General features: G+C 40.8%; 3 protein-coding genes across 8 annotated transcripts in view; 1 reads left to right on the plus strand and 2 right to left on the minus strand.

Moving 5' to 3' along the window:
- The window catches only part of tpm1 (tropomyosin 1 (alpha)), a gene marked incomplete at its 3' end in the record, with an annotated part of 11,704 nt that extends 4,986 nt beyond the window's left edge, over positions 1–6,718 (minus strand). For 2 of the 6 annotated variants that reach the window (XM_080475016.1, XM_080475015.1), the window contains exons 1-7: positions 6,001–6,227; positions 5,548–5,673; positions 5,205–5,330; positions 1,723–1,856; positions 1,405–1,522; positions 799–869; positions 1–62 (exon numbers count right to left, since the gene is read on the minus strand). The exon at positions 1–62 is cut by the window's left edge and continues 14 nt beyond it. In XM_080475016.1, the coding sequence (XP_080331142.1) occupies positions 1–62; positions 799–869; positions 1,405–1,522; positions 1,723–1,856; positions 5,205–5,330; positions 5,548–5,673; positions 6,001–6,114 (751 nt within the window). In that variant the 5' untranslated portion in view covers positions 6,115–6,227. Of the gene's footprint in view, positions 63–798; positions 870–1,404; positions 1,523–1,722; positions 1,857–3,360; positions 3,508–5,204; positions 5,331–5,547; positions 5,674–6,000 lie in introns of those variants that run through there. The other 4 variants (XM_080475017.1, XM_080475018.1, XM_080475014.1 and 1 more) reach the window with 3 other exon arrangements.
- Positions 6,719–19,680: 12,962 nt separating this feature from the next.
- On the minus strand, positions 19,681–106,381 carry tln2b (talin 2b). Its single transcript, XM_080474327.1, has 57 exons — positions 106,247–106,381; positions 76,686–76,858; positions 76,498–76,595; positions 76,193–76,322; positions 75,381–75,536; positions 74,798–74,940; positions 68,992–69,119; positions 68,651–68,714; positions 68,386–68,490; positions 65,922–66,077; positions 64,517–64,618; positions 64,341–64,417; positions 60,665–60,848; positions 59,454–59,567; positions 58,999–59,107; positions 58,210–58,418; positions 57,881–57,979; positions 57,042–57,209; positions 56,059–56,353; positions 54,495–54,661; positions 52,893–53,021; positions 51,583–51,696; positions 50,911–51,024; positions 50,661–50,795; positions 50,340–50,468; positions 49,653–49,755; positions 47,361–47,569; positions 46,813–46,932; positions 46,122–46,319; positions 45,517–45,656; positions 44,901–44,994; positions 44,353–44,442; positions 44,127–44,249; positions 42,951–43,094; positions 42,549–42,734; positions 42,281–42,421; positions 41,414–41,595; positions 40,194–40,326; positions 39,978–40,079; positions 39,682–39,852; positions 38,922–39,068; positions 37,758–37,859; positions 37,483–37,602; positions 36,680–36,826; positions 34,079–34,245; positions 33,468–33,651; positions 32,990–33,115; positions 29,842–29,958; positions 29,145–29,330; positions 28,543–28,650; positions 27,895–28,000; positions 26,159–26,283; positions 23,467–23,592; positions 23,307–23,369; positions 23,024–23,206; positions 22,818–22,943; positions 19,681–21,904 (listed from the first exon to the last, which is right to left on the minus strand). The coding sequence occupies exons 2-57, from the start codon at positions 76,819–76,821 to the stop codon at positions 21,776–21,778; spliced, it is 7,659 nt and encodes a 2,552-aa protein (XP_080330453.1). The 5' UTR covers positions 76,822–76,858; positions 106,247–106,381; the 3' UTR covers positions 19,681–21,775.
- A 4,003-nt stretch (positions 106,382–110,384) lies between these two features.
- c2cd4a (C2 calcium dependent domain containing 4A) lies at positions 110,385–111,728 on the plus strand (the record flags this gene model as incomplete). The annotated part of the gene is made up of 1 exon (XM_080475649.1): positions 110,385–111,728. One exon carries the CDS (start codon positions 110,385–110,387, stop codon positions 111,726–111,728), a length of 1,344 nt encoding a protein of 447 aa, XP_080331775.1.
- Positions 111,729–141,717: the final 29,989 nt, after the last annotated feature.

Here is a 141,717-nt window from a genome sequence, read left to right on the forward strand (position 1 = left end):
CCTCCAGTGACTTCAGGTTGTTGGTCACAGTTTTCAACTCTTCCTCAAGCTCAGAGCATTTGCTGGTGTTTTAGACAAAGGGGATACAGTTGCCAAAGGGCAAGAAGGGGTGGGTAGGGGGGGGTGGGGGGGGAACATGGACAGGTGGAACCAGAGGACACAAAACAGGTGGAGGGAGAGAGGAAACCAAACAAATAAGAACTACAGGGTTTAAACCAAGAGGGAACCCAAGTGCCTTAAAAAAAAGTGCCGTAACAGAGCAGGAATGTGAGAATAGCAATACGACGCTGAAAGCACAAAACTGACTAAGTGTATTTTTTGTTAGTTAAATTTAATGCTTCATTCTTACACAGCCCCTGCATTGTTAGGCATGAAACCAACCACTATCCGCAGAATGAAAGAACTTTAAAGGAAACAGAGCACACGCAGCAAGCAAAGCAGAGGCAGCCTGAAAGGCAGAGCCAATCAGGTGTGTGTGTATGTGTGCGTGTTAGTTTTTGATGGTAGTACCTGTCCGGATGAGGAGTACAGCGATTTCATGCTTTGCTCCAAAACTCTCAGTTCATCCTCCAGCCTTCGAATGCGTCTGTTAGTGGGTGTGGCGAGCGCGTGCAAGCCAAAACCATTCAAACGTGGCCGACATGCAAATGATCAGCAAACACAGTGAGAACACAGGGCGCACTGTTCAGAGTGGACAGAACACGTGTCAACGCTCAAAGCCTTCGCAAAATGTAAGCTGCGGCGTACATGCGAGTGGGTGTGGAGCCCTTTTGTGTGCGTAAAGCGGAGACGGCTTACCCTTCTGACAGCTCAGCGCGCTCCTCTGTACGTTCCAGGTCACCCTCAATGATGACCAGTTTACGAGCCACCTTTAGGTGTAGCACAGCAAAGTGTTAAGCCACAACAGGTACTTAATGACTGAGACACAGGATTAGAATAACGGACTTGTTTAAGCATTCCTTTCTGACACAACTACATCACACTGATCTTTTGGTAGAATTGTTGACGTCAGTATAAGTTGATAAGTATATCAGGTCATTTCTGTTTACAAGTTTATGCAAGGTAGAAAAGTGAAATGTCCAAAGTGTTGCTATTAGTAAGGTGCAATTTGCGTAAAGTCCAGAGGGGCGTGTTTCTAAAAATGTAAAAATAATAAAGACAAATGAAATTTTTAAAACAAGCTACAGTCAAGTGTGTGTTAAGTGTTAAGTTAAGTGTGACCGGAGCCATTGTTTCAGGCCTTCATAAAGCTACAAGTATGGCTGTGAACATTTGAAAACTCTGTCCAATCACTACTGTGAACGCATCAAGGCAGGTTTCAGATTAATGTTGGTGTGAAAGATCATCACAGAGGTGTGATATCAATTTCAGTATGCAAGTCTGGCCGGGGCTTTAGGAACTCGCCTCCTCATATTTGCGGTCAGCCTCCTCAGCGATGTGTTTGGCCTCTTTGAGCTGGATCTCCTGGATCTCCATCTTCTCCTCATCCTTCATGGCCCTGTTCTCAATGACCTTCATGCCTCTGTGTGGGGAAGCAAACAGTCGGGCGACGTTAGGAATTGCCGGCTGAGTTCCGACAGACTAAACAGACTGAAATAGCATGGTGAACTGTAAAATAATGACACTACAAAAAGGGATGAAAATACATCCACAAAACCTAAGCGTCTACTGCCACCTGGTTATTGCAGTGATCAGTACTGGCTCAGACTAACAAAGACCCACCTCTCACTCTCATCAGCAGCCTTCTCAGCCTCCTCCAGCTTGGTCAGGGCAGTAGCCAGACGCTCCTGAGCACGATCCAACTCCTCCTCAACCAGCTGGATACGTCTGTTAAGGGAAGCGACATCTCCCTCAGCCTGAGGAAGGAAGAGCAGCACGTCAGGGGAATCTTTAACACGCAGACCTGGATTTCACACAACAGCATGCAGACAAGTCGGCCCAAAGAACACATGTGGTGAATTTATTTAATTGACTACGCGTCTTAGTGGGGGCGTTCGCTTAATTGCCCTACACCTGGCAGGAGAGTGTAATTACGATTGTTTTGAAGCGTTTCCCTTGTGACACCTGTTGGGAAAAGTCCTCCCAGCAGGCATCTCTGGGCTCCTCGTTGCCTTTGTATCATGATAATGATCATATCCCAGAGTGATGGGAGGTTTAATACCCTGACTCATTACGATGCCCCTGAGAGAACATTAACAAGGCTCGAGTCAAAGAGGCAGACACAATTACAATGAGAATGACATCTCACGCTGCGCACAATCAACCTCAGAGAAGACTCCCCGAGTGGTTCACAGCAGTCTGGAGCACTTGGGTTCATTTAAAATGGTCAATTATGAGTGAAATGATCTCTGAACTTTGGAGAAAAGATCTTGAAGAAGGAAAAAAAAAAAAGGGCAATTTCACTGTGCTTTGAAACACACACCTCAAAAGGCATGTTTTTTAAATCTGCGTGGGGGGAAACCTACGCACAGGGAGAACACGCAAACCCCACACAGAAAGGCCCTTAGAACTAGGAAAAAAAAAAGGTTTCTTTTTTGGGGGGGGGTTCTAACATGTGTTCAGCAGGAATTAGTCTGATATAGTCCTGAAAATGCAAAGTGAAATGAGCACACATCCTACAGTTTCTAGCTTTTTATCCTGCAGCTAGAGCTAAAATGCATCTTAACTTAATATGCGTGATAAGGAAAGTGCCTAACATTATCTATAAACGGAAGCAGGGCCTTTAATAAACATATGGCTGACTAACAAACGGCAACCTGTCAGACTCAGCCTGGGAAGACTGCTTTAAGCCCCTGCTGAGACAATTATTTCCCTGTCGAGGTAACAGTCGCTACTCCTTGAAGCATTGGAAACCAATTGTCCTTATAAGGGCAAGTCAAAGAGCGCACACGTTGAGAGCGCAGAGAGGGGGGCTAAAGTGTTTCAACACTCTGCCCGTAACTTCCTGGTTGTTGAAAGAATAAGTAATTAAAAAATATGCACAGTGGCTGTATTGGCCGCAGAGCATAACGCGGGCCTCTCCGGAGGAAAACAGGTGGGACACACTGGCACCGTTGTGATAAAGGCGCATCAAAAGGGATGAGAGTGAAACAGATGAGGCACCACAATGATACCACACAGTTGCTTCACTGTCAGTTCCATGTGCACACAGGCTTCATTTAAGATTCGCAGAGGCACAGCTTGCAGCCGATGAAAGCTGGGCTTTCCAGCACTGCTGTGCATACGGAGAAATCTCGATCTTACCGCGTCTCACTGTCGCTCCTCATCAATTCATTGCGAGGTGTACATTTGTGCGCTTGACGCTGCAGACGCCTTCGAACCTGCTGCAAGCGCGATACAAATAAATAAATAAAAGCTTACTTGTTCCCTGGCTTTCTTCTGCTCAAGCAACTCCTTTTGTAATCTCTCGGCTCTGTCTTCAGCACAGTCTGCCTGCTCTTGCAAGGATTTGATCTTTCGCTTCACTGCCTCCAGCGATGAAGGTCCGGCCATTGCTTATTCTACTACTATGTATGGATGGAGGGGGGAAGAAAAAAAAAAAACCTAACAAACCCTAAGCACTACACTATTGAGCGGCAGCACAATTTCCCCCCCGAAACAGCCAAGAAACGAGATGACGTCCTCAATTGTGCTGTGCGGAGAGTGCGCGGCGCGCAGGCTTTCTGGAGGCGCACAGTGCTGTCTGTGTTCATCCAGGAAGTGCCAGAAAAAGACTCAAAATCATAAATATTGCGCAAAGTCCCGCATAAGCACTTCTGCTGCTCTAATTGATACATTATCCTTTTAAAAATAATTACATGCCATCACATTTAATTGAAGACATAATGTTTTATTGACGAGAACACGCCCAATCAGTCACTATGCCGAGCAGGCTTGTACTGAATCACCGGAGCGACAGCGCCCTCTGCCGGTCAATCGTAAGCAGTACATACGTGACTTGAATTCAGTAATTATAGACCGCGTTTACAAACTTTGCAACAATGACAGAACAACCGTCCAAAAAAAAAAAAAATGACAAGGAGAAAATGGGCCGTAAAACACTAAGTGGTACTTAAAGTTCTTTGATTGTTCCGGTTATTCTAAAATTCCCCTGCAGAATTTATTTTTTTTTGGGGGGGGGGGGGGGGGGACAAAAAGGAAGCAGCCACAACTATACGTTATTTATAGCAAATAAAATACACCATCAGGTGCAGGAGAGTAAAAAGTCACTGGACTCGTAGAGGCTTTTTCCTAACTCCCTCCTGTGAAAGCCAATTAAAGGATTGTTTTCCTCAGAGGACACTTATAAGCCTCAGTGCAACCTGATTCCTTTGACTTATTGTGAGCAAACATCTCTCTTCACTGTACTTGAACGTGACTGTCTCTGTCAGTCTGCCATAAACTGGGAAAAAAAAAAGTTTGAGTGTACTGTATTTTGTCTTCAACCGGTCGTTGACCTTTAAATGCCCAAATGTAAATTCTTTACATAGTTTGTCAGACATGTAATCATTAAAAGGGGAGGGACAACAATTACAAGAAAAAGTTGAAAAAAAAAAGTGGAAGTCTACTTATCTTCTGTAAATAAACTAAATTTGTTTTTAAGTGGTAGGCAATGTGGGACGTTTTCATGGGAAACTGTGTTTTCCCCTCGGTAAGCAAAGAGGGCTGCTCACAGATGTGAGCTCTATCTTGACCATATAAAGCAGTGGGCTATATTTATCCAGGCGCTCGCTTGCTGAGCTCTTGGGAAGACTGCACATTACTGCTACTTAACTTACCACCGTGAAAAAATGGCCTCGGGGTGGGGTAGGATATACATCTTGAATTCACACAAGGCCGTCTATTAATGTTTGGTGATGGATGAAATGCTGGAAGAGGGGACGCGTTGAACTAAAATTCATGATTTGGTTGAAGAGGCAAATTGAAGAGTGTTTCTTTGGGCTGACTTGTGAGTGATTGTGCAAGTGATCACTGACATGAAGGGACAGTTCAACAGACCAAAACTCAATTGGAGGATTTGGAATCAATTTGGCATCCACAAGGATGAAGAACACGGAGATAACACAAGGGGGCAGGCTGGATGACCCCAGAGGGGACACAGTCTGTCTCACTGTACTGTTGAACTGTCGCTTCTCTCACAGGTGAGGTAATAAAGGTGTGAGGAAACGTGGTGCAGGAATGGTGCCACGGTGAGTCCCTTTTTTCTTTCTCCCCTCTTTACTTACATCGGCAGCTTTCTTCTCAGCCAGCTCAAGTTTCTCCTGGGCATCTTTAAGAGCCTCGGAGTACTTGTCCAACTCATCCTCAGTTCCCTTCAGCTTCTTCTGCAGAGCTACCAAATCGTCCTCAAGCTGAGTTTCAGTGCGGTAAAGTTTCAGAGGTGATCAGCGGGGAGACGGGAAGGTGCGTGAGCGCGCAGGGGCGCGAGGGCGCGAGGGCGCGCACGGAGACAGAGAACGAGACACGGGACAGAACAGGAGAGGACAGGACAGGACAGGACAGGAGAGAGAGAGAGAAAAAAAAAGAGCAGAAAAGTTAGGAGAGCTCATGCACTTCAGGTTCAGATACCTTGGTTGCGGTCTCTTCAGCAGCCAACAGCTTTTCCTCAGCAGTTTGGAACTCCTCAAACACTTTATCTCTTTCGTCTTCTGTCACGCGCAATTTCTTTTCCATCTCTCTTATATCGTCCTCTAACTACACATGCATGTAAAGAAATTATAACGTTAAACAGAATAAATAGTAAGGTTAATCTTTAAATCGTCAGTTTTTTAGCTTTATTTAATCACTTGTTGACGCACGATTTAAAGCATTTTTACATGAATATGATTTTTTTTTTTTTTAAAACCCATGATGATTACTTTTAATTCAATCCTCAAACGGGAATATCCATGGCAATACTTAATCCATATTCAGAAGGCGTTCCATTGAAACCGCAGTAGCTTTATTCCTGCTTTTCCTACGGATCTCTGGAGATTTCCCACAAAAGAAAGAACAGAAGGAAAAAAAAAAAAAACAGCAGACCTGTTTGCTTCTGTCCTCTGCTGCTTTCTTGTCTGACTCGGCCTGCTCAGCTCTGTCCAAGGCATTCTCCTTGTCGAGCTTGAGCATCTGCATCTTCTTCTTGATGGCATCCATGGCTGCTTATTTTTGCTCGGCTGTACCGACACACTAAAACCGGGGAGAGCGAGTTGGAGAGGGGGCTCTGGCGTCTGTGCCTCACTGAGCGCTAAGCTGGAGTACAGGCTCTGCCTGACTCTGCCCTGTCAAATATGTACTTTCAAGGGGGGGAGACTGGATTCTTTTGGACATCCAATACTTTTTTGGGAGGAGGCGGGCGTGGGTGCTCGGGCGTTTGCCTGGCGATTCGTTGCTCTCAAACGTTTGACTTTTGATACGCCTTTATATGGGGTGTGACTTGTAGGCATGGTCCCACGGAGATGCTGCCAATGATAATGTAACACAATCCATTTGATGTGTGGAGAAGATGCAGTTAAAGAGCAAGTATCACTGAACGAGAAGACCACGCAACCTTCCTTTGATTGCCTAAAGTCTTTGTGCACTTGTCTCTTCAGTTATTGCCCTCTCCAGCATTTCCTGTATGATGATTTCCTTTTATTTTATCAGCCTTTTCTACAGTGACAGTATCCAGTTGTTGGATCACATCCAGCAGAAGCAACAGTCTGACTGAGCTCTTTATGGCTCTTTTCCTGCCTGAGTGTGTTTTGGTATTGGGACCAGTGTCATTTTATTTTGGGGTGAGTTGTGGTGAATCAGAAAAGACGTTTTCTTGGGGGAAGCCAAGGAAGCCTTAGAGGCAGCATTGGGAGGAGCTTGTTAGTGTTTACCTGATAATGTATTGGATATCCACCCAGCAAACTGTTGATGTGTCATTAGACAGTACAACAGTCCAGTTGCCGACTGGCTTCTCATTTGAGAAATCCTAACAGCTTTAATGACCGTAAGGAAGATTTTTTTTTTTTTTCCTGTGCTGTTTTTTCAGGCCTGATTCTTATAAAATGATAAAAATGTAGTGGAATTCATACATTGATATCAGATTTGGTTCATAAAATATAAATCACAGGTCACTTCTTTAAAGGCATACACCCGCTGTAGAGACATCATGAAAAGTTCCATCACACAAGTGCTGTGACTGCGAGGACACCCCAAGTATCTCTCAGACTTCTCAAGGATATTTTTAGGATCGCCTTCTCTTTCATGCACCTGCCTTGGTCTGTAATATGGATCCGGGAGCCTGTGCCAAGAGTCTAAGGCCTGATGCCATTAGATATGTCTCCTAAAATAATCACGGTCCCTCAGAGGCTTTCGTCTGTTCTGTAGATTATTGTTGCTGCACTAAGTAGACTCACTTCATGTACAGTAGGTCGGTTTAAATATTCCATAAGAAGTTAAATAAAAATAAAGCACCCAAGAAGGAAGGATTCCATAATGTTGTTTACAAACTTCAGAGCATATTGCTTTGCTGGTCTCCTGCGAACCCAGGCCTTGGTCTTATTTTAGATCTTGACTGGCAGGCACAGTAATAGGAAAACAAATTTAGCTAATCTCGAGCCAGCCCACGTCTTAATAGATTCTTATTTGCATAATGGTGATTGGCAGTGAAAGACAGAGATTACAGGTTTTAGCTCTGTCTTATAAATGTCTTTTTTGTGTCACTCTGAGTCAGAATCAGATTGAGGTGATGTCTGGTTTAACAGTCACATGTGTGCACAAATTATTTTTCTTTTTGTGAATTAAAAACAGAAAACATCAATGACTAAACACAGCTCCAGAGATTCTGCAGCATAATTACTTCTTTGAGGTGTTTGTTGTTATTCATTACCATTATTCATTATAACTTCATGATTGAACTATACTGTCTTTGTCACATGCAATGAGGGATATTGAATTAAATTTGAATTGACTTGGAAATTGCATGTATACTTTAAGATTTCTGACATGTATTTGATCATATATCACATGCCTAAAACTGACATATTTTACATATGCAGACACTATAGTGTATGCTGTCATCATTGTACACCATTACAGTTTAACTTCATTTTCTGGTTGCTTCGTTTCTGTAATGCCATTTTCAATATAACTATAATGGTATTTCTGTGTGAAATGCAATTAAATCCTAATTACAACAAGCAACGTCCTCATTTAAATGCCACGTTGAGTCTTGTTCCACACAGGGAATGAAAAGAAGCTCAATTATTTTGTTTTCAGTTAACATGCCGGCAAAGTAAGAATAGCCCAGAGCCCAAAATGCTTGCTTTGATTAAAGTCAAGAGATTATTGAAAAGTCTTCTAAGAAGAAAATTACAGCTGCTCTTAAACAAAGACAGAGCAAAATGATATGAGGAGTGTTTCTTCCTCTATATGTCTTGAGAAGAGTCAAAAACTCTTTCATTATTTAGGACAAAAGTGTTTGAGGAAGCCACAACAACTTCAGAAAGAGTTTCCTTTTCATCGTTGTTGAAATAAAGAAGAAAAAGAAGATCGAGACATATAATTTGGTGGTCTTTGAGTGTAAAAAAAAAAAAAAAAAACCTACTTCTCAAGCCTTTTAAAGCTTTGAGCCAGCGCAGTCATTTAAAAGATCCCCAAAAATGTGGCCGTGCCTTGTATATTTTGTGGCATCAGACTCATGGCTGAAACATGAAAATGTATGATGTCACAAACTGTGACATTCACTTAACACATAAAGCATTCGTCAAACTATCTGATTTTCCTTCTAATCGTTGCCAACAGTCACATTACTGGAGACCTTACTTTCTCCAGAAAGCTCAGCTCTGGAGACTGCAGTGAAACCCTTGAGCTGAGCAGATATTCTCCATGAAGGCTTCATCCCTTTGACTTTTACCATAAAAAGATCAATCTAAATTTTCTTCAAGCAACTGCCAATTTTCTGGAGTGAGATACTTTGAGATGTGGGTATTTTGATCATCTTTCGGTATCACCGCTCGGTCGTCTACATGAGGCGACAGCTGAGTGAGACAGGTGCAGCAATGTGCAGAATTCACATTCACATTTTACTATACTATCATTACCTTTGCTTCTGAAACGTTTGAGATTTAAATGACAGACATGGTTATAAACAACGTTGGAAAAAATATAGTATACCGTCTCACATTAAACGTTGTGGCAACACTGAGACCATTAAAGTATAAATAGTGACAGAGTGTGTAGATGTAGATGTAAAAAGGCCCAAATGTTGGCAGGGAAGTCACAGCTATGTCGATAGTAACAATAGGTTAAAAAAAACTCCCACAGACTATCAGCTTTGTAATGATTTGGTCACACGGCAGGAATAGTTTGTCCTCATCTCCCAGTTAAGTGACACCGAGTGGCCATTCAAAGTGCTTCAATGCTAATGCTCTAACAGAGCATTAGTTAACTCTGTGCGCTCTACAGTGACAACCCACCATGTATATGGAATGTCCGGTTCTCCTCAGTCGTCGTTCGGGGAGGAGCTGAGCTCGACTTGGCTGTTGTCCCTGAAATCATGGTTGCTTATGTAAACACGAGGACCCTCCGGGAGAGAAATTTGAAGTTCACTCATGTCTTTAATGTCACTGCACCAGAGGAAGAGTGTTTGAACTTATAGCTCAGTCACAGCCCCAAAAGACTGGAATTGTTCAAGAAAATACATTGAATTGTCAACCACAGTTGTGTCTTTTAACATGAATCTGTAATGACGTAATACATAATTGATATTTCCCAATACAACATTACTGATCACGGTTTACAGTGAGGACAAGCGGAGTGCAGCTCACTCTCTCCCTCCACATTGACTGAAACTCTTTGGGATACAGTACTGGCAGGCCCTCTGTCGAATACCATCTTAAGGTTTCTGCAGACACCGTCCAGATATATATATAGAAAAAACGTCTTGGCTCATTGCGACAGTATCCCTGTGATTAGATAGCTCCATGCAGGGGCATGGTCATTTACCCGAGCAAGAAGAGAAGAAGAGAGAAGGGGTACTGTGAGGGTGCAACCCAAGCTGTAACTCAAACCCGGCCCATGCCCTACTGACGATGGGTTTATACACGGCAATGTTCCAGTGACATATACTGTTAGTCGTAAGACTCAAACTAGTATATTAGTGAGTGCAGGTGGACATCTAACCACAACTACGATACACAGATGGCAACTGTACTTTCCTTGATGGTCTGTTGCAATAAGGTTGTGACACTTTGACTGAAGTCGTTCTCTGTGGCAATAAATGTGTCATTGAGAGTATAAATCTCACAGGTGAATCGATGCATCAGCTGTAACGATATCGAACTTTATGTTTACACAATGGAAACTGTAAAATCACAGTTTGAGCTGGAAAAAATAGGACTAATCACAGTTCTAACCACTCCCATGGTTAATAATTCCAAGGGTCAAATTCCTAAAGCATGAGGGTCAACTATTTCAGCTGCAGGTGCTCCATTGAAGATGAGTACCTTTCTTCCAGTGCCAAGGTTTTAACTCCGCACAAGTAACTTCTGCTAAATGAAAGGATCTGTCATCTCTTTGAATATAGACCGCCAATAAAATTCTTACAGGCCCGGACTGAACCGCAATCCTTTTACTTTTACAGAAATACTGTACACATGGGTCCTTCTGTAAGAAGTGACTCAAAAAAAAAAAAGAAAAGAGATTTATGTCTTTTATTTCAGTGATTGAAAAATCATATTTAGTACGGCTCCACTCATTAAAGTTTTAGAGAGAAAAGTTTGATAAGTAGTAGAAGAAAGTCGTTTGGTGACTTTCACTTTCTGAGGCCAAACCGGCTGAGCTTGGGAGAAAAAAATAGCAAGAGTGGGAGCTTTCCGCACTGCAGACACAAATGTGGGTAGAAGTCATAATGGAGGAATATTTGTGGCCTCTGCAGGGCTCCTCCCCGGTGGTTTGTTTGTGTTCTCCCTCCGACGGAGACACACAGAGAGTCAAGATCTCCAGCCATATCTGATGCCGCTCAGTCAGCTTAGACTAAAAGTGGGGGGAGGGCGGCATTTAGGGGGAACTGTCATGATTCATTTCACACTCATGTGGGATACCATGCTCCAGTTCTTGTGTAAAATTAAATTCGTAAAAGGCCAGACATGTCAGAGCTTGAACACTGGATCCAAAAAGTCACTGTGGCCGACATTCGCCTCTGAAAACTCTTCCTTCAGTGGAAATACTTTCACACTTTCTGTTTACTTGTATACATAGGAGCAAGTCAAGAGGGAAGTGCAGTAAATGATTGTTTACGTGCAGCTTGAGCTTCTCCCTATTCCAGATAAGGAGTCCAGAAATTCTTCCTGTAGGATCTGAGAGATGTTTTAAAATCATCGACTTGCTATCCTTACAATCCTGTGCTCTGGGCTACACGATATCCTCACCCTCTTAGCATTAGATAATAGTCAGTGTTTAAGCTTTTAGATTTTAAAATCTCAGTCCACAGCTGCCCAGCGTCTTGACGATGGCTCTCTTTAAATATTTGCCTTCAATCTTTTGCCCCTGGTGTCACAGGGTAGAAGTTTCCGTGTTTGCGCACCGAGAGAAAATCTTTCATATATGTGTCCATATATGGGCCCTCTGGTGTAAGCGAGGTAGAGTAGACAGAGGAGAGGGCCAACTTGCAGGGGCTTTTTGTGAGGTCCAAAGGCATTCTCGATATTTCTTTCCATTCCTCAGGGCTATAAAACTTCTTGGTATGCACTTCCACCTCAGCCACTGTTCTCCCTGCTGGAGCTGGCCTGTCAGGGCTCTTTGGCACAGAGACGTGAAACAAGAAGAGGAAGATGCTGGCTTCTGTAGTTACTACAAAATCTCTCTTTCTTTTTTTTTTTTTTTTCCATCTTCAACATTCCCTTTAAATAATGGCAAACTCCACTTCATTGCACTGCAGTTGGCAGGTTAACATCCCAGCAAACAAAAACAGTTGTTTTGCAAATTGAAAAAAAGAGGGACTCATACTGTTTTTATGCATATGGCTTCCAGGCCCCAAATTGACCATAGTTAGAGTGCAATGTGTGAGTGAGTCTATGGTGATGAGACATTCCACTGTGGTTCTGAGAGGCTCTTTGATGGCTGGCAAGCTCTGTTCACCATGACTGGGTCACAGTGGTCTCTCTGCAATGAGGAATGCCACAGGAACCCACAGCTCTGCAGCACCTGCATTCTTACACTGAAGCCTGCCTGGAGCCTCATGTTTGATCAGATGTCGTTGGCAATTTTCCGACAAGGTCGAGACTAACCGCACAGCCTGGGATCTACATAAAACATGTGTGATAAGTTGGTCATGAAAAAATTTGGTTTGGACATGGGAATGAATAGATATCCATCTGATGAGATCTGGTTAGATCTTGCCCAGAGGCCTCAGGGATCTAAGATAACTTACAGTGTGATAAAAACGTAATTGCTTCCAGGCTGCCTGAAGACATCTTCAACTCCATCAAAAGATTGGGAAATACCAGTAAAGGTAGAAGTCATTAAGATGCTTCAGTTAAGTAAAATAATGCACCAGAATATAATAAGAAATTTGGATAATTGTCAGTCACTCAATTCAAATTCTCCCAGAAGGAATTTCCAGAAGAACTGAGCTAAATATATTTAAGCGCAGCAAACATCTTTATTTATATCATTATCGAAAAGAAAGTGTTGCGATTATTATTGCTGTGATTATTTTGAGTCAGATGTTATCCATTTGGCCACACAGTGTAGTGATTAGCACTCTCACCTCATAACAAGAATTTCCTGGGTTCAAATGCGTCTCTAAGTGTGGAGTTTGTGTGTTCTCCCCAGTTGTTTTGGACACTCTGGTGTCCTGCTCGATGCTTGATGAAACACTGATATATTTGTTGATCACTTTAAAACAAGGAGTTTCGTTTCTGGATCAACAACCTTTGAAGCATCGGTTACCTTTTGAAAATGTGTTTCTTTCTTATTCCAGACTTGGCTGCAGCCGCCGAATGACATAAAGACAAAGAGTGCATGTCTGCGAGAAGTTGTGGCTTCTCAAGTAGGAAGTAGGAAGCTGCGGGAAAACTGCTTGTATATTTACAGGAGTGCGGTCAACTTCAGTAAAAGTTCATGAGACTCCTCTCCGGACTGCTTATTCAAGCACATACCATTTGCTGTGTGCTAATAATAGACGTCATTTTTGTGGTTCTGCTCTGCTGTTAAATGGTCTGATCTTTTACTGCACAGGAGCAAATTTCAAACAAGCCTTTCACACATCTTCATTCAAGATTCGGTGTCATCAAAACTCCTCAGTGAGGAATAAATCCTCCTCTGAACTGAATCTTTTTCTGTCACACGTTCAGTGTAATTTTAGATGGTATTCCTCACCTTTAATAAATAATCTGTCATTCATACCAGGTGAATTCTTTGTTAGTTTATCCATTCATGGGGGTACAGTGACACGCTGGGGAGCTTTGTCTGTTCATAGTAAATCTGGACTTTTCGATGCAGAGTTTGCATGTTTTTCCTTCAAGCTTTATTTATTTATTTTTTTTAGTACTCCATTCTTGTCTCATAGTCCAAAGACAAGCCAGTTGGGTTAACTGATGACTGTAAAATGTATCCTAGGTGTAAATGTGTGTGCTTGTGTGATTGTCTGTTTATCTGTGTTAGCCTTGTGATTAAGTGGGACTGCTTCAGGGCGACCCCGCCATTCTCTCATTGACAGCTGCGACGTGCTCCAGCCACAGCGACCCCGACATTGCTGGAGCGGGTGTGGAAGATGGATGGATATGTTGTGCCTATAAACATACAAAGTCAGCAAAGAATTGATGGAAGAATAATATTCTATCTATTGTGATCATGACAAGAAAGAATTATTTGGGACGGAGCTTTTCAACAAATGTCAAATGTCATAAAGCAGAGCAATGTTGGACAAGGAGTTACTGACTGCTGTCAAAAAGAACGCTTTTTAGGTAAAATGCGAATGAAAAAGAAAATCTTATGGTGAGTGATTGAAACTGAAGGACAAACGAATGTCTGTAAATAAGAAAAAATGGCACGTATAAAATTGTACATGTCTATCCTTTTGGTTGTCCCCATACCAGATTATTTAGTGAAATTTGGCATTTTGAGGACAAACTGTTGGGCCCTGAGTGAAGCGAGTGTTTATTCAGCTTTAACTCTGTGAGGGAAGGCCTCAAGATTGAAAGAAGAAAGAGTGCCAAGGACTTCAGCACCAATGCGGCCTGTCATCTACCGGGTGTTAAGTAAAGTTTCCTTATTAAGAGAGAGGGGCTTGGATGGGCGAGTATTGCATTTCATTCTCGACAGCTTAAATCCCAGGAGACACCACAGATCACTTCCATTCGGCAGCACAGCCTGAGACAGGCGGTTCCTCTTTTCCACCGCTCGGTCTCGAGGCTGTCCGCACGAAACCAACGAAAAATCAAGGGGAGTCGAGGGAGAAAACCTGACTTTTGGACAAGCTTTTCCACAGTCAGGCCATATCATTTAATAGGTATTCCTGCTGTTGCATGGGGAGTAGTCCAAAATTAGCGCCCAAGTTTTAAGTCTCAGCTCAGTCCCAATATAGCTCTGCTGTCAGTGCTGACAGAGAAATACTGTGCCTTCCTTACATGATGACTAAAGGGGCTGCTGTGCCGTCATGGGAGAAATACACAGCAAATACTGTCACTCAGCACAGAATGAACACTGTGAAGGTGACTGGAACAACTCATATGTCAAAAACAATCATCATCCTATTGTTGTTTCTTGAAAATAGGCTCTCTGTAATATTAGATATGAGCTTGAATTTCACACACTCCCTGCCTCGAGATGCATGTTTAACTTGATCTCAGATGCCTTGTAAGTCAATAGCAATATAAATATGCAAATAAAACCATTACAAATACTTAATTTATTTCAGAAATAACAAAGTGCTACATAAATTATAGAAATATTATTGTATAAGCTTGTATACTGTATTTGATCAAATTTAGCCATTGTTATACACCTTATTGAAAACCAGTACATTTATAAAAGTAGAAGGTTATAGAATACTGAAAATTTGTACAACTATTGTTACATTTTAAAAGTCTACTCGATCACAAGTGTAAGTAGTGCTGCAGAAAAACTACAAGTACAAAGTACTTTTCTCAAAAACTGCTCAAAGTTACTTTTCACCCACATTTCATTGTATTGTCAGTAGCAGACATTCAATTAAATATACCTGTATAAAAAAGGCACATTCCAAGAGTGACAATAAAGTATATATAATTACACTATAGATTTTGAGCATTTGTAATCCTCCCAAACACTCACTCATTGCTTCCTTAAAGTAACTAATGTAGTTACTGCAAAATTCTAATTACTTAACTGTGATATTAATACTTTTATTGCTAGTAATCATTTCACTCATTTGGTTCCGTCATATTAATGTACTGTACGATCAGCCCTTTCAGTTTTACTGATATACTCACTGAGTATAATGTCACTTGGAGGAAGATCAGCAGTTGTTTGTGTTTTTTTGATCATGAATGACTCAATAACAATGAAAATAAGTAGCTAAAATGAAAATAAAATGAACTACAATCATCCAAACAGCAGCAGACATTATAACATATTTAATTTAACATTTATCCAAATCAAACATTAATTTTACAAGTGACCTTCTACTTGGCAAAACTGGTCAAGTAAATCCGTGACCTTTCAAGAAATCACATTAATCATTTACTGGCTTTCGGGGACTTGCACAGCGCTGCTCGCAGCACACTGTCAGTAAATAACCATCTTACTTAAGGGAGAACACAAGTCATCCCTTACAAGCCCTGTTCTCTATCCTCATTAAAGTGCAGGTTGCACAGTGGATCCGTTATGGAGCCAACGTGTTGGGAGAATCCCACCGATGACCTAAAATAGTCATGTGCTCCAGGCCTGAGGAAAACGCTCTCCTGGATCCATTAGCTGCTGTCTCCCAGGTTTATGTTAGGAAGCGTCTTCTCAGAGCAGACAGAGAGATGGTGCACGAGTATGCTTACACAACATCCATCTTCTAACACAATGACCTCACTTGCTGTAGTAGAACCACGCTATTAGTCACTGCAAGTTTCTTCGCCTATTCAGAGGCGATCAATTGGCTACACTGGACAAGTGTGTTTGGATGAAGCTAACCTGATGTATGTACACGTCATGGAAGCTTCATCCCTGGAGCATGAAGCCCTTCAGGAAAATAAATAAAAAAAAACTTTTAAAAGAAAGAAACAATGCTGTTTTAAATATTCACATTAAATTCATGGGGCAAGATACAGTAGTACATTGGTAAAATACAAATAATATGAATGAAGTTACTAAAAAAACAAACAAACCAAACAAAAAAAGGCAGATTTCTGGTAGGAACAGATTGTTGAGCGCTTTCTTCATTCCTACTGTGATCTTTGTGTTTGGAAAATTTTAACTTCCAGACAAAATGGATCAAAGCCAAAGTGACATGAAACCTCCAAGCAGTTCTGTTTGGTCCCACACTGATTTCCCAGCTTGTGAATTATCTGAAAATGACTTGTCTGACAGGGACGACTGAATGAAACAGGTAGGCAACTTCACAGTGTCGCAAATATTGTAAACATTAAAAAAAAAGCATTTAGAACGGGTGCATTGACACACATAAAGAACCAAAGGTTAGAACTGGCTATAGTTTTCTTTATTGATTGTTCTTGTTGTTTCGCAGCTTGAGAAAGACGCAAGGTTGAAATGTTTCTGTGAAAAGTAGCAAAAACTAAAAGAAATAAGAAAGAAATAGTGGTATGCTCTGGACAAATGGCCCAGCCCAAAACCAAAAGCTTTTCCTGATGTGCATTTTTTCCAAGCCTCACTTCCTCCATCACTTCTCTCTATAAGCAGGAAAAAAAAAAAAAAAAAGGGCTCATTGCAAAGACTGTTTCCACTCCCTGTGCTTCAACCCTGTAACAGAATATTATGCCCTCCACATGAGGGGCGTTGAACAAATTGCCCGCAGGCCTGAACCGGTTTGCCAGAGGGTCTAATCCAACACCTGGGACGACAAATAAGACGCTACCTGCAGGTTTTCTAAAAAAAAGTACAGTAACTGCTTGGAGGTCGACCTGTTCGAGTTACATTTCTGGTCTGTAACTAAACAGTCAATGATGAATGAATCAAACAGCAAGATGACATTATATTTGCATCAAGTCCAAACTGTGTAAGTGAGTATGTGAAAACATGGACACTAAAGTTGCTATAATTATGAGATGCAACAGCTTTTTTCAGACCTCCTGTACGTTTGAAGACAATCATTGTCATCACTTCAGGTGTGTTTGAAGAATTGTCTTTCCATAAAAACAATGAGAAGAATTATTTATATTGAGGTCAAATATTTTCACATTAGGAGTTACCACTGCATTTTCTAATATATGTGGTGAAATTCTAGCTTCTAAGGCAATTCCCCAAAAGGGAAATTGAACATTGACTATAATTTCAATAAGTATCATTAACAAGCGGATACACAACATCCAAACGTGAAAACTCAGTTTCACATCCTTTCATTCACAATATCCCTTGAAGCATACAATCCCATGCCTGTTTCCTGAAAATGGAAAATGCTTAAACGAGCACGAGTTATGCAGTTGCCAATCACCTCCAAAACTGATGAAAGCAGAAAACTGACAAGTGTGACAGTTGGTTCAGCCACGGAGGAGCGTGGCTTCATTTTAGGGAACTTGAGTGTGGAACAAAGTCTGAATTAAATGGCTGCCAGGCTGTGGAGATTAGGCATGGCACAAGCCGCTAGCCTGCAAAACAAACTCCCCCAACCCATTGCATATCAAACATTTAGGATGCCAGAAATTGCTCTCGGCGGGTGCGAGGGATTACCATTTGTATCGTGATGTGTTTAGATACCCCCCAAACTGTCATCAGGTTCTTACACTTCATTAGACAGATTAGTGACGATCATATTGCTTTCACTGTTTTGGTTTTTGAAATCTAAAAGTTACCGTCTTCAGCGTGAATTCAGGAAAACTTTTTCCAACGTAATTTAACTCAACATTTTTGCAGTGTTGATTGATTTGTGCTCCACGAGACGCTGCAAGGAGAAACCCGCTGTGGACTATCTGAGGTCAAGGAGGTCAATGACATGCACTGTAACAGATCAGGCATCAAACCTTGTGCCAACAAGTTGCATCTGGAGGACATGTGGAGGGACATTACATGTGAGATGCCTTTAATGCCAAATGACAAGCTAAGAAAATCTATATAAACTAAAGAAATGAACAAATGGAGTGAAGTTTTACTCATACTGACCACTGTGCTTCCTGTTTTTAAAATGAGGATTTGCAGCAAGTCTATGGCTACCACCCTTTTTTTCTGGAAACTTGATTTGAGTTATAAAAGAGGCTTTTACTGATTAGTCTAAAATCACAACGTGTGGGACAGTAAGAGAAAAGCCTCAGCGAGACCAAGCTCCCGTTTTACCTCACAGCTCTACATCGGGTTGCTCTGCACAAATGCCAAAGTTAACCAGACAAACATCCTGTAGATCCTCACGGCTGAGAGGAGAGGGAGGGAGAGAGTGCGAGTATGGGCACTCTTTTTTAAACACATGGCTTCAGTTTCCCCTCTCCTCTGTGTGGCCTGGCCTTGCACGAGACCAAAACACTCTAACAACCAAATATGGTGTTCATTAGATCACGCCGGTGTTTTGTGCCGGCCACCTTTAACCATCCTTTACTCACTCTGCAGCTCCAACTGAAAAATATGATTTAGCATAGAATAAGGAACATTTCACTCCAGTGAAAATATTCAAACTGTAAAAATATGGAGCCTTCTTAGTTTCCTTGTGAATATTTCAGCCTTGTAACTGCGGCCCAAAGCACAACAATGCTATGAAACTTCATTCTTGACCAAAACATCTAAATGGGGACCTCTGCATACTTGAAGGTCTGGTCTGTGAGGCAAAGGGAGGGAAAAAAAAAAAAAAAAAGTGCATCCACAATGTCCATATTTGGTCTGGATAACTTTGCCAATCCTTCCACTACTAGAACACACTGTATTTCTCTGAACTCCCCGTGAATGAAGTGTGAAAGGGAATGCTGACATCTGCTGGTAGAAATGCGGGGCGTAGTTTTCTTCAATGACATTTTCACAAAAAAAAAAAAAACAAACAAAAAACGTTTCTCTTTTAGATTTTATGTTGAGTAAAATACAGTAACTATGCAAAGGTTGTGGGTTTTACTGAAAAAAGAGCACATATTCCATCAAGCAATGCCAACAAAAAAACCCCGCCAAAACAAACAAAAACCCCAAAAATGTGATGAGACGGCATGGCGTAAAAAATACAAATCATATCGCCAGCGTCTTTAAATATTATCTTAGGGTATAAAGACAAATCAGGAGTCGTAGTTCTACAGAAAAAGAAACCTAAAAATAATAAGTCATCCAAACATTCTCTAAATATGGTGATTATAGAAATTAAACACACCCTCAAAGGACAAAAGGCTTTAAAAAAAAATCTCTAAAAACAAGTCAATTCAGGAATAAATAATGGGATAAGCATTCTGTCTTAACTTTTCATGCCTGTTTTCTACTTTTGATGCTCTACTTTGAGTTCAACCTAAATTAACCTTATTTGTTTAATCACTTAATAAACAAACATGCAGGTAATGAAAAAAGAGATGAATCGTCTATTAGGTGTTTCAGTTATTGAGCTATATCAAATAATAAGAATAAAACCATCAGAGTGGTACTGGTTGTTTGAAAGTCTTTATTTTTGGTGAATACAAAAAATACTTTTGTGACCAGATAAATATTATACATACAGCATTTAAACATAAGTCTGTTAAAGAAAGCACAACACCTATAACAGAGCCAATAATGGTTTCTATTTCTTGTAATACGCAGACAAATCAGTTAGACAATATATTTCATGGTAATCCGCACATGTACTGATAAAAACGCGTTCTTTCTTTTCTTTTTTTTTTTTAATAGTGGTTAGACAACGAAACAAGGAAGTTATACAGTTCAACGTTAAAGAGGGACTTGGCATAATACATTTCAACACATTTTCTCGACTTCAGAGACAAATTGTCACATGCTCACTGAATGCAGTCTGGTGTTAGTCTCTAAATCCTAAGGTATCCACAGACGCCCTTTCATATCAGCATTATAACATTGTCGGCAGGTAGGCCACCAGCAAAGGCATTGTGTTATATGGCAAAGGACTTGTTTATTAAGACCCCAGAGGGGATTAGACTGGCATAATGTTCTGATCCAGAGTGGACAAGGCTCAGGCTCCCACCAGCCTGATCTTCAGCTGCTCCCAGGGCAGACTCCAGTAAGGCACTAGTACACAATGCGGACCGGACACTGGCATGGACAGACTAAGGAGATGGACTACTGCAAATGTAGAATACATTAAGCTTTATATCCCAAAAGGAAAAAAATAAAAATAATTAATCACTTTACTCAATCAGAGCATGAAGCTGCTTTATTCTGTGTATTAGTAAAATGTCCCATATTTATTTTCATGGAAGCTTTAAACTGTCTTTTTCAGTGCATAACAGTGCATAAAGTTATGAGCAAACCCAGAGCATAATATATGCTCATTTCATTCACAACATCAGAGCCTAATATCATTGCACACAACTAATCTTTCAACCGACAACAGCACAGACTTTCACTTTCTTCTGAGAATATTCAGTGTAACATATTGCAGAAGGGTGGTGACTTTACCAGGACATGTGGGGAACAACTGCATGTCTGTGTATACGTACAGTACAATGGGTACCTGAACAAAATCTAGCCAGTGTAAATGTTTTGGGGGGGGGGGTATTAAAAAAACAAAACAAAGACAAGAATGAATAGATGATGTAAACACGTATTCCTTTTACAGCTCCGTGTATGCGAAGGAAGAACGGGTGGGATTACACCGAGTGACATTAATGTACAAGCAGCAACATATAGTAGTATTTGGTCACATTTGGTCACATATACGTAGTCCAGATGGTCTGAATAACAGACTACACCTGTCTTCTCACTCGTTACTTTCAAAATCATAGATAGTCTTGGTCAATGATGTGTTATTTTTGTCTCTCGTCCAATCAGAGCCCCTCATTGTTTGACATGACACTGAACAACCGAGTCTGATAAGGACCCTTGATTTTATAGGTAGGCTGGTTTTACAGCAATCCCCAATTCACATTTGTTTTCATATAAAATACAAGTGCCTTTCCATTTTTTTACTACTCTATTGGTTAGTAGCTTCATTGATATGTATTGACATGATGACGCATGCAAGCCAGTGATAAAATGAGGCTTCACCTTCCTGCCTTTAAATTCATCTTTCAATTGTTTTTTTCCATAAGGAATACAAGCAATGGACCCTTAGATTTGTTCTTCCAACTGCAGAGATATTATCTGTTCATTTCTATTCGCGCTAGGCTTTCAGCAATTACAGAATATTCAGTGATTATAAGAGATTTCTGCATTTGTAACATCTTTTAGTCGTGATTGTAACAGTCAGAAATGCAGTAATATCCACAAAGCAGTGATACATTTATCATACAATTTCTTCAAACGGTCTCAACTTGCTCACACTAACAACCGTCTTCATATTAAAGTCTAAATGTCAATGTCATTCACTGACAAACACACGCAGACACACACACACTCATACAAATAAACTACAGGGCGCAGGCACTTGTTTTGCTCAGCAAACAGGCCTGTTTCAAGTGCTGTTTCATCCTCGGTTATATGAGAGTTAAGCAGCCAATAGTATATCGGCAATATCTGCTTGTAACAAGAAGATCTCATCACCACAGTCGCATCCTGTCAGCTCAGCCAATCAGCCCTCATCCTCCCTCAGCTCACTGGGCAGGAACTTGTACTGCTGCTGTCGGATCTGAGCCAGTTTCTTCCGAGCTTCTTCCAGCTCCCGCTCTTTCCTCAGCATCTCTTCCTGAGCTGCGATGATCTGAGAAAATGAGAACAGCTGACAGAAACGGTCCCTTCCACTCTTAACCATCCAATTCCTCCGGACTGCTTGATATGCACCAAGTAAAGCTCACATGTGTGAAGCTTCTTTAACTCCAGGCAGAATATATGGAAGCGTATACACATCAAGGTTATGGATAATGTAAGACTAAGCATTTAAGTATGACAGAAAGTAACAATAGTTGCTATTCAGTTAGCAAGCTGTGGTTTTCTTAGTGACACAAAGATATCGAAGATTCCAACTGTGATACCTCACTGAAAACCTTCAGAACTATTTATTTTGCTTAGATTTTTCTTCCTGGATCCAGGAATTAATTGTACATTGGAGACTTCCATATGTTATTGGTTTGAACAGAGAATTATAAATAAGGGAGAGCATTATGGGGAAAACTACCATGAAAACTGCGAATAGTGTAAAACTGCCTAAAGTGGTACAGGAAACAATGTGTCCCAAATTCCCCACATAGTGACAACAATCAGGAATCAATGATACATGATACAGCGAGCATCATTGATGAGATGGAAAAAGTGACATGATGAAGTCTCACTGGTTGCAGAACTGACAGAAAGAAAAAGCCGGGATGGAAACTTCCTGTACAACACTCATTTCTGATGAAAAAGAATCAAATTCTCTTCTGTGACAGAAATAGACAAAGAGTCTTCAAAAGACGGGATGTTTTACAGCTTTGGATTCATAGCCAACTGCGCTCACTGCTTTGAAACAAAACTGATTGCATGTTTATCTACAACAGCTCCTGACAGCTTCGGAAAAACAACCGTGGCATTTCAGAATAGCAGCAAAGAGTGCAAACATCCACTAACAAATCAGTGAAAAGGGCACATCACATCGCAGCAATAACCTTCTTCTAGCTCATACCAGGATTTTCTCTCACCTGAGCTATACCGCCAACGAACTTTGTCTTCACCACAACGCTGTCGTCCTCGGTCTTTTCAAACGCGGCTTTCTGAGCGGCCTTGACCAGGTTGTCTGATGCTCGCTTCACTGCATTTCCAGCGGCCTTTGCAAGAGATATTCTTGAATTCAGTATTCACACAGTTCAAATTTATTCTGGAGGAATTGAAATTGGCTCAGTGTTACCTGTAGTCTCCTCATGGCTTCAGAGTCCTGGTCTGCTTTCACCTTGCAGGCCACCAGCAGCTGAGCTGTGGAGGCTGCGACCTGCTTGGCTGAAGAGATGAGCTTCTCCTCACTGGCATGGCCCTGCACTGAAGCATTGGCTGCCTCGCACAGGTTACTAGTGGCTGCTGCAACCATACGTGCCTGTAGCAAGCAACACATTCGGATTGGTTTTTTTTTCTTCCCATGATCAGTTTTAATACCATGAACAATTAAAAAATAGTAATTTTGCTTTGGAACTTACAGCTGATATGAGGCCTTGGGACCACTGACCATCATCCACCGCATTTGCCAGATTCGATCCCACCTACGGTAGAGTTTACAGAAAAGTAGCCGACATTGTATTGCAATGTGCTTACTATGACCTGTAGGGAGCGATGTGATGTCTTAGGAGTGTCACTAACCTTTCCTTGTGCCACCAGTTCTCTCTGAGCTGCGGATGCAGATTTAACAAGCGCACTAGTCGCTGCAGCAATGGACTTTGCTGCTTCTAAGATCTGCTCCTCAAAGTCCAGCGTCTCATCTGCCTGCTGGAAGGGAAGCAACATGTTAACTTAGAACTAAAAAGCAGGGAAAATGGTGAAATGCATTCAAAGTTTAATCTACAATGCTATGAAAAGTCCGGAGGGACAAACTCCAAATTGTGTTTTTATCGATTTATTTTTCTATAGCCCTAAAAGTAATAGAATGTAACCACGTCTTTTTGTAATATACTTACAAAAAAGAAAAATATCCACTGTGCTAGTTTTGAAATTGCATAGTGTAATCTTCGAAACGGCTTCATAAAACATGCAAAATCCCAGATAAACACATGGAAACACGGCCTTAGTGTCTTTGACAGTGGCAATGGCATTACAATGTAGCACAACCTGCAAAGCTTTACTTTATTTGCACGCAAAGCAAAAATCAAGTGAAAAAATTATAAATATTTAATGAGAGCAGAGCAGCTGCGAGATATGTAGGCTTGTTCCCACACCCAGTAGAAAAAAGCAGCATGGAAAATAAGAGGGCATCAGTTCAGGGACATGTAACAAATGGCCATCTCTGCATCTGCAGTCAACAGCATGTGATTGACCACAGACCTTCATAAACACATAAGGTACACGTGGCTGGAGACAGGGCGGGACACTGTAGGAATATGTTTGATATATAGTTGGACTAAATAACAACCTAATATATCAAACATATCAGACAGAGCCCTGCAGAGAAGGCTTCCAGGTCTACAATGACTCGGGGGTGTGGGGGGTAGGGGGTAGGGGGTAGGAGGGGGGCGAAGAAACATGCTGGGAGCAGGAGAGCCCTCACTCCTTATAGGGTGGGAGAGATGAAGGAGCAGAGAGGGAAGAAAGAGGTGGGCGAAGGAACATCCAGGCTGTTTTAAAGAGAAATATATGGGACTTTAACATCGACTTAAATACAAAAATACAAAAACTTTCAATGTGGTACTTTCATAGGTCTGTTTTTGTGTCTCGGCAAACAAGAAAAATACTGGAGTTCAAAATATCTATTCTATATTGCAGAGCATCAGTTTAATCTTTGGGCACTTTATGATGTACATAAATAGTTACTCTATGCAGTAATAACATGACTATGGTGTGTTTATGAGACACTGGGCAGCACAAAAGGTCCCATCTCCCAGTACAAATAATACATCTGAATGCAGGGAACTGGGGATTTCCCATCTGGAAAGTGTCTGAAAACTCTGACAAGGTAATGTGATGTTGCTCAATATGACAACATTTTTGCTTCAGCATGAAAAATAGTATTTTCTAATGGTGCACTATGTAATAATCATACAATATGACAGTTAAAACATCCAGATGTTATTATTCCAGCTGCGCCAAAATGGAAGTATTATATAAATAGGCTTATACTGGAGATGGTAGATTCATCTGTTGTTTTTTTGAGGCAACTTGTGAGTTGTTGTATAAACGCTCCAAACAAGAAAAGTAAGCTTTGCAAAATCAACTACCCCAGTTCCTACTGGCTTTAAGGCGCCATTACAATCCACAGATTAAGGTGTGCTCTCTGATTATGTTATGGTGTGGATTTTTAAAAATGCTTCCTGAATATGTGCAACTGTGTGGTATAAAAAAAAGTGAATTACTGAGGCACTGAGGTATTTCTTGTTTAAAAGGTGAGGGTTTCTTCCTTATAGATCACTAGAGGGAGACACTGACATCTAAAAGAGAAAAAGCCTTTCACCCACTAATCCCCTTTCATAAACACAAAGATCCTCATAAGTGCAGTCTGTAGCTGTGGAATTATAGTATGAGACAGAGCATTATATGATCTTTCTCAAAACTGGGGTAACCTCAATATATGTTCTTTGACGTCAAACAGACAGAGGAAGGGGGGGGGGGGGGGGGTAGAGAAATTCACGTGTACATAAAACGAAGAAAGCACTAAACAAACAGGAGGAAGAGCACTAAGATCCAACTATCCAGTCTCCAGAGACAGAAACACAAACAACATGATCATGCAGAGAACACCACAAACACAATTCTGTATTGCAAACAGAACAACGTAAAATCTCTCCATCGTATATCACTTATTTCTGCTGTTTTTGGAGCATACAATGCATTAAAGTTGTTCTGTTTTCTTAGGCAATACCGCAGCATGTGTGTGGTGTTGGTAAGGGTGAGTAACAGGCTGAAACAGCCTCCCCAGTTTAGTTTGGAATTGAGGAACACTGCAATAAACAAAGGAAATAAGTTCAACAAAACAAAGAACCTCTCTTTCACAAAGGGTCACAACAGTTCCTCAAACATTTGGACTCAATCCAACATAAGCTTGAAGTCCCAGCAGTGTAAATGCATCTCCTGGCAGTGTAACCCACGATAGAAAGTACCTTTGAAGAAAGTTTTGCACGTTAGCTCACTGGACCAGCTGTCTGAGTCAACATTGTGTGTGTGTGTGTGGCTTATTTTCTCCTTTGATGATATCATGATAGCAGCCCAGTTACTGGAACAAGTCAGTTACTTCAAAGACCGTGTCACCTTCTCCTACCTACACCCCACGTTTCCCTGCTGATTAGTGGCCAAAAGCAGTGCGTGGGCTTGTGTGGGTGTACAGGGTTGCACCGGGCGCTTCTACCTTGGGTTTGGCCCTGGGTTTCAGCTGCTCTAGTTTCTTGGCTGCAGCTTCAATGGATGCTGCTGCTCCGAGAAGCTCAGTCTCAGCGATGACTGTGGGGTCTTCGGGGTCCACAAAATCTGAACCTGGAAAACAAAGAACAAATGCCCAGAAACGCATTATCACAGGATGATTATAACAGACTCACAGAAAGAGACAAGCACATCCAATCTGGTGATAACATGTTGCATTGTGCAGCAAGAGGTCCTGGTTATGTCTCAAACACGGGTTTATTTTCATGCACTCCTCATTTATGTATAACAGAGACGCTAAATCTTAGCTTTCTTTACAAGTGAATTGTTCGCAGTGTGACGGCAATGTTTCAAAGGTAACTAAGATAAACTAAAGTTAGACAAAATGCGTATTTGATGGATCATTGCCTTTTTTTTATAGGTTTTTAAGTGCCCGTAAAACGAAGCTGTTGGGGAACAGCTTGGTAAAGCAGATGGAACCATGTTTTCATAGATTATGTTGAGCTCTGGGGAAATCTGTTCTGCACCCCCACCCCCGAGCCGTTTACTCTCTACCCCTTCTGACTCCGTGAAAGGTGATCTGGAGAAACAAAACACACCAAAGCTCACTTACCTCCATCTGAGCCAGCAAGGAAAAGAGCAGAGTGGAGAGAGGGAGAAAGCACATGGGACATTAGCGAGTTGAAGTGGATAGCCCCGCTGTGTCCCGGACCATACACTGAAATCTAATTCTCATCCAAACACAATCTATTACTGCTGTCAGATGCAGTAGTGCAGCGTCTCGAGGAATGACTGTATTGTGTTTGTGTCATAACCGAACAACAGGGCTTAATTTAGAGCACTCTGCACAGCAATCGCTCTCTGCTATGATTTCATATTCTAAAGTGATTTTCATGACCCATCTTTATTAGGGACGCAGACAGGTTTGGTGGCCTGACTCAACGCCACGATGATATTTGTCATGCAAAAGAGGATTAAGGCTCCTTTGACTAATCTCTAGCATCTCCACAATCCTGTCATGGTTTTTTACATTTTATCAAATTGGGTTGGCTCCTCATGGGTCTCCCTGTGCTTTTGCAGCTGTGCCACTTTTACACTGCTAAGCCTTTAATGTCTTACTGTGGTCGTCAGATGACAGTTTGTTGAATTCAGTGTCTCAAAAACCCCCGACCTCCTCAAAAACCACATGCATGGAATTTACCTCACACAAGAGTAAAGTTATCTCGTAAATTGCTTATCATCACCAAACTGTACATTGTGTGCAAATGATGCTACAGTAACATTTAGTACATGTATATTTATGGGGACGTGAAAATGTTTTGTGGTGACATTTGTGCTGTATTACCATACTCTTCCTCTGTGCCACTTTCTAATTATATTCCCTCTTTTTATTTAAACTAGAGGACAAAATAATACGTATTTCCTAAAGTGGCATCACTGCTGCAACATCAGTGGAAGATAACTGACTATATTACAAATAAAAACAAAGTGTAAATTACAAAAAAGAAAAGTTATTACAATGGCAAAAGTATTTCGAAGCTCCTATTACATCATATTTTTTCCCCACACAGCTTCATCAATACTTGAAGAGTAAAACATACACAACTTTCATGTGTTATGTGGCTTATGAAACCTTGATACGAGTCTGAAATTAGGATACGTGTGATCAAGGTTTTTAACTGTGGCTTGTGCCTGTTGTGTGATCGACAATGCGTGTGGCCTCACCTTTCATGGCCTCAGCTGTCTGGACGAGCTCTGTCACACACGCTGCCACATGCTTGGAGTGTACAGCCAGCTGCTGCTTCTGCTCCGGTGTGGGTTTCTGCAGCACCTGAAAACACAAGAGCATCGACATGTATACACTCAGATACGAGCAGAAAAAACAAACAAACACGAAACAGTACATTGGTCAGATAGTAAAGCCAAACAGACAGAAATATAGTTTTGGCATGTTTTGATGCAAAATGAGGGGAACGGCATTGAAAAAGGAGCAAATACTGTATGAGCAAATGTGTTTTCATTCTATGACGCACTGTATAATATTCACGGACCGAGGCTTCTTCAGTTATTTGTTAAATTATAGATAGAGAAGAAACTTTCAAGTATCGATTCCTGATATTCATGTTGGAGAACATCACACGTCTTTCATCCCGTTTTTAGCTGAAGGTGATGCAGACGATTGTAGAGATGGGATATGTGGCATGAAGCTCTGGATGATTAGTCACGTTTAAGAAGATTTACTCTCGTATATAAGACGCGATAAACCACAGTTGGCAATTGTAAAGATCACAACCCACTCATCCATAGCGCAAGAGACACAGACACACACTTCCATCCTTTATTTATGAGACATGTGACTGCTTCTTTCCAAACCTGCAGCACTTGCTCCAGGAGGTTGATGTATCCGGTGGTGCACTCAGAGCCATACTGCAGAGCTTTGTTCCTCAGTTCTTCACCCACTTCAGGGTGGTGTGCTGCTTGCTGGAAGCATGAGAAAAAGATAGTATATATGAAATTTAATAGAGGACAAAAAATGATCCCCAGTGGAATAGGGACTTATTTCACAAAGCTTTGAAGTGCAAAGTTAAAAGGGTAAAGTCATGTGATCATATTATCTTACTTCTGGACATACATTTACTGTCATGGATATCATGTATGGCTGGAAAGAACTCATCATTCATCAGAACTAATCATTTGTTGTTTGAAATGTCCTGATTTAAAAAAAAAAACAGAGCTAACAATTCTCTGGTGACTATCTTGTCTTCTTCCAAGTGCTCGGCAGCTGTTGAAGGACATCCTGACTGATGGTTCACTGCACAACTTCAAAAAGTGACTGAGTCACTACCAGTGGGAGCAGCCATGAAGTAGACTAGACTCTTCATTATCTGCTCCCAGCAGGCTGAGATCACATGTTTCCTGGCAGTCTGGTGCTGTTTGTGTGAGGCCCGGTTTGGCAGAGTGAGGTGGATTAGCACCTTGCAGGTAGTAAGCATATCAGTGATGGCTTTGCGGCTCAGGTTGGCAGTGGCAATCACATCTTCCTGCTGAGCCGAGTTTCCCGCGGCCACTGCCTTGGCCGTTGCCAGGGTGATGCCCTTTGTCATGCGGGTGAACTCCTCGGGTGAGGTGGACTTGTCTGGGACGTCCTTGGACTGGAACACCTGACATGATGATGACACACAAACACAGGTTGTTCAATGAGGATAAGAGAGGAAAATAGGAAGAGTGCATGAACAATGTACAGCTGGATAAACAGCAAAGGTGGGCAGGAAGTGTTGACATAGAACGCTGTATAATTGTGAACCTGGCTTAGGTTGCAACTCCAGTTTTTGAGTTTTTCTGAAGAATACAGCAGTAAATGACCAGAAAAAATGGGGGGGGGGGGGGGGGGGGTGAAGCACTTGAAATCCTTTTCTTTTCTCCATTTGGCTGTGTCTGCTACCCAGGCCCTGATAAGAGCTGTGGGAAACCTGCAGGGGCTGAGAGGAAGGGAGGAGGAATGGAGCTGGACAGATAATAAAGGGAAAAAGAACAAAAAGCTGCCCTGTTTTGTTCAGAATAGACACAGATATCCCTGAACCTCTTTGAATCAGCTTTGCAGAGAAGCTGCGGTTTATCATTGGATTCCCCACAAAGCACAAAGACAAGATTTGGTCTGTCAGGTGTTCTTACCGTGAGCTCCTGCTTGATGCACTCAATGGTAGCCTCCAGAGCCCTCGTCCCACGAGTGGCTTCATCCTCAACTGCCTTCACTGTTTTTAGAAGCAATGTCACGTTGGTCACCATGACCTGTCAGAAAGGGAGCAATGATATGATTCTGCTAAACCAGGAGATGGCACTCTTTCTCCTCGGCAAGAAATGTATTAATAAACTATTTTGAGTTCTTTCCCCATTACTAATTTTCTCACAGTAAATGATGGTGTTTGAAAGGTTTATGCAATGAAGTTTAACAGGTTCGCCATGGAGGAAAGTAAAGAGCAAGTGAGGCTTATAAACACTAATGTGTTAGTGGTCACTATTCAATGATTGTCAATTGGGATGAAGAAATCTCTTTATATTTCTCCAAGTGGTTTTGACACATCGTGTTCTGCCCGCGCTGCTCTCAACAAAGTGTACACTATTGGTCTTGGAATTTGAGAAATATGATCACCAAGGGTTTGAGAGGGTCCCATTTGGGGGTCACCATATGTTGGAAGAACAGAAACAATCTGTCAACATAACGGTCCATGGGTGGGCCTCATTCCGAATGGATGGAAAAAACAAAAGTAGACTCTTGGCAAGAGTGAGAGAAGCCATCTGTGGTATGTGTGATAGGTAAATAAATATATGGACACTGACTGGCCACAAAATTTAAGACAATCTGTAAATCAATCCATCTATCTTCCATACCATTTTTTCCAAGTTAAAAGTCATTGGCTTAAATACAGTAACTTGAACATTCACTGGGCACAACAGAGAAAACTATTTCAAACTGCATGTGAAAGAAGGTGACACTCCATCCATTTCCGGGTTGTGGGGGTGGCAGTCTGAGCACTGTCACCCAGATCACATGGCACCGATTAAGAACCTTTCCAATGTCATTGGTCACAATTGTATTATCATAGTGTGTTGTCTTGTCATGACTACACCCAGCAAGATAATGCCTCATGTTGTAAAGATGCAATTATATTAAACTCTTTTTTTTATAAAAATGAAAATGAGTCAACTTTTCGAGAATGGCCTTCAAAGACACCAGACCTTCAATAGAGAATAGGGCTCCCTATGCATTTGTCCAGCTTCTTAAGTCATTCATTCATTCATCTTTCCATCCTGGATATTGCTTAATCCTCAGGGTCGTGGGGGATGGAGACAATCCCAGTTAACTATAGTCAGAGACTAAGTACAATCTGGAAAGGTCACAAGCCCATCACAGGACAAACACAGTGAGACAAGCTCACACACCAGAAATCAAACCTATGGGGAATTGAAACACCCCATGCATTTCTTTGTAATGTGCAAGGTAACCAGGGATCGTAGGTCCAGTAACCGCTATTGTACTCAGTACCATGCATGCAACGTAAGACCTGTGGTGATAGACGCTATAGGACCAAAAGACATCCATTTCTGTGAAGTTATTCAAGCAGCAGCTGAAGTATCCATTATTTTTAATGTGCAGTCTGTCATTTTCATTTTCAGTGAAAGTCAATCCCTCTTGTGTGTTTTGTTTTGCATAGGGTGTAAAGCACTTTTTGATGCTTCTCTGTTAGAAGCACTGTAGAAATACATTTCTCAGCAGTGTGATGCTATCATGCTAATACAAATGTAAATCTCTTGGAAGCATCTTAAGCAATCGAATCGACGATAAAAATGAAGGCAGATCGGAAGGAAAAAGTACAATCAAGGTGTATAAGGTGCTGTGGCTTGTGAGTAAAAGGTTAAAACACCAGGCCAAGCTTTTTAAGAAAAACAAAATCAAGAGCATTAACTACTTCGATCTGGGGAGATTAATTCCAAATGTCCGCAGCAATGATCACAAGCAAAGAATGTCTGTTGCCACATCCGCAACACTGAAAGTATAATGTTTTACTTTGGCCACTTGCACTGCTTTATTAGCTATTTGGTCACTGAAGTACAAAACAAACTGCTGAAGCTCATATAAAGAAATGAACCTAAACATCACTAAACTAGTGGGTGAAACAAACAGAGCATATTTGAAATAGATTTAGCAGCAACACGAACAGCTGACAAGTTAAAGTGCTGTAGGTGCATTAAAAGTAACTGGACCTGAGGTTATTCACCGGATGAAAATAATTGTGCCATTCTCAGCCACTGGACATGTGCTTTTATAACACCTGTTTCAGCACCATGCCAATGGCTGCCTTTATAATTGATTGTAAAATGAGATCTGCAAATGCTGCTTTATTGTAAAATATCATAATGAAACACAAGTTGATGTTCACCAGGCACCATCTGTTAGCAGTTTTAAAAAGCAAATGTAAAACCTCTTTGGTAAAGAATGATCTTACTTATTTACTATTTTTATAATAGTTGTTGAGTATGTTTATGTTTTTCACATGTTTCTGAGAGATTGGGCGTTTAAAATTTCCTTCTCATTTTCAATTATGAAGCATTTTGAGCTTCTGCAAATAATTTTGTAATTAATATTCATTGTGACAGAACTGAGACAGTGGTAAAAAATATGACTCTTCAGTTTGTGTAGTCGACACAGGCTGATTTAGTCTTTGGGGCAAACATGACTTTTTCTTGAAATGTTTAACTTAATAGTTGCAAAATAAAACATTTAAAAATAATAATATATGCATCAAAAATTCATATTGTATCTTTTTTCTATTGTGCTCTTTCTTCGTTGCCCTGTACAAATGCGAAAATGATTCGCACACATTATCTTTTTAGTCAAGAATTATAAGGTTGAGCTTAACGATATGATAGCAGGCACACGACTACACTACCTGTGTTACTCCAGAGCTGTATGGATACAGCGAGCTCTCAGCAAAGTACACAAGCCCCTTATCTTATTCACACAAATGTTTGGACGCAGTATATCTCAGTGATAAGACAGCTTTAAAAAAAAAAAAGGAAAAAAAGAAAAGACCTCCCCTGCCATGATAACACCCGTCATATCCTTGTACAAAAAAAAAAAAGCTTTGTGCTTTATTATTGGGTGCATCAAAGTAAACAGCAATAGTAGCGAGGGTGCATTTGTAGAACACATATCTACATGAAGTATCCCGTCAGTAAGGGGGCATGTGCTGAATGATGAATCGAAATGGCTTCAAAAATCAATAGCTTTTCACAGCCTGCTTTTTTCCCCCCTTTTTACCTTGGCGGCACCCTTCAGCTGATACATGGACGGGTCGTCAGCTGGTTTGCCGGCGGCACATTTGGTGGCACCAATGAGTTCGGCCAGAGCCTTGGCCACATCCCGCACTGCATTTATCAGAACCACCTGAGGAGATAAAGTAAGAATCAATATGGCACAATGGTCAGAGTATAGGTTTATCAGTTGTTCCCCGGGGAGGGGATTTAACACTGCAGTCCTTATCGCTCCCACCTAGTCATGATACCTCAGAGTTATTGGAGGACAGAGATAAAGGCTTACACATGGTGTGTATCAGATGAAGCTTCAATTATATGGAAAATCTAACATGGGGTCTACCGAAAGATTAGGAGACAAAAAGTAGCATTAAGATAACAGGAAATAGAAGCGTATTTAAGCTGAAATAAAAGGAACACAGCTCAACATCTGAACCTGGAAAGGATCCCTCTTTAGTGTGCGAGTGCGTTGAGGTTTTCATCACCTGTGTCTCGGGGTCCTCCGAGCCCATGCTGGTTGCTCCCAGTTTGACCACCTCAGTGAGCTGTGTGATTGTCTTGGCTGAAGACTGAGCAGCCTGGGCCAGTTTCTCCTGGCTGGACGCAGCTCCAGCAACAAGCAGCTTGGTGTCCTCCACCAGCGTCTTGGCCGTCTTCAAGATGCTTTCCCTGAGGAATGAGACACACACACACACACACACGCGGGTCACAATCTGCTCAGCTCTCTCATTCAAGTATCAGCAGTATGAGAGCAGACTGGCTCTGTGCTTTCTGAGGAAAATGCTTGCTTTGTAGGACCGATATTCAATTTTGAGTCATTACGTGAATTGCATCTCAGTATTTAGCTTTATTGCCAAAATGCACTTCCCCTGAGTGAATCACCAAAAGAAAAATGGAGCTCTGGAGTACAAGAAGCAGAGTAACATTCTCGCTACTAAAAATCTTAATACAATAAATATGCAATTTCCCCCCCCCATTGTACTCTTAAAAACTTAGAACATATGTTTTAACATCTGATATTATTGCTCTTTTTGTAATATCTCTGAAGAAAATGTTTGATTTAACACCATATCTCTGCTCATGTTGCTCACGTCACCTGTGATCAGCAAAAGACTCTTCAGTCTCAGGGTTCAGTGTTCCCGCAGAGGCAAACATGATGGTGGTGTCCAGGTCAGCGATAATTCCTGAAACGGCGCTGGCTGCGGTGATGCAGGCCTGGGTGCCTTTGTTGCCTGCTTGCAGTGCAGACAGTACCAAGGACACCTGGAACATATGAATCACTCAGTTAGACAGAGAAGCCCTTCCAACATTATGTGCAGGGGAGTGAGATGGCCAAAAATACCCGTGGCCTCTTTGATTTTATTTCTTCTATTTCATTTGTTCTGGTGATTTATTGTACCCCTGGTTTGTGAGACATATGCATATACAAATCACACCTACATAAGTATTTAATAAGGTAGACTTAACCTAAATAACAGCATCAAAAGTCATAATGAGCCGTTTGCCCTATTTTTTTCCACTCCATTATACTGTAAGTAACAATGAACATTTTGATTATGTCAATCATTATCTATGAACGTCTGCTCTTTAGAGGTTCTGCTGTAGTCCACTGGAAACCTAATTAAAGCAGATTTGCTCTTAATAAACAATGCACCCAACCCATTTTGACCAGATTCTCTTAAACACTTCCATTTGCATTTTTATAGAGAAAGTTATTGATTATGCTTAACCGATTTTCTAATGTGAGAGCATCTGCTTACCACTTCCTAATCACAGAGTCCTTCCCTCCAGTGAGACAGATTCTCATGAGCCATTATCCTGCTTTAGACTCAAGATGTATTGTTTTGCTACCATTAAACATTTTCAGAGGGTCACATGGAATTTGAAATGATGTTTCCAGGTATTTATTTACCAGCAGGTTGCAATAGTTATGATGTAGACCTCAAACAATTCACACCAACACCATGATATCTGTTCTGGGCAGTTAATGAAAACTCTAACAGTTTTCCTATTAGTAGTGATAAAACAATTGTTTCTTTGTATAAATGAGTTTGCACAGCTGCATATAAAGCAGGTCAGACTGTTTTGAAAAGTGTTAATTTCAAAAATATTGACTCTCATTTAATGAAACTCCAGTTAATAATTTACACACATTGTGATGTAAATGTAGGAACTATAGACCATCAATGAGACCTGAGCTGAAAAATCAGTGCTTCAGCAGTGAAAGTTTGCAACTTTACTGTTTGTGAAGCATCATCACTGTCAAAACCACATGTGAGGGTGAGTTTAAAACATCATGCAAAATGTTTTTTGCACCATGACGCATTGTTAAAACCGCTCTTATTTTCCTCTGTAATAATTTTTTGGGAAAAGTTTTGAAATTAATGTAAAGTTTTTCAGCATGTAATTGTACTTATTTGCTATAAAACAAATGGGAACATTTGGAGTTCACCAAAAATAGGTATTTGAAGGTTGTTATGCTGTCATTTTACTGATCCTGACCCATTAGGACTGAATGGTGCTGTCTGGACTAAAATGAGATTGACACTATTGTGCTTTAGGACAAGGGGCCATAATAGGGACTTTGACTTTACCTCTATACCAACAACACAGAGGTAATAATAGTCACAGAATCCATTCTTATATGTGCTAATATTGTATTAAATCAGATCCGTTGCACTTTATCTGTTAATATCATGTTATTGTGGGGCAGTACAATTGTACAGACTGGAACCTTGAGTGTAAAAGCTTTTTCAGAGAAAGTTTCAATTTAGAAACATTTTATCATAAAAGTGAAAAATGTGTGACATTTGTTGATTCCATCAGATTTGATTGGTTGAATGAAATATAGCAGTATAAATATGCAATTGCAAGTCCATTCATTACCTTTTAATATCCTTTTCTATCTTTTTTTCTATTTGTATTTCACTGTATAGGATGAATCATGCAACCATTTAGAGTCTGCTGTAATATCACGAGACGCCAATGAGCCTGATGCAGCAAATCACATACCACCCTTCAACACGTCTGTGTGCTCATCCCTCAAGAGCCAGGTACAGCCACTGGCTTCACATTTCAGGGATAGTGAGAATACAAATTATTCAAGTATGATATGAGCCCCGAATCAAATTATCGCCCCTGGGTGGAGAGAAAATATGCGAGCAGCATGGCTGCAAGCTGCCAGGGTCACAACATCAGAGTCATTAGTATTATTGCTAAGTGCACAGTGTGAGGGGTGGCCAGGAGAGCGTGCTCTCATGAGTGGTACACTAATACAGCAAAGCACAAATAATTACCACCTGAAAAAAAAAGAGACACTAAAACTATCCCCCTGGAAATATGTCCTTATTCATCAATGAGCCTGCACTTAAAGCTAAAACAAAAAAGAAAGAATAAATAGTAATTAAGAATTTAAATACAAAGCTCACATCACCTATAATACAACAAATCATTCCTCACGCTTCAAGTAGTTCTTCCTAAACATTTTTTAAAAATAGCCATATATAATATGCACACACAACACTAATTTTCAAGTTGCAAGAAATTCACATTAGTAAAAATGCAAATGATGCGTTGAGGTTGTTCCCAATCTTCAAATAATAAATAGAGCAAAGTATGATAACATTCCTATTCAAAATACACTTGTCTCTGCATGAGTTATGAGCATGCTGTCCCGGTGGGCGTCCATGCAGCTTACCTTCTCTGTGACTGCACGGGCGCACTCGATGAGCTCCCTCTTGGAGAAGCTGTCAGTGGGGCTGAGCTGCAAGGCTCCAGCCTTCTGGACCAGGTAGATACAGCCATGGCCCAATTCTTGCACCCGTGTCTTTATCTGGAAACCAACCTGAAAGCAAAACCAGGTGTCTGCTTACACAGCATCCATGTTCTGGTTTGTGTCCCTACACTACAGTATCGTGGTCATCTCCTAAACTGGCATATCTCTTACCCAGCGGGTGGATGAAAAATGATTTCAAGCACCCTCAGAGAGGGAATGCTGGCACTACACCTTTAATTTCCAGACTGCAATTCACGGGTGGGTGGTACTTCATTACAAGCATCACCATAGGCTTTTAGACTTGTAGAGGCACAATGTCGCTATGGTAACCAGCAGGGTTTCCAACAGCCAGTTACACACAAGATATTGATAAGAGCCATGTACTGATTAGAGCAATATTTCAACACATTTTTGAAATGTGGACTCAACAAAGGTAAAGAGTATGTGGGCGCTGAGATAGACGGATGCTTGAGGGGTATATATTTCTGTTTGATCTCATGTAACTGGCACAGCCTTGAGGAAGAGGCATCGCATCAAAAGAAGTGCAAACATCTGGTCTGATCAATGTGTGAATGAACACATCCACAAGCATTTTGATGAAGCTGATATTGCAATCTGACAATTTCACAGACACAGTGGCCACACAATATTGCATGATGGATTCAGTCTCAGGTGATTTTCTTTTCCCCCCACAACCTCTGAAAAGAGAAAATGTGGCCCCTCACCTCCTCTGGCTCTGCAGTGGCTGCAGCGAGGCGTCCTTGGTGAGCGAGCTGTCCATAGTCCACTGTCACCTGAGAGGCAAGGCCACCGAGCTCTTCAGGGCAGGTCACCGACTTTGTCATCTGGTCGCAGAAAGGACATACATCATCAGCAGAAGGGAAAGATGAATCTTTCTCCATCACCACTGTCAAATATTGTCTTTGAAAATTGGAGCCATGATGGAAAACACAGGCAGGAGTGAAGTGCAGTAGTTAATCCAACGCTTTGGATTGCTCACCATCTCCTGTGCAGTAATGGCAATGGCCTTGGAGAACTTCACCATGGTGGTCTGGTAGTCTACGAAGAAGCCCTCAGGTTCAGGAGGTGTTCCTTCATCCAGCTGAAAAGATTTGCCCATTGGTGCATTTCTTTTTGTAATTACACAGCTAACCCTAGTAATTTTGCAGTAAGTGTTCCCGTCTTCCAAAATATCATGTTATAATACGGCCTATTCAAAAGAGTAACCTAACAGCATGAACATTCAACGAGACACTTGAAGAAACATTTTATTCCCAATTGCTTAAAAAAATGCAATTCAAGTTAACAAAAGCTTCTTGTTCCTTAATTTTGGTTCAAAAACACTAACCCGAGGGAAGTTGGATGCAGTAGACGGAAAGTCTAATAGCTTAGAAAATCTGCATTTTAATATAACTTATGTGTGCAGTAAGGAAAATAATACAGTTCAGTACATATCTTGCTTGCAATTTTCTTTATCAGCAAAGTAAAGGATACCGATTGACAATCGGCATCAAAACACAAGGCCTGTGGGCAGAACCTGGCCGACCTGGTGGTAATTAGTACCCCTAAATGCCCCTTGTGGAATGACATGGCAAACCATGAAATCTACAAAGACATTATAGGTGCAACTTTTCAATAAATGGAACTCCTACTGTTTAAGTAAGCTTATCACTGAGAAGTGAATCTTCTCTAAACTATATTCTGCTTCACTATATATGAAGGAATGACTTTTTAATGTTCACTATGCTACATCTACATTGTGGATTTTATGATAACAAAACACACGGAAACAGAGAGACAATAACATTTAAGAGGCAAATATATTTGAGGCAAATGTATTATGTCCAAGTATGTGTGGACGATTGACAATTATTATCTGCACATCAACGCACTGACAGGTCTCCCAGCAGGATGACTGACAGCTAACATCACCTGTGTATTGTGGTTTGTCAGCTTGTTAGCCAGTGGATTAATGAGAGTCACTGGCAAGGACACACTGTGCGAACACCCACAGTGAAATTACTCCTTCCTCATCTCGCATTTAAGATAAACAAGATATGGAAATGTGTCAACTTGGATTTCATTCAAACTACCTGACAAGACTTCTTGGGACATTGTAGCACTCCCCCCCCCTTCTTTCTTCTTTAAACACACCCTCACTCACCCTTCCCATGGACTCTGCGATAGACTCCACCATGCCGCCAACCATGCCACCCTCACTTGCCGCCTCATTCAAGGTGACCATGATGTCGTCCACAGCTTCCTTCATCAGCTGGGCCGCTTCTGAGATGGCATCGTGGGTGTGGGACGCCTGAGGACACAGTCAGCTGATTAACGTTTCTGCGACAAAGTCTTGGTTTCGCCAGAAGGAAATTCATCAGCTTGACAACTTCTGCAGAGCGTCCCTACAGTGCGCGAGAGGGATACTTCATCAGGCTGGGATTTTAAAGACTTGTACCACCACCACTTTAATTCAATATATTCATATTTAACAAAGGTTACGTGTTATAAAACAGTGACGTGTAATATATCACAAATGCTGTAATAAGAGGAGAATTATACACAGTAGTGGCAGTCGGGCATTCTGATGAGATAAAATACATATCTCACAAGGTCATTTCAGTATTTCTTCTCTATAATGGTGAACAGTATAATATCCTGCAATGAAGAAAAAGCACTAAAATCTTATAATCAATTTCGACATTACCAGGGCTCAAGAAAACCTGGTAAAAATCCTGGGGAGAAGGTCTGCTCATTTGGAAACAAGCAAAATGATTCTCACCAGATAGAGGAATATTGGTTGAGAAATGAGAATGATCAATTTATTAAAAGTCTGCTTGAAAAAAGTTCCTCGTGTTATTACAGTCACATCATGGTAATCCACATGTAGTGTGGCTATATGAACAGTATAAATCACTTCCTACCTTTGGGTTTCCACCACCTTCCTTGGCAGCATAGAGCATCTGCAGGGCGGACTCGGACAGGGTCTTGGTCTGGTCCAAGATGGTCATCTGCTGCTGGTGGTCGTGCAGCTTGGAGGCCAGGCCCACTGATGCCACAATGAGTGGATCAAAGTAACTGGCTAGCTGGGTCACCTGCAACAACAAGTGTAGAAAGATCAATGCAACAAGGAGTTCGAACCACATCACAGATGACATATAGAAATAGTTTTTCTTTTTAATCCTGAGGAGGACCAGAAGATATACGGACAGTCCAGTACCTTGTGTCCTAGCTGTGCAGCTTCTCCTCGGGCCACGGTGGAGACTGGATCAATCAGATGCCCAATCTCTTGTACAGACGATGTCAACTGCTCCTGGAGTGCCTGGTTGAGTTACAGCAGCCGGAAATTACAGAGTAAGTTCCGGTAGCAAGACAACAGATTCCATTAAGTTTTTTCGCTCACAAAAGATAGAGCTGACGGGATACTTGAACTCACTTCCATGGAGATATCATCTCTGCAGGGCAGGGTCTGTCCAACTGCTGCTAGGGAAGCTTGCTCAATGTCCCGGATACACTTATTGATGCTATCAATGGAGTAGTCACACTCTCTTTGACCTGGTGCCTTGTCCCTGTTACCAGAAATGTTGAAAAATACAAATATAAGCCCACAATCCTGTGCGAATGGGTCAGTGGCTAAGAAGTGTAATTCGTGAAAGAGGCCTCGGTGATGATGCACAGATTTGCATCAAATGGGGTTCATTGAGTTCCTCCATTGTTGCTCACTTCACAAGGACTTCCACCAACCTAACGCTGGCTCTAGGCTTTATTTATTTAGTTTTTAAATAAGCTTTACAACATGTGAAGGACCTTAGTTTCACAATTGGAAGGATAAGGTGACAGAGGGTTATTCAGCTGCTTGACACCACTAAATTCTATATAGTGGTTCTTTAGTGTAGAAATCTTTTTATTATGGCTTTAATAGATTGAAAAACCAACACCACGCTCATGTTTATCAGCAAACAACTAACCAGTTCAGCTTGAGACAAACCCTAGAGACAAGACTCGGCAGCATCGTCTTTCAACCCAGACAGTCCACCTCACATTTCAGCGCTTCAAAGCTCACAGATCAAGATGTAGTTAATTGATGTGTCGTCTAATATTTATTGCCGGGGGCAAAGGCTTCCTGAAATCTTGTCTTCATCATGGTTACCAGACAACTGGCAACACTGTCGATGCTCAGCTGATTGCCTGCAGGCCTGCGATTTATATTTTCCACAAGTTTTTCCCTCACTAACACTCAACAAGAAGGTGTGAAGAGTACATTTACTTTAAAAATGCAGAGAGCCAGGGTCAAATAAAACATCCTTTTAAAGGATTGGCGACTGTGAGGTATGTGTAGTATGCCTGAGTTAATAGGAGATGGCGATGAAGATAGAATAGGTGGAGCACCACATGGGGAAATGTGTTTTAGATCCACAGTCTCATCCTCTCATAACTGCTCTGTCACGTCCGCTAATCTATTACAAAGCAGCAGGGATCTCAGCAGATGAAAGCTAATGTGGCAATTTACTGCTTAGTTGAACAGAAATCACAGAATAAGCCCTCAGGTTTTCAGGAACAATTTTCTTCCCTCCAACTGTGAGCAAACCTTGATAAACTTCAATTCAGGATAATCCTGCAGAGACAGATGTGGACATCGGTGGGATTAATACCAACCTAATGGAGGTGATGAGACTCTTGATGGAGTCGGAAACAGTCCTGGAGTGGCCTGCTAGTATGGACCAGGTGGGGGGATCTTTGGGGTTAAGGACCAGCGAGCGGGCCGTTTCAATAAGGTAAGTAGAGCTATCCAGCATGGAGCGGGCCGAGCGCACAATAGGCTCCTGTGCTGCTGAGCCCTGCGGAAACAAAAGGATTAGCTCAAGTGAGGCAACAGCCCAGGTAACACCTCGACAGCAAGGAGCTCGCCACATTGGTCAGAGAGTTTTTAATATTCCTGGACTACCCTGGAGAGATCAAAATGAGCAATACAAGGGAGAGATGAGATTATAAAGGCAGCTTTAGAAAGACGCATGGAGAAACACCTTCAGTCTTTATGATACGAGCCAAAACCTCCCTCGACAATTAGATTAACAAGCTGAAGATTAGTGCAGCTGTGCAGAAAGTGCCGTTAAACACTGCCCTCCAACAGATTACAGCCATAAAGCTTTTAGAGGACTGTGAGAAAACGGTTCCACCCAGATTGGAGACTAAAAATCCATATTTCTCCTTGAGCCATTTCTTGTCAATAAATGAGGAGGGGGGTTGGAACTCAATCCAACCCTCAACCCAATGTTTTGCTGTACAAGCTGCTTTGGCTCATTTAAGAGGAAGTATCAAGTCAAATAAGCACAAACAAAAAATTGAACTCCTGTTTTTTAATCTCCACTGCAGAGAAAATATTTGCAAATTGGATATTTTCAAGAAACAGAAAATCTCCTGAGAGATCTTTATTGATTCTCATTTCTTTAAAGTCATCAGCAGCTGGAAAAATATGAAAAATTATATTTTAAATGGTCACTGCAAAGAAACATGGATAAATACCTCACTGCTGATCTGAGCTGGGATGCTTGCAAACTCGGGGTTGCTGGCAAAGGTTGACAGGTTTTCTACAGCCTCAAGGAGTGGGGTTGTAGCAACACGACACCTGTTCCTGTTCTCCTCAGAGAAGTCTCCGTCTAAGGCCTGAAAGAAGACAAAGTCATATTACCTTTTGCCATTTTGGCTAAATATGAGTATGAATGGAAGTATACACACATCTGCTGCTTCTCAATGGACGAAAAAGAATGTCTGTAACAAGTTTACACTCAACGTTTTGATCAGTTGGGGAGTTGACCTTGATGGTTTTGACGAGGTTGGCTGTAGTGTTGGCCACCTCTTTGGCTGACTGGACAAACTGTCTCCTAGCCACTGGGTTAGAAGTCTTAGAGGAGGCCAGGCGGCAGGCGTTACAGAGAGCAGAGGTATGCTTGGCTACGATTGTTGCTGCAGACAAAACCTGCAGAAAAAGATAGAAATCAACAAGGAGAAACATTTGTAAACACTAGGACATTCTGGTAAAATGTGCTTTATAAATACTTTATAACAATCAAGTATTACGCCTTTCAAACTCAGTATTTAAAGTCACATGAGAGCTTCGTATCACTGCCCCACGTACAGGCCCACATGGGAACAGTTGTGTAACATTTTTGCAGCATGTGTTGAACATTCTTACCTGTGAGGGGCTGCTTGCTGGGTCCACTAAATTCTGACAAGCCATCTGTATAGCCTGGTGGGCTTTTGCAAACTGAATGGGATCCACCAGTCCCTCGTGGCCCGACTGACTATTGGGATCAGAAACACCTACAAGATAAGAGGCCTAAAAGGATAAACAGAACAATGCATCAGTTTCACATCATATTGGATGTTGTTTTCACAAAAGATTAGATTTGTTGTATTAGACAGTCTAAGACAGTGGTTATCAAACATATAGTTCATAGGATGAAAACATTAACTGCTAATAAGGGTAACCGCTGTTCCTAATTTTTCCACTGGGCTTTTACTGTGTCAGTAAAAGTACAGGACATAACATTACACTGAGATCCAGAACTGAACACCAGATGGCTACGACGCTCAGATCCGAGAGATCTGTGATGCAGCAGTGAAAGCCAGCTACCTTACTGCTCACGAAAAAGCAGCAGCATCAAAGCTTCAGGGGATGAATTCATGACAAGGTGCAAGCATCTTCAACATTCAAGTGCAGACAGAAACACTGAGGCGAGATTCAGATTCCAACTCTCACTTGTTTTTTGAAGATTATCAGGATGTACGCTTCATTCTTATACTTCAACTACGGAACATCAACCGAGATCAAACATTGCTGTATGTGAACCCTGAACTAAGACAAGTTTGACACCCCTAATCTAAGACTTTCTGATATGTGTAGCTTACATTATTTGTCATATAGAAAAATAAAAATGAATAAAAATACAGTATAAAATTGCATACATGGGGCATAACACAGGAGCTTCCAGAAAGCAGCTGTGCTGCGTGGACAAAATATCTCTCAAAAAATGTGTTTAACATTTTGAGAAATGTTCTCATTGATTTATTGCAATGAGGACTTTAGTTTATAGATTTACAGACCTTCCTTTATAAGTGTCTTGGTGTTTGGATTTAAAGGATTTCCACCTTTCAAAAACATTGACCCTTTTTTTAAATGTAACATTTAGTAGAGTCTACCAACCATGAAAACAATAAGCAACTTGTTTTTGTAAATAGTAAGTTTCATGATAAACTCTGAGCCTGAAATATTAACTACAATAAGCTGGTAAACACAAGTGCAACAGAGCAGAACCTGCGGTGAGAGCAGAAGAAGTCAGAGTGAGTTAGCGGGATGTTGTGATCTCACCTGTCCTGCAGCTTCCGTCAGCCCACACAGAGCTTTGGATGCCAAACCCACACTCTCCCCAAAGGCGACTACATCGCCTGTCTTACAGTGTTGAGAAATGCCTGCCATCGACTCTCCCAGAACCTGAGGCACATGGAAATGGAGAAAATGTGTACGAATTAGAGCTTTAAACCCTCTTTCACAGTTGAGCTGGATGATGCATGCAATATTTTTGAATGCCTGATACCTTTGAGTTCTCCATGACACTCTCGATGCAGTCAAAGTAGGAGAGTTCACTGACAGGCTCGTTGGGGTTATCAAGGAGACCTCTAACAGCCTGTACACAGATATGTATGGTAATAACTTCAACCACAATGGACCCATCATATTGCATTTATGTTACGATGCTCTTACAAATGTATTAGCCGGCTAATATAAATCAAAAATGGCAAACACAATGAGTGTAAATCAAGGTTACTGGAAAATGATGTTATGGTGAATTATCATAATGAAGGACGCAATGTTGTCATTTTCAATTATGTGTAATATAACAATACAAGCCAAGTGAATGTGGGCTTAAAAATCTAAAATGTCCTTCAATTTGTATTGCGAATGAAGCTTTTTTTTTTTTTTTTTGTCAATCTACATAAAATGGCTCAATGGGAGTCAGATGAAGATGGAAAATTGATGGAAAACAAGAGTGAATTCTATGAACCGTTCCAGATAACAAATATACAGGGCCAGCTAGTACAGAAATATGAAGAAATATGTGTGTGTTGTACATTATATGACTACCTCCAACTCCCTCAAGGCGTTGTCACACTCCCTTTGTCCAGCTGCTTGCTGAGTGCAGAGCGTTATCAGCTGGTTAATACACTCAGTCACTGCCCTGAAACACACAAGCAGCCACACGGCCTCTTAAGCTTGTACATGTGTCCACAGCATGCACGAACAGACTGGCTTCACTCACACACACTGTTAGTTCCCCTGATTCCAAGCAAGCGTGGCTCTGCTGGCCTCTTACAGCGATTGGACAACACAGAACACAGGAGTGCCGAGATTGTCTAAAGTTTGTGTTCAGCTTTGCTGAGCACAGACAGGCCCTGGCCAAGACTTCCATCTTCCTAATTAGACAGAGAGAAGTCAGTCAGGCCGAAAGCCCCGTGAGACCAGCAGCTTGGCTCCTCTCCACTAAGGAGAGGATACGGACTCTCTCCAGCAATGCCGAGCAGACACGTCTCCGGAGTGGCATACAGATTCAGCAGAGAGATATTTCTTTTATCTATCCAAACTTTCAACAGGTCCAGATCTTGAGCAAGGCTTTATATTTAGAACAGGACGATTATGACAAACACAGTAATAGTATTTCTGAAGAAAAACAGCAAAGGAGAATATCTGAAAATGATCACACCTTGCGGCCACAGCCAGAAGATTCTTCGCATTGGCTGCACCTGGATCCACAGACAGCGACTTGGCAGCAAGGAGCAGCTTACTGGATGCCATAGAGATGTTCTTCAGATTACCAATGACTTGGATCTGGTCCTCTTGGCTCTGTATGGGCATACAAAAGAAAAAGAAAATTAGTCGATGATAAAAGGTTTTCATAGACAGTGCTATTATTATGAAAGACACAATTGAATAAAAAGCTATTTAAGGTGGCTCTGCCAACTGATATGGTCTTTTCACTCTCAACAGGTCTCTGGAGTGAGGCTGATTAAAACCTCAGGTGTCATGTTACATCAACTTTAATTCCCGACCTTGTCTTCAAATTAATGAGCAAAACTGCTCAAACGAGAAAATCACAAGTGACTGAGTTAGTGCATGCAATGAGTGGGTCCAATCATCGAATGATATAAACAGCTTGATTGTTCAATTGACGTGAACATGTGGTCTGTATCTGAGGCTTTTACCTTGAGGTTTCGGACTCCACCTCTTACATAAAGCACTGATGGCAGTGGATTATCATTGAACTCTTTTCAGTGAAGTGTGAAGGAGTTGTATGCCTGAGAAACCTACTTGGGTGTGTCCTGCCATCTCAACGCCAGCATCCAGGAACTCATCAAAGTCTTGGCTAAACTTTCCCGAGGCTGCAGCCAGTTGGCTGCTTGTTCCGCGAGAGGAGTGGACGACCTCGCCTGCAGAGTGGTTGAGTTCAGCTGCTGTGTGGTTCAGATCAGTCTGGGCCTCTTGGAATGTCTTACTGCAGGGAGGGAGCTTCAAAAGCAAAACAGACCCACAATCAGACCAGATACAAGAAAATCAAAGCAGAGCTCACATAGAGATACTCTCATCTGGAAGGCTTTCATAAGTTATTGTTTGAATTTTTTAATAGGTCACAGCATAAGAGGTGATTTATTTGTAAATTTGCATGTCACAAGTTAACTGCCGGGGGGGAAAAAAAAACAAGCTTTGTACTCAACTGATTCAAACAGCAATGATAGGTAGTACAATGCATATAAGCCTAATTATCACTGACACATGGTTGTTACGCTGCCATACAAATGTGTGATGGCTGCAAGCTCAAAAATAAAGTTAGAGCCTGGTCCCCCACCCCCCCAGGCCATGGCCTCCCGGAGGGTGGGGTGGGGGTGGGGGCAGCTGTCCCCCAGCAGCCTCAGAAGCACCGCCCCGTGACACAGATGTTCTGTGTCATTCAGTACATATAAGATATCAGGAAATCCCCTCAAAAAGCCGAAGCAGAACTCACAAAGTCCACTAGCAGCTTCTTGCTGGCCTCTCCAATGCTCCTCAGGGCCATGTCAACATCCTTTTGGCCTGGCAGGCAGTTCACACAGTTATTTAGAGAATGTGAAACAGCTTTGGCCACCTGAAACAGAGAACAACATCTGTCAATGGACCGCCATTAGTCATTCTAACAATATGCTCCACAACAAAGCCCCAGAGCAAAGCTATATAAGGAAAAAAACATCTCAAATGCAAATTGAGCTCACAGTGGTGCACAATAATCCATGTCACTAATTTATGCCGCTGTCACAGATATATGCCAAACAATATGTTTATCCCCTGAGGGGCTGCAGGAGAATGAGCAGTTTTACTCCGGTACTCCTGAGAGAGGGATACTGTGGTAAGAAAGCCACAGCAGAGAGAAAATAGCAGCGCTTAGGAATGATTGTGATGCAAAAAAGAAATGTTTACAAATCAGTAGAGGAGGGAGAGAGGGGCCTGACAAGAACAATGCGATCTCTACACGAGCACAACCGCCTCATGGGTATATATTAGTAAGCCCCACACTACCTGTGCCAGTCTCTGCTGACTCTCAGCATCTCCAGGATGAACCAAGGCCTGATGTGCTTCGTGGATCAGCATGGCCGAGCCCTCCATCACACACTGAGCCGAGTCCAACATCGCAGCTGCTGCCTGAGGCTCCTTGGTGCTGGCTGCTACACCTCTGGCTGCTTGAGCCAATGTCCTTAGAGCCTGTGCTGTTTCTCTGGCAGCGACACCTGCACACAACCACATTTTGATCACATGCACAAAAAGGGAGACAAAATCATGAGGGAAATCAAAGAAGCATCCATCCATCATCTACACCAGGGGTTGGCAACATGGCACAGGTCCCACAGTTGGTACACATCTGTATAATTAACGCTTATTATAATTATTTTTATTAATATTATTATTATTTCAGTGGACATGCATTTATGAGCCAGAATCCTTTTTTCCATAAACAGTTTTGCTTTGCATACTAAAATACTTCATGTCCATCGTAACAGTACTGGATATGCGAGCTATAGAAGTGACAATGCCACTCTCCTCTAGACTATATGTCTGCCCTTTGGAAAAAACTAAACTGTGTGAAAATCGAATGAAAACTCAGTGACTTTTTTTTTTTTAATCGTCTAAAGCCTTCCTTCCTCAATAGACGTGAATGCTCTGGAAAAAGTCAACAAGGTGTCCACATATACTGTGTATATATATATATATATATATATATATATATATATACAGTATATCTGTTTGCTTTCTGATGTCGCTGCATTGATGTGAGCTGTATTTCAGAAAAATGAAAGGAAGTTTATCAGGTGCACTGAGAATGATGAACTATAAAATAACAGTTGAGTAGATGTGTTTAAACATATTCAAAAACCTTTTGACACATTTTTAACGCATTGTTTTTCCTTTCATGAATGTATCAAAATGATTGCAATAAAGTCCCAGCTATAGTATGTTATTTCATTTTATTTTAGCCGGCTGATGATTGTGACACACTGAAGAGAATCTCCAGCATGAAACCTTCTACACCTTTGCACAACTCAGGTTCCTGCAGTGTTGGGTTGGTGAAGGCATTGCACATAAACCCTGGAGAGGTCAGTCCATGACAGGGCAAACAAAAAGAGAAAGACAGTCACACTCGCATTCAAGCCACAAGGGAAATTTAGAATCACCAATAAACCTGGAATTCATGTTTTGGGGTTTTTGGAAAACAAATGATTTCCATGCCAAAAAAAACCCTGACCAATCGGACATTCTTGCTATGAAGCAAGAGTGGTAACCAGGACAGCCCTGTGCAGCCTCAGATAAGCACAGCACATAAATAAAAGGATTATGATACAAGCTCTGCAACTTTAGGTGCATCCCAGATACTCACTAAAGACACTGCCGTGATACACAGGTGTAATATTTCACAGATAAATCCATTTGCTGAAACGTTTTATGCCGTGAGAGTAAGCGAGCATGTTTTTACAGAAATTTAAAGTGACATTTTATTAAGTATATTCATTTTGATCTTATTTATTTAACTCCGCAGCAGCCCGGCAGTACACATAGAAGAGCATGTGTCTTTTCTGTCTTTACTGAGGCTGAAAAACACATTTAGCAAATTAAACTCTCAGGAGCGAGACGCACCACAGGCTAAACCAACTACGACACTGAAATGCCCTCATTGTTTAAATAAATGAGTTAATATATTAAATATGCTCACATATGGGAGCTGTCCTTAACTTATTACAAACAGAGCAAGAAAAAAAAAAAAGCAGCAAATGACATCAAATTGCATTAACCAGCGACGTGAAGCGTTCGCTGATATAAAGTTAAATCCAATGAAAAAAGATTAATGAGAATTGAGCAGCACCCTGGGCCACAGCATGAAGTCGAGCCTGGGAGCGCTCATTGTTTGAAATGTATTCTCTATCTGTCTTCATCTGCTCTCCATCGGGATCCTCGTTTGAGCCAGAACTGATTGCCAAACAGCCAAACCATGCTGGCATCCAAGGGTTTAAGGCAATACAGATCGCACAACACAGTATCACACTTGCTTTGCTTCATCTTCAGTCTCTCACACACAATTTAAAGAAGGGACTATTTAAAATGGAAACAAATCAGTTTTTTTTTTTTGTTTTTTTTTTATAAATCAATGGCAGCAAAATCAACCAATCAGGTAAGAGAAGAGTGTGAATTTCTACTATATTTCATGCACATGTTTAACTTTATCTCCTTGTAAATACATTTGTTCCTCTGGAACAAAACTTGGAATACATCAATTAACTAAAGTTCTGTCAGACCTGTACACTGTAGAGAACCCAGTACCTGTGTAGTGTTCGTTTCCCTGTGCAGCACAGGTCAGCAACTGGGCCATGGAGGAACCAACAGCCTTAGACGTACTTCCCAAATCCTGAGCACACTTTTCCAGCTGAGAAACAAAATGACAGATAGAAACCATTTGACAGTTGACAATCACTTGACCTTACAAAGGTCCGAAATTACAAAGAAAACATTTACTTTATTCTTCAATTGAATTAATAGTCGATTGTAATTTAATAATTGGAGAACACATCGTTTTTATAGTACGAGTAGCGGGCATACCACTGAGACAGAGATAATGATACGACAATGGAAGCTGGCTAAACAGTATTAACAACAGATCCTTTTGGGGACGGTGGATTGGTGAAGATACGCTAAAGAGCTGGAGTGCACAGGTGCCCTGAGGAGTGAGAAGCTTTTACCCAGGAAAAGCCTCGGTAAAAGGATTAGCCTCTAGGATGATTTAACTTCTTTCAGCAGATGTGGAGAGTCAAAAGAAAAGCACAAAAACAAGTCATTTGTTGCTATTTTAGATTTATTTTTTTTTTTTACATTTGAGGACATTTGTGATTTCCGTGTTATAATGTCATCATTTAATCCCCCACACAAGATCAAATTGGGCTCTATGTGGCCCCGGAACTGTGAAGATATTTGAAATAACCAAGTAAAGCAAAGAGTTTATTGTATACTGACGGTTTCCCCAGGAAGAGGTTTAAGCTGGGCATCAATGACGGACATCTTGGCATCCTGAAGCTCGCTCTTGAGTGTCTGCACAGTTTTAAGGGCTGAGTCGATCTCCAGAGGTCCGCAGGCATCATGGGCCTTTGATTCATATAGAAAAGTAAAAATGAATCTAAATCAATTATGCAAAGCAGACCGAATGGAATGCTATATGTGATTCATATCTCTGGTTAACATTCAGAGAGTAGGACTCATACAAATGCAAGTTTTCAATAAATTCACTGCATCAGTGAGACAAAATTTGCAATGATTACCAGTGTTGTGTACAGTTACCTTCTGAGTGGCAGTCCTGAGCTCTGCCAGGCAGGTAGCTAAATTCTTGGCACACTGGCCCAGTTGCATCGCAGCAGCCTGATCAGCCACTGTCGGTACTGCTGACTTTGCAGACACCACCATTTTACTTCCAGGCTGGAGGATGGTAGCAGCAATACAGAAAGAAATTAATGAGCGCTGAAGGAGCAGCGTTTTGCACACACATTATGATGTTGTGATTAGACAGTCACGGAGGATGTGAAATACAAACTTGTAAGAAGCTTTGGCTCGCCATGATGAGAGCAAGCTGAGGGCCCAGCTCCTCAGGCTGAGACTGGCTGCTCCTCATGCCCTGGACCAGCAGGGGAATAGTATCTGCAACAGCCTGAAAGAAAACACACATATGATATGTACTTCAAATGCAACGCCTGGTTGGTTTAGCAACCAAAATAATAAGACAAGACAGTCTATGAGTCACCCAACTGGGAGGAAGTGTTCACACAACAACAACAACAACAACGATGTTGTAGCATACACGATACCCAGGTATACACCCATGACCCCCTGGACTTAATATGGACTACTTCACCAACCAACAAAAAGGAATGCAGCTGAACTCTCAAACCAGACAAAAGTCTGATTAGCGCTAAATTGTCAACTAAAGTAAAACAGCAGCAACATCTAAACTTTACATAGTAAACCTCAAGAAATTTCTCAGAAGCTAATAAAGTCAAAAAAGTCATAAAACCCAAGCGTGAAGTCTGGAGCTGCATGCAGTACCGCTGAATAACAAATCAAGGATTTTATTTGAAATATTGTCAATTTGCAGAGGGTGATAAGAGAATTGAAAAACCTCTGAAAATAAAGAGAAAAAGGCACTTTCAAACACATCAGCACAATTGAAGTAGAGAAGAATACATGATAAAGAGTCTTTTCTTCATACCTTGCAGCTGTGGACTAACTGCTGGTGTGAGACGGTGTTTTTGTTGGACGCAGCAGCGTTCTGGGCAGCTGCGATGGTCTGAGTGGCGGCCGCCGCTGCCTGCTTAGCCGCTATCTGTTCACAGGAGACAAATGTAAAAAACAATTTCAGTTAAAGCCAGAGAGCTGTGCTTGGCTGAGAGGAAAATGCATTTTTGTTTTGCATTTTGCCGTCGTGTTCTGTGGACAAGAGTCCAAAGCAGCTTCAGATCACTAACAAGCAGGTGGTTTTGTAAGGACAGGGAGATGGCGGGGATAGCATTACTCAATCTTTATTTTAATGAGTTGGTCAACACTTCTTTCCTCTCACTATTTTTCCAGAGCGAAAGCTAAAAATATTCACATTAATTCATAGACACAAGACAAGCTTTGAAGTGATGACAAGTGTGAAAACCAGAGAAGATATTCTTTGTTGAGCACATGAGGAGGCGAGGAAGAAACAGAGGAAAGAAATGCATGATATCATTATACTGAGAATAAAGACTCGCTGAGTGTAGGATTTACATTAGCGGCACGAGTACTTCAGGTGTATTTTTGACTGTAGTGTTTCTTTAATGTGCTGCAATAGGATATAATATCCTTTCAAATGATTTAAATTAAAATGTAAATGACAAAATATACACAGTAACTGGAGCATTTTGTCTGAATGCAACTAGTCATGTCAAAGGCTCCTAAGAGAATGAAATATGTCTTTGAAAGCAGTCCTGGAGACTCTGAGCACTCTAGTTCTCACTGTTACCTTGACGGAGGTGACCATTAGTCCCATTATTGTGAGCATCTGATGCAAAGAGGCAAACTGAGATGCATGTTTGATAGCAGGCTGATCCCAGCAATTGGTAATGCATAGTTTATGTGTCTGGGAAATTGAACATTGGGCGCTGGAGAGTAGAGGAGGTGTAGTCATTAGGAGCAAACTGAAGGCTAAACAAAGATCTTTACCCTCAGATAGCTCATTCACTGCACTAATGGGATTTATAGTTCTTTGTTATGGGAGGGGAAAAATGAGCGTGAACATGATATAGACGGACCACAAATCACAAATCACTAAGACTGCTCATGATTTGTATTTGGGTATGATTCTCTCAGCTCACTGTCAAAGATCTAAATATATTTTTGCTACTTCGCTATAATTCTTTTTTTTTTTCTCGACTACTATGAGGATAAAAAACATGTTGGCATGGCCTCTTTCCAAGCAAGAGAAGGTCTGCGCTTTGCTTGAGGTTGAACAGCACACAACACAGAGATGAAAACATGTTGACTGCAGTGACTCACCTCCAGCCTATTGACTAGCTTTTTCTTGATTGCGTTCTGAGCTGCAGCGTTAGTGGCAACACGCAGCCCCTCTGCTGCCTCCCTGAGCCGCTGCTGCTGGTCCTCATTCTCTGGGTAAGCAGCCGCTCCCTGAGGACAGACACACACACACACACACACACACACACACACACACACACACACACACACACACACACACACACACACACACACACACACACACACACACACACACACACACACACACACACACACACACACACACACACACACACACACACACACACACACACACACACACACACACACACACACACACACACACACACACACACACACACACACACACACACACACACACACACACACACACACACACACACACACACACACGACACGTATTGTACATAGAAGGAATAACCATAGCTATCAGATCTCAATACAGTTCATACAATTCTGGTGATCCACAATGTACGCTAGACGCAAAGAGGTATTTAGCTCTGTCAGCGTTTTGACAGTTTCCAAGGAAACCATCAGTGCCAGATTTCCACTTCCTCTTTGATAATGGCAGTGATGTGGTGATTAATGTGTCACAGATCGAAAACATCTAACGAGCCATAAGCTCTGCCTCACTTGCCTGGATATTTCACACTGATAATATCCCGCTCCACATTGCCAGAGGCTCATTAAGAGCCAGTGATGCTGCAGCCTTTTATTTTGAATGTGAAATAAATGTGGTAGCTCGTGCAAACGGCAATGCCAAGACTGGTTTTCTATCAAAGGAAGGTAATTCAGTTCAGCCCTTTCAACGCTGCATTTATCGTAACGTCACACACATACAGGAGCACGATTACACCTCTGAGAAATTTTTACTAAGATGTGAACCGTTAATTGTTGGGATTAAATTGACAGGATGTAATGAGGTTAAGTTAATGATAAATGCTTCTGCTGCATCAATTTGAAAAAGAAGAACTAATTACACTACAATAAAGTAAGATTGCAATTACATTGTGGATACATTTAAACAGGGAGCAAAGAAAAAGAAATAAGAAAGCTTTTTTATTTACAATGTACCTTATTTACAAGGTCTTACAAGTAATCATGGTAACAAATCAATATGTGTAATTTATACATAGCATGCATCTTACTAAAAGACACATTTTACAATTAAATCCAATGCAGATGTAATGGGAACCCATATCTATTCTAAAATATGCTATAGCACATAACCATGAGAGGTGTGACAGTTACAGCAAGTAAAAGCCTAAAACTAGCACACGTCTAACAATGGGCTTCATTGGACCAAAACCAATCGTGCACAAAATCATTTTACATTAAATTTACTGGGATGAACAATATTAACCGACTTTCTCTCTTGCGTCATCAAAGATAACATCCCTGACTTACTTAAATATTTCATGTTGTCTGCGGTGGTGAAGGAGCTTTTTCAGATTTTAACACCCAACCCTGCAATGAAGGTAGTTCAACATTGGAGGGCAGGTGTTGACCATGAAGGTGCTCGTCCCCCAATTGCTCCCATAAGAATCATCCATGCATTCCCACAGAGTAAATCAAATGAGTATAAGCGTGACCATCTCTCACCTTTGCGGCCTCCACCATCCGAGCTGTCGCGTCAGCCAGGAGTTTGGCTGCGGCGAGCAGCTTTTTAGAGTTGTCAACATCAACCTCTGCTTCTGCATCTGATCTCATTGCGTTGACGAGGTCCGAGGTGGCCTGGGCTAGCACCCGGGCCTGACGCACCATCTCACCTGTTCAAACAGGTGAACGTCACATCAGTGCATCCACCCGCATGGCACACACAAACGTCAAAATGATCTGACAAATAGCTGCATAAGGCGAGTCCGTGTTAGAGCTGAAATTAGACTTGTGCTGCAAAACTGATTAGGAGTTGTGTCCATTTTTATTTCATTTTGTTTTTCAGTGAGGACAGTAGTAGATCTAGATCTGTTTTGACAGGCAGAACTTGGAACTGACATTGACATTTCAGAGTTGCCCTCATCTGTTACATTAGTGGAGTCAAGAACACGTTGCTTGTAATGAAGGTAATCTCAGGAAAACAACCAGCAAGACAGTGTCTCACACACATGATTTACACTGACACATGTGAAATGCATGTGCAGCCAAGCTAAGAAATGGCAATAGTAGGTTGCAATACCAGTGTTAATGTGTTACATGTCTGTACATACTCCAATCAGATAGTGGATTTTGAGTGTGTCTATTTTAAGACACAAAAATTAATAGCCATTAACACTGCTAAACATATACATTCTTGTATTTTTCTAATTCACATCAAATACTTTATGTTAAAAGAATTTTAATAAATCAAAAAGCCAGTGATGATTTTTATTCCTTTCTCCATATTCTAATGTCTTTATCCAGAAGTTGTGGACAATGATAATTTTATAAGGCATATTCATTTATCCTAATATTCAGCCTGAGTTCCTGTAAGTACCCCTGCCTTGCAAAGTCACATTGTCGAATTCATTCTGACGCTCTCTTACAGCTGAAGGTGCCTTGTGAGTCATCCTCTTTCACATAAAAGAAAATCTTCGGGACGTATGAAACATCTCCCCACACAGCTGCTATAAGTGGCTGTGTTTCCCAAACACCCACCACCAGCTCAAAATAACTCACCAGGAGAAGTCTATGAAAGACATGAAGGTGCTTTACAACCTACATCCTCTACACTTGGGTATGAACCAATAGTCTATCCACAAAATAAACTCAAACCGCTGAATGCTGATATGTTGTTGTGCTTTTTCATTTGTCATGTTGACATATAGTAAGAAAACCTTTGTGCCTAAAGAAATATGTGTTTCCTGTTAAGGTTCAAAGCTTTCCTGATGCTAATTGGGACCAGATTGAGAAGTATGCATTGGTTTTGGATTACACGTTTTCTACGACCCCATGAGAATTGAGAACTGGGTTTGAAAATGTTTCGGCATCATGTCTGCCACCATAACAAATAACCTGACCCTTGAACTTGGTGAGAGGTTTTCTAAGATCACTTAACATGGACATATCTGGATCATATCTGGATTATATTTTAAGGGCCCCCAATGCAGTCAAAACAAACTACAAGTCCAGTGAAAGCAGAAACAGATTAAAGGGACTGTACTCTGCAATTCCTTTTTCTTGTACTCACCAGCATCGCCCATGGAGGTGAAAATATTTTCGGTCACATTCATGATTGTGTCCGTGGCCTGATCGTAGCGTCCGATGGGCTCGCCACAGCTCGCGTAGTGTCGGACGTGTTGCAGGAGGTCACTGAGGGCCTGGCTCACCACACCAGCTGCTGTCCCGACTTGCTTCAGCAGCTCGCCGTCGTCGCTGGCCGAGCGGCAAGCCTTGACACAGGTTTCCACAGAACGGTCCACCAGCTTCCCAGCCTCGACAAGCTGCTCCTGACACACTGGGGAGCTGATAGTTGGACTCACCACCTGTAAGCACACACACGGACAGAAACTCAGATGCATAACAGAGAAAGTTTGAACAGTCAGCATTTACGATTGATTCCTGCTTCATGTAGAATAAAGCAGAATGAGATGGAATAGCATAGAAAACAGTGCCTTTCGTGTCACTGTGTACAACAATGTTATGTGATGCTTAAAAATAAGGCCACACAGCACGCTCACACAACTCACTGTTAATGAAAAAAGGTCACGGGAAATGTATAAAAATGGCTAAAAATAAATACTTTAATGCCAAGCAAGAGAAGAATAAAACATAACGCCCTGTATGACCGGTTCTCAAAGTGTATGACAGGCCTCTTCTGGGGGGCGCCAGAGGGCTTTGAGAGAGGCATGGCAGCAGGAAAATTCTGAGGTTCAGGGGAAGGCCGTTTAATAGCACGGTTTTATCTTTAAAACTTTGGAGAAGGAATCAAGATGAATAGAAAAATATATTCATTATTTCAAATTGAAGGCATCAATCTCAAAAAAGCGTCATACTTTTTACTGTCAATTGATCTCAACAATCCATGATCTTATCTTGTAATGTGAAAAATGTCACTTGCTTTATACAGACACGATACTGCCATGCATTGGGTAGGGACCATTCCTTGCTCTTGTCTGTTGCTACGTCCTTTATCTGCTTGCCGGCGGAGATGAATGAGTTTGAGTTGCGTACCTTGGTGCAGGCGACCAGCTGCGAGGTGGACAGGGCACACTGAGTGGCAGCTGCGATCACCCGGTTCTGCAATATGGTGTCCTCAGCCACCTGGGCCACGTTCTTGGCCTTCAGGACCAACATGGCAGCTGCATTGGCTACTGCTTTGGCCAGATTCATCAGGGTGTCCTGCAACATATTAATCAATGTCCTTCACTGAAACATACAACAGCTGTGCACAAGTGACTGAAGGGACAAGGAAAGTAAACGCTTTAACCCTTTATGCACAGTTGATAAAGTGCAACGGCTCTGCCGCTACAACACAATGAACAATGGGAGTACAAAAGCAACAAGAAAGAGGAAGTTATTGATGATGAATTATAGGATGTGCGCTTTTTTTCCCCACCGCAGTTGGATTACAAATTGCAGGGTCCTAATGTGGTAGAAGAGTACGAGCTCAAGGTCAATGAGATTAAGAATGTGGATGATTTATTTTCCCAGGCATTGCCACTGTGAAGGGCGATACCTCAACTGTGAGTGAATATCTCAACTGAAGTATGTGTGGCAGGTAAATTAATTTCAGTGTAAATGAATAAATGAGGCAGAGAGTGACAGGTGCTGATAGGTTTGCATTAATGGAGGTCTGAAACACTCAGTTGTCTTTTTGACAACTAAAGGCTCTGCTCCTGACGCTTTCTTTCTGAGCCACATGAACCTTCAGTCTAAGAAGGAAATCTGAGGCTATTGCATAAGTGCATATTGACATTTTTTTTTTTTTTTTTTTAAAAGGGAGCTTGTGTGAGTGTGTCTTCCTGTTTGGCCAGCAGTGTCATAGGAACAGCGAGTGGGCGGCTTCCAACCTGGAACTTCTCATCAGTCTCGCCCTCCCCCATGTGACGAAGCAGGTCCCCGCTGGCTTGTCCAATGCTTCCTGCTGCAGTCAGCACCGTCTGTCTGGGCTGTGTGAGGATGACATCATCACATTCAGTACACAGGCCTGGCTGGCCGGAGGCCTCCATGAATTATAGGAAACAGACCTCTGGATCAAAAATCATCCCACATAAAGCTCCTGAAATAAACCTTTACTGGGACACTGCAAAAAAAAAACAATCTATGCATTATGTGCATTTGTCTAAGATCAAAATGGGCCGTACTTTTAAATCTCTCCAATAGTCAGGAGGTGGCTCACCTCAGCGGCCGCAGGCTCAACAGATCTGAGTAGATCTGACACAGCCCCTGCCAGCATCCTGGCAGCACCCATGAGCTTGTGTCCACTGCCCACCTCATCGTCCATTAATGCTGCGAGCAGCTTGACACCCTTTGACATTTCCGTGAGGTTGGAGGAAATGGTGGTGATGGCACACCCCACTGCTGTGTAGTCGGTTTCTGTGGGCTCGCCTGAAGGGGATAGATTGCCGTTATTACAAAGTAAATCAAACTGTATCTCAGCTGTGCATCCTAATTTGTGTCGTGCCGCCACGTTGATTTAGCCAAATCACTGGGAAAAGTGCATGTCATACGCTGTAACAGAAATATCAGTGTCATGGTTAGAGCCCATCGGAGACGGCTCCATCAAGATGAGCACATCAAAGGAGCAAGTGGCGGTGAAGGAGACAAACGCTGGATTAGTCAGCGAGGGGAGTACAAGTGCAATCTGACAGATGGCAAGGTAAGATTAAAACCCAGCAGAAAGCTGACTGGAACTTGACTGGCATCGTTCCAACTAACATGCAGAGCTGAGAGGGACAATTTTGAAATTATTAGGGCAAATATCAAAATACTGAAATATGCCTTATCTTTAAAAATATTTATTGATTCAGACATCTGGATTGTAATAATACAAAGAGGGAGACATATAAATTAATTCAATAAGTACTTTATCAAGGGCAGATTGCTGAAATTAGCATTTGGCTGCAGATATAAATGAAAACTACAAAGAACAGCGTGTGTCGCTCTTCAGCATTCCTCGTGCGCTCACCTGCTGTGAGGTTGACCACAGATGCTGTTCCAGCAGTGATGGCGTCAACCTGAGAGTGGATCTCATGTTTGGATTCATCCACTTTGTTCTGAACCCAAACCCTGGATGCCTTTAATTAGAGGAAAATGTGCATTCAGTACAGATGCAGGGTTAAAGAACTGGGGCTGCTCACTAGTGATGGCTTCAGAAACACTGGGCCATTAAATACAGTCTCTACATTTACTGTAACATGCTGATTATATTTGAGAAATATGAAGCACTTTGATGTGATGAGAAGGCTTGATAAGGTCTGAGTTGTGTTTTGTAAAATCAGAGAGGACACTACACAATCTGTAGTGTGGAAAAGGCAAAGTCAGAAGAGTGACGGTTATTGTGGTATTATATTGGATTACTCAATTCATTCTTGCAGCATCTGTCCTGAAAGAAGGTGCAGCAAGTGGTGTAGCATGACTCACCAAATCATGGCCAAGTGGTGGCAAATTATCTACATATCCCAAGTCAGCCTGGGCCTGCTGCACAGCCTGCATACTGCTGTTGATGGTCCCCATCAGAGCCTGCTGGGCTAGACTCTGACAACAGCAAACAGCACAGACACACACATGCAAAGGATGCAACAAAAGAAAACTAAATACACAAATTTGAAACCCAGTTTGGCAATTAAATATTGATAAACCACAGAGCACAGATGGGCTCTAAGTGTGAATGCGACAATCATTCCCAGTCTCATTATAGCACGTTACTATGGTTCACTGTTGATGGAAATAAAATAAGATACTGTATGTCAAACAAAATTATCACATTTTCAAAATATGAAAGAATATTGAACAACATGGCTGTTTTGAGATAATGCAAAAGCACACATAATTTCCAAACAACAGACATTGCCCAAGTGTTGGATGCTACAGTTTCAATTACAACCAGAATGGGTGGCGATAAAAAGACAACTAACAACTGAAGAATATAACAAGGATTAAAGGGCTGATGTCCCAGCAGGATTTAGAAAGTAATTCATGCATTTATCTTCCGAAGGCTGGAATACCACGGTGCAGTCGTCACAGTCTTAATACAAAAGAATTATCAGACAGCTAGAGCCAATTCAGAACACTGCTACTAAAATGGACCACATGAGGTCTCAGGTCTTGACACTGGCTTCCTGTCACTTATAGTCCAAAAGCACCACTGTTGGTCTACACAGCTCTGAATGGCTTCGGTCAAGTAATTATTTGTGATCTTGTGATGAGTTGTGAAACCATCGTCACCTCTGAGGTTGTCTGGATCAAACCTGCTTTCTGTTCTCAGACTCGGAACCAAACATATTTTCATGAATCAAATATTTGGAGCAAACTCCCAGAAACACACAGCACTGCTCCAACCCAGAGATCTTTTAAAACAAGCCTGAAGACCTTTCTGTTTGCTGACTTATTTTATCCTGCACTGCAGCCCTAACTCTGGAAATGCATTTACTTTTTATTGAGCTTTACTCTTCGTATTTGTCATAAATGAATGTTAATAATGCTTTTATGTTTTTATCTTTCATCATTTTAATTCTCATGTCGATGTTTGTTGTTCATTTCGGTTGATGTAAATCACCCTTAAATTGCCTTGTTGGTGTAATTGCGCTATACTAATAAAGTTGCTATGCCTTAAAATAAAAGAGAAGACTCACCAGTGGAGGCATGTGTCCTCTGTGCATCTGCCCTGTGGTAATTTGCTGCTGGGCAGATGGCATAGTACCCATATTGAAAGTGTCAGGGCCACCAATAGACCCAGATCGAATAATGCCAGGAAGTGCTACTGAGCCGTGCTCCACCCGTCCGACCCGATTGAACTGTTGCTGCAAAATTGTGGACCTGGTGCAGCAGGAAATAAAAGAGATGTCAATTATTAGGCTTTCTACAATAGTAATTTAGATAGAAGAGTCTGATATTAGATATAACAACACTGGGACACTTGAAGTTCCTTCACATCTGTTTCAAATATCATTAGCCACAAGGACAAGAGCTTACAATAACTAACGGTAATGTAGAAATGATGTGCTTGAATAAAAATATTTTCACTAGTGAGAATCCTCTTGTGATCAGCGGTGCTGGCGAGACAAAACTAATTTGTAAAGTAATAAGCTATTGCATGGTGACTTTATTGACTTAAACCGATAAACAACACTAGCGTAAATCTTATATGGAAGAATCATCAGACTCAAGGTCAAGGCTGTAATTATCTTCTATGAGAGAATCACAGCTGTGCTGATATTCAGTACATCTCCCATGTGTTCGTGTTTACATATAAACATCGGCATCAAGTGGTTTAATTGTGCATATATATGTTCGACTTAACATAATTGTATGTAGCAAATGTATGAAGATGGATTTAAATTGATTATCTTGTGGATACATGGATAACAAGATTTACACACCATCAAAATCCGTTACTTGAAATGCAATTCAATAAAAACTAATTGAGGGATGGAGACTGTATCATTAACAGTCTAAACAGATGATCAGGGGTGAGGCCACAGTTACTTTCATTACTCATTAATAAGGGATATTTGCTGGATTACTTGAGTTATTTGATTTTTAGATATCTTGGAATATTAAATACACGTTGACCAACAAACTGCCCACATTTTTTTTCTGATCATAAAGACTAAAGGACAAAGAAAGCCTTCACACCCAAAAATCCTGGAGATCAGCATCTATCAGTCCTAACAGATTATACAAGAAACATTTAGATGCAGCGATATTCAAAGAAAAACTGTAACATAAGCAATAACAGAAATCAAACTGCACAAATCTATCAAAGAATGTTATTGATTATTCTAAGACAAAATAGATATATAGGTTATAGATGTAAAGGGGCATGTTTAAGATGTAACCGATCTTAACATGATTACCATAATTTTCAATTACATTTTATTTTAAAATAATATCTGTTAGGGTGCTTGTGTTAAGTGCTTTTGCACGAGTATTAATCAATAAATTATGATGATTACTTCCCATGACAATGAGGCTGTTATTAATGAATTGAGCAAAACTGACAAAATTCTAATTAAAGCAATCACTCCAGACAAACAAATGTTCCAACAGTGAGCAGAGATTGTCAGTAGAGATATTGTACAGAAAAAAAAAAAAAGCATTTTCATGCCAAACTCAACAGATGCTCCTGACTCCATTGGTTAATTATGGCTTGTTTTGAGAGGCAGCAATTATGTTTTTTTGCACTGAGAAACACCACATGAGTCAATTGGCATACAAGTAACAGGGATATGATGCCATATTTTGCCAAAGAGGGGTTTCACAGGATTTGCATAGATAACAATTATAAAAACTGTATAATCGAGCCTTAAACCTTGAACTTTTACCAAATTTCTATCTGCCATTAAGACATACAAGAAAACAATGAAGGAAAGCAAGCAAAACAAAAAATGCTCACAACTAATTGATATTTTAATGTTCAAGACATCTCAATTACATAATAATGCCATTTTCCAGGTGATAATAAAAAAAAGATTTACCCTCAAGGCAAAACTCATGCAAGAAGGCAATTGAACAAAGTGTAATCTGGAAAACCGTGATCATCATCAGTGGTATTTAAAGATTCATAGTGCCTGTAACTGCATCACGTTAGCAGTGCATTTTTCATTTTTTCACGGCATTTAATTTTGGTTAATACCCCCAAAGACAGTACTATCCCAGGTGGAATAGGAAAAGGGTCAAGAACTGCATGATGAGCAAGTAAGAAAGGATGCTTGTCGTATCAGCGTATGCTATGAGAAGAAAATATAGCAGACCACGCCTCCAGAGGTCTCACAACAGAGCAACTTGTGTCCTCAAACTGGTTCACACGCACAGATTTTCTGTGGCAGAAGGAGCTACCAAATGGAGAACTCATGGTGGGACAAATCTTAAGTAGTGTCTCAGAACTCAGGAAAGTCCAGCCCCACAACATCCAGGCAAAAGAGACAAGGTTGCTGCTGTACCGCCTGACCAAGGTCTTCAACTGATCCAGAATGGTGAAAGCTATCGACAGACTCGAGTGACATGTAAAAGAAACCAAGGGTCTCCAGAAGCAGAGCTGACAATAATCCAGATGGGTCAAGAAGCAGCCTTTTCAAAAGAGACACAGTGCCTTCAGAGTCACGAGACACCAATCAAAGACAAGGGCAACATGCCCAGATAAAGTCCATTCCTCGATGACCAAGGAATCCTCAGAGTGGGAGGCCACTTAACCCATACTGGTCCACATCCACATGTGAAGCCTCCTCCGGTTCTTTCAAGAGACTGTTATGTGTCAATGTTACTTGTTAAGCACAATCACGAAAGAGTACTCCATCAATGTCGAGGAATGACCATGAATGCACCTCCTGGGAAGTTTATCAGCGAAGATCGACACCTTCTCAAGTAATGGTGCCGTATTCGACTCTTAGCCAACAACTTCTGGATGCGGTGGAAGAAGAACCTTTTGAACCTCCAACACTGACAGAAGTGGATCAAAGATCATAGAGACACAAAGGTCAATGACATTCTTCTTCTACAAGATGGTACCACACCACGTAACCAGTGGAAGTTGGCCAAGGTCATCGAAGTGTATCCAGGAAAGGATGGAAGAGTGAGAAGTCTGAAGTTGTTTATTGGTTACTCCGCTCTCGATTGCTGTTTTCGTTGTTTTTAGTGTCGTTATAGTTAAAGCCTGACATACCAATGTCGCTAATGCTCGTGGCGCTAATGCTAAGGATGCTAATGTGGCTAGGGGTTAAAATATTTCCATTGTAAATACAAATGTAAAGGCTTCATATCATATATATATAATTAAGAGATTTAATTCATGTGATGTCAAAAGTTAAAGGGCTAATTTTGGATATAGTTTGACAGCTAATTTATTCTGTAAATAAGTTTAGAACAGTTTACAAGCCATTTTATTGTATGTTAGTGTTAGAATAGCATAAGTTAGCGGGAAAATGATCATTCATAGGCATTATTAGTAAGAGACTTATGTTTAAGTGCAATTTATATATTGTTTAGTTATTAAGTCTTAAGTAATTTGTGTTTAATTGTTTATGCATTTGTTGCATGTCAACAGATGTCACATTTTGGAGTTGGTGGAGTTTAATCAACCCTGAGCAGTAAACATCAACTGTGCCGTCGTCATTTATTACAGCGAGGGAGGTACAGCGCTGTTTTTGTATTTAATGCTAACATTACCTCTCTTGGGGAGTACCATGCTGGGCAGGCAGAAATGTAATTACATGCACAATTAAACAGTGAGGTTTGAATTCATGAAGAGTAACTAGACTGCGTTCAGTGAATCAGAAGGGTCAGCAATTTCTCACAGCAGACACGACTCACTTCTTGGGTGAAACCGATTCCTCCAGCATGGTAGCTTCTTCATCTCCCTCAAGACCAAAACGATCTTTACTCTGCTTCTGCGGAGAGAAAAGCAGCAGAACTCAGAGTTCAAGGCGCAAGTGTGAAGAATTGTGTAAATTTTAATTTAGAAGCAAGATGTTTTCTTTTTCACTTGCCTTTTTAAGGATGATGTCAATATACCCGGCAATAAGTTGGGATATCTGCTCTCCCTCGGTAGTCTGGACAGAGTAGTAACTTTCCTGATACTCTCCAAAATCCTACAATACAACGAAGATCAGCGTGAGGCCGGGGTTTTTTAAAGTTGTGGGGGGGATGAGAGCCGGAACCATATTCCAAGCTCCTCAATCCCACCTACATAATCTCTGTTTATTACACAAAGTAGAAACCTTGCATTGGATTTTTTTTCTTCTTCACATCAAGATGCGACTGTTAACAGTTACTGATGGGCTCTATATTAAATGAAAAGCACAACTCTCAACAGTTTGATGCTTCTGGCTTGAAATGATCTTTATACACAGTCTGCAACAGTTACACCTATGATGTCACACTTTTATGATTCTATTCGATCGCCATTACACTTACCATGATCTGAATTCAAAAAATGTGTGACGCAAAATAATTCCCATATTGTTTTGGTTGCATCTGTCATAAATGTGTTGAGAAGAGAAAATCTCTGTCAGTCAAATTCCGTTGTTTTGTTGGTTTTACAGTGGCGCTATAGCAGCATTCTGCGATCATATCGCTTATGAATATAAGTGGCATGACCAAACCAAACAATTGAAAAAGGTGAGACCTACAGTCTGGAAAATACAATAACAGTTGAACCAGTTTAATTACAAATATTTTAAGGGATCTGACCCCCTGATTTGTTTTGCTGCTGCACACCCCTTGAAGCTCTCCGACAACCTCTGGGGAGGACCACCGCATACTTTGTGACGTGTAAAAAAGAAACAAAAAGATGTTTTACTTTAGATAGCCTGAATAAACTCTTCAACATCTTCCTGATTCTCAGGCTTAGTAGAAAGAAGAATCGACAAGCGAAGGGCTGATTAATAAAGAGCTGTAGTGAATGTGTAAAACTGCTCACTTCGAAGCTCTCCACGAGAACACAATCGAAAGTATGTTTAGTTTAAATCAATGTTGACAAATATACCTCAGAGTTTTTCTTATTCTTTTCTTTTTTTTTTTAAATTTGCATAATCTATTAATCTTTAAATGGAGTGCCCCTTTCGCAGTACAGGAAGAAAACAGCCAACAGCTGGTAAAGGAAATTGAAAAAGCTTTCAGATAAATAATACATCCAAAATACACCACATTCTCCTCCAGGAATCTATTGTTAACTCAGATGAAATAGCGGGCTTGCATTATGGAAATATTCAATATTGCGGTTCGAAACGACACAATTTCAAGGATGCTATTTGTATTGGAAAAAAACAAATTGGTGAGGAGAGTGAATGTATGATGCAGAGCTGCTGAAATCCGTGTACACAAACAGACTTTTCTCCTCAGCACTTCTTTAAATAGCACCGAGCACTTGATGCAGAGAGAGTCACACAGTACCAAGGTGAAGCTCTTGGGGGAGGCCGCCCATCTCTTGACCGTTGTCAGAGGCCATTCCTGCACCACATCCTTCGTCTTCTCATCCACTCGCATGACTGACTCTTTGGTTATTCCCAGCAGGCGCGGGACCAGCTTATTTTTACCCTTCATCTTTTCCTGTCAGATAGGAAAACATCAGACAGCGTTTATGGCGCCTCTAAACACCTACACGGATGATTCATTCAAGGCGCGAATGCAAAAACCGCCGTGCCTTTCTGCTGGTGCTGTTGTAATACACATGCTGTGTCTGTGGCTTGAAGCCCCGAATAGAGGAGGAGGAAGGGCAGCTGTGAACTGACCCAGCAGAGTTCAGGCTTGTTTAACTGCTGCTTTATTGAATAGGGTCTCCACAGGTTTTAGTCACTGTCAGCACAGCAGCATGGCACTTCCACCACCTCTCTGCCTGACCAGCTCCACTGCCCTCCGCTCTCTCTCCCCACTGAAAATCTATTACAGCTCACTTCAGACACAGAGCCTACACTTGGCTCTCCTCCAGGAGAGCGAAAGATGAAGCCGAAATTAGCAGTGTGTGTAGAGATGGGAAGTGCAAATATGTGCATTTGAAGTTTTTGTTCCTCTATAATTCTTTTTAATCACTTGGTTTAAATAGGGAGCTCTGAAAATCACACAAAGGGCAATAAGTCAGCTTTTAAGTTCAGCGCGCTTACACACAAGGACAGATAACATTGTTTCAGTGTTCTTTGCACACAGGTTTATTAAAAACATGTATTGTTTTAGGTCACTTTACTTAAACGTCATGATTACCAAGGTTGAACTAAAACAGGAAGTTTGATTTTCTAATCTGAAGTGGTACATTGAATTAGTACATAATTTTAAATAGTTTAACCTTGATCATTGTTGGGAAAAATTGTGTGCGTGTTTGGGGGGGGGGAGGGTTCTTCACTTTGTACAAACCTGAATATATTACTACAGTCAGTATACAGGCACAGAGTCTACAGACTTATTTATTCCCCATGCACATCCCTCCCATTCCTGTTATGTTTACAGCAATTCAGGGCTTCCCAACCTGAACCTGCAGTGATTAAAGACTGACAGATGAGAAATGAAAGGTTACAATAAATGCTCTGACAAAGCCAAGTCCGTGCTTTTGAGAGCATCAAGAGCAGAGTGCAGCTGGGGTGAATTATTTAACAGTCTCGAGAACTCCATCACTACATCTTCTCATTGAACAGACAGTGCTGGTCCACATTGACACACACACACACACACACACACACACACACACACACACACACACACACACACACACACACACACACACACACACACACACACACACACACACACACACACACACACACACACACACACACACACACACACACACACACACACACACACACACACACACACACACACACACATTTTCACAAAGATAATTTGAACCCTGCGGTGTGCTTTAACTACGGAGCCAAACATCCCATTTATCGTCCATTAAGGCTGCAACAGACGCTTTTCCGCTTTTTTTTTTCCCAGTCTTACTTACAAGTCCAAAGCCAAATTGGCTTGCATTTGAAAGCTTTTATACTACCTGCCTCTCCAACTTTGTCCCATTCACACGCTGCACTTTTATTTCACTTTGGTGTTTGTGATCCCAGAAGAGAAGAGAATTGCTATTTTCACAAGTATTTCCCGGCTCTCGGTGTGCCGCCGAAGATGGTGAAACACGCATGTTTATTGTAACCACATAATCATTAGGCCAATATCTGAGAATAATGAGGGGATAATAAGGGAAAGTTATGTTAACGTTTTACTGTTAGCTGTGTAAATTGCCTAATTTGCAAATTGCAAATGCTTTCAGATTGTAACAGAAGCCCAAAGTAGATAATAGATTGGCAAAAATATAATGCTTACAATAAAAACTAAATGTTCATTTATGACTTAACTGAAGGTAAAAAAATATATACTTAACAGTACTAGACAATAACAATTTGTAATTGCACTGATTCATTTTTAATGGCTTCTCTATTTGAATGTGTTAGTCCCACCTTATTACAGCAAAACTGGAAGTTTCTAGAGTATTAAAAAGTAAGATGGGAGGCGGCACTTTCACATATTGTGTTTTCTTCCTTGTGTCGGAGTCTTGAACTTTAAGATCAGATTTACCCATTGTTGTAGTTTGGACTGGCTCAGGTTACCTTGGACCATTTCCTAGTTCAGCTGCAATAAGTTTATACTACTCAGAGGCCTCATTCAATGCAAGAGCCAAGCTAAATAATCCACAATCATTCACAAATTCACACACAACTTCCACTTTGACACATGGATATGGATGAGGGATCCTTGAAAAATGTGTTTTGATATTTTTTTTGTACTTGTTATCCAACATAAGTCTGTAAAAGCTTTTTTTCCCCCCCTCCATATATTAAGTTGAGTGGAGTAAAACATTACTTTTAGCTCTTACCTTCACAAGGAAGAAGGATACGCCGTACGTCTGCAGGGATCTGGCAAGTTTCACATACTTCACTTTTCCCTCAATCTCCGTCATCTCTCCACAGTTTTTATGATCCTGGAACAACAAGAATTGCATCTCTAACTCAAAGCTGGCGTCCACATGCATTGTATGTAATTTGACAATTTGTACCTTAATTTAAAGAGAAACTACTATAATTTCAAGAGGCGGTCTGCAGTCTTTTAAATGCAACATGTGATCAATGTAATGTGCGTACTTGGAATATTTTCTTTTCGGACCCTCTCTGCTTGATGTACTCCTTTGGTAGGAACTCCTTCAGGCTACGGAGATAAATGGCATTTTTCCACGGTTACCCGTTTGAGCTACAGGCATTTCCTTTTCTATTAACATACCTCCACATATGAGGTCACATCAGAAAACAGTTGTAACAGCTGACATCACCCCTGAGCTTTCCACAAGAGGAAATCCCTGAAGTAACAGCCTGTGTTGAAGCAGGCGATAACTACTGCACGGTGAGGTGAGCATAAAAATAAAAAAAAAACACGGCACTCCTCTGAATGCAGGATTTAAAGGATCTTTTTGATAAGAGAAGCTTACTCCAGAAATCCAGGCTTGTGCTTGTGCTCCACGTGGGGTCCAAACTGGATCTGAGCCTGGATCCCTGCAAACTCACAGGCTTTATCAAAGGAGACAGGGTGGGATCCATTCAATATATCATCCCTCGCCTGCAGGAGACATGAGGAGAGGGATTGAAGAGTGAGTAAGAGGCAGTACCACGCAGGAAAAGGATAGGACTACAAAGGCAAGAGAATTATCCAAAATTCACCCAACAGAGCTCTGTAATGAGCACTTCGTTGTGTGCTTTGGATAAACTCCAGCTTCAGAAGAGAGGATGTTTAAGTGAATGACGAAGAGTGTTTCAAGAGGACATACATCATGACTGAGACTCACGCACACAGGGGACCCAAATAAAATTTGTTTGTGACAATGAAAGTCACTCCGCCTACTTTCAAATCTAACAGCTTCAACAATTTGTCATCACAGGCCCATTATGTGTTATTAAAAAAGGAAAACACTTTACAGAGAGGCATCCGTTTCTTTCACCATATCCCAGCCGCATTACGAGGCCTCAAGTATATAAGGAATTTAATGACAGGTTTTTTTCTTGATAAGAAAAAAAAACCTAACAAAAAAAAATCCTTGTCCATGTTTTGTTGATCATACATGTTTACATATATACAGCCTGGCAGTATACATTTTCCACATCATTTCAATTGATGGAAAGGGAGAAGCCCTTGTTGACATCTTTCAAATGCTTATCCCTGTGCACAGTTTTCTCCAAGGGGTAGTCAGCTCTGCCTCTCCCTCTATCTCAGTCTCCACTCACTCTCTCTTTCTAGTTCACTGCTGCAAATTTAATGGCTCCAAAAGCTGAGAGTCCTCGCTGACAGTGAGAGAGGCTCCATCCGTGCTTTTAGAATTAGCATATCAGTGCACAGCATGGACTCAACTCATTCTTACGTCCCATTACATCAATGAAAAACTAAGCAGCAGCTTACTGCTGTAATGAGGACAACAATCTCCTCTACTCACAATCAAGTCCCCTTTCCAAGTGCAATTCACTGTGGAGAGCACGGGCTCTGACTGAACACAAGGAGACACTCTATAATTAGCTCTTACACATGCCATTCACTCTGATAGACACTGTTCACCAGACAGTATTCATTTGCAAAAAGATACTAAGAGTAAGGGGGAAGAAGATGCACTAAATTTAGAACTGTCGTTGCTTGGTGTATGCAGACTGGTTAAAGGATCCACTGAGGGGCCATAAGCATTAGGAAAAAAATGTTGCGGGAGCCTTTGTTAGTATTACAGAAATATTTGAGTGTGCAGCAGTTTATAAATATCACTGCACAATAAATGCTGTGGCGTCTTGAAATTGTTTTTTTTTTTAATAGTAGATCTATTTCTAAATAAAATCCAAAAAAGCCCCAAAAGCGTTTTCATATCAAGGTAAAACTAACATGGTTGATTCAAGTACCCTGGATGTAAACAGTATAATCAATGTAATAGTGACTTCCACCCTAAAAGGAGAGTAATAGATCAACACCGGTAATGCAAAGGATACATTATATCAGCCATTCTCATCTTCCATTACTGGTGATATTATCAGGGAGTCATTATCCAGCAGAGTGGGAAATGTAACAGCGGTCAGGTAGCCAGAAACCAAAGTGGGTTCACACTCGGAAGCTAAATTGGCTCAGAAATGACAGCTTAGCACTTTAGATGTAAGTCTGAGGGAATTGTGTACATGAGGAACTATATAACAGCTTTCTCTGCTTTTCAGCTAAATATATTCCGTCCAAGTCACTCGGAGGAGGTAATAAAAAAGGGCTGTGTACTTTGACGAGGGCGGGATGGGGAGGGGAGCTGCGCAGCAGGTGGTGATGGTAGGTGCTATCATCAGAGTAAAGTGAGACGTGTCATGAAGTCAAGCCGTACACCTGCGTGAATATCACTAGAAGCTGGTAGACAGCTGAAAGCTGCACAGCTGTGAGGGAGCTCGTGCCTGTGAAGTATGAATGAGTCAGCTGATGCTTGTTAGTGGCATTTTATAATGTGGTGTCGCTATTTTATTTTATTTATTTATCTTTTTAATTGTTATAATGATCGAAGTTGGGCGAGTTACTAAAAATAGTTCCTGAACACAGTTACTAGCTGCTTCTTTAAAAAGTATTGGATTTATCGTACTACTTATTCAGACAAGGAAGAGGTAGAAATTCCTTCTCATTGTGTTGATAATGTGCTTATAGTATTGCTATGGCATGAGTGCTGTCAGGACTGTGTGGGTCAGTCTCAGAACTGATTTACTCATTCACTTCATCAGTCATATTAAAGTCCGATATCCATTCGTCGAAACCTATCTGTATGCCACTCCATTTGGTACAGGGTAGCGGGGCGGTGGAGAAAACCCAAGTTAACTACAAGCAGGGACAGGATACACGCAGTACAGGTCGCCAATCTATCACAGGGCCAACACAGAGAAACACATACTCACATTCACACCTAGGGGCATTTTAGGGTCGTCAATTATCCTCGCATGCATGTTTTTTAGACTGTGTGAGGAAACGCCCAGCTGGTATTTGAACCCATGACCTTGTTACCCTGCTAAGAGGCGAGAGCGTGAATCACTGTGGCACAGTATGGCCCTAAAGTTCAACATTTTCAATTGAAATCGCTCCACTATATGTACTCCTGCCACAGGGCAGTGGTTACAATTTTCAGCAGTGGAACTCATCATATCATTGGTGCTTGAAAGAAACTGCAAAAATGTTGCGCATAGAGAAAACATATAGCTATATATTGTATTGAAAAAAAAATACATATATTTCCTTTTTGTATAACATGGATGCAAAACATCTTTTAATAAGTGAAAACGAAGGAGTAGGATTTAATGTTTGTATGCACTTCTTTCTGAATATGTTTGCATCTTTTATTGGAATCGTTTTTTTTAATTTTTAATTTGAAATGAATAAAGTTCATTTATCCAACAAGAAGAAGCTGCAACAGATCAGCTGAGAAAAACCATGAACATGCAGAAAGCAATTTATAAAAGGTAATCTAAAGGTGATTTAGAGGCTGCAAATACATTCTCAGCATTGAGGAGGCAAGCTCAGCCTCATTAACTCACACTAAATATATTTCCCATCTGTTCCAGGGAGCAGGACAGAAAGAAGAAGGTTTTCATTTCCGACAAAATGAATGAATAAGAAGTTCACAAAGACTTCTGTAAATATAAATGTGCTAATGATTCCATGATAGTAATTACTTACTAGTGTGTTACTTAAAAAAGTAGTGCCATTACTTCATAACATGTTGGTACTATTTCCGATGATCACAAATAAAGTACTGTCTGACTGTGTCTGTCTATGTGTGTGTGTTTGTAAAAAAATGGCTGCCCCTGCCAGATTTGTACCATGTCTGTCAAGAGTCTCTATGGACAGACCCTCAATTACTCCTAGCAGATAGGCCAGGCGATACAGGGACTGGTTCTGCGACTCCATAATAGAGCTGCATGAGTGGAAGTGAAGCACAAGACATCATGACACATGCAGCCTGAGGCTACAACACTGAGGTCAACCAGTCCACCATGGTCCAGCAGAGCACACAGCTTAATACAAAGCCATAAAAATAAATGCTGACATAGGGAAGCACTAAAGCACCTGAAAGTGCACAGCCTTTGAGTAGACATGTTTGCAAACAATTCAGTGAGTAAAGGAACATTACTCAATAACCAATTAAAGAATATACATGTACAGCCTCTTTCTATGTTTTTGTAATTCCCCCCCCAAAAAAACCCTTGAGTTTGTTAAAATACAGTCATCATGAAATGATACACTGTGCAGGATATCAGGGACTCCGTCAGAAAAACCTCACCAAAAACTGCAGACGACAAACATCAATCTACTTTGGTTCGTGCCATCTCCTGATCCAAATAACGCATTTTCATAAGTGATTAAGAATGACAGCAAGAGAGCGAGCTGCATCGGGTTATGCTTTTGCTGGGGAGATTTGTCTGTGTCTGAGAACAACTATAAAGGGAGTGGCAGAGTAGTGGAGGTGATTAGTCGGTTACTGGCAGAGCCTGTGTGTGTGTGTGTGTGTGTGTGTGTGTGTGTGTGTGTGTGTGTGTGTGTGTGTGTGTGTGTGTGTGTGTGTGTGTGTGTGTAATCATGGAAGTCATGAATAACTATTTGAGATCATTGTATATTTGCAGGCGTGCTCTGTCATAGAGTTTCCGGCAACAATGTCATCATCTGAATGATCTGAATTCAATTATGCAATACTGGTGAGTTTCGGTGGATTAATGGAAAATGGAGGCTCGATAATGCTGCATAGAAGAGAATGAGAAAGAGAAAGATAGAGAGAGGAGGAGAAGCCTGGGGTATGATCCACTCTGAGAAAGATCTCTCTTCTGGCTCTGTTTGGCCTTTTTAACACAGTGACAAATTAGAGCCACTGCTATGAGAAGAGTCTCTGTGTGAGAGGGAGGGAGGGAGGGAGGGAGAGAGAGAGAGGGAGAGAGAGAGAGAGACAGAGAGAGAGAGACAGAGAGAGAGAGAGAGAGAGAGAGAGAGAGACAGAGAGAGAGAGAGAGGCAAGGGGTGGAGTTGTTATTGTGAAAGGAAATATGAGTCTGTGTTGAGGGGAGACCATGATGTGCACGGTGCTGTAATGTGTGCCAGGGTAAAAAGGGTGGGGATGCGTGTGTGACTATGTCAGAATGTGTAAGAGATGGAGGGGGAGTGTAGGCTGGCATAAAACTGAGGGGAGGGAGAAAAAAAAAAAGAAAAAAAAAAGAGGTAAAATACCAGCAGACAGATAGAAGGGAGGGGAGCATCTGGAGCCGATACAGAGGGTGGGTGTCTGCATGTCTTTCATGAGTGAATTCAAAAACTCCCAAAGCGCCAGGGATTGAAGCACTGAAGAGAGGCAAATATGAACAACTGTGAGCATTTCAAAAAATATATAAATCTCGAAGTGAGCTGCTGTTTCTCGGAGATCATGTATTTTTGTGGGTGAGCAATAAATTATCTTTCTATAATTCACTTTCAAGCAATGTTTTACATCAATTTCCGTGAGCCTCCTCCCTCTTTCCATAGATCGCCCCTCTATCTCAAAGGGCACGTGTGTGTTTGTGCATGCATACATACGGTAAGGATGTAGTTGATTGGGATTCTGCATACATATACGTGCATCGTTTAGAATCCATGCTTGTTGTTAGGCAAAATGTAAATGCAGTGATGTGGGCTGTACTGCAGTATTGCTTCAGTAGTCAGCTTGTCAGCTGAGGCATATATAGTGTGTATAAACTGTATGGAAATTGAAAATTTTATATCAATAAGGTTCACATCAATATATGTATTGGCCTGATGCTGCAGAAGTAAATGCCAGTAACTGCGAAGCATGAAAGAATCAGCTGATGCTACTTGATGGCATTTTCTAATTTTAAGCTGTTCCTTGTGGCTGTGACACATTGACTGATAGCTGAAGCTACATTCGTTAAATGAAGTCAAATGGTGGAGAATTGAGTTTGACTGCTCATTATTAAAGTCAACTATTTTCAAGTATTCCCTTCACACGGTGAGATGGTAGAACCATTTCATGGCATAATTCAAACAATAACCCACATGTCAGTGTGCTGGTTAAGAGGTGCATGCATGGCAATCACAAACTGTCTCCCACGTCTGCTCAAACACACAAACAGCACCACAAACACCGATATGATTATTTTTGTTGGAGCCTGTTGGTCCAGCTATAGCAGCAGAAAAAAAAACAATTAGACCTCGGTCACTCGCTTGTTTTGCTGCATCAGCACAAACGGCTTATGTAACAAGTTTACCTGGACGTAGAGCAGATTTAGCTGGACTGGATCCCTCGAGTCCACATTCTGGTCTGAATAGAAGAACTTGCGCCTGAGCAGCAGAGTCTCGCACTCCTCCACTCCCTGCTCTCTGAATGTCCTGCTGTGGTCCAGCCAGTTCACTTCACAGTCAATACACATACTCTGTTACCACAGGCACCGTAATGAATAGGCATTCAGTTTTCACAGATATTGCTAAAGGAGGGTAATAATGGTGAAATTAAGCAGGCAGACGGATAGGCTTTGGCAGACAATCTAACTCATTCATCACACAAAAAAATTATTCTATTCTACAAGGGTACAAACGATGTCATTCGTATTATTACCAGTTCAGATGAAAGCTTGTTTTCAGCTACAGGTGGAAAGTAATTTATATATTTGCATGTTTCAAATTTTAATTGCTATCCTCGAGGATAGCTATTATTTCATCAAACCTTCCGATGTGCATGAACTCCAAAAGACTTGACTCCAAATGTCAGGTTCAGTAAAGTGCAAATATAAAAATAGTGTAAAAACAATCAAGGTGCATCCGGTGCATTTGCTTTTGCAAGCACGGACTCACAATCGTCGTCTGTGTGCAACTTGGCTTTGAGCTTTTCCATCTTCCTCTCATCTCTCAGAAGCAGAGTCCTGTCTTTCTTCATTGTGCCCATCCCATCCTCCTTCTTGTCCTCTGTCACCTCTTGAATGAGTGAGTACTCCTCATAGTTGGTGATTCCTGAAAAGTTAGCCAGGGAGTTCTCAGAGGAGGAAATGCTTCAAACCAGGACGATAACTTCGACCATGATAGAGAAAGCAAATCGGCATTTCTCTTGCACTCTGGTTTTATCTCTTCCTCTCTACTTCGAAACAGAAGTGAAGGGAAGCTGGTGAGGAGCCAGAAAACTAAAATAGGAGCCGAGGAGAAGAAGCCAAGCAGAAAGCCCTACTCCAAATAAACATTTTCCAATAAAGCTATCTGCCAGACACACATCCCTCTCCTCTTCACTCAATTAGGCTTGGTAGCAGCCCATTATAATTGAAATATACAGCTTAGGGAACACCTCTGTGACAGGCAGGGACGCCATGGTCTGGGATTTAGGAAGAACACTTCAGCATTTATTAGAACAAGCTTGTTTGAGCTTGATAAATCATGTCTATCTTCCTCTCAACCAAAGGTGATTAGGACTATACCATGCATGCATCAATGCTCTGAAGTGCTTAACAAATGTGACTGTTCCAATATGAACTGTGGAGCACATAATAACATGGCATAATGCAACTCAGCACGAGACCATTGGTATGCCTGGGACTAAAAATAAAAGGCAAGCTGAATAATTCACGGTTCGGATGGTGGCTTGACAAGACTGCTTTTTCACGTATATTAACACTTACCTATTCTACTGCATATGGTGACAAGCAGCTCGCCAACTGTTTTGGAGTCATCCACCATTATAGTTTTAACTGCGCCGTCCAACATTTTGATCTTCTGCGGCCTTTGCTTCTTCTTATACTCCAAAACATCCTGAGAAAACAGGAGAAGAAGCATACTGACATGCATAGCCCCATACACCCATCTGTAAAGTAGACACAAGAGGCTCCCAGTAAGCACAGAAGCATAAATATCTTCGGTTCAGTGAATCACTTTAAGAAACAATAAATGGCATTGACAGTTCTCCACAGCGGACGGTGTGACGTACTCCATTTCGCAGCATGTAGTAGTCCAGCGTTCTTCCAGACTCAAGCCAGATGCCTTTCCTGGGGTCATCGTCAGACAGAAAGAGCCCATAATCCGAGGCTGAAAGACAAAAGTGAAAAACACGGCATGGAAATGTAAATACCTAAAGATTCCCTTTATGTAAATCACATGCACCGGTCAACCTCCAACCTTGTCCTGTCTGGGCCTCCGGGACTCTCTCTCTGATGATTCTGCAGGCGTCGTACACAGGGGTGGACGGTTCAAACTGCATGGTCTTCACAACGTTGCATTGGCGCACACAAATCTTCAATGACAAGGCCACCATCTTGGAAGGTTGTGTAATGGCCTCACGACCTATACACCTGAAGAATCACAAATGTAGACAGATAATGTAAGGTTTAGAGCGCATAAAGTCAGAACATTGCCCATTATTCCAAACTAATGGTCTGTGTCACGGCCATTATCAACAAGCCAGCATTAAAATGTCCTTCCATAAAACAATCAGGCCTGAAAGCATGAAGACGGAGTCTCAGTGGCAGAGGAACACACAAGGCACAGAACAAATCATCTCAATTATCTCCTTGGGTCATCTTTACCTGTGAAATTGAATGTGCGTTATGCCATAGCCCTGCTTCAGCAGCTCGTCCCTCTTCAGTTGTTCTGATATTAAAGGCATATTGCACGAGGAGCTTCTGCCCGTCTGTACTGCATGAAGTATTTGGCAAGAAACAACATTTCAGCAGAAAAAAGGGGCAAATCTCTCTAATCGGCAAGAAAAACAGAAGGTGGGTCAAAATATTTCCCTGCTGAATCATTACTCATTCTTTTATGGGTTTGAACTCTCCTCCAGAAGCAAACTTTACTGTAAAACTAATCAGTGGGTGTTTTATTATGAACCACAATTAGGGTGAATCAATTCTGCTATTCGCACCAGAAAAGAAAAGGTGCTGACAATACAGATTTTTCTTCCTTCTTGACCTAGCCTTCATCACAGAGAAGGTTGAAAGCAATACATACAGCCACCTACAGTATACCAATGAGGCTTTCTGTTCTCTTAATTGCATGCAATAGACTTGAAAGGTATTTGAATGAACATCTGTCCTCCATTACCTGCACTCATGTACAAACACTAATTAACTACAGCCCAGCGCTATGATTTTGATGATTATCAATGAAACTCTGAATATGTTTTTTCAATTTGATCATGCCATTCAAAAACCTCCAAATGTGAACATGTATACACTCAAAACAGATTTGAGGCATGAAAAAAAAAGAGAATATACAGTATAGTTGCAAATAAACTTTTGTATTTCCTACTTTTCCCCCCTTATATTTAAAATTCTACTGTTACACCAAACATTGTGTGTTTGCTGTGTCTAAGGGCCTCAGAGTTTTAGGCTGGAAAGTCTGCAGGATTAACTAATGAATGTCAGAGTTGATACTGAATAATTCAGTCTGCAATGAATATATGGCATTATGATCATCTAAGAACTACGGGAAAGAAATATATTTTTTCACCCCCGTTTCATCCTTTTGTATGCATTTTGATTCCAATATTGAAAATATTGACATTACAAAGCATTTATTTTTCTTTTGTGTCTTACAATTGTTCTCGTGTGATGTACGTACATAACCAAATGCCGGGCAGGGCTAAAGACATACATGACAGTAAGAAATGTTTTGTTACAGTGGAATGTGGAACGTAAAAGTAACACAAAAAAAAAAAAAAGGTCTGTATTTTCCTCTGTGGTCTGAAATAAAGGCAAAAGTTCAGATCGTCACACAGACCGGATTCACATCTCCGCCACATGAAAAAGCAATGAGTTTTTTTGTTCTTAAAACTCAGCGCTCATCCACAGCCCTCTTTTGAGCCAAACTAGAGAAAGTCTGAGAGGTAGATTTTCTATAATGATGGAGTTCTGAATGAAGCCGCCTATAATGTGCCATTGGTGTCTCCAAAATAACCCCTTCTCCTTGCATGAGTTTTCCTCCATACAGAGTAGGAAAGACGGGGACAAAGAAAAAGGGGTAATGGCGCCACATGAGCTCTTCTCTATACAGGCTGGCAGGGAAGCCCTACAGAGCTTTTGTCATCTACCTCCTCCACCGATATCCTTTGGAAGACAAGCAGCTACTGACCTCAGACTAACAAGAGAGCAAGCCACACAGGCATGTATGTTAGATGAAAACTTTCACACCCACACTGAAAATAAACACTGCAGAAAATGTTAAGTTCCTCTGATGTTAATCTTGCCCAAAAATCCTGCGATACCTGAAATGACAAACGCTTGATGAAGATTACTAAAAGTCTAAAGCGACAACTACTCCAGTATCTCTTGTCAGTAGCATCAGCCACTTCGGAGAGTAAGTATTGCAGAAACCACATGATGAAACCCAGGGGGATGATGATAATCCCCGAGCTTACAGTCGTGTGAAAGAACTTTCTTTTTTTTTTTTTCACCGGGATCCTCGTGCAAACACTCCAATACAGCCAACTTCTTGTTAGCTCTGCTTCCAAACACGGATGAGACACATCTCATCTGTGTGTCTTTCGGTGAAATTTTATATCCTTGTATTTTATTAAACGAAGGTGGACTCAAGTCGTAATTTCATCTCCCGCGGGTATCACTAGTCCATCGGAAAAGCGCCCTCCATTGAATTAGGTTTGTTCACTGCTCCAAGTACATAGACATGGAACAAGCCAAAGAGCTGCTTACTGGGGAGTCCAAACATGCACAATTCAATAGAAACCAGCGGAGGCAGGAGCCATCTGGAGAGGATGCAGCTGTAATGACTGCCTGTAATACCAGCAGCAGAGCAGAGTCTGAGAGCCACCGCCACTGTGATTAATGCACTAGTATGTCACACAACACCGAAGATGACAGATGGATAGTAAACTTAAACAATATTGGTGTGATCACATTTCTCTGGACCAATTTCCCAAAATCTGACCAGGAAGCCCGTGAAGAGAGATTTGACAGACATCTCTTGAACCGACAATGGTAGGCACGGGTGCTTTTCATCAAATCAATGTGCATTTCACATGACGTGCTGAAGTAAGGCTCAGTTGCAGCCGTATTATTAGTGCACTGTAAGCCTGACAATGTAATTACTCATTAATTACCATGCCAAAACCTTCCTGATCAGCCAAAGGAAAAAAAAACCCACAAAATATAAAATAAAACCATTTAAAAAATACACACATGCTGTAGAGTGTATTGGATATATTTTAAAACATGAAATCTAAACCATCCCATCTCTTGTCAATATGATTTTCAAAGTCATTACAAACTATGCAGGAAATGGTAATGACTGACAAATGGAGCACTCGACACACAATTTGCTGTATTGCTAAGCAGTCACAAACATAATGATGGAGGCACAAGTATCTCTGATGATATCTAAAATTTCAGTAGTGTTTACTGTGAGAGTAAAAACAGCCTCTCCGGGACAAAGGGGAGATTATTTGGCAACTCCGAAGCGAGCACAACCGTTACAATAGGACAATTAGGCTTTTACAAGCCGTGATGCAACTGAAAATAAATTCAACTGTAATGGGGAGTGAAACAGCAGGGAAATACTTTGTATACTTCATGACATTATCTTGTGGCTGAGTGAACTACTATTAGCGTGTGATTCAAGCATGGAGTAAGAATGGAGGGTGAGGAGTAAATCCAACCTCAGCACTTCTCAGGACTGTTGAGAACAGCATTAAAGCATACAATATGTTAACCAGCTAAGCGGCTCCACAGCACACCTCCCCCATCTCCTCTTTTACACCCTACACATCAAGGATCCCGGCAAAACATTAGCCTTTTATCCCCCTCCGACGGAAAGCAAGGTCACTTCCCGGCAGGTCCATCTTGTGTTGCGCGGACAAGCCGACAGCAGCTCGTGTGGCAACAAACAGGGTTTCTTGTTTTGATCAGCTCTCCGCCGAAAATTAAATAATCCGGCGAAGCAGGAACTGAATTGATGTTCAGCTGCACAGCAGGAAGACATGTCAAGGTCAGGTGTGTTATTTCTACCAGACATCAATGTTGCTTGTAGGAGTGATAATTGCTGCAGCATCATTGGAGGCATTTCACACTTTAATTTAAATTGGGCAAATTGTCTATTAGTACACAAGGTAGCAAACATTAATCAGCCACCACAAAGACATCTTTGTTGTGAATAATAGCCTTATATGATTTACAACGATGACATATCAAACTATTTAATAGCCGCCGGCTGTAATCTCAGTCATCACATGGGAGCCCAGAAGCATCATTGTGTCAGACTCTCTTTACCATATCAACATAAACTCTCTAACAAAAACTATTTAAGGTTGCCAAATTATTGATGGTTGCTGCAAGGCCGTTCATTTAGAAACACTAATTATCACCTCATTTTTAATTATCATGACTTCCTCTCCGTTCGCTATGCTCGCCATTACATGTACCATTTATAAACGTCTGCTATTTTTAATCCCTTGCACGGATCATTCCGTCGCATCAAGATGTACCCTTTGCTAATTTCCTCGCAGAGAACACCCACTGAATCTGGAGCCTACCTGAATGAAGTTCACGTAATTAATAAGTCAAAGACTTTCACCTCCACTCTTATCACTTCCTCCATATGTTTCATAAATGAATTAATCATCGCTCCTCCAGGACATAGAAATTACTGGGCAGTGTGATGAAACGGAGCTGACCCTCGCTATTTTAAGTTCACCAAGATTACTATGAACAAGCTTTTACATTATAAGAGGCATGCGTGGCATTATTTGACTTAATGGAGTGTTAGTTCGGCCGATCTTGTTGATAAAGACAAAAAAAAAAAGCAATTGTGCCCACGCTCTGAATGCAGAAACCGAGCACGAGCCTCGCTGCTATGACCCATCTTTTGGCTTACAGGGACTGCTCTCGGGCTACGCACTCCACTGTAATGTAGTTCATGGGTATGGATACTGACAGAAAATATGAATCTTGCCCTTGTTTCAAGGAGGAAGAGAGCAGCTCCTCTTACACTAAAAATATCCACTGAAGTAGAGCGTCCTCCAGCAGCACTGCTTCAAAAGCATCCATTGCCGAGGCAATGCAATAAAATCGAGTTGTTTCCTTCTATTTTGCAGGAAGCCAGCCACCATTGACTAATACATGCACCTTTAACAGGATTAATGGAATCCCGACCATTCCACATTTGCTGAAGTTCAGACAGAAGGCAGCAAATTAGCCATTAAATTGTGAAATTAAAAGTATAACACAAAATTGGTCCAATTCCAGTCAAATATCGTGTTGGATGGTCGAGCAGTGGGAAGTCAGAGTACTCTAAGTATTATAACACAGAAAATGATCCTGAATGCACCATCCTTCATTAGGAGACATGAAGAATTGACTTCCTAATACACGGAGACAGAAAGAGCGAGCAGAGGAGGAGCGCTCCACCCAGCAGCTGCAGCCAGTCAACCAACAAGCGGACTGTTCACTCACTTCTCCGACTGTGAGCCGAGTCTGGCTTCTCAGTAAGTCTTCAGAGGGAGTGGCTCACAGGAGATGTTGCCAAAAATATCTTCTTTATTTTTTTTTAATTCAGTACATACACTAGTGAATGAGGATCAGTCCAAAACAACAAGAAAAGGTCTCAGTCGAGGATGATTTCATTATCGTTATCATTGTTTTACCTTAAATCTCCTACTGAGAATATTTGGCCTCTGGTCAACTCAGCCTATACGTGGCCAGTGCTGAATAACTATAAATAACAACATGATGTAATGATAGAGAGCTGGGAACAAATCAGTAGTTCAGTCTTTTGGAGTTTAAATATACCCAAAGTCTAAAAGGTTCACTCAAGTAACACTGGATTTCTTTCCATATTTATCTTGTGCCTCAAAATATAATGTCAAACGATTCAATACAAAACAGGTGTTTATCAAGAGGCTTTAACTGCTCAATCCACACAGGTTTCCTGATTATGTACTGCTCACTGAGTACCATATGGAGGGTGTGAAGCCTTCCAGATTGAACATACTGAAGTATGTTTAGCCTTGAGTGCATTAATTCCCCATAATTAGACCCTGTTTAGGTTCATGCCAGCGCCAATGTAGCGGATTATGATTTTTTTGTTTTGTTTTGTTTTTTTAAATTCCTGTTTCAATGTATTCCGTGTATATATGAAAAATATACACGGTCACATTTGACAATATATTTGAGGTCATGTGACAAAACAAAGCGCAAGAAAATAGGCGAGGAATAAAAAGTGTGTTCTAATTGTTGCATTGCAACATGAATTATGTGTTTCATCAATCAATGCCAAGTGGTTTACAATGAAATGCTTTTCCTCTCAGTTCTTGTATAGACTGTAAGGCATCACATGACATCAGCTGTGTAAAGCTGAATACATTTTTGTTAAATATCTTTTTGATCATAACTAATAATGTACAGTGTTAATAAACAGGGAGTGCAAACATTACTTTCTCATTATAATATTGCCTTTTGTTCCTTTGCTTCAGCAGAGCATTGCAGACATCTGGTATTTATGTATTTAACTGTAAAATGTACAGCCTTGACTTTGGGTGGCTGTGTTTAGAGTCCAAATAACATTAACTGAACCAATCACATGAAAAACAATGCAGGAGGAAGAGAATCATCACGGTGGCACATGGACGACAGGGAAAATAGATTGTCATTCTTTGTCAAACAAAAGGACATTTTAAATGGAAAAATCGGAGGTAATAGGGGTTGTCACACATAATGGGTATTCTCTATGTCCTTTCAGCTGCATTCCGCACTTATATTATGTATCAAACAACACACCACCCTGGAAGCACAGTCTGCCTGTCTTTCGAGGTTCAACTTGTGAGAAACGGTGTACTCAGCTTCTCTATGCATACCACGACTCCCATGCATACAAATTATGGAGGAGAGATCACATGCAGTATGGAGATAGCACACTGGTCTATATTTACACCGGTTTACGCAGCTTTTGAAGGTCAGTTTATCATGGAGACACATCAATCTATGAAAACAGAAGCAGCTTTGCGCATGACTCAAATCTTTAAAAATAAACACTTGTAAAATTGTGTTCTATAGGATTAATACATTCGTCTACACACCAACAAAATAGCGACAAGCATTGAGACAGGAATAAAGCAGCAATGATCATATATTTCCACAGAAGACAAGCGAATACCATGTTCCACTGTATTATGGTTTCTACGCACATAAAGCAGTGGATGAGATGGATGAATGTATTTTCTAAAATATTTTTCTATATCACATTTCTTAGCATGAGTGATCATCCACACATCATAATTCCACTGTAGTATGTGGCCCTCAGCCGTTCTTCAGCACTTGTTAGCAAATGACACTTTAGTAAATCACACATTAAATGCAAGTGCAAAATAAAGGTGAACAAGGAAGCAATGCTGACCTACACCAACATTTTTCTTTGTGCAGCTTTATGGCGGCAACACCTTCATTTTACCTCCTTCATTACACAGCCTACTCAAATCATGATATTTCAGTAGGCAGCAGGATCAGAGAGACTCCAAGATGCTGTCCTCCTCCAGATTCCTTAAGCCATATCATTCAAACATGTAGGGAAACATAATTCCTTTCTAGTTTACATAATATGCTAATGCAATATGCCAGTTGTTTACTGTGACATCACAGAATTGCAATTTTATCAAATGATCAAATCACGGAGATTAGGAAGTAGCAGTAGACGACTTCACAGATGTGACAGTAATTAGCGGGAGAATGTGTAAGTACAAGGCAGACCGGGCTCATGAAATCATTGCATCACATTTACAAAGGTCACAATTAAGATGCCAACCCCACTCTCAGTATCTCAGTCTCAGTCCCCCACCACCACCACTCTCCCCACACCATGTAGCGGCATCGAACTGATGGAGCTTTTACTTGTGAAAGCAGCACACCATAGCTGTCTGCCAAAAGATTGCTTCATTATCCAACTGAATCTGACAAAACATGTGAAAAATTAACCAGCACACTCTGAAATTAACTGCTAATCAAATTATGAGGGAGACGTTGCCGGAGACTGTGGAACAAGAGGCACTGTATGATGCGAAACACATCAAATGTAAACCCAACAAATTAAATATAAAAAAAAAAAAAGCATTTTCCACAAGGTATTTAACATGAGTATAAGGCAATCATTTCACACCTCAGGCAACTATGGCCAGGATGTTCTGCCCGGAAAGTCACATCCTCCAAATCAGGTGACTCCAGTGTCTGTGCTGCCTCTGTTCCTCATACTCAAGCAGCCGGCTGCCTACTACCACTTGCATGCTGATTACAGTATCAAGAGCAGTGGAACGGAACATATGCTGGCTTCGCTCCAAACTACGACGCACAGAGGGACTCTATCAGCATTTATATCCTCTGGCTTACTGTAAGGAACAATCCTGACGCACAATGCCAGAGATTCACTCACTCATGAAGCAAAACATTTAACTAAGCGCGCCATAGGCAGGTATCAGTTTAGTCATGAAGTGTCCAATTTTTCTTGAACAGTGTCTGGTGTTATTATCAACACCGGCAGTGAGCTTAGTGGAGCATAACTGAAGACAACCCCTTACCAACATGATAATCTATAACTGCATTAAAGCGGTCCTTGTTACAATGAAATGAGATGTTGATAGTGAGGGAAACCTTGTTGTTGTTGTACGAGAGGAGGTTCAGGGAGAGGCCATGTTGTTGGCTCATTGTTTCCAGATCAGCAACTCAGTCCACAGTTGCCAGGGCTGCTGCTGCACCCACCTTTTCCTGGACTTATAAGGCTAGACAGCAGGAGCAGCAGCCACCTCCACTCTGCCTTCAGGTCCAAAACTGCAACATCTCTCATTGGTCATTGGGATGTGGCATACACTCTAGTGTCAGCTTTGAAAGTAATGTCAAGTATTCAAGGTCCAGGAGAGAAAGAGTGAGCTTTGACAATATTAAAAGAGTACTTTTATCTGTGTACATGACTATACGATCCTGGCTTGATCCGCAAGGCCTCACAGCAATTCCTCACAAGTACATGGGATATTCGGCAGCAAAAGAGATTGAGGGAGATGACTTTGATTCACTCCGATGGAGCACGTCTGAAAAATGAAAATGCCTCTATGTAAGAGTGTCACTTCACTTTGACTGCTTTGTCGAAGGTTGTACAGAGACGCATAATATAACTTTTTTTCCCCCTTTTTTTTTTTTTTGTGGAGCGCTGCGCTGTCACAATATCACCTGCTGGTCTACTGATCCCTGCAGTACACTGAAGAAGATGTACGTGCAGGCAGAGCACTTGCCAACCTTTTTCCTCCAGTCAATTAATGAAAAAGCCTTGTGGAGTGCATTCCCTTCCAAAGTAATAAGTGATAGGTCAACATCTAGAGTGAAAAATAACAGTTGAAAGCAAACTGTGCAAAAGGAAAACCTCATTATTCAGTAAACTTGGGAGTACAGTCCAAGTGCGGTATCATTGTGAGACTCTTTGCAGCTTTGTTTTTACCCCAGCACGGACTAAAAGCATTGGAGGTTCAAATGTTTAAACTGGCTCGAGGAGGTGTTCACAACGACTCGCCCTCAGACAAATACTGTACTTTGCAAGCAGTGGCTGTGTGCAGAAGACGTGCTTGCAAATGGGACGTTTTTTTGTCTGAAGCACATGCATCAAAATATCTGCTGCAACATGTTTCCTAAAATGAAAAATAAAATATAAATAAAAATTTTTTAAACGTATCAACACTATTTGTCATGAAAGATTTTAAGTGTAGACTATTCAATTCAATTTAATATTTAAAGCAAGTGTCTATATTGTAATATGGACTATAAAAACCCAACTATTTCACATGAGCAAGCAGAGGTGTGTAGTGCTTCCCAACATTTGTTACACGATCATCGAGCTCGGAGGATGGTCAGAGATCATGGGGGACCAGCGGCTTTGTCTGCTCTGAAGTTGTCAAAATTACATTTGCAATCGCAACAAGACAATTTCTAAAAGGGACCTGGACATTGTACGTCCTCGGGGCCACGATGCGGCCACACTGTCAAATGAGAAATGAACATCCTAATATAAATGTGTGTACCTGATGCATTGAAATCTACTGCGTGGTGTCTAATAAGAATCATAAAGCATACAAAGACGTATGACATTTGCAGACAACAAATGGTAGATTGTAATATACGACTTTCACAATATTTTATATCATTCCGAGGTGAGTGGAACGAAGAGCTCCAATCTCCACTGCAGTCTCAGCTTTTCATATGACCCCCCCCCCCCCCGGCAAAACTGAATGACCACCTATCTTTCGGTATCAACAGCAGACTGGGGAAATTTGAAGGCTTCTACTTTTGTACGCTGGTGAAATTGTGTTTTCACCTGCATTTTGGGTTCATTGCAATGCTCTGGAAAAATCAGAGATCAAAGAGCAGCTCCTAGAGGCAATCTGGGAAGGGAGGACCACTCGGATAGTCTTTAGTTTTCTCATTGGATCTTAAACACAGACTGTGGCTCAAATCTGCCTCAGAAACATCTGGTCATCGCAACACCAACCCTGACACACACGCACACACACGCACACAGAGGGTGGAAATCCTCGACATGTTGTGTAACAGGGTCAACTGGGAAGAAACATGCTGACAACTTGAAAGTGTTTTTTGTGCATGCTTTCGCCTCGGTGCTGCGCAGACAGAAGAGGCTCGCAGGCAAACACCTCTGGGGCTTATTCTTGCACCTGGCTCTATAGCGAGATCGGGAGGCCAGATGAACACACAGTTGAGCATGTAAAGGATGCCGCCATGCTTAGTTAGGGACTCACGGGCACACTATTTCATGCTCCACATCTGCCGGTTGCCATGGCAACCCTGGTTTTAGGCAATTCTCAGGTCATGTGGCTTTTGTCAGCTCCAAAACGAAAAGAAACTGGGCTCTTTTTTTTTTTTCTTACCCGTGTCATTTAAAGAAAGCAAGGGAGGTTTGATAAGAAGGGCTCTGATTTTCATTAGTGGCTCTCGGGCTGGTGAATGGACTTTGCTGAATGGCCACATGCACAACGTTTAAGGAGACAAGCTGTCACTAGTACAAATCAACTGCCTGAATCACCTTGATTGAACTATTCTGTCATTTCTCATGAGGCTACACAAAACGCTTCAGTAATAGGCGCTGAAGGGTTTGAATACATTTTACAACTGAAAATACAGAATAAGACAAAGACCGAAAGAAAAGGGACAACCTACAGAACAAATACTATTATTACTGAATATGAGCGTTAGTGAGTCAGCAAAATACAAGCTACAAAAGCAACAGAAGCAAACAAAGACCCCTCCCATATACAGTCAAGCTAAAAAATGTAAATACAGACACTATTTCACAGCTCCACTCTGCTATTTTCGCAGATTTGTGAAGACAAACCAAAGTAAAGACTCGTCTGTTTTTCATTATCTGTGCTTTGGTGTTGATGCTTCAGCTGTACACAGAGAGCAGGGCTTTCTATTTACTAAACGAGTTAGTGTGAACCATAAATGGATCAGAACTCAGGAAAGAATGGGTGTATATCAGAAGGGCTTTGCAATTACAAGCTGGTCATTATGACAGCATGGGTGCAGTTGAAAACCCCAGTGTGGGTTTCATACAAACAGAAGCTGCGGGAGCCGATCATTAGGAGCAGGCGTCTGCAGGGCCGGGTCCCACCAACTCAGTCAGAGCCTGTGTGAGAGGTTCTCCGCCTCACTGGGGAAGTCCAGAGGAAACATGCCGTAGGCCAAGCACTCCCCAGTTCCCCTCTCTTTAACCTGATTACTGTAATGAGCTTAGAGACTATTGGAGGCACAACATCTAATGTGGATGCAGACAAACACACTACACTCACTCACTGACTGAAACTTACTGGCAGCTGTATGCAAAACGCATCATCCGGCTCTAAACCCTCCGTAACTAGAGGGTTCATTAGCCAGAAAGCGTCACACTAATGAATGAAAACGGGAAACTGTCATTTGATCTAAGGTGAAAAAGTACCAAGTACCAAAATACCCCCCAAAATGCAAAATTTTTGCATAAATAAATCTGACCTTGGGACTTTAAGTGAGAAGAATGAATCCATTTTTGTTGCTTATTTCAAACACTTGCTTACTGAGAATTTGACCGATAATGAATGTGAAGTTTGTGTGTTTTTGTGCAATTTTATTTTATTTTTTTAACAAAAAAATAATATCCTTCCAGCGACCTGCCCCTTTGGTCTCGGGTTAATTATTCCAACAGATAGACAAAGCACTACAATAATAGATATTATGATTCCCAGCCACTCGCGCTCTTACATAATGAAGTGAACATCGACAGAGACCACATTACTACCACACATGGGGGAGATCAATGTAATTTAAATGTTTGTAGTTGTGGGGTAAAAGAGAGGAGACAGACGTTTTTTATTGGAATCTGAAAATGATATTTCCCAACATTCATTAACAAAGTTTGTACATATGAAAGAATAAAGTCCAAGCAGCATGTCGTCCATGTGATATCCATGCAGTAAGAAAACTATACAATTGCAAACTTTAAACAAAAGACAAAATAAATACAATTCAGGACAGAGCCAGGAAAGTTGGATGAAATGAATTTCAGAGTTAATGTAGAGTAAGAACTTTTAGAAACGTAACAGTGTGGAAGGTCTCTCATAAAAATCTTTCTTTGTATAATGTTAATAATATTAAATACTTCCAAAAGCAGACAGCTCAAAGTTTCCCAAGTTGCCACATCGAGGACTGAGGGGAGACCCTATCCAGGTACATCAAAATAAATCACATTTTACAGAGGTATATCACCGTTGACAGTTTGAGTTAATGAAGTCTTTATTCTGACATGTAAAAAAGAAGAATCTGTTGAAGGATAAAACTCCTATAAAAATTGTTTAGAAAAAAAAAAGTACTTCAAAAGGTGAGAATTTGATGGAAAAAAAAAAAAGATTAGACTTGTTTTAATAAGAGACCAGTCAATCTTACCGTTGGACATACCTGGATGAAGGGGCTATCAGGACTCTGACCAATACTAAATATCACAAATGTTGGTGAGTGACTCTCATTTGGAAAGAATCTGCACATCTCTGAGAACTTCAGTATGTCGATTCAATCACACCATCGTCTCCCTGTTCTACTGGGATAGTTTACTCCAGAAGGGGGAACATGAATAGAGTAAGAGCAAAACAAACAAACAAACAAACAAACAAAGATTGGCATGCGTTTTTCATGCATCAGTGTGCTGAACATATAAACTGTGATGCAGAGCAAAGTCCACAGCCAGCATGTGACATTGAGGTTAGTGAAATTTAAGCTCATTAGGGAAGTAAAAGGTTTTCTCTGTGTTGGTTTACCTCCACTCAGTCATCAGTAAATGACACATCCTGGGGGAACAAAAACGGATTCCTATTGCATGGTGTTGACTCCACGAAGCTTGGTGATATTCGAAGAAAAATATGTTATACCACAGAGATCTTTGGTAATAAAAAGGTACACATAGTGCTGTCCCATTTATTTTGTGCAAAACCATAAATGTCAGTTACAACCGTTGCAGATTATACAGTATCTATTAGACTTAATAGATATGTCAACTTAAAAGCATCTAACTCACAGGAGAAGTAATTTATTACCTTTGGATCCAGCAGCCGTTAATAGTGATATTTCATAATGTGGGAAACATACGTGACGTGGAACAGAGCAGGTGCAGTGATAGTCGGGGCTGTGAAAGGTTCAGGTATAAGTTCTTCCCACACCTTGAAAACCTCTGCTCTACAGTCATGATCACCAAAGCAAAGAAAAGCTTTGTATGTTAACAGTGTTAAATTGTCAGTGTGATATCTCAAATAAGTCTGTATTGTTTTGCTAATATTAAGTATTACAGTAAACGTCTGTCAGATGCAGAATTTCTTTTTTGCACACTGTATTAAAAAGCTCGTTGGAAACAAAAACAAGTGTGGTGTGAAATAGTACAGATAGCACGAACTGGAAGTGCTATTGATGCTGAGGGTTACATACATTTCTTTTATTCTATTCTCATTATCTGGTCCCGATTTCTGTCAATAAACACTTTATTGCTCTCTCAGCTGAATCGAGTTTCCCCACACAAAACACACTCACACTTACCATTTCATCCAGCATGATACTCTGTCTATCAGCATAATGGTAAATTTAACATTTTCATTCGACAGATTGTCGCAGTCTGGACACCAAAGGTCAGTCTCGGGGCAGCATATTGCTCATTGCTGTCAGTTATGAGTGACCCAACAAGTGCATAACTCAGCAATTTGCCAGCGAGACTCGTGCTTTCTGAGATACACTAATTAGCTCAATGAATTCTGCCACCATAGCGCACAACTCATTAATGCTGACACAGACTTCTAATTAGTTAAGTGGAGGCACTGAGCCAGCTGATAACTTGAATAGTTATTACTTCTGCTTTTCTGAATAACTGTGATGACATTTTATTATCCGCTCCAACCACAACATCTACATAAATTCTATGCTATCAACATACTTTCTTACGATCCAGGTTGTTTTTCGGTGACAGTTTCTGGCGGTTTGTCATTAAAGAGAAGTGAGAGTTGTAGAAATGGTGCAGATCAAAATGGCAATCATCTGTCACAGAGAGAAAGTACAGTGAATTCCCAACTGCAAAATCTACTAAAGGAACAAGCAAAGAGTCAGTTCGTAAACTTAATTAAAAGACAAAGCCAGACATCAACTTTATAATGATATACATACCATTTGTGTTCATGTCAGGTAAAGTCCTCATTAAACAGCCTATGTTGCATCTCATAATCTGTTCTCATGAAAGACTAGGAATTATCGTCCCATCATTTCATGCAGTGAAGCTCTTCCTCTTGGGGATCAGTAACGTTAGTAATTAAAAAAGTGAACTAAGCTGTGTAAGAATTTAATTGGCTCCTGTGTTGAATATATTATTTCTACAAACTTAAGTTCATTTACTTGCAGGAAAATATGATCAGCATTGTCAGACACTGAGAGAAGGCTTGGCTAGAAAGCTGGCAATTTCCTTTTTGAGACGTACATTGGATTCACAACGCTAAGAAATGTGTTTTTCCTTCATTCAACCTATTCCTTTTAAACGTGTTTTGGAAATGTTTTGGATCTGAGCACCGCTGAAAATTCAAGTCAATTTTATTTTCCTTTATTCTTTGTCATTATGACAAACAGGGCCATAAATACTCCACTTGATTATTGTGCTAACCGTCACTTTAATTCATGTCGATGACAATAAGACAGAGGCATGATGCTGCCACAGCAGATACTAAATAGATCCTAGTAATATATAAACACATCACATTGTGAAACATTAATGCAACATAAAGTCAGAATTCATTGTGTGATATTCTTAAATTTAGTAGAAAAAACCTTAGTGAGTAAATAGTATAAACCATTAATTTTATTACACAGTTGACAATAACAGTTTATGACCATGTGACTTACTATTGACACCAAAATTATATTTGAACTGCTATAATGTAAATATTTATCACAATATGATTTCAGATTAGGGTTGGGAGATACAGATTAAACCCCTGAAAACATCTGAAAACATCAAAAAACATGTCTGAGGTTCATTGGTTGCTTTAAATTGCCTGTCGGGGGGAACGCGAGTGTGGTTGTCTCTTTGTGTTCGCCCGGTCCAAGGTATACCCGCCCTCACCTATAGTCAGCTTTTAATTTGACTGTATGAATGTCTATATCTTTAAAACCCTGCATCCACTAAACACCATTACGTCAAAACTAAAATTAAACATCTCGTTAGAAATTGCTCTCATCCTTCATTAACAGTAGTTTTTACACCCATTCAAGCAGATGGATTACAGGCTCTGGGGGAGCACATATCGTAGGTCTGAAGGCAGGCGAGCGTCGAGGCAGGCGGTGAATTGTGCCCTCCTCTGTTCTAGAATAACTGGACAACCCATCCATTTCATTGTTGCCTCTCCGCAGATTTCTGACAGCGCCAGTATCATCCGATTCATTGGCACCGATGTGTGACGAAGTAAAAAAACAAAAAAAAAACCTGTCAACCTCCACATCAAGCTTGGGTTAACAAGACAAAAAGTTACGCTGGAAGCATCTGTTGGAACAGAGAGGAAGTCTGTGGTGCTGAACCTCATCTCTGCTGCTCTCTTAAAACTTGGGCATCTAATTGTGAGGCTGAGCACACAGCTGTGACACTGCAGTTGGATACAGATTCTTTAATCTCCCCCTTTTATATGACATCGGCATGTAATCTCCATCCAGCTACCCAGGGAGCAGGCCGAGAGGCAGGAAATGAAATCAAGACTGTGTCCCTGCACTGGGTGTTACTTCATTAGCATGGGCTCTACAGATGTAGCAGTAAATCAGATTTATGAAAGGGTGACAACAAAAGAACCTCAGACAAAGAGATCCATAGTACATGATAGGAACGCCCCATACTCTGCGTTTTACTACAACTTTACCATTATATAACAAAGACAGAAGGAAAGACGAACAATCTATCTTTATTTCAGATACTTGATGTTACATTGTCCATCCATCCATCCATCTATCCATCCATCCATCCATACAGTGACCGTCTGTTCCAATCTGGTGGCGGATCTCAAGACCCCTTCTTCCATCACTCATGAATATGTGGGTGAGATGCTTGAACTCCTCTACTTGGGGACATTTCTGATCTCGTATTTGGACACATGAGTGTGATGATGATCAAATAAAATCTTTGCTCATCAGTAAGCAGAATAGCAAGACACAGTGGATTTTAATCACTGATGCACATAAGACACGAGTTCACCCAAAATAAATGATGATTTCGGGAAAGTGAATTTAATTGGACTGCACGTGTTGCAGTGTAATTTTTCTCCTCAAAGCTTGTTTCAGTTTCACCTGTGAATTAGACTGCGCTGATAGCAACAACTCTTTATATGGTGTCGAGCAGAGCAGGTCAAGTAAACTGAGCTTAATTGGGTTCACTGTTGATCTTGGAAATATCCTCAACAACACCTAGTGATGTTGAGCATTAGAATGCACCCTTCCTTCACACCATGGGGGCAGGAAAAGGTCTATCAGCGAGAGAGTACAACAAGAGCAAGAGCTTTTCAAAACACAAGAAATCAAATAAAGCCAAAGAAACCATTAAAACATACAAATTTCAAAAAATGATGTGGAGAGTAATCACAGGCAAAATGTGATCAAATAAAAATAATTCCTTCATTTATAAAGAGTGTGACTGTTGCCACCAGCTGTGACATAAAGTATAGTGTATAGAGGTCACAAGATTTAAGCACGATGAGCAGGAACACATTTTCAGTAGCTTTGGAGATATTAAAAAAAACATACGGGGGTGCAAAGAAGAGCTTCAGTATCACTGGACTGGTTCATTTGAGGGAGAAAAAAAAAAAGATTCCAAATGATTAGTTGTGCACTCCCATGAGACAGGAAAGCCAAGGAGGGGGATGTGTAATTCAATTAGTCCCACGGTTCTGCACCAAAGGGGGGTAGACAAATCCATCTCATTGAGACATCCAGGATGTGCAGGCCTGCTGTATACACAGAAAATATCAGCAACAACTCATGCAGTCGGTTTGAATTAGACAGTTTCACTCGCTGGGAGAAAATAAACTCAAGGATCTTCCTTTGCAAGCAACACCAAGCAGTTGCTTCTCAAACACTTTTAGTAATGACGAACGCCCTTATCTCCACAGAGCGGCTGAATGAGGAGGCTTTCCAGACCGAGGCTAACAGAAAGCAGAGCAAGCCCCTTCACATGACAAGCCATCCACATTCGAAGCAATGCCTCTGAGCTTGTGCCACGAGTTGAGGATGCCGTCTCCAACTGAAGTTGCATACAGATCACTCTTTCAGAGCACAGCCTCCTCCTCCTCTGCCTCTTTGTCCCTCCTCCTCAAGGGTAATTTATAAAGCGTCAGAGCGCCTCACTCCATGAAATTCCTGTAATTTATGACAGCCTTTGCCCAGGCACAGAGAAATCAAATCAAACTGTAAATATAGTGCATGTTTCCCAGTATGAGCTCTTCACATAGACCATAGATCACAAATAAACGCTACAGATCCTGACAGTCATTAAATAACAGCATCAATAATCCCACATGTGGCAGCAGCACATTTGATTTTGGATTATGAAAAGGGCAGCGCTCATGGCTAATGAATGAGACACACAACAAACAAATCAGAGGAAATGAAGAATTACCAGCGGCACCAAACAGCTTATCAGCCAATTCACATTGTTTTCCAAAGGAGGACAGCTATTGTGGTCATTAGTACTAGAGCGACCCTTGACCTGAGGCTGCCACACACACCTGGCTCTGTTATATGAGATTACCACAGCCAGACTGAGGAGAGAGGGAGTCATCTTCTGGGTAAAGCCACACAGGTGTAGCATGTCCAATGTGGGTGGGCAGCCGCCCTCCACTGGCTGTTGGTCCATCAATCTTTGTGTCTGTGGAAACCGAGGACTAACCAGAGAGAGAAACGCACACAGCTGTCATATAGTGGACTGAACAGATGGCAATGGTGCCGTGAAATCAACACCGTATCATTTAAAACTTCTACATCACCTCCTAATTGGTGCAAGGACAACTTTAGTAGTCACTATGATGTTTCTAATCTCAGGCCTTATCAAAATCTACCTTTTTTTTAAGCAATCACAAGTAGGTTGTTGTCTGATATTTGCAATTGTTGCAATTATTCAGGGTAGTAAATTGCTCATTGTTGATTTGTTCATGTGGTTTGAAGATTTCTTAAAAAATGTGAATGGTGCCCATTGTGAGAGATCACCGAGGTATAAAGAGCTGGGATAGTTATTATAACCCAGCCTGCACATGAGCGTTTCCCACCAAATGGATGAGAAGGAAAGCGGAAGTCTTTGAAAAAGACCTGCAGCATTTTCTTGTGCTAAAAGCACAAATATGTTTGCACATCCTTCAATACATTTTTGAATTCATTTGAGAAATAGAAAAGAGGGGAGTAAATTGCATGCACAATCGGTGTGTTTGCACATACAAGAGAAAAAAAGAAGAGTGCACAGTCTGCAAGTCATCTTCAAATGCAAGGGGCTCAGGCTCAGGGTGTCCTTGGTAATCCAGTTCAACATCATCATATTCAACTATGCCAACTTCACAGACAGAAATATGGAAAATGATGCAGTATTTCATGGGTATGTTAACAAAACTACTGACTTGCTGGCGGCATTTTGGCCGCTGCAATCCGAATAGAAAATGTCTTTGAAAGATGCAGCCCAGCTTTTAGGTATGAGATATTCTTCAAAATAATATGTGGATGCAACAACAAACATTGAGGTAAATCTAACTGGGATCCTCACATGAGATTTAACTTCAGAATTACCATCCGTTTCTTCTTTAACTACTCGGTCTTCAAAAATCTCTTGATTGAACAACTGGTAGTATAGCAAGCTATCCTCTATCCCCAATACAAAACACATTAAGGACCATGCAATCAGGTTTAGTAACCAAGTACCTTGTCAAAATGCTCCATTTATTTAATCAATAGTTATCGAAAGGCCAAAGAATTGTGCTTTTCCCCAAATCATAAAGCAAATCTTATAGCTGAAGTGCTGTAAAAGATTAAAATGCCATACAAACATTTACATGATATAGGCAAATAAGATCTGCCTTTTTGAATATAATGTCCCGTCTTGTATGAGAAACTGAGCTGTTCTGACTGCTGATCTGATAACTGGCAGCATATTCCTGAGCTTTGGATTAAATTTAACAATGTCGCTTACAAAGAACATGAATGTTGTGATGAGTCACTGTTGCTGTGCTGCATCTATTCACCAGAAGATTGAATCACTGTCAGCCTGAATCACAACTAATAAAACAATTTTGGCAAAATAGTAAGAACACAGTCAAATAGTTTGCAAACTTAATATATAAACTCTCTTTTTTTTTGTTGAATGGCTAAAATCACCACTACAGAGGTCAAATGTTGTGAGGTCTCATATGAGACCAGAGTATGCTAGTTTATGTTTATACAAATAAAATTGCATGGATTCAGTACTGCATAGAAAATTATAAGATCAAAGCATAGCAAACTGGCTGAGAAACAATACAATGTACAGGTAGAAAAGGGTTAAAACGAACCAGCAGAGAGACTACTTGAATTCGCTTTGAAAGGTTAATTTTTTAAATTATTTTTCCACCGTCTCTTCGGCGGTTAAATGAAATTGAACACAATCTCTGTTGTTTCAAATCAATCATTCATTGGTTCGGATTTGTCAGACTAAGAAAGAGGAAGTCGCCATTTATATTCAGATCTCGTTCAGGTCAAGGAACAACAGCATCCAGACAAACAAGGTTACATTATGAAACATTAGGATTTTATATAATTACCACCTGACTGGAATTGAAATCTCCTCATTTGCTGAAGATGTATCGTGAGTCCGGGTGTACTTATTCCCACAGCGATCATTTGTTTAATGCTGCACACGACCCAGAGGATCAGCGTATCAAATAAGGTTGTGAAAGACACTCATGAGGCCAGACAGACGGAGCTGTTGATGCTCGTAATTGCACATATGAGATAAAGTTGATTGTTGTTTTGTTTTGTTTTTTTCCCCCCACCGACTATGTTCTCAGTGTTTCATTCTGCCTCTTAGCAGAGCTGTCAGTCAGAACTTTAACTCAAAAGATCTGAGTATGTTTGGAGCGGTGAAATATCAAATGTGTGAGTGTGGTAGTGGAATTTGTGGTGTCATTTTTACATTTTGCTGATTATTTTAGACACCTGAAGCAGGGCTTGATAAAACTCAGATAAACCTGACAACGAGGAAGTGACAGCTCACCCTCCCCCACTGTCCCTGTACAGTTTCCTTGAGTACCGTCCTTACAGTACTCATATAATTAACACTGTTTTGTCTGGCTAATCTAGGTAAAGCATCTTTATTTGTCAGTCAGTGCACCAGCTATAACAATAAAATGTATAACATTTTCCTCTGGATGTCAATAACCTTTGCCTGTTGTGTGAAACAGAAGTTTGTCATTATCGCATGACCTACACTAACTTTAATTACGCCAGATAGTTATTGCGGCTAAATGGTACATGTTACGATGATTACACCCTATCATAGCTGAAAACAATTAGCATAGGCATTGCAGATAATACTGACAAAAATAATTCTCAGTAATGGTTGAAGGAGGACGAACAACGACCTGTGGACGTCACAATAAGTGTGAGTTGTAATGAAAGTGGAAGTGGAGATGCGTGCAGAAATGGTGAGCAGCGCGAGTGGTTGTTTGGAGTTTGTCGTTTCACTGTCGATGCCTGAGAGGTACCAGCTGTGCTTTATTCAGTTTTTAAAATACATTTATTTGATGCGTTTTGTCCGAGCTGCTTCCGGGGAAGGAACTTGAATCAATATACATCTATCAAAATTCAATCCCGCTTCATCCAACTCAGAGTCGCTGAGTCACAGAAACTGAGTGAGAGGACCTGTGAAAATCCTCACATGTGGGACTAGAAAAGACCCCGCAATACCCTGGAACAAAATTCCGACTACAACACTGTCCTTGCTTCTCATTGATGTGATCAAAGTATGGAATGAATCACATGAGAACATATGGAAAGTGAGCAGCAAGTGGATCGATGTGTCTCTGAAGTGCAAAAGAGAACAGCTTGACCATTTCACCTCTGAAAAACCCAGGAATGACTGCAATCTGAGAGGGAGCCTCTCTACTGATGGTAACCAAAGTATCCCTCCGCCACAAGGTCATCAAACTGCTGATGATCTGAATATACAAGGCTAAAGCCACACAATCACTTATACTGTACAGCTTCCGGCTGCCAAGTGCACTTCTGCCTGGCTAATATGAAAGAATTTTGACAAGAGGATGTCAAAGCGGTCTACGGCTCTTAAAAAAATAAATAAATAAATAAAGGTGCTGACACGACATAACCCTGAGCCGAGAGAGAGAGAAAGAGAAAGAGAGAGGGACACAGAGAGGCCAAGAGGAAGAGAGAGAGAGAGTTCGCTTGATCAGCAGCCCTCACAGCCTGCAGAGGATCAGAGCAGAGGATGGCAGTATTTTCAGTGCTGCTCCGCGGACAGGGGAGTCCTTTCCCCCCAGGCGGTCACAAAAACAGCTTGACAGCTGCTGAACACACAAAGGACTGGTCGGCCCACAATTAACCTTGATGTGAAACCACTGCCTCGTCAATTCTCCACAAAACAAGCTCCACAATTCAGCACTGTCATTGTATTTACTTCATCTGTCGGTTTCTCCATCCTGCTCACCTCCTGTGTATTTCCTGTGTAAACTTGAGGAGTTGTTTGAGGTAGGCTATTTACTTTTTTTTCTCCTTTCCAAGTGCTCTGTGAAATTGTTTTCCTGGTTGTCTCACACTCGTCCGTGACCATTCTGCTCAGACGTGTCGATAAGCACTTTATCCACCTTTGGTCAAAATGCACAGGTCACCGGGCAAACACAGAGACGGACAACACCACTGGTCCATTTACAGAAATCAGTTCACCTCATACTCTTTTGCACTGTGGGAGAAAACTGAAGAAAACTCATGCCCAGGGAGAACATGAAAACTCTATAAAGAAATTCTCCAAAGCCCAGAGTGGGATCAGGGATTGTATTGTTGTGTGTGTAGAGGGCTGACAGTACACCGACAGACAGCCTCCACATAGTTCTTGCAGGTTTTCTTCCCACAGGTTGAAGCTGCTCATTGTGGCATTTGATCTTTCCACTGTTTGTTTCGCATGCAGTTATTCAACATTGCCACAAAAGAAAAACAAGGGTTTTTTTTGTTTGCTTTTTTAGCCGTTTTTTGTAAGGGAATCAAACAAATGTCATATTCGGGTATCAAATGATTAATGTCTTAACTCAACTGTGTTACAGGCTCTTATACCTCAGGGTTCGGCTGGGAGGCATCTGTCATGAAGATCAATGATGGCAACTGGCTTGATCAATAGCATTTCTGCCCCACTGTCATTGACCTCTGGCTCCAGTGGCAATCTCCGGAGACCCTCCATGCCAGTGAGAAACACTCACAACAAGCTTGTAAAGGAGACGACTCACCAGAGCCTAATGTGCTTTCTTTGAGATGCTCACCATGGAAAACATTTATAGAGAAATAACAGCTACACCATTTAAAACTTCTGAGATATACACAGTGGCTTGTTCTTAGAGGAATAAGTACAGTTATCCTATCAGCAAAATGCAGCCATTCAGAGGATTTTGTGAATTCAAGGAGCTTTTAGTCCTTGACCTTCTCATCAATGTGGTTCATCTTGACCAATAGTTTCTGGCAGAAGATGCTTAGAGTTCAGGCAACGTGCCTGAGACAGAACAGAATGCAGATTGCAACAAGGTGAACAGTGGCCTTAACTGGGCCCATGCAGGCTTTGTCACCATTCAACCAGAGGTTAAACTACCTGAAGCAGCAGGCTGCACAGTAAGAAGACACATCTTTGACTTTATCTGAATAAGATATACCAGCTTCAGAGAACTTATCCAACTTAGGGTCTCACAGGGCCGATCACCAACTGACTGGGGGCGAAGGCAGGGTACATCGTGGACAGGTTGATCACAGGGCAAACACAGAGAAACAGACAACCACACACACAGTCACACCTACAGGGAATCGTAGAGCCACTAATTATCATCAAGTGCATGTTTTTTGGATTGTAGGGCTGACTGGAATACTCAGAGAGAGAGCGAGAGAGAGAGAGAGAGAGAGAGAGAAATAAACATGCACACATGGAGAGGCACATGTAAACTAAACACAGAAACCTGCTGATTTGACAACATGTGAACTCACCTACTATACCTTGGGAGCGGGAATTACCCAGCAGATAACATTCCAGGTTCCCAGCTCCACAAACACACCGTTAGTATTGACAACTGGCTTTCTGGTATCATGTCAACCCACAAGAGCTCAGCACTGCAACATCACCCTGCCGTTCCCATTCCAGAGGGGACTATACAGTACATCACATGATCTTTTTCACGGATATCACATGATCTTTAACCCTGGAAATCAGTTGGTTTCAATCAGTGCAAGCCATGTTCTGAAACATTCCTCTGTAAAACCATAGAGGATATGTTGTCCCTTAAACAAAAAGGGAAAAAAAAGAACATTACGGTGTTTCCATTTCGCTCACAAAATACTGACATCTTACATGCAAAACTAAAGAAAATAAGCTCTTGTGAAAGTATGGAAAGGATGCACAGATTATTGTTCATTTCTAAAGTTAACGTACATGAAAACCTCAAAATGTGAGCCCAACCTTATATAGAGGAGTATCAATGTCTGATTTCAAAATATTTATGTATCAAAGCAACTGAGCAGTCAGAGGTAAGCAGAAAGCTATTTGTGAAAGCTGACAGATGGTGCTCAGGAAACTCTCAGATCGCACTTTTTTTTCTTTTATTTATTTTATTTCACTAACCCATTTTTGGACCGTTTAGTGCATGACAGTGAAGTCAAACCTGTTTTCTCTTGCTTTAAACTGGCATCCCTTTTTGACCCGCCGATGAGAAGTGCCACAGGCTGCGAGTCTGCCACTGACCTAAACTGCATCATGCCAGCATCTACTGACCTACTTTTTGAGTGCACTTACACATCACTGGCACAGTCACACCAGTTTAATCCACATGCGCGGTAATTGATTGCTTTGCACTGTATACGATATGATGATCCTCACAAGGCTGGCATTGATCTCTGATAATTTATAGTTAGTCCAAACCCGTCTCGACTACACTGTGACAACAGAGAGCGAACTGCAGGCCTTCGACAAGAGTTTATGCATTGCTGAGCAGATATCCGTTGGTTGAAATCCTCCCAGGGGAAGACATTTTTTATTTCATTTTTTTAATCCATTGTAAGGCTCAATGGCAGTCGCAACCTTTCTTGTGAAGATGTTTAAGATCGTGGTAGATCTAGAGATGAGGACAGCTCACACTTCATCATCAGAGAGAAGAGCAGATCCTAAATGTCAAGAGGTTTTTATATGAAATCTCCACTTGTCACACTCCAGCCAGGTTTTAATCGTTACGTCTCAGATTTAATGTTGTGAATAGATTCATACATTTCTTTAATGAGGCGATTACATTTCAAACATATCCAATTTATGGAGAAAAAAACCCCCAGATTGACAAGGTTCTCTTTATCACGAGGTGCTATTTGATGTAGGATCAGTTGAGTTATGGTTATTCTGATTGTAAATGTTCTGATGTAACGTCCAGCAATTATCAATCAAAGATGGAGCCCGTCCTGAGGGTTCACATGCATCAATTTTGTTCCTGTTAAAAAAAAAATAAAAAAAACATTGCTCCAACTATGTGCATTAGTGTGGTGCATTGTTTTTCTAAGTACAAGTAATAATGCAGTCACTCTAATATTGATGTACACTCACTAAGGTCTGGTGCAATTAAAGTGAAGTTTGATTTTGGCCTGAATGCAATTGCTGGCCAAGCGACGTAAACGGCTTTACAAGTGCTGTTTCCAAACAACAGAGCATGACTGAAGTGTGCGATGAAGAAGCTTCTGAAAGATCGTCACAAAACAAAAGTCCATAACGTGTATACAAAAGCCACAACACACCAGTACAAAAGCTCCGATTTGCTGGAACGTCACAGTGAACGCTGGTGGACACACCCAATCCTTCTACAAAAGCAGCAGCCTTAAAAAAAATAAAATAAAAAGGTTTCCAGGTACCCAGACCACAGAATGTGTCTTAATGAGGTTTTCTTTGACATGTGAAAATCTCATTTGGATATGCCAACATTGCAGGCTGGAATCCGTTGTTTTAGCGGAGCGGTTTTCCAAGGGTTTGTTTCTGCGGACAGGCTGACAAAACGATTTGATGAGAATATCCGTGAAGGATGTGGAACTATCACAAAAAATTTTCTTTTTTTGATTGTACTGTGGTTTTCGCATTTGAGCTGTGGTGTCTGTATTTCATGTTGTGGATTTTTGCAATCCTGTTGTGGCGGATACTGGTGACCATTCTGGTTTACTGTGGTTTTGACTATTTTCTACATGAAAGGCTGTTTGGGAAATCTCAAATCACAAGAAATGATGTCATAGTATTTTGCGACATACTAATCACAACAGATGTTTACATACTTTACGGCTCCGTGAGCCATCGTCTTAATTTGATCCTAATAAAATGCTTTAAAATACATAGACTTAAACGTGAGGACGCGCTGGGACAGCGGTCAAGTTTTTTGCCGGTGGGAAAAATGTCCCATTTGCAGTATTGCTTTCACACAGGTGTGAGAATGACGGCCAAACTTGTACATCCACCACGTGTTCTCTGGAAACAGCTCTGGACGTAAGCCAGGCACTAAAGAGGCTGTAATCACAGAGACAGCAGCGAGAGAGAAAACATAGGAGCGATCCGTTACCCTGGTAAACACAAAGCACAAAGGCTGGGTCACAGCGGCAGCATGGGGTGTGTTTTACTTTCCACCTCCTACACACTCATGCATTAAATATGGTTCAACAATCACACTCTCCAGTGACTCTGAAAAACCACCTCCCGCCCTCCAAGTGAACATTTCCCGGGGAATTCCGACCAGGAATGTGTTCTCGATGACAGACAAACGGGAACAGCTGAGAGTAAAATCACCTGGTATTGAACAACGGTTACAGTCAAAGCCTTGTCTTCACTTCATTTATATACACTGTAAATCTAAATACTTGGGAATGCATGAAACTGTTGGTATCATTTATGGACTAGTTTGAGGATTGCATATTTCTTCCTAGATTGCAGAGTTTGATTAAACGCCAACTAAAATCACTTCATGAGAGCCTGCAGTGCAAATTCAAGAGCACGTTTGAAGCATGTGATACCGAGTAAATCAGGAACAAAGCTTAAATGTGAAAGTTGTAGTAGAAAGTCTTTTAATAGCTTTCCAAAATACCGAATCACTGTGATAATGACCTTTGGTAGCTGACAAAGAGCAGGAAAAGACACCATTTCAGTACTGCTTGGTTTGAATGAGCTATAGAAAATTTGGGGTAAGACAGATTTCAAAAGCTTAGAAGAAGAAATGGTGAAACAATCTTCCAAGTTGTCCTACCTTTTGTGGTTTAAGTTGATCTTCTCCGATTTTTTTTCTTCTTTCTATCACACGCCAACATGGCAGCAAACACTGCTTTCATAACCTCGGTGCTTTTGAATAGCAGCTTCTGTTTTGTTTGATGCAGCGGTCAATCGCCGCTGGCAGATGCATGCTGCATGTGAGCTTGTGACATTGGTGGTCCTGTGATCTAATTATATTTGTGTACCTCATTGTGGGAAAGTATACAGAACTTATTGTCGGGCCTCAGATAGGGAAAAAAAACTATTTTCTTTTATTAAACAAGGACAAGCAGATACCTGGTATTGTATTGTGACACAACAGGTGCAGCCTGCCACTGTAGAGATTTACAATTGGGCATTTTCATAAAATGAAATATCTAAAAGGGACAATGTTATTTGCTCTTACCACCGTAAACATCGTGTCCATCTCGAGACACAACAAACAGAGGCATACACACAGTGACTAAATCTGTCATGGCTAGTCTACACATAAATACAATAATCCCACAGACAATCCAGCTCAGTTCCATTATAAGAAAAAGGTATTTGAAAAGCTGTTCTAGCGCTATGTAATCTGGAGATTATTCTCATTTGGCACATTCTGCCAATCTGCCATTCAATGACCCCCATTCCCTTCCAATATCAGGGATACATTTTGGTGTTTACCTGATGGTTCTTAAAGTAAGGATGTATATTCTGGATGTAAATATGCAACTAAATAAAGCAAAAGCAGTGATGCTGTCCTATTTGCTGATAATGATGCACACAGGATTCTAAGTTAAATCAAATGGCTTTAAGGTAACTGTTGTGTGTACGTCAAATGAATGTTTCTATGATGGTGAAAGGTAGTCACATGATTGTCTGTGCATCAATTATATAGCTGCAAATGTTCCTTTTTAAGTGTTTATATAAACTACATACTTTTAGTTTTTGGACACCGACTGCACAGAAAAGATGTCAGACAACAAAGCAGAAATATCCTTTCTGGCTTTATACAGTTCAAACCAACAGTGGAGAGAAGACACACTATCATCGAGGAGCACACTCCCATCTGTCTTTTATCCCACTTTATCCAACCGAGTCGCGGGGGGCTTGAACCCATCCCAAATCGGGTACAACCTGGACAGGTCATGAGTAAATCGCAGGGTTTGACAATGACACACACTCAAATTCACCCCAATAATCAATGACGGCTCCGCAATTAAACAGAAATGTGTGTAACTGGACTGTGGGTGAAAACCAGATTATCTGAAGAGAAGACCACACAGGCGGAGTGAAAACATGCAAACTCTGCACTTGCCCCCGGGCCCCCCAAATCCAACATATAGTCTCTCTGAGGGGTGAGCGTGCCAGACAGATTGCTCCTGAGCAATACACTACATCTAATGGCAAAAAAAAAAAAATGTTGTCACGTATCCTTGAACTGACCCTTGTTACCAAAGGCGTAAACGCTCAGCTGCTTCATACTGTAAAAAGGGGAGGGATTCTGTGAAGAGTTTCTCATAGCAGCAGAACGCTTCTTCAGTAGATGAGTTGTTGGAATGGTGCGCTTGGCAAATTTGTATTTTAATGTAAAAACGGGTAGCATAAATATATAAATAGATTGAACGTTATCCCGTTATCCTCATTCACCGTGTGGAGCTATACTGTGAGCCTGCATGAAACAACCGCGCGTGCAAAAATATCTCGTCGCTGCACATCAGCATCTGTATGAGGCAGCTGTGCTTTTCAGTGACATGTCCTTCAGTCAGAGGATACACAGTGTCCCTGCCGGTATCTTGGAGGAAATTATGTCAATGTGCCCTCTGACCTCTGCAAGCAGGCAAGTGTTAAGCAAAAAAATAAAAAAAATAAATAAATAAACACAGAGGGTGGAAAAAGAAAGAAGAGATTTTCACCTCGAGGCTGAATTGAAAGACCAGATTCTACATCACATGACTGGGCTTGCAAGTGTTAACAGTCTTAACATACAAGCCATCACTGCTTAATCTCTACATTTTCATCCCATAATTGTGTTAGTCCACAGTAAATCATCAGCGGTTCCAGCCCTGCATGCGCACTCACTTACAGCCTCGCACCATCAATGTCAGCTTTGATGTTGAGCCGATCCAGATAACATTCAGGTCAAGTCCAAGTTACAGTACAGCACATTTCTTTGCAGAGCAGAGAGGATGCTGGAGCCCCATGCAACATTAGTTGCCTATTTAAGCCTTACTTCTGAGCGTCAAATTCGGAAAGCCTAGCTATTTCACACGCAAAAAGAAAAAAAACAAGCAGGACAATCAAATATTCATCCCTTATCTGTCAATGTCAAGAGCAGTCAGTCACATATGGAAGACGGGAGGAAGAGATCTAGATGGGGAATGATGATAATAACGCACCGGATGAGGCAAATCGACAGATGTCAAAAAAAAAAAAAAAAAAAGGAGTACAGAACAAGGCGAGAGTGGGAAAACATCAGACTCATCATGTGAAAAGGTCGTCTGCAGACACTTCATGTGAAACGTTGTCAGGCGCTTCTTTGCTGCGAGCCAACATCTAGCGTTCCGCCTCCCTGCGAGTAGAGCGAGCTGCCAGGGAGGAGCAGCAGCCCCCTCGAAGACACGGGGGAAATATTCACGAAAAGAAAAAAAAACCAACAAAAAAAATAAATAAAACCCGAGGTGAAATCTTACCTGATGTGTCTCCCTTGTCAATGCATGCGAGCGGACTTGGATGTTTGTAGGCGAGGCGACACGCACCGCGAGCGGGTCAGCAGCGGCGGCGGCGGCAGCGGCAGCAGCAGCTCAGCTTGCCTCCTCCACGGCGTCAAGCCCCTCCTCGTTTATCGTACAGTGGGAGAGATGAGGAGGGGGAAAAAAGAGAGAAAAAAAGACCCCATATCTGCAAAAAAAAAAAAAAAAAAGGGGAAGCGGCGTCACTCCCTCCAACACAATTTATAAATGCAACCAGATTTAAGTGTCGCGGAGGTGGTTGGGATGAAGCGCATTGAATGCGTGCACGCGTAAAAGAGCGCGCACGTGAGCTCAGAATGAGTGACTCCTCTGATTTTAGAGAATGCTTTGAATTTGTGCAGTGAAGTGCACCTGCCAGGAGCGTGCCAGAGGAGCGGCTATCAGTGTCCCACACACACACACACACACACACACACACACACACACACACACACACACACACACACACACACACACACACACACACACACACACACACTACACTTTAATCCACATCAGAGGAGGGCAACCCTGTGTATCCCACTATGGAACAACAGCGTGCATTTTTAGTTTTAATCATATCGACACATATTGGTTTTTGTTTACTGTTTTTTTTGGTTTGTTATCAGGACTGTGTGATTTCATAGCGAGCTGAATTAAAATCCAAGATAAAATTGTATCGTCAAAACTAATTATGGTGGGATTCACAGCTTTGAAAATCGTTTTATTATTAATCCAATACATTTTATGCATCAATCAGAGGAACACCTCCAGTCCAGTGGGTGTGTTGATGTTTTCTGGACCTACACTGCCCCCTCGCGGAGGAAGTGGTATTCTCACGCTTAGAGAATAAATAAAGTAAAAACTTAAGATAAAGGTAATATAAAAGCAAAATCTATTGTTTTATTAAAAGCATGAGCAAATAATAGTGTGTAAAGCCTGATTTGAAAGAAGTGAGTGTATCAGCAGGAAGCTTGTTCCTCAGGTGAGGAGAATCGGAACCATAAGCTGCTTCATCTTGTTGAGTAACTGAGTAAAACCTCTTTCTGAGGACCTCAGGGGTCTGGATGTTTCATATTATAAAAGTAGACTGGAGATGTGTTTAGGGAAAAAGCTGGTTGGGCAAGTAAGAGTGCCCCTCTCGAAAACTAATCAGGGTTAATGTTACTCTGGGACCTTTAGATGTGTCAAATAAAAAATATTTGTTTGAAATACCTACTTTAAAAACACATTTCAGATGAAAAGCAAGCTTAAAGCTTATGGCAAAACAATCTGGATATGAACAAGAACTTTTCTTTATTGAAAAAAAAGTACGTTTTGATTACATGCTGTAGGTTAAATGTCTATTAAAATTGTGAACGTACTGACTTTTAAAGTAGCAAGTTATATTACATGGCATAAATTGTACTTAAGTATGACTAAAGTTACACGCTTTTAGCAAAAATTTTAATTGCTTCAAGTAATAAATGATTAAAAAAAAATGCTTTAAGTATCCAAAAATAGGACATCATTTTTACAGGAAAGTAAAAATACGTGATTGATTAATTCATTCTGCTGCTATGCAGTGATAAACACTCTAAATATTAGAGTGTATACTATACTAACATAAAGAGATTCATCTTTTTGATCCCTACTGGATGCCTGGGTTGTTATTTTTCTTTCAGTGGCATACCGTGTTATTATGATTTTCATACTTCATTTAGTGCATCACTTTGTTTGGTACTAGACCTCAGATTTATAATATTTCTAGATCCTTCTGGTACAAGGCGTTTGTACGGCATGCCTGACTTACTCATGTTGACTGAACATTTAGGAAAAATAACATTTCCAAGAAGTGGCCCATTAGGGACACCTTCCTGGTATATTGTTAGCATTGACATCACTCTGTCCTTTAGTGCCTGGTAACCAAGTCACTCCACTTGAACTTTGTCCGGTACAGAGTTGAGCTTTTATCCTCTTTATCTGCTCAGCTCTCATCACCTTTCTAAATGGAGAGTCAATTACAAAAAGAATACTGAATTAGAAATTTAAAAAAAGTCTTTTAATGGTGTTCCGCAGTATTTATGAGTAAATTATACTATTTAAAATAAATACTTTTTTTGTATAAGTTGACAGGTTTGTTTGTTGGTTTGTTATTTTGTTTTATCATCATTTGTAGTTTTTCTCAAGCCCCTCTCCATGTTTCATACAACCCAGTTACTTTATGTGTCACCACAAGAGGGAAGCACAGACATAACATTTAAAGCTTGACATTTTAAGGAGTGCCGTTCAGTATATAAACTATAGAGGGCTAAATAGAAATATAAGGATTCCTGACCCCAGACTGGCAGTTAAACATATACACACTATCTCGCTTCAATGAAGGAAAAATTATTATGAATTTCATTGTTTTTCCCTGTCAGGGGACCCAAACTGTTTTGTTCGAAACATTAAAAACAATTTGAAAACTAGGCAGCCAGGACTGCGCAGGTTTTAATGCAAAGATATTTTACTAACAAATGTCAGACTTTCTGTTGTATGCAACATATACTGTATGCAAGTGCCTCTACGTTGAATATCCATAAAAGGTATCGGTGGGGACAGAGACATTCTCCAGATAAAAAATAGGATAAAAACATAAAAGCTCTTATAAAATCTTGAGATATTGTATTTTCTTGTAAGCTAAGGATGTATTAGACAAGAGAACAATTTTTTATGTTCAAATTATAAAACATATGGAAGCTTCACTATTTCAATTAAATTATGGAAAAAAAATAACTTTTCCATTTTATTATAATTGTCTGAGATGCACTATTTAAAGGCCTGAGATTCTCAGTCTATTCACTTGTTTTAATCTTTTTTTTTTTTTTTTTTTTTGATTGCGGTAACTATAATAGCATATTTATCATTTCTCCAGTGCCACCAGTGACTTCATCTCTGTAAATCCAGAATCATGTTGTGCATGCTCACTTCTACAAGTTACTTTCTATGTCAATGTAATGGGACCCCAGCAGAAAGTGTGATTCACTTTCTCATCATTTAAATGTTTTTTGTCATTTGGGTCTGAAGAGAGAGGATTGTGGACATCTAATCGTCTGTAGTGGACACAAGTCAATGGATAAATAATTGGCAGAGCTTGCATCTTCTAACTGTGTGTGCGTGTGCATGGGTGAGCTTTCTCCACTCCAGTTTCCTCTCTCAACTGAAAAAGTATGCATGTGAGGTGAGTCGGTGGTGAATTTGAGAGTGTTTAATGGTCTGTCCATCTGTACTTGACCTGTCCAGGTGTAACCTGCCTTCACCAATAGTTAGATAGACTCTTGCAGCCTTGTACTGGATGAAGAGGTGTAGAAGCTGATGGGAAGGCTTTTCACACAACCCTACAAAACAGCAAAACTTCAGCAACAGTTTAAAGTAATTGATTTCACTGAAATGCTTTGAACTATTAAAGTCTTTACCACAAAATGTGGTAAACTAAACACAAACATCGGCTATTTTTTGGGACCTTGAATGTTGAGTAACTTTATTACTAAATATTAGTTCTCAAGTGTTCAGTTATTTTAACTTATGTTCGCCCAACACCATTATTCACACTGTCTGACTCAAATATATGGAAAAAGAAACACCAAGTGAGCAGCCGGCATAAGTTGTACATTTTGTCATTTTCAGAATACCAGGCTTATCTTGTTTAAACAGAACAAGAGCTACAACAAGGGCACTGAACTCTGTTGTGCTTTTGATATTTCCATGGGAACCTGTGGCCGGGGAAAAGGGAGGGTCCGCAGGAGGCGTGCGTTGCATTTATTGGTGAGCTGCTTCATTAAAACAGCCTGCATCAGTCAGACAGCCGCAGATTTTCTGAACCTCCATCTGCTGTCAACTGAGCTTCATGCTAGTGTTTGACAACATCTTAGTTGGATATCAGTCTTTCCAGTTTGGGAACAGTTTGTGGATTATTGCTGACTCCTGGGGAGGGGGACAAAAAGGTAAGAAAGCAAGCATTAGATGCAGATTTTCAACAGATAATTTTCTTTATTGACTTTTTGTGTTTGATTGTACAACACAGAACTAATGAATCCCTTTTACTTTACAGAGTTTTCTCATTTCTTCTTGAAGACCCATGTGGGTGGTGGAGAAGATCCGCGTGTCAGTGGAGAGATCTAACCTGCCCTTTCCATCAGCGGACCTCAGCTTTAAAATCAGTGACATCATGTTAGGGGAAAAAGCCAAAAGGATTTCCCTCTGCCCTAATATCATCACCCCTGACAACATTCCCGAGTTCTGCATCCCGCCAACAATCCTATCCCTGCAGGAGATGAAGAACGTGGAGCTAAGCCGAACGACTCGCAGTAACAAGATGTCTCCCTGCGGGAGAGCCAGTCCTGAGACAGAGGCAACATTTCACGAACCCTTCAACCCACATATAATCCAAGTAGAAAGTGTGGATGAGAGCCCATATGATTGCTGCAGTGATGAAGAGACAACCAATGCAGATCCGCAGAGTCAGGCTGCTTTATCCCTTCCTCACCTGGCTAAAGCCCAAACCAGCTATGGCTTTTGCACCTTACTAGAAAGCCCTCACACTCGGAGAAAGGAGTCCATTTTCCACTCGGATCCAGGCACCTCCCCTCTGCTGCTGCCAAGGAGTCGATCCAGCATGTGCACCAAAATCCCCTCCTCCACCTCCCCCTCCCCATCTCCTTCCTCATTCAGCCTCAACAGCCTGACCTCCAGGCTTTCCCCAAGAGGCTACACCCTGAACTGGCAGGCCACTGTGGACAGCGATACGACGTCCTCCGCTGAATCCTCTCCTTTCAGCTCGCCACTGCTGAACAGGTGCCCTGCCAAGTCTTCCCTCTTCAAAGCACTGAGCCATGAACTCCTTTTATCAAGGAACATGAGGAAGGCAATGGTGTCCAGGAACAATTCCCTGTCCACAGATGAAGGCAGCTCCACAGACAACAGTCCTAATGTCTTGAGAAGGGCATCAGAGGGTTTAGCTGAAGGCCTGCCGAGCAGCTACAGCCTGGCACCACCCACCATCTTCCCCATGGACCTGACTCTGCACAGAGAGAGAGGAATGAAGGAGAGGATGGTGCCCATAGGAAAAGACGGCAGCTTGAGGCTCTCAGCGGAGTACTGTCCGGACAACCAAAGACTGCGGGTTCGACTGATCAGTGCAGAGGGCCTCTATTCTCTTTCTGTAGACCCAAAGATTATCAACTGCAGCATCAGCCTATCTCTAGTTCCTGGAAAAGTGCAGAAGCAGCGCAGCACAGTCATCAGAAAAAGCCGCAATCCCATCTTCAATGAGGATTTCTTCTTTGATGGGATCTCTGAGGAGGACATCAGCCAGCGGTCCCTACGATTTAAAGTGGTGAATAAAATGTCCACCCTGAAAAGAGACTATCTCCTCGGTAACTGTGATTTGCCCCTTTCCAGCATTGTGACATCACAGACTTAAAAACTGCTTTGACACTTTATTTATGTGATGTTTTATTTATTTCATTTTTGTATTGTAAATCAACCTTTTGTATCGATTAAATTAAGAAAAAACATTGTGGTTTGTTTTTATTATGTTTTATTTATAGGAGCAGCCCATTAAGTTCAGTTGAAGTCAGGTTCATAAATTATGATAAAGAGATTCATTGATAAACTACCAAGAAACAATTAGTCTTTATGCTATAGTAGCTTATGAACAAATGCAACAAAATGACCATCACAGCCTTCTAGTTCCTGATTATTTGATTTAAATACATACTCCACTGGAGTGAGACAGCCACCATCTCATATTTCCTGTTTGTCCGTTGTTTTCTTCCTGACCTTTGCAATGATTAAATATTTCACTGGAAACCAGAAACCGAAGAGGGGCGTTTTCATTGTTGAGTATGCATAATTTTAATCGGTGCACAAAAGAAGCGCTGTTTTTGTTGTTACCATGATACAAAACCCCGACTGCTATGTTTCATGAATATCAACTGAAGCTTAAAGAGCAAACCTCGTGCTGAATAGTCATGTTTTCCCTCTCAGTCCTCAGCACCTTTCACTTTTTAATAAACAACACACGTTTAAAGATAATGTTTTGAATTAAATTTCTGACATTCAGTCAATCAGAATGGTGATGAGAGTGTTTCTCCGGAACAAAAACATTTATCACATCAAAGTTCCGACTGAAAATAGAGTTGGAATTTAGGTAACATACAAAGAAATAGAAAATAAAGAATTTCCACTATAATCTCAGCATGTGCCATCGGGCAAGCTTCTTATTTTATATTGACTTCTTTTGATTAATCTGCTTAAAAGCCCAATCAGATTCAATACTTAATAGAAAACAGTAATCTGTCTGTTAAATGAACACCACCACAGCACATATACAAGACAAACAGAAAGCAGGAAGTTGATGTATCACTGCAGATGTCTCAAGTCTCAAAAATGCATCATGTGATAATAAAGTAAACAATTTATCTTCATTTCTTTTTACTCTTGTACTTGTGTACTTGTGTGACAAGTACACAAGTACGCTTTACTTTTTACTTAAGTGAAGAAGTGAAAGTCAACCTCAAAAGTTCCAGCTGCCAGTGAAGCTACTAGTTAAAGATTAATCGGTTTCTTGTGGCTCAAAAACACACAAACAAGATGGGGGGGGGGGGGGGGGGTAAATGGTGCTTTATTTACAATACAACAGTAATGGGCTGTATTGAGAAATGTGTCCAAGTGGATAAATATTGCAACCACAGTCATATAAATCTAAAGGATTGGTCACTCAGTGGCTTCAATGATGAACACTTTTAAATGTAAATATTTTCAAAAGTTTCACCGTTTGGATTGTGCTCTGCAGTGAAGCCTTGGAAAAAATATAGATCATAATCCACACGATGTTTGTTGTTGCTGTCACAAAGACTAGAATTTCCCCCTCTATTGTTTGAATGCAAATAAGGATATTGTGTTTGATAAGTAGGCTTCGTAACACTTTAAGCATTTCTGGTAAACAAGTCTTTGAACGTACCACACAAACAAGCGCTGGGTGTGTGGTTAGGAAGGTGATACTATTGGACAGTTTTCTATTGAGTGTTGACTCAGCTGGGATACCGTCCCATAAAACAGAACTGCTGGTCAAGCGCCGATAAGAAATTGGGGGGATTTCCAGTGATATCCCTTAGGCAACGTTCAAATCTGGGATCCATGTTGCTGCCACCAACACACAAATATATTATTCTTTAGAGAACACTGAGCTGTAAAACTATAGATTACCATTCACGTCAATACATAAGGATGAGTAGAAATGGGCAACCGAGCATCATCTGTGATAAAAAAAGGTGTTTTTTCAGCTTTGTTCTTTGAAATTTTGAGTTCTTCAAACTTAACTCAGTTGCTTCTGTAAATAAGATCATTTTATCTGATAATCACTCTGTCAGTCCGTAATTCTGGGTCAAAATTTTGATTGAATTTCCTATCCAGTTTCACAATCAAAATCAGAAATGTCTGTTTTGTTTTTTGTTTTTTTATGTTACCAATCAGAAAAAGTCATAAAGTAACTCAATTGCATCAATGATCACTGTTAACATCATTTCTGCACATCATAATTTGCTGACCTTTCCAGGGCGTACCCTAAACAATGTAGATCATCAACGGGCGATCAATGTATGGGCGTGTGGGTTAAGAGCAGCTGACAGCTTTGATTCCCTGAACATTTTAAATTTATAATGTTTTAACGTTTTTTCATTCCCTTATAACCTATTAACATTTTAAAAAACAACATTTTTAAATCGTAATAGTTGTACATTTTGAATTTGGATTCCACTTCAGTAACATTTCATTTTAAAAGTCAAGATTCAAAGAATCGTTTTAACATTCTAGCAGTTCGGGTTAACCCTTTAAAATTCTAAGCCACAATGGAATTATGTACTTATGAATCTGTAAATTCTGAAGCGCCTCAGTAGTGAAACGGGTTACCAGGTCATTGTGCTGCGGCCTTTAATCAATACATATGAATAAGCAGAAGCAGAACATACATTTTCCAAATATATTCTCTCATCTGAAGATCCCAAATAGTTTTTCTATGAAATCATGGAGTGTTTGCAGACTAATAATGAGAATTATGTCTTCTAACAGCACTGATATGATTTGAGGTGCTTCTACTGATTCAAAATATCTTGTGCTTCTGTCTGATCGCTAGAAGTCATTTTATATTATCTGTTTGAAACATTAGAGTCCCTCCAATGTTGTGCACCATGAATGGGGGAAGTACGCTGGCTTGTTCTCAAGTGACTGAAATCAGTTGCCTGGTTACCTTCATTCACCAGGACGCCTTCGCCAGGCTGAGGCACATTTACAGTGTACATGAGATGAGCAGGTGGAGGCAATAGCAACTCGTCCAGAAAAATTCAATAGTAATGGTTCGAAACTGAGAATGTATATCTATGATTTAGCCATCTACTTCCACGAGGGTATTGAACTGTTTCTTGAAATGGAAAGCCAAACGTTTTTGTAACAAGATACGCAAACCATCCCCTTCCTCTCACGTCTTGCATGTCCATTGTACAGCTCCCTACGTGGAGCAGTTTGCTCATAGCCGTTTCCTTATCTTGTTCTCTGTTTTATCAGGCTGCTATTTTAGTCCAAAACATTTACCAAACACATTAACATGTCAATGCGAGTGTGGCTAATCCAGTCACCACTCTACCCTCATAGTTCCCATATTCACAGAAAAATAACCGCCTGTAACTGTGTTGTAATCTGTTGTTGTTTCCAGTCCACCAGTCAAATGGTATATATATGAGTCCGTAATGATGTTGACTGCATGCATGAAGGTGACCAATAAAAAAGAGACCGTCGGCAACAAATTATCTACCTGTATGTTGATTTAATGGCACGTATGTTCATAGTTCACAAACAAGACACAAATTCTTTGAATCGTTAATGCATCTTCTAGAAAAAGCTCAAATGTTCCAGTATGTTGCAGTGATTGTCGTTAAGGTGCCATGATGTCAGTGTTTATAGCCCACTTATCTAACTAGCCCTGGCTTGACTGATAAACTTTGCACGAGATTGTTAGAAAAATATGAACAGTGTAATATGTTGGACAATTATTAGTCTGAGGCCCAAACAGATAGACAATACCGGAACTGAATGGCACGTATATAAGTGCCCCCCCTCCCACATAACAATAACACACAAACAAGACACACATGTACATGTCTAATGAAACATGTATAACACAGTTTGTATTCACAGCATCCAAGAATTTAGTTTCAACTTACATAAATTGCTTTCTTGTAGACTGACTGTAAACTCCATGCCCAGTATTGATCATATCTTGAAATGGAAACCTTGACCCAGTCCTTAGTCTAATTATAAAAAACTATATTATTTTGATAATAGAGCTTTGCTTTTAGCCATCATGATTATTGACCTTGTGTCACGCTGACAATTCAGGTCATTCATTCTGTGTCTGTTGTGCCAGTGACGGCCTCTGTAGCTATAGCAATTGCACTCAATTGAACTCACGCAGGCGCCTCACTTCTATTTTCCGTATAGACATTCACAGCTTATGATAAGGCCGAAAACAAATCATGCTGTATCTGCACGTACAAGACTCATCACTTAGCCTGTGCACCTGCCCTGTGTCACACCACCCACTCAATCACCCCCGAAACTGCATGGATCTCAGTCCAAGCATGACCTGTTCCGCACATAACAACCAAACATACTGTAGGTTGGACTTCCTCATTTCTAATCTGCTTATATAAACAGCATGAAGTGATTTGAACTTTATAGTTTACAGTTTTGTAACCCTGAGGTGGTCTGACTGTACGTGAGCTGTTTATTTAATAGGATAAACCCTTTGAGCTGTATCATTTGTTTCAAGTCAATAAAACAAAGTTTGAGTCAGTGTGTAAATTGACAGCAGTTTTTGGAAAACTACTAGAGGTTAATATGAAGTCGTCACGAGGCTTTCTACAGTCCACAGTTGCGTGTGTTAAATCTCTGAGTGCTCCGTGTGATGCTACATGTGTAATCACACTCAGGAACAGGCACACGCTGGGTGATGTTTTATTGCATTAGGTCAGGGATCAGAACAGTGCTTGTGCATTATTGTCCAAATAACCATTACACAGTTAAGCAAACAGTGCATCAGACACAGGCCATGTGAAAAGTGAGTGTGTGCGTGTGCGTGTGTGTGTGTGTGTGTGTGTGTGTGTGTGTGTGTGTGTGTGTGTGTGTGTGTGTGTGTGTGTGTGTGTGTGTGTGTGTGTGTGTGTGTGTGTGTGTGTGTGTGTGTGTGTGTGTGTGTGAGACAGGAGAGAGAAATTGATTTGTCTAAATTTAGATCTCAAACATTGAGAACAGCATATTGAGTGGCGTCAATAATTAACAGTAAAATCAAAATGACAAACAAGTGATTGGCTTTTTTATTTATTTTAATGGGAGATTGAATAAAATGTGCATGAGTGGGTGTCTAGAAAGATGACACCATCGTTCTGCCTATCTTTGGGTGTTTTTCCTCCTCCAATAGCGCCTACCACTCCCATGGCAACGAGGCCCCGCTCCAGGGGAAACCATGGAGATCCTGCCTTTCATGTGCGAGACCCTTTTATTTGGACACACAAGTTGACAGAGGCTGTCCCTGTCTGTTTGAATCGGATGCACCTCAGCCTCAGTTGTGCTGCTCCTTTCAACTGCTTCGGTTATCAATAGATACTTCCTGCATTTAAAATGAAAAGCTGGGGGTAAAGTGTACATGATATGTTATCATATCCCAAACACTTCTAGGACAAGATGGGGAAGACTTTTAGAACATATTTTTGAAAAAAAGGTTTCTTTTTCAGACTAAATTGATGCACATAAAGTCTAATAATAATAATAATAATAATAATAATAATAATAATAATAATAATAATAATAATAATAATAATAATAATAAAGGGTTTTTAAAATGTGCGAAGGTAAGCCGTCTCATAGAGAGGTTGAAAATATGGATCAATCCCACTTCACAAACATGCTTGCATATGTATTTTAAACATTTTAAAGATCTGTAAATCTTTGATCATAGTTTTACTTGAATGCGATATTTAACAGCATCTTGTTGGTAGTAGACTGAGACTTTTTTCCATCCTACATTGGAAATAGCTTGTTCGCTATAGCAGTAACTCCCCAAGCATCAGTCAACCTGGACACCCACATTTTACATGCCATACAGTAGGTTGTTGTAGATCGGATCATTTATTTAATACAGACTGTTCTGCAACTATTGTAAACCAAAGGATATCCTTAATGTTATAAATAATGGGCCACTTTTTTTCCCCACAAAAGTGTGAAAGCATGTTTGCTAAATAAAATCTTGTAACTCAAATGCATCTCACTTCAGTCTCAGCTTGTTGATAATATTGCATCAAGTGTCTTGGAGAACACAGGGAATAGCTCCTCCAAGATTGTTTTTGTTCATATATTGGTTTTTAAAACATTCCCATGAGAGGAAAATTCACAATTACGAGGTCAACAGTAAATAAAACAAATAAAGTGCATCTCAAACAAACTCAAAATCATCTGTTAAAGACACATGGTCACACAAGGAGGAGATGATAGTCCTGATTATGAGGGAAACCAGTTGGAAGGAAAGATCTGAAAATGATAATAGTAATTATTTATGTGTTATCTACCATGAGATGTCTGAGTATGAAAAACACGAGTAAGTAACTTTGGCCATGTTAACGGCCCACTCTGAACAATCAAAGGTCCTCTCTTGGTGAAAATCTATTGTATTGATAGATGAGGATTAGGATTTGAATCTTGTCATTTCTGCCTTGATAGTTTTGTTTTGTTTGTTTTTTAATGAAAAATAAATAAATAATTTCTTTTATTTGGATAAATGAATTCTCGTCATTTCATTTGAGTCATTGTGAACTAATTAGGTGTGAGATCTACCCAATCACAGTGAGTCTAATTGCTACCTCAATTCAAGACTGAACAAGTCGAGGTTGTTCTGTGAACAAGTCAAAAACGTGTTGCTGTACTATCATGATAAACACTCTCGCCTCATTGAGAGAATGTCATGGGTCATGTCTGGGCTGTTCTGTACAGAGTTTTTATGTTCTCCGTTTGCCTGGGTTTGTTCGACGTTCTTCTGTTTTCCTCCCACAGTTCAGAAACATACATATGAGGTTGATTTGTGAGCCCAAATTGCCTGTAGGTGTGAATGTAATGAGACTGGTCACCTGCCCGAGGCGTCGCCTGCCTTCCCCCAGATTCAGTAGCCCATTACCCTGAACTGGATGAAGTGATATGATAGATGACTGGAAAAAAAAGACACTGCTGCACAGCTGTTTTTCCACATTAAAAGGTTCTCTATCTTCATACTAAAGCAGCAAACTGGCAGGCTCGCTGGTTTACCTGCCTTGGGAATGTGTGGAGATATATGATACAATGTTACAGTCAACTTAGCATTTTCTGCCAAATTTGCAAATTAGAGTATTTCTATGTGTTGGTTTTATATGTAAGGTGTAAACAAAACTTAATGGATCAAATCTTATCAACCAAAGCTTAGTGTCCTCCTCCGTTTATCAATGAAGTTGCTTAACCAGTACATTCTTTTTATCAGTATCTCACACAGTCTGGTGCTTGATCAGGTTCCCAGAGAGTTGGAGGGACTGAGACACATCTAGGTCTGTGTGTGTCATTTTTTACTGTCCTACTTACTCTGATCTACTTACACCAACAGCATCCAAACCACAGAGGAGCACCGCAGTCCCAATCCCCTCCGCTCAGCCTGTCCTTGACTTTAGAAAAGTTACTAAGGAGCTAATTGTTTATTTGTGGAGTGTCATTTCATAGTCATACCATTTATTATTTTCAAGTTATTCATATCAGAGTTAAGGGGAATTTGCAATTGAACAAATACCATATTCTGATTCCTTTGCCTTGTAAAATTCCCAAGATACCAATAAAGGTCTGATTGAGAGAAAGGTTGCAAGACATATCCAGTAAATATTGCAGGTATAATTTTGGAGCATCTCATTGTCTTCAATATAAAATATGAAAATAGTATTCATCCTCCACATACACTGTCAGTGTGATGTGATCCAAACATTGGTAAATGACATGAGGATTCATTATCATTAAACAAACATACTTACAAAGTCAAAATTTTATGTTAGATCTTCATATCTGTAATGTTGTGCAGTTTGAAGCTGATAGGCTTGGAAAATCAATTCCCACTGTAATTTAAACACTGTATCATCATATCATACGTCTCATAAAAATCTGTAAATTTACCATCAGATAACAAATGGTCCACAGGCTGCACTCATGTCATTATAGCTGCAGACAAACATGCAAACCATGTGAGGGGTTTTGCTTTACTTGGCAACAACGGATCAATGGTGTAAAAGTTGTTGGAAATTAGTACTTAACTATAGTTACAAGTTAGCTCTTTGAAAAGTAACTACGCACTTTTGATTCAGCATGACTCTCACTTCTCTTTCCTGAGAGTCATGACTGCAATGAACTGGAAATGAGAAGAAGTCACTTCCACCAACACAGTCTGTGAGTTGGTTCATTGCACTTGTTGATGGTAAGAGTCCACGGGCTCAGGTATCTTGGGCACAGGCTTTAAAATAGAAAACGTTGGGATCTCCAGACACTTTATATGTTATGCTTTATCTCAACGGGCTAATAAAATTTAAAGTTTTTTTTTCATGAAACATATGATGGTACACCATGTTGAAAATAAAATATTGATATATTGAAAAAGAAATCTGTCCAATAGTTTATTATTTCTAAAGAGAAATGTTTACCTCGATTCACATATCAGCATCAATTTGTTCTCTACAAGACAAACCCTGTTTTTTTTCCTGTGGAAAACATGTGATTTAACATCATGCACAGACTATGGCACCAGTGTAGGATTGTATCTGATGCGTATCGCTGTGTCAAAAATAATCCTGGATCGACAAGCGCTGTCAAAACAGTACACCCCCCCCGATTCTGTGATCTCATCCTCAAAGTCTGAGATGCACATGTGGTTCAAACTGCTTGATAAATGAGACCATTTCTTTGTACTCAATGCTTTGTGAATAACGGGAGAAATGTGGAGAATGCAGGATGATGACAAGATGAAATTAAAGTCATGGAAGAACAACGATCTTTTTTTTCTTTAGTTTTTTTTAATTATAAAAAATTATAACTATAAATACTGTTTCAGCTAGTGAAGTTTTAACTCTTTTTTATTTCTTATTTTTATTTTATTTGAATTTTTTGAGGTGGGGGGGCACTGCATAGGACACACTGGAATTGTTATTCAGATTATTGGATCTTTTCTTTTTTCATTCTTTTTTCAAGAGACCATATTTGAATCATTTTAACTTTCATGTAAGATTAGTCTTAACTAGTGAATTACAAAGTGTGGTATGGGTCTTCCATGAAGAGAGCTTATGTGTTTTTATTTCTATTTTTGAGAAAGAGAAAGATTAAGAACAAAATGAATAAGATAAAATGACATCATTAGCCTTGGTGTAAAATTTGGGAAAATTACAGGCTTACCAACATATTGTCATTGAAAACATATTACAAGCAAGTGAGAATGCTGTTCTTTATATTATTGATTATGGATTCAAACAGCATCTAATATGTAATAAAAAAAAAAAACATTCAGAAACCAAATGACTTGAAGGTTACAGATGAAGCTTGTATGGATGAGCAATGTGGTTGAAGCTCTGTGAGGATCTCCCGGCTTTGTGCAAAGATGTAGATATCATCATGTACGCAGATGATGCCATCATCTACGTACATTGGAGGGATATGGAGCTTGTGGCGTCTAAATTGTCCTCAGCAATGGACAAAAATAAGTAACTGGCTCAAATTGTCTTGTTTGACATTAAACATCAATAAAACTGTTGGAATGTATTTTACATAGTCAAATAAACATATAGAGATGACTAACATCTCTGTTAATGGAACCAAAATAAACATTGTGACGGAAATGAAATATCTAGGAGTACATATGGACCAAACCCCGAGCTTCAAAAAGCACTTTTGAAAACTATGTAATTCAATCAAATTTAATATCTCTTCATTTAGACACATCAGGAATAGTCTGACCATCGAGGCAGCTTTCACATACTTTAATGCCATGATCACTCCACACATCACTTATTGTTTGTCCTCTTGGTCTCAGGCCAATGAGACGACACTCAAACCACTCAGATCACTATAATCATGCACTAAATGTCATGGACAGAAAGCCCCTTCATTACCATCACTGTAATATTCTTAGCAGATAGAAAATACTCAGTTTTGACAATTTAATCGTATATACTCATTTAAAAACTATACTGCTCCACCACCACTGAAAAAATTAATCAAACTTTACTCCGAACAAACAAACAGATTATCCCGCTCCACGACTCAGAAACTGTGCCATCCCCAAAAGATCCTCCACCTTTGCACAAACAGCCTTTTCATTTAAAGCCATCAAACTCTGGAATCAGCTTGCGGACAGTCTGAAGCTGTCTGTAGACAGGAACACTTTTTCTCAAAACCAAAAAAAATCACAATAGGGAAAACCAGCTATGTCGGCATTAGTTTATTTTAACTGTCCACCGTATTGTTGTATAATGTATTTTAGTATTTTGCATGAATTTGAATGAAGTGTTGAATTTTAGTGGTTATTGTTAATAATAGTGTTACTCATTGTACTGTAGTTTATATTTATAATGTGTATTATAATGCTTTCCTGCTCGTTGTATTTGCTGTATAATGTGTTCCATAAGATTTTGAATATCTGTAGGAATGTTTATGAAAGCAGGTGTTACATTTTAATGGTTATTGCTAATGTTATACATTTTTACTGTATGTTCTATATGTAAATATGTATTATTATGTTGTGTGCCTGCCCGGGGACTGCAGCTGGAAACTAGCTACGGCTAAAATCTGGTACGAAACATATTTTCTTCAAGATTAATGTTTTTGTACATGGTCCCTGAAAAATAAACTTTAAAAAGATTTTAAAAAAGTCCTCCGACAACTTTTGGTTTCTATCTGTTCTCATTCACTACACCGTCTTTGGCAGCAGCAGTACTGGGGGACTGGCAAGGTTACTGTTGCTCAGTTTACAAATATAAAACGCTCGCTTTATTTTTGCTCTCATGGAACTCACATTTTAAATTCCACATAGCAGCAGCTGCTGCCTGTGCTGCCCTCAATGTGGTGTACGCATATGGCAGGTGATGAGGTCAGAGCGACGATGACGAACGTAAACTCTTTACATAGTGTGTATTTACTCAATTAGGAGTCGGCTCCATATAAGCTCACTGACAGACTTTAGTCTCACAGCCTTTTGTTTTTTTCCCCATTATGAAACCATTCTTTACAACTTTTATAAAAGCCTAGTGAGCCATCTATCGGCTGGTTCTCTGTTCTTCACACTGGAAGACACACAATCATGCACATTTTGGAGTCTCCAGTTACTTGAACATGCTTCTCTAGAAATGTCTTTTTGTGCCTTCATGTGGTCTTCTCGCAGTGACAATGTCCGTCTCTGTCACATTCCAGTAACCTCATCCATACAATTGTGGCAAAGCACTTCTACCAGTAGGATACTACCCTAATAAGCAATATGTCTGTAAAACGTATTACCTAAAACAGATTTAATTATTATCGCTATCGGAGACACTATGAGGAATATGAGCCTTTTCTTACCATCTCCTGTGATACCAATACTTTTCAGGTATTTGGAAATAGTTTTTTGGGCTACAAAGGATAAAAAAAAGGCAACATGGCCATAATCAAACACCTGCAGGTCAGATGAGGTCCTGCTGGAACAAACGCAGGTCATTTTAATTGGCTGAAATAAATTTGTATAATGCAAAATATATGAATTTCTATCAATTTTCTGTTGGTACTCTGATTTCCTGCCCCCAAAACATAGAGACCAATTGATGCCTCTGTATTGCCTGTATATTTAAATATAAATACGTGATAGTCTTTTTGTGTTTTCTCTCCAATAGACTGACCAGTCCATGGTGTACCATGCCTTTGCAGGGAGTCAGCTGGGATTGGGCCCCGGTTTCCTTTGATGAAGCACCAAAGAAATTGGAATGACTTATCCCAGCAAACTGAATTTACCAAAGACATTTTCACCCACGTTGTCTGATTTAGGATTGCAAGAACAGAGGGGTGTCTTTTTAACGTATGAACTCATAGTTATATTTACCAATATTTGGGATGTGGTGGCTTCGTGGCGCTGCTCCCTGCCGCTGCATAAGAACAGTCGCTGCTGATTTGAATGCAGACTGACTCAGTACAACAAAGCCTGCATACCACATAGTCTCTCACACCACTGTATCTGTGAAGCCTGGGGTAATTATTCGCTTCATTTGCTGTTCTGCCCCACTGTCACATGCACAATAGAGAAAACAGGGTTTTGATGAGAAAGTGTGGGCATCCTAATCTGCTGGAGGCTTAGTGATTCACTCATCAATCTAAACTCTAATTGATTCAATTGCTGAATTATTGCCTCTAGTTTGATGAGTGCCATAGTGTTGCATGATATTCAAAGATGGGCATGGTTGACTTCATACTGTGAATTGAAAGCCGGAGTTTCAAAGGCCACAAGGCTCAGATCTCAGCAGGGCACATGTTTCTCACCATGTGCAGCTGCATGTGTTGGTACACATGTCTGACCCTGGGTGCAGAAAGGGGGCCAGGGCATGTTGAGTGGCGTATGTTTGTATGGTGATCATTTGAGCCTCAAAGTGTTCACGTCCGCTGGACAATGATGCTGTAAAAACATAATTTGGAGTAAAGGGAATTGAGACAAAGTTTTACAGCACAGTAGGAGAAGCAATGAATAGGGGGAAATGAAATCTAACAAAAAAAAATGGTGCAAATCCATTCATTTTCAGGATTTGTCTTTTGCTCAAGCTGTTTCATTCTCAAAGGCTGACTGTTATGATTGATCAGAGAATTTATTTTTTGTTAAAGCGGATAGCAACACCCATGTTTTTCATTGTATAATAATATATCCATGACTCAGCCTAAATACAAGTGTGGCGCTCGCAGCGATTAAAAATGCAGCAGTTTAACAGTGTTAACTTCAGTCTGTCAAGCTGAGATTAATGTGTCCTAAAACGGCCAGAGTATAGAATTACAGCCTTGTGTTTGGGTAGAACAGACACATTCTGACATCGCCATTGGAAAGGATGAAATAAAAGTGATAAAGTACAAGCTCTGTGATGCCATTCAGCCTTAAAACTAAGGCTGAGGAAAGACATTGTTCATGTAGTTTCATTGACACATCATCACCTCCATTGAGGAAATATTGAGTCAGTGATAACTAAAGAGAGTAAAGTTATTCATCTGGACGTATACACTGATTATGTCTGTAACTACCTGGTGGCGAACTTCATCATTCTCATGTTCCATGATGAGTCTGTAATGCCTCCTTTTCTTTTAATATTACTTTTCGTCCTGGAAGTTGTTGCTGACTTTTTCTGGTTTAAAGCTACTATGTTAGATAGGATTTAATTGAACAATTAAAGTTTTAGAGAGATATCTGACACATCTGTCACAACTTTCTTAAATACACAAGTTTCTATTTGTTAACATAAATGTTCTTGCCTTGTAGCCTATGTCCCCGTGCTTCTGAAGAGCTCACTTGCCCCATTGAATCCTACAGGTTTTATGACTGAGAAACAAGAGACGTGCCTAAAGGAAGTTGTAAATCCTAATTTGGACAGGCATCTTGTGCTGCTTGTGCATCTTTTTAACAGCAGAATTGAACATGAGTCCCAAATGCAATCATAATGATATTAAAGTGGCTTTAAACAAGGATAAATCTAGTTATCCTGAATGCATTGGAACAAGGACCTTTTTAATATTTGCATTGTAAATAGGTTGACATTTGGCTTTTATGGTTCCTCTTTCTAAAAATAGATCAAATTAGTTGAACTTATAAACCAAATCGTATTGACATTCTGAGCAATTAGAACATTTTACTAAAATTGGATCAACGGACACAAAGATGAGATGTTAGCTGATATGGACCAATATACCGTTAAACCTGCATAGCTTTATGACCTGGACAGAATAATCCGTTTTACCATCTTGAGGCCGTCTTCTGTAGGCGAGTGGAGTCTTCAGGTGGGAAGCACATTACAGCGACTGAAACAATCTCAAGGGCTTTCAGCACAAAACTTAAAAGAATTACAGTCCTGAATATATTTGGTACTTCTCAGGCATGATTGGTCCTAGTCAGCAAATACACGTGAGCCAATCTCTTCTCAGGCTTATGGACACGTTGTCACAGTTTCCATGTCCGGTTTCAACGAATTCAAAGTGCAGCCTCGGGCACAACAGCCTTTTATTTCTTCGAAAAGGAAATGACCTGCATCTTAGCCACATTAGTACAGCCCTGTATACACTCTAACATATTTCCTTCGAGTCCAGGAAATTCTGTGTTCAAAGGATTGAGCTGAGAATAGAAAATTTCCTCGATCAAGGCTGTGAATGTTCCATTACTTAGTTCTGCTAACTGGTAATTAACCATGTTGTTGGTTACATCTGAGTAACTCTGACAGATTGAGAACCATGTTGAAATTTGGATGTGGTACAAATTGATCGCTCTACAAACTGTTTTGTATGTAAGTTAGTGAATCTACAAGTTCCGTAAACACACAAAGTTAAAGTGAGAACTGTAACTACCTTGATGACAAGTTAAACTATTGATAGAACAAAAACCGAAATAAGGTGAAACAAAGAAGGATATGGGTAAGAATTAAATATAAGAGAGGAAAGGGGGGATAAAAAGGTACATTTAGAGTGATTATTTAAACACAAATGTCTTTTTTCATTTACAACGCAAACTTGTAAAAAAAATGCATGGTAACAGACAAATGGTTTTTTTTACGGTAAAAAATTGCAATGTTACAATATTTTACTGGGGTTTTTTGCCCTTCTTCTTTTTTATCATGCATTGGAAAGTGAAGACAAAAAGAAGGTGGACTTGGAACAATTTTATGAAATATAAAAAAAATAATATCAAAGTGAAATATTGATAGGTCTGAGGAAATGTGAAACTGATATTAAAAAAACTGAAAATTGCAAAGTCGTTATGAAGAGAAGAAAAGAGAGCAGGCAATAAAATAGCTTGCAACATGGTTTAAGATGAATAGAAAATAAACAATTCTTTATGTTGCACTGTGATCACCACTTTGGAAAAAGAAATATAGGGTTATTAAGTTAAGAGCAGCAGGTGCATTCTGGCTCAAACAGCAGCTTGCATGATGCTGCCATCTGCTGGTCACATCATGTCAGTTCACTGTGAAACGTACCTGTGTCGTTTGGTGGAGAGGCCAAATGTCATGTGGTTGACTTATTTTCCAACCCTTTGAATAGTGTCGGTTTATTATAGCTTCATTTGTTAATTTTACATGCAATCAAAATCTCTACATGCTTATCTATTCTCTCTCTCTCTCTCTCTCTCTCTCTCTCTCTCTCTCTCTCTCTCTATATATATATATATATAAATATATATATATAGATAGTGCGTACATACACTACAGTAAACCCTCTGGGTGCATTTATGTCACCCACCCACCATAGTCATCTCCATTGAGCTGTATAAGATAGATAAAAGGAACATGCTTTACTATGATTTAGAGCACGCACCTTCAACACTTCTTTCTTCTGGCCTACAGCAATTATTTACAGGTGTTTACTCAATGACATGAGCAATTGTTCCTCACAAAAAGAATCTTGTTTACAACCAATCACAGACACTGGGCTCACGAATGTTAGGAAAGGCAATGTGAGCCCCTTTCTCTCACAGAGCTATTTTTAGTCGACACCAATGCCTTCCGGCAAAAATCACATGAATATGGATAGTGTGCTCGGCTGTACAGAGTGGTTTACAGCAAGAGAGCAATGATTCAGACAGACAGCCTGCATGTACGCTGTGTGTGTACAATAAATACTGGACCACTGTAGAAGTATTATCAGGTTTTCAAATAATGCAATATCGAGTGGGTTCTGGTCACTGACAGGTGCTTTTTGATAAGAAAACACAATGTAAAAATGTTATGTTATACTTGTACACCATTAAAAACAATACAATTCTGTTATAAGAGTCCCTTGCATCTTGTAAAATTGTTGAAAGAATTGTATTTATTGTTAAAATGTATTGCTTAGTCACACCAATGTCCACAAACAATGAACTCTTTTGATTATTGCAAGAAATGTGAAGTCCACAACTCGGAAAATCCTATTTAGTATCACAAAAAGTATTTGCAGCTTGCTTCTGTATTTTTTTTTAAATTTCCTATCTGAAGCACATTGTGATCACAAGCAGGGCAAAAAAATATTCCTCATGCAGTTACAGTGATGTGGCCATGACGCAAGAAAGACTGGAAAAGTTATTTGACGCTGCAAGCAGCGTTGAACTGGTCCTCGCACACCCACGCATGCTTGAATGTGGCGCATGTGCAGTGTGGGCCTGCAGATCACTGCAGGACCTGTGTGTCTGTGTGACCCCCGACACGTCAAAGTTCAGAGGGCCGCCACAGACACGGCCTTTGATGAATAGTCACCATTTTCATTGTGAGTATATCAACCTATTTTACACATACAACTATGTTTAAGACAGTCAAGTAGTTAATTATAGCACATACAAATGGAAAACATGATATTTCCTGTTGGCAAACAGATTTTATCAGGGAAAATCTTTGAAGAAGCATGTGAAGTATTAGGCCTATTGCAGCATGTCCAGCAGTTACACATCACTTCCTGTTTCATAGATATTTTTGGCAGGCTGCCATGACAACATCTTTTGACCTTTGCAAAATAATTTGGATACCCTTTTCACGAGGAAGGACTGTTACCCTGCAGGAGGAGTTCAACATGAGAATTTCACAATTAACGCCAAATGGCAGACTTCCTGTTGGGTTTAGAGTGTGGGCGTCATGACATTTTGATTTGTCATGATGTGCTTCGTATCCCTACCAATCTCAACGATGACAAAATTGAGCCTCTAATTCTAGACTGAGCTGAAAAACTCATGGAAAATGTTGCGTCATGGCAGAAGAGAAAAATCCAGTTGTACTGACTAAACACCCCAGGAGAGCCCTCAGTAAATAAAAGCCTGTTACTATAAACGGCCATTAAGAAAAACATTCGAAATGATAAGCAATAAATAAATAGTTTGAAATATTAGAAACTTTGATTCATTATATAAGATTTTATTTGTGTTTGAAAACATATGAAAGGGTTTATTCATGTTATTTTAATTTAATTTAAAATGATTAGAATGTGTTTGGACTCTTGTTTTGAAAAGTCACCTTGCAGCAGCAGGAACCAAGTGACTAGCCATAAACCAACCAGGTTGTCTCGATTTGTTTCTTTACTACTGCGAAAGAGCGATGCACAGCCTGCTGAGCGGTTGCTTGAAAGGAGACAAGAAATAAGGTGAAAAGAGTAAAAAGTCTTCTAAATTCATTTTTGTAGTTTCAATGAATTTATTTTCTGTTTTACAACATGTCCTTCAATTGGTGACATGGTACACATTGCTGAATGGGAATTAAGTTGAAAAATTCTATTTTATTTAGGATAAAATATATTTTCCCACAATGTATTGGTAATTTCATGGAAGTGGAACGCTAAGGTAGCAGATTTATGGTTTATGTTAATTTGTTAGATGTAAACGGTGAATTTGATGCTTAATTGAAATGAAGACGGGTCTTTTTCCTCCGCCATGTAGAGCCTATCAAGTATCAATTAAGCTGAAATGTTTTTATTTTTACTCATATTTGAAGCCACCTTATGTACGATGTGAGTTATTTAAGCATAGTGTTTTGTTGATATGCCAGGCCTTCAAGGTTTCGACCAGGTAATTCTGAGTTTACACCAGAATTGGATTCCATGTGCGTGAAACAAGATGGCGGGCCACACGTGGATCCCTCGTGCAGGAGGGGAGCGCCCTCTGCCGGATTTTCTGTGGTTTCATCCAAAACTGGTAAGATCTGTCCACACATCTGTTACCTGCAGTGGACTTTTGGAAACACAGGCTTAACTATCAGGACAATACAAGGATTCACATTTCAAAGGAAAAGAGACATTTAATTGTGATTTAAGGTATTCAGTCGCTTGCTGAATTATTTTGTTCATTCTACTATATTTTCTTGTCAACCATACATGGAATCCTGAAAATGTATTATCTGAACTGTAATTATTGTTGTTGGGGCAAAACTAGAAATGGTTGAAACTTGGCCTTCCTGACACAGGAGAGCACACCGGCCAGTGACACCGTTTGATGTGTGGAGGTTCTGGTTCTGCCTGTTCTATACAGTAGTTGGAGCTGCTCCTCCATGCAGTCATGGTGCAATGGGAGCTCTAGAGGGACAAAGAAAAGTACAACATAGAAAGGTTAGTTACATGTACAGTTTTAGCTTAAACAAGAAACGAATCAAGCGGTGAAAATGAAATTTTAATTCAAAAAATAATCTTGTTAAATTATTGCTTCATGTGCACCTTTTTGCTGCTGAACAGCTGGAGAATTGAATAATTCTGAGCTTACATCAGAATTGGATTCCATGTGCCAGAAACAAGATGGCGGACCACCCATGGATCCTTTGAACTGAATCAGTGCAGGAAGAGAGCGCCCTCTGCTGGATTTCCTGTGGTTTTATCCAAAATTGGTAAGATCTATCCACACATCTCTGTAACCTGCAGTGGACTCTAGGAAACACAGGCTTAACTATCAGGACAATCAAAGAATTCACATTTTAAAGGAAAAGACATTTAATTGTGGTTTAAAAGTTATTCCGTCTTTTGCTGAATTATTTTGAGTTCTATATTTTCTTGTCAACCATACATGTAATCCTGAAATTGTTTTATCTGAACTGTAATTCTTGTTGTTGGTGCAAAACAAGAAATGGTTGAATCTTAAAAGGAAATTTTACCAAACTTGAATCTAAAGAACTTTGTTTTACTGTATTTACCAGACTATTGAGGGCACCCTGATATAAGCCGCACCTGCAAAATTTAAAACGAAAAAATAAAGTACATATTTAGGCCACACTTGACTATAAGCTGCAGGTGTCCACATTGCAACAGGAAAGCAAACCTCCACATCTTCTCTCTCAGCTTTCAGGGCCATGAGGATCTTCCCCTCTTTCGCACCACGTTTCGGTCCACCTGCAGCAGAACGTCACGTCAACGTCAGTGGGCACATTTCTTTGAATCTCCATAATTGATGCATTGATATTTATGTTTGTTTTTTGTTTTTTTCAGGCTCTTGAAGACATTTTCGCTTAAGCCAGTTTTGTGTGAAAACAGGCATAGCGGCTTCACAAAGTAAATTTCAAGTCTGTCTTTGTTCATGCTGAGAGCGTACTCCGGTCCCGGTGTGCGCTCCAGATGCATGCATGCCGGCCGGCCGGCCAGTGTCCTGTCACCGGCGATTTGGTGCTCGGAAACTTGTCCCACATGTTAAACCAGAAAATGGCTTCTCACTTGTGAGTGTTCATGTGGCTCAACAGACAGAAATGTGCGCGCGTGCTGAAACTGTCATACTTCAGAAGATCAGAAAGCAAGGTTGGCACGCGAGGGTCCTGCCGAACAAATGACCTCATTTAGTTCGGCTGTGCTGACGTTTGTCTGTGCTGTGCGGTGATGTTCCAGCTCGCTAATGACGCAGTCATTTTAATCATGTTTAGCATATAATGTCGCTACTGTATGAGCCCTGCAGCTCGTTAATATATTGGAGGGTGGGCTTGAGTGATGCAATCCAGCTTTACCTGCAGGGGCTGACAGGTGCATCACGGAAGTCAGTCCTCCGATGTATTAACAAGCTGTGAGGTTCATACAGTAGTGACATGATGTGCTAAACATGATTAAAATGACTGATAGTCAATAGTGAGCTGGAACATGCATTCGCAGCACACGGCAGTGTGGCACCTACACACTTGGGCCCGGACGTCATTTTGTCCGGGTAGACCCTGGAGTGCTGAACTTTCTTGTTCTTATGAAGTATGAATCGGCCTTTAGTTTCACTCTCCGGACCATAAATGCCTCAAATGTAACACCGGTCCCAGTGTGTGTGTGTGTGTGGCCAGAGCCCAGTGACTGTTAAGTGTTGGGTTAATTTCACCCGTAGTGCACACCATCTTCTGGTTTCGTTTTGATTTGTGGAGGTTCTCGTTCGTTCTGCCTTTTCTTTACAGTAGTTGGAGCTTTCAAGTAGTTTTCAAGTGGTGCAACAAACCACTCGCACACATTTCACAAATTATTTTATCATCCGTGACTTAAGTTTTGCCTTAAGTTGCGTCCGGAGTGTACACCGGTTGACCGGTGACTCAACGTGACACCGGTCCCGGTGTGCGTGTACACCGACCAGTGACACTGTTTGATGTGTGGAGGTTCTGGTTCTACCTGTTCTAAACAGTAGGTAGAGCAGCTCCCACCTGCAGTGGGAGGGACAAAAAAGTACAACATAAGGTTAGGTACATTACTTTTGCAGTTCTAGCTTAAACAGGAATCAAGCGGTGAAAATGTAAACTTAACCTTGTTGGATTATTGCTTCATGTGCACCTTTACATGCTGAACAGCTGGCGAATGAATAATTACTTTTTTTGGATCAACTTTTTCTCGATGGTATATTCACTTTTCATATTCACATAATCTGTTAACTGGCTCTGATGCAACCTGAGATGGAGCAATTTTACTTTGTTTTGGAGGTGTGGGATTGACTGCAGTTCTGAGCTTTGTTCACTTCTGAATGTATGATTAATCCGTTTCATTTAATCTGGACTGTCCTTCCTCATAACAAACAGTAAGTTTGTTGTATTTGTTTTCATTTAGCATAAAGCAGCAATGCTATACTGTGACTTAATATAATCTGTGGCTGCATGCAAGTTTGAATTAAAATATTTTGGGGAACAATACTGCTACTTTCTTTTGTTTAAGTGACACTCGTGGCTGTGTTGTCATGGATACGACTGTGTGCTTTCTCCCCACTCGTGCTCATGCAATACACACCCATTATAAACTGCAAAAATGTTTTAAAATGTTTAGAGAACTTGAAGGCAAGTTTGAAATACAGACCCTCCAAGATTTTTTGACGTTATTGCAGTTCACAAACATTTAAAGAATCCCCGACATTTCTGTGCGGCCTTCCAACTTTAACTAATCCCCACAACTTTTTTACAATTTTGGCCGCAAGACTCAAGTCATGGAAAATGTTATATTTCTGCATTCACGTTGGCATGTTATCACTTTTACCAATCAATATTACTGCTAAATACAGGAAAATGGGTTCAATGTCTGACCCAGGGGTGAGGGGATGGTTGTGGTTTATGTTTAAGGCTGGATTATGCTTTCTGCGCCAACGTGACGTGAGGCAGTGTCGTAGCAATGTGTCTTGAGAGTGGACAGGAGCCGGTTCCTTTTGTTGGGAGCACATTCATTTTATCTGCTAAAGATGGTAATTTTCATAATGATTTTTATCACTTGGCTAAAAGGCTTTAAAGAATGAAACGACTTAAAAGGCTTAAACCACAAGCTTGCGGGGTCTACAGAGCCTATCCATGCTCCTGCAGAACCCAAATTCACATTTCATACATTAATTTGCAGACGGAGTTTCTCAATCGGAGTCCCACAAGTAGTGAAGACCAATTCAAGGTGGCTTGTTAAAAATTGTTAGTCTGAAAGGATGTGAAGGAAATGTTAACTTAATACACTTTACTGTAAAGTACTAGCACAGATTCACATGTAATGGTTGCATGTTTTCTATGAGCGTATTTTCTTTCTACCAGAAGTTCCATCGTTGTTGTAAAAATAGAGTGCTTGACTTTTTACTTTCCACTACTCCTAAATGTATCTGGTTTACGTCCCATCACTCATGTGCCAACTGGCATTGTCTAGCGTGCCGTCCTTGACCTTAACATACTTTGCAAGTCAATATTATTCAAAGAGTGTCTATGGTTATGCCTTTAAATAGGCCAATTTAGGCTTCCAGCACATGCATCTTGGAAGACAGGTTTATTTTGGTGTAACTCAATTTTTCCTCAAGTCTCCTTGGCCATCAGGATGTATCCTTGAGAAAGAGGCCACAAGAAATCCCCACTTTTCTAAACGTCTAAAATCAACTCGTACTGTCTGTAGAATGAAAACCGAAAGGCCACCATACCTGGCATTTAATAGATCACAGGTCCTGCAAGTGTAACCGCGTCCAGCAGAGAGTGCTCTGACTCTGTTCAGCATTGGCTTGTGTCACACCAACCGCTGGCCGACCCAAGCAGAGCACATCAGTGAGGAAATGACAAGTTTTTGAATCAAAATGGCTATTGTGACATCTTTATGCATTAATTGAAAATAAATGAGAATGATATACAAGTTGCAATTTTTATCTGGTTACACTAAACATTGATCACACCTAGAGTATGTGTTGCTCGCGTCACATGATTATTTACTTGGCAAATCAGCGAATTTCACTTTTCATGCGACTGAAAGCCCAGGGCTTTAAGCAAATTTTGAAAAACCCTTGATAGAAATCCACATCACCGCTCTGTTAGATATTTCACTCAGATTTGACTTCACCTACACAGAACCTGTATGTCTCTTCTCTCCCTTTTCTCTTCTCGCTTCCCCTCTCCAGTGTTCCCGCTCCTTATCTTCTTTATTCTTCTCAGCCTTGTTCTCTTCAGCTGTCCTCTCCCCATGGAGTGGTCTTGTTCTCCTCACTTGCAGATGATGTGGTTTGGAAGGCTGGAGCTGATGCAAAGTGACGTGTCTCCCCATCACAGGAGTGGAGCTGAGGCTGGGCCTCACTTCCCCCGCACTGGGTTGTTTTTGTTCGCCGCAGCTCATGCGGATAATTTGCCGGGATGCAGTGGAGGGCTGTCACAAGGACTTGGCTCAAGGGGTGTGGGAAAATAGCAGAAGCGTTTTCAATGCTCAAACCCTGCCTTAATGATGAGCATTAAATATGAACATCTTCTTTGTGTAAGCGATGCATTAGGCGCCCTACATGTCCCCCTCTCTTTGGTTTCGCGTTTTCTCTCTTTTGGTCCTTTCTTTCCCTCCGTGATTCTCTGCAGCCTTGTCTGGAGTCTCGTTTGAGAATCACTTGAATAATCCGACTGACATGTAGCCTTTAGGTCATGGCTTCTCTGTTCAGAAAATATTCTCAATTCTTTGTGAAAGCACACCACAAACACAGCTCCGTGCAGCCGAGCTAATGTTCGTCTACGAATGCCACCGTTTCATCGCCATCTCTGTTCCAACTATTCTCTTTATCTCCTCAAAGGCTTTAAATGCCATTGCCTGATGTATTGTGCGGTGACTCTGTTGTGTTTTGCAGCTTGTGCAAACCTTTCTTTTTTCGTGGTCCACCCATATTTAGACCAGACCAGATGTTGAGTGAAGAGGCAGCAAGCTCCTTCATACCTTACTGATCAGACACCGCAGTCCCAGTTCAGCCTATGTGGAATCGCTACATTGACAGTCGCAGATAAAGCGATCTCATGAAACTAAGAAAGAAAAACACACTACCCTCCCTTAAAATAGACCTCCCTAGGTACTGAAGCAAAGGACAGGGTGACATTGTGAATGCTAACATCTGTGCAGAACCTTGCAGTACCAAATGCCCCAACCCCAAGTTTGAGCAGACTCTACCGTCATCCTCCAAGGAGCAGCCATTTTGGAAGGCTCTCCCGGCACAGATGTTGCATATTAAAATGTAGGGCTGTTTTAGTGGAGGAAATGCTATGGAGAGAGGGGGCTGTTCCTCTGTGGGCCTCACCTGTGCCTTCATCCGAGAAGCCAATCCAAGAGAGGGTACTGTCTAACCAACCAAAAACAAAGTGACATTCAAGATAAAGTCACCCTGCCGCCTCTTTGACCCTGGAAGTCTGTGGATGTGGACAAATTATTACACACATGAACACAACTTGTTTACAACTGAGACAATTGGCTCACAGGCCAAAGTTTGAGAAAATGAATGCGGTAGCCACAATCCCGATGTGCTCTTGTTTAGCTCCACTGCGCTGCCTTCAGTAAAAACAAAACAAAAAAAAAGTGATGTTAAATCATAAATTCATCTAGAAAATCAGGTGTCTCACTGTCACAGACCGGCGCCAACAAAGACTAAACATTTGGCCCGCAGACTCTGTAATAATGAAATGCATGTTGTCCACAAGATGGAGATATTCACTAGTTTAATGTTCAGCGCCACAGCAGAGACAGAGCCTGTGTGAGTGAGACAGACACAGAGGGAGAGGAGCCGCTACATGGCTACGTGGGACAGATTGTGTTTGTACGAGGCAGTATGTGATGCCTGTATTATGTTTGAACATGTCTCTTTATGTGTACTGTATACAGTGTACATGCCTGAGAGGATGCGCGCTTTTGAATGGTGCAAAACTCACCGACTGAGGTGCTGAGGGCCACGCTGTGCTAACAGAGAGGTTGTGAGTGCTCCCCGAGCTTATTGGCGAGGGTCCCAGGGGGCCCAGAGCAGAGGAGAGGTCAAAGCAGGTCAGCTGTCCTGTGTGTTGCTGGGCCCTGTAGCCCACTGTGTGCAGTGTAGGGTTCAGGTGTGCGTCGACCTCTTGCTCCAGCGGGCTGTAAGTAAAGAGACTGAGGTCTGAAGGCAAGCTGCTGCTGCAGGAGGCCTGACCTGGTCCTACAGAGGCCTTTATCCTCGTCATTCCTCCATTGCCTTCACTCTTAAATCATTTGAGAAGTTCAGCAAACCCACAGTTGTAGTAATACACCAATAGTGTTACTCTGAGGGTTAATGTTCACAGATGTTACAGAGTCAAATTTTAAAAAGTTTATTGGTTGAAAGAGGCTGTGGTTTTATATGCAGTTTCAAATTTCTGTTTTAAAATTATTTCAGAGATGGTGCAATTTGAGCAGATCAAAAAGGACATCAAATATATAGTGCCAGTCTGTTACTAAAAAATAATCTAGATTCAGGTTATATATGTGTGTGTATATATATATAATGCAAAATTTTGACTGTAAACTTCAAGAAATCTAAAAAGAATATATCAATATTGAAAAAAAAATTCAGAATTTGCATAGATTACCATAAAAAAGCAACACTGAGCCCATTTGTGTCATAATATATATAAATAGTATTGTCATTTGCAAACAATAAGGCTGTTCCTGCAGCATATCGTGAATGCATTTTGTCATAAAATGTTGAAAATAAAGGACTCTTTTAAAAATTAAACCACTTCATGACAGAAATGGCAATCAAATTCATTCTTTTCAATGAACACTAAATTCCAAAACATCATTAAAGAGCCTGACTCGATAGCCAAGAAAAAATAAATAAATAAAAAAAATATATATATAAAGGCAAAACAGGCCACTTCTCTCATGCAGTATAATGATGAAAAGCCATCATAACGATGTTACAACCATGCTACTGCTTACCGTTTCTGTGTGGGGTGCAGTAATATACATTGTGTATATTAGTAACATTGTGTCTCAACATGAGTCCTTCAAGAAAACCAACGGGCTAATCCTGAGAACTGACATAATGGCTTCTGTAGACAGTTCAGTGCACACACTTTATTCACGCGCGCATTAATTAAGACGGTTGCTTCAGACCACTTGCAATTAATGTACGGTATGAACAAGCATAGTGCACCACAATAGTAAACAGTAGCCAAATGGTATTATTGCAGTGGCACCTGGTCCTCAATAGGCATTGTTTGGCTACCTTTTGTGCCCATGTAGTGTGACATATTGCCCTCAAGCATTGACCATCTGACCAGGGAGAGGGCTTAAACGCTAGACTAATAATAGGAAACCATAGCCAGGCAAAGGACTCTAGTAATTATACCCCACTGTGGGACATGATGGGTGAAAAGAGAGACAAGAGCAAGGGGGAGAAAATGGCATGTATGAGACTATCCGACGAGTTGGTGTTTTGTGCCACAAGTCCGGAAAGTACCACTTTTTTCTGATGCAAGAGGATGACAGCCGAAATAATTAGTGATAGGTTTGACTTTGAGGTTAAGATGGCAAGGACAGTCCACTAGATCAGCACAACTACGACCTAATGTGGGAGAGTTTGGGTCTTTTGGTCAGTGCGAGGGTTACTTGTTCAGATAAGGCATGAAACATGCTCCATCGTATCAAGGATCCGAAGCCAAGGTCTTGGCAAGAGTCTGTCTCCGGGTTACACAGACCTGCCCTTGAACTGAGTTCCCAGGGAATTGTCTCATTCTCTGTTGGAAAGTGGAGAAAGGAAGCTATTATCTGACACGGGCTGTGGAGGAGAGACTTGGAGATGATCTAGAACTCGGCTAAGAAAATGAGGCCGAAGCGCACCACCAGACCAAAGTTTGTTTGCACAGTGACTTTCATATTGTTTGTGTTAGTGTATGTGTGTGTGTCTGAGTGTGCCTTGCAGTGCATGTAGATGTGCGCGTGTGTGCTTGATTCGCAGTATCACAGTGAATGTGAGCCCCTTACTGTGAGCAAGGGAAGGATGCAATTTACATTTTTGTGCACATGTACAGGAGCAGCAACAAATAAAAACCCATGCCTAAAAATAAAATGACTTGAGAATTAATTAAAGTCTGAGAGTGTGCAGCAACAAACAGATGTGTCCTATTTAGGGCTAATATCAACTTTAGCTAACTAGTGTGGGGAACTTGTGATTGATGGCGTCTGTCACTGTTACCGCTCCAGCATGCCTTAATCCCATCCAGCGGTTGCACAGCACCCAGATACACAATGCCTGATCTTTTATTCCTTTATTCAAATCCCATCGATTGAATCGAGTGATCAGAGGCGTTGCCCTCTCTGGAAGAGCTTAATCTCTATCTGACACATGGAAGACTTGCTGGACTTTGATGATGCAGCCGCATATCCTATTGGGCTTTCAAACAACTCTGCGTGCGCTGCTACCTCCGTCAGCTGTCTGGAGAACAATCATTCAGTACAAAGCACTGTCAAGGCTTCAGCAAGCAGAAGCTTCACCCCGCCAGCCTCCGATTCACCCCCCTGCTCCTCGCCCGGCTGCAATGCACTGTGGGATTGGATAACCAAATCCCAGATGCAATTAGTGTGCTTTCAGAGGCCATGGCTTAAGCAATATGCCGGAATACTCCATTGTGCCCCTGTGCACTGGTTACTGGCAAATTGGAGTTTCATCAGATCGACTGTGCTAAAGACGTTTACAAAAAGCTAAAATCATGGTGGACAATTCACTTTGTTACACTCATGGCACTAAACAAGTGCAGTCTTGAGGATTTTTAATTGATGGGTCTATTGTGCCTTTGTACTGACTAAGGATAACATAATTACCCTGTTCATTATCCCCCTGCGAATATGTTAAAGAGCCTCTTATCGCAGCCTATACAAATGGTTGTGCGTTTTGCTCCTCTTGCTCGCTTGTCGTTATTATAGGATGGGGCCTACTGCGTTTGTGTCTTATGGCGTCTGCACGGCTTTCTTCGTGAAGCAGTTGGGGCACAATGACGTTCGGTCGATACAGGATGAACAGACGGTGATATATTTATACCTCAAATAATCCTCAGGTTTGACTACTTCTCCATTAAAATGATAGATTTGACTTGAATAACACCCACACAGCAACGGATGTCAGCACAGAAAAATGAGCGCGTGTTGTCACAGCAGGGATAGAATGTCATCTGTGTATCAAATGTGATCATCTTCATGGGCTTGTGGTGTGTGTGGAGCAGTATGTGCCGCTTGGTAATGTCTTGTGACAGCCACGCAGAACCCATCCCTCACGGTGTGCCCACATCTACCTGAGAAATGACCATCCTCATCATCCGGGGCCTGTCATCTACTGTGTTTCAATAGAAGGGAGCCTTACACGATCGGATGGGCTGTGTGCGTGAGCAGAGACACAAACGTTACCACGCAGGCATGCCTCTGAGCACTGTGTTTATTTTTTATACTATTTTGTGAAAAATCCAAAAGAAAAAAGAAAAACCATAGCCTTTTCATAAAAGGGTCTATATTACATTATAGAAGAGGAAAGTATTTACATTTTAACACTTGCCATATTTCAGCCAAACTGATTTGGACTTTTTAAGCGTTGTCATGGTGACATGTCGGGTTATAAGTTATAAGGCCATCTAGGATGAAAACTTGTGTACCCTACTGTAAAAAGGAGTGGTCAAATTCACTTTGTTTTTTTGTAAATTGTATAATGTTGAATTCTGGTAGTATCTCTGTAGTTTATTGATCGTTATGACTGATGTATACATTTTGTTGCTGTTGGAAACTGGTTGAAGATACAGTGTGAAATAGTTCACATTCTGTATATCTATTTTCTATTGTTACCATGAGAAAGATTCCGAAGGGACTTTAATAAGAAATCTTACAGTTCTGGAACATGAATTACTGTCAAACAGCAGGAAAATGTCTTGCAAGTGAAAATTAGAAATATACTTTGTGTAACTCCAAAACATTTAATTTAAATTCTAACTGAGGGTTATTTGTTGTTGGGGTTTTTTTATTCTGGCAAAAGTTGCATCTTTGGATTTTCTCATTTATTCCACAATAAAACACTGATCAGGAATTATTAAAAGAGCAAGAAAGGCCACTTTGCTTCTTCCCATCTGACGAATGACATAAAGTTGCAGGTGGGAAAATTCCCATTTATCTCGGTGTTTGCATTTTTGCAAAGCGGATCGTATTTATACAGCTCTGAACAATCTGCACTTCTTTCCTGTCAAATAACTTTTGTGCATTGTGTTGGATCATGCGAAACTAAAACCCCCTCCTATGATTGTGTGCTGTCTACTTGGGTTTGAAGGGCTTTACAGAATAGACTAGCTCCTTTGGGCTGCATTAGGAGACAGAGACTGTGCTGACGCGCGCACTTTTGTGGAGAATTCTACATTTGTATGGCTGAATCGATACAATTAAAATTGCCTTTTTGCGTTAAGCAGTTCGCCCTTCAAACTCAAAGTGGGGACCTCAGCAAAGTTGTTGTTTTCTCAGTCTACACCATTTACCTCAATTCTATCATCACTGACAACCTGCTCGCAAACTTCAAGGCCAAGTGTGCATAAAACAAATCATTTCAGGGTGTCAGCAGATAATGTGCGGTAGTGATGCAAATCTGTTTACCACTTTTCTCCCAGTACATTAAAGGTGCTTTTGTGTTGCGTGCTTTGACGGCATGTCATAGAGCAAAGAAAATGCGTGTGTGTGTGTGTGTGTGTGTGTGTGTGTGTGCGCGCCCCCTGTGTGAGCGAGGCGAGGAGACACAGAGTGATTAAGTCGGAGCTTGTTTATATGTGTTTGCTTAAAGCAGGTGGACTTTGAGGAAGCATCTGCTTCTTTTAGGTGTTTGTAAAGATTACAAGAATCTCATTTGAGTCTGGGACGTGAATGCAGGGGCTAATTATGATCGGTCTTAATATTGTGTGTGGGGGTGGGGGTGTGTGTGGGGGGGGTGGGGGGGGTGGAGGAAACAGGGAGAGAAAAAAAGGCTGTACTCACTCATTACAAATTCTCACCAATCATTGGCTAAGGCACTGACACTAACTCAGAAATAAATTACTTTTATTTTTTATTTTTATTTATATATTTATTTTTTTAAAAAGCCAGGGTGGGTGATTGGAGTCTGGATGTTTTTAATTTGGTCTCTGATGTAAGTTCAGACAACACAGGAAAGTTGTAATGAAGCCTGACTTGTGGTGCAGTATCTCATGCTGACACTGTTTATCTTTCACAGCCTCGGTTCACCCTCATGTTTAGCAGCCTACTCTTTAATTATGATTAGGCTGTTCACACTTCTCACCCTCCTCATCGCTCAATTACAGCACAATATTGATTTGTTCCTGTAGAACCTATCAAGGAAGCACAGCCAGGAAATCGCTGATGTGCTCGCTAATATGATAAATGTGTTTTAATCCAACATTACATTAAAACGCCATCTTACACTGCTATTAGTCACTAAATTAATGACGAAAATTAACTAGTTTGGCAGTTGGAACGAGACTGTCCCTTCATTCCCCGTGTTGGTCATTTTGCTCCCAAACTTTTTTTTTCTCATACATAATGAACCCACTTCTTTAAATGGAACTTATAATAAAGCAACAATTTATCACAGCAGGGGTTTTGTTTGAGATCTTTTGTTCCTTGAAGTTTAAACTTCCTCCCTAAGGGCAGACTGTATAAATAGTAAGCATAGGTACGCTGCATTTGATGGCAGTGGGTTAGTTATAGATAGCATCTGCAGTGGCACCTAAACTTGAGCGCATCGTATAGGGAAGAGCACACGAGCTCGCAGGCTCGCGCGGCCACAGAAAGAGAGCATGTGGCAGTGTCAGCAGCCTAGTGCGGCGTGGCCAGGTTTCCCGGGGCGAGGGCTGTGCTGCGCTCCATACGGAGGGCCTGTGCCGGGAGCCCGGGGGCCATGCAGTCCCAGGTCAGCAGATGGGCCTGTGATTATTATTTCC

This window comes from Lipophrys pholis, assembly GCF_963383615.2.
Source record: "Lipophrys pholis genome assembly, chromosome: 11".
NCBI classification, from domain to species: Eukaryota; Metazoa; Chordata; class Actinopteri; order Blenniiformes; family Blenniidae; genus Lipophrys; species Lipophrys pholis.

Bases quoted from the DNA above. Each gene is read 5' to 3' on its own strand.
- tln2b (XM_080474327.1), bottom strand. From the start codon at position 76,821: ATGGTGGCCTTGTCATTGAAGATTTGTGTGCGCCAATGCAACGTTGTG. The intron at 68,491-68,650 runs GTACGCACATTA...TTGTTGTTCCAG, and splicing joins CCGAAAAGAAAATATTCCAA to GATCATAAAAACTGTGGAGA. The intron at 39,069-39,681 runs GTAGGAAGTGAT...CTGTGTCCTCAG, and splicing joins AAGGTGGTGGAAACCCAAAG to GCGTCCCACACCCACGATGC.